This window comes from Netta rufina (assembly GCF_964035555.1).
Source record: "Netta rufina genome assembly, chromosome: Z".
Classification (NCBI taxonomy): Eukaryota; Metazoa; Chordata; class Aves; order Anseriformes; family Anatidae; genus Netta; species Netta rufina.
Window position 1 is genome coordinate 24,482,131 of NC_140126.1, and position 144,179 is coordinate 24,626,309.

The 144,179-nt window shown below is 40.3% G+C and overlaps 1 protein-coding gene across 1 annotated transcript; it reads left to right on the forward strand.

Annotated features, from left to right (window-relative positions):
• Nucleotides 1–4,039: 4,039 nt before the first annotated feature.
• On the forward strand, nt 4,040–96,656 carry DOCK8 (dedicator of cytokinesis 8; the record flags this gene model as incomplete). Its single annotated transcript, XM_084305083.1, has 47 exons — nt 4,040–4,092; nt 20,970–21,072; nt 25,219–25,394; nt 28,263–28,334; nt 33,322–33,445; nt 33,991–34,203; nt 34,727–34,812; nt 35,446–35,512; nt 35,878–36,027; nt 36,661–36,741; nt 37,528–37,690; nt 38,304–38,437; nt 38,670–38,763; nt 39,691–39,853; nt 49,679–49,796; nt 51,453–51,523; nt 52,199–52,337; nt 53,852–53,953; nt 54,725–54,820; nt 55,894–56,128; nt 57,058–57,222; nt 58,945–59,120; nt 62,370–62,465; nt 63,279–63,428; nt 65,818–65,931; nt 67,050–67,205; nt 69,367–69,506; nt 70,359–70,528; nt 72,228–72,367; nt 73,323–73,505; nt 74,259–74,394; nt 75,224–75,311; nt 77,861–77,957; nt 79,215–79,349; nt 80,947–81,099; nt 82,246–82,404; nt 83,211–83,311; nt 83,762–83,954; nt 88,704–88,847; nt 89,735–89,866; nt 90,666–90,800; nt 91,338–91,427; nt 92,480–92,716; nt 93,359–93,502; nt 94,601–94,707; nt 95,598–95,765; nt 96,402–96,656. The coding sequence occupies 47 exons, from the start codon at nt 4,040–4,042 to the stop codon at nt 96,460–96,462; spliced, it is 6,210 nt and encodes a 2,069-aa protein (XP_084161209.1). The 3' UTR covers nt 96,463–96,656.
• Between the last annotated feature and the right edge of the window lie 47,523 nt (nt 96,657–144,179).

A 144,179-nucleotide genomic window follows, 5' to 3' on the forward strand; every position in this document is an offset into this window, starting at 1 on the left:
GACAAAAGGCACCTCAAAGTGTCTGTGGCCGTGGGTGAGACCACAACACAGGAGGTGTCTGAAGGGGCCCCTGAAGGTCCCATGTCACCGTGCCAGCGCAGGTACACCTTGAGCTGTGGCTGTGGCTGTGGATATGTCCATGCCACTGCAGGCAGGGAACAGTGGCTGTGGACAAGGCCATGATGCAGCGGGTAGGCCTCTGAAGAATCTGTGGCTCCTGGGTAAGGCCATGATGGAGCAGGTGCACCTCTAAGGGACTGTGGGCAGTGGACAAGCCCAGGCTGGAGCAGGGGCGAGGGGAGGTGTTCATTGCAATGTCAAACCCTATGGCTTGGTCCAAAAGCACAAAGCATAGAGATTGTAATGGATATGCCTTCAAACTGCTGTAACCCATGATTTGAGCTGCATTTTATAGGGAGCGCTATAGGAGGAACCCTCTGTTGCTAGCCAGGCAAGGGGCAAAGGGAGGAGCTCATTGCAGTATGGAACCCTGCAGCCTGGTCGGAGGGGACCAAGGGTGGAGATTTTGATGGATATATCTTAAAATTTTTGTAACCCGTTCAACCCGATATGAGTCACACATTATAGGAAGTCCTATAGCAGGAACCACTCAAACCAATGGAGGATGTCTCACAAGAAGCAGTGCAAGTGCAGCAGTGACCCAACCTGAGCTGGCCTTGGTGTCCAGTAACTCCATGCAGCACACCACCTCTCCTGTCCTGAGCAGCCACCACAACAGGTAGAATCTAAGTCATGGACTGAAAAAACTCAGTGGACATTTTATGAAAATTTTAAGGGCATTTCATGGGGGTCGTCCACAGACTAAGTGAACAATATCTGTGTATTAATTGAAGGGAGGTGATTAATTAAAAGGTGTGGTACTTAGCTGCCTGCTTTTTCCCACATGTGACGAATTACTTTTGAATTATCCCTTTGTCCTTGTTCACAAGAAAAAAAAAAAAAAAAGAAAGAAAAAAAAAAGTGGAAACTGCAAAATTAAGAGTTGTGTGAGATTGAGATGTTATATGCATTACTGCCACCTCAATTTGTGTGGCCAAATTTGGCAATCAAAGAAGGTACCACATGAGCTGTTAAGATAAAGCCTATACTATTTTTATAGCATAAAAGTTGAGGTAATGATTTCTTCTTGAATAGTTAGCAGTTCTGAAGATACAGCTAGTAATAGAACCATGGTCCTGTCGTCAAACAAAAAAACAAACAACAAAACCAACACCCCAAGCCCAATTAACCATACACTGCAGTAAAGGAAGAGTGAGAAAGTCCTATTCCTTCGATTGGGCCTGCAGTGAACAGAAAGATGGGTGTGAAACCTATTTATTGCCAAAACTTTTGTCCTGCTGTCTCTACATCTAGACAATGTACAGAATGGTTAAGGGAGCTACTTGCTTATTTTTCATTGCTTACTTTTCTCCTCCTTTGCTTGTAAGCTGCTAGAAACAGACTCATAGTTAGAAAACACATAGCACTTCATGAACGCTTTAGAAATTAAACAGCGAAAAGGATGGTTATGGTTTTCAGAAGCAATATTTTGAGAAACAAGAGACCTGACTTCTGTGGACAAGTAGCTCTTCTAATGACAGGCAATCTATAATGCAGGTTTAAGCTACCTGAAAACAATTGCACGTGATAGCAGTGACCTTCTACTGGTGAAAAACTGCAAATGGAGTTTTTTCTCCACTACTCCTTTTACAGAGGGGTTAGAATGCAGCTGAGCTGAGAGAGACTATCTCAACATGTGTGAAGAGGACATAAGTAATGTCTCCTGTCTGTTCTGCAGTGAGTCTGGACAGCACAGAAAATGCACAAACTGGTGTTTATTTCATGGCATCTTAAGAAGAATGTGGTTTTTATTAATATCTAAACTAAATTTCTGAAAAGAAAAAAAAAAAAAAAGCAAATAAGAGAAAATAAAGTTATTTATATACCAGTTTTGAGTAATATATTAAAAAAAAAAAAAAAAAAAAAGTAATCTAGAGAGGCCAGGATACTAAAGTAAATATTTCAGCTCATTTCTGATGCATAGCTTTCAAAGGTGCTGAGGCTCTTGACTCCAACTAGAGTAGGTAAGAAATGCATGTGAAGTGCTCCAAGAAAAATCAAGCATTGGGTGTTTTGTGTCAATTGTGTGTTTATTTTATCTCAAATTAAGCTCTCAAAAAATAGGCTTATCAATTAAAATTGCATGGGTCTATTAAAAAATGTTTAATTGTTCTTGATTTTTCACTGTTGACACAATGAGATTGCAAATGGCCTGTCAGAGTGCAGGTTGCACATCTGGAGTTTCTTGCATGTTAGTAAAATATCTATTAAACCCACAGCTGGGTTGAGCACTGGAAACAGTTTGGAAGGAGTGATCAAGTTTCAACAGACATGCACAAGTGCGCAGAAATAAGGCAGTGCAAAGCATTATCTTGCCTCGTCCAGTATCTCTGACACTCAACAGTTTTCTTGAGACCAACACACATGCCGGATCACTGTTATGAGTGATTTGTAACCAAGTGATAACTAAGTTGAAATTACAAGTAGGTAAGTGGCGCTAGCTTTATCTTGGTGACGTAAAGAAAGGATGGGTGTGGTGGGTAAGTTCTGTCCAAAAAAGTTTCTAATGTATTCTTCCTAAAGCAATTGTTTTCCAGTTAATAAGTGTATTAATAGTAGATTTCAATATTTTATTTCTAAGTTTTTCAAACCTTTCTCCAAGATCTCATTCTGCTGTAGATCTTTGCATGTTTTTCCCCTAAACATGTCTGTATTTGTTTCCATTTTCAAATTTAGTTTTAATAAAGTTTTATTCTTTTTATTCTTCCATTCCTTGCTTCAGTTGACTTATGCTGTTTACCTGTAGATACCCTTCAGCTCACTGGGAATGGAGAAACAAGCTGTGACTGCCTTTCAACAACTGAATCCTAACATTGTTGTCTCCAAGGCAATGATTTAATAAAGACTGCCTAAACTGAATTGCCTCTTCTACCCAGAATTCATTTACAGAAACCATTTCTGGCTTCTGTTTCCCCTTTCAATGAAGCTCAAGTTCTGCTTATTGCAGAAGCAGTGAAATCTGCACCAAGGCCAAGAGAAGCATACCAGTCAGGAAACATCGCTTTGCAACACAACCACAAGATACTTACTAAAAATGGCTGTCTAAAAGAGTCAAGCTGCAAGTGAAGGTAAAAAGTACAGTAGTGGTGCCTGCTTAGAGCCAAACTTATTGGCAGTTGTAGGTTTTCCTTACTAGTCAAGTACTTAAGGGGTAAGAGGGTGATATATCCAGGGTGCATGTGTGTATCGGCAAAATATCACAGGTCAAGAAGTGACATCTATTCACATCTTAATCCTTGGTTTCACAGACTTTAAAACTGTGTTTCATTGTGGTGAGGTGTGCTCCTCCTTGTGGATGTGGCTTGCATGTATTCAATAACCAGGTATTGACCCTAATGTGCTTCCAACCTTGCCACCTCCACCTGTCTGAACCCTTCCATCACCGTGCTGGGGGGACGGAGAAGCGACCCCAGCTATTCCCACGCATGCAAAGGGCAGTGTGTGGGTGTGCAACACCAACACCACGGCTCCACAGTGACAGGGGCTGGGGGCGTTGGCAGGGATGCTCAACACTTTCCACAGGTCTTCGCCTGCAGGTGCGAGGCGAATTCTCCACGGCAAATTCTCCCGGTCCAGTTCCTGCTTTCTCCACTGATCCCCTCCGGATCCTTCGGAAGGATCCGGGAGGGAGCAGGGTCGGGAGCGGGGGCTGCGGGGCGCGGCGGGGTCGCAGGAGCCCCCCGTCCCGGGGGAGCGGGGCGAGAAGCCGTCGGTGCGGAGCGGCAGAGCCCTCCCACTGGGGCCGATTTCGGTAAGGAAGGTAAATGCGGAAGTTGCCACCCAAGAGCTGTCAGACGGCCGCCGGCTCCGTAGCCCGCAGCATGCAATAAGTAGTAGCATTAATAACAATAATAATAATAAGTAATAACCCAGGCGCCCGACGTGCGTGCAGCCGGCTTCTGCCCTCCTCGACGGCCGCATGGCGACTCTGCCCGCCGCAGAGAGGAGGGCGTTTGCCCTGAAAATCAACAGGTGAGAGAGAGACCCCCGCGGTGGGACGGGACGGGACGGGACGGGGCGGGTCGGAGCCCCCCGGCCGCGGAGCCGCCTGCCCGCCGCTGGCAGCCGGGCTCTGCCGCCGCCCCCGAGCCTGCCGAGGGCAGGTGGGGGCTCCTCTTCTTCCTCCCTCTCCTTCTCCTCTTTCTCCTCCTTCTCCTCTCCGCACGCAGCGGCAAAAAGATCTGAGGCTGAAAGCGTCGCACCTGGCAAAAGGAGGGTTTATGTAGGGCGTCCGTACTGCGGTAGTATCCCCCCGTGCGCTTTTTTTTTTTTTTTTTCCCCTCTTACCCTTTCATCTATGAAAAGAAAAAATCCTTCTGATTAGAAATAAATGTATCTTTCTCTCCCCCGTTGAATCGAGTGGGTGAGTTAGCTGTTGAACACCAAACTCTGAGCTTGCAGACTGCGAGACTCTGCTGTCTCTTCCCAGGGAAGTGGTGACTCTCAGCTGGTCTCTGCTCTGCAGCAGCAGTAGGAAAGCAAGACAATTATTTTCACACTGTTAAAGGGAAACACGGGCCAGCTTTTCAAGAGCATTGTTGTTTGAGACAAAATCTCTGTTTCCAGGGTGTTGATGTAAGTACAAGGTAACTGAGTTTGCTGACACGTAAAAGAGCAAATAGCACAATGGTAATACATGTATAAACTGAGGATAAGGCCAATCTCTGAGCCAGAGAGAAAAGTATGCACAGAAATTCCACCTCCCCGGCAATTTATTGGAAGACTTGGGTTTTCAGTTACAGAGGATAAAATTAGCTCCACTGCGATATGCCTTTCCCATGGCAGAGTACACATCAGTGTACCTTTCCTTGTCCCTTGAGAATTCATTTTAAATTTATGGGGAACATACACAAGGGTGAGATATCATATTGAGAAGCCATCAGATGAGTGGTTCCCTGCAGGGTCCTGCCGTGTTTTCTGATCATTTGGAAGCTTGTTTGAATATACTGTAACTGGCTTGGATTTAGAGGGCTTGGATTATTTTTTTTCTTCCTATTTTTAGGGTCAGCTTTCTGGCAGCTTTTCCCAGCTGTGGTGATGGTCACTGTATGTCTGTGTGACTAAAGCCTTGCAAAGGAGTGCAGTACTACCAATTAATCTGGCATTGTTTTACAAGGGCTGACAAAAGTTTCACTAGTAAGAACTGTTGTTAAATTAAACCATTTGGATTTTATTTTTATTTATTTTTATTTTGATCTGATAGCAAAATATTCAGTATTTTTGGTAGTAAGTCAAATGCTCAAATATGTTACTCATCATGTTCTGGCTGCAATTCCATTTTAACAACCTGCATGTTTATTTGGCAAGAAAGAATGTTCTCTTTTACACTTTGGTAGGAATTATGTGTATTTGCTAGCAGAACATCATGTTTCCCTTTCTTCAGAAGGACCAGGCCATTTTTGCATGACCCTCGGTTTGTTTTACTGACAGTAGAGTAGTATGTTTCACAAGAAGCTCTTTTTTTTTTTTTTTTTTTTTTTTGAATCTTCAAAATAAGAGGAATATAAAGTCACTGTCTAAATAATTTACTTGTCTGTGCACAAAAGGCTGTTCTACAGCTATAAAATTGTGTTCCCCTTTCTTCAGAGTTCCTGAGCTTACTTCTTCAAAATACAACTCTTAATGAAAGTTGGTCATTACTGGCAAGGCATCATTTACAAGAGCTATTACATTGTCTGTATAATTACTCTCCATCCACTACAAATACATATGCAAGCTCTTCTCTTTCTTGCTCTTTCTCTCACCAGTGGCTTGACTAAGCTATACAGTTTTCAGCGAGGACCAGTAGAGTTTTACTGGTTCCTAAGTACAACAACACTGGCTGTCTCCATGATCTTATGGGTGAGCCTTTTGTGTTTGTGGAAAACATGATAGATATGCAACCATCTTAAAGCTGTGCTGACCAAAGTTCTGTAAAAAAAATAGCACTGGCATAATCCAAAATGTTGTGTTAGTGCTCTGGTGTCATGATTTAAAGTTAGCATGAGTCCTTGATCATGTGCAATGGGGGTTGCAGATGCTTCAGGAATGACTATTACATGACAAGCATCACAATTGCTTAAAATAAGGTCAAACTTTAAAATCAGGCTTTAAAATAAGTACGGATTTGTAGGCTTCATATGCAACCTACATAACCCACATAACCACATCTTCCTATCATTTTATTTTTCCTTCCACCCATCCTGTGTTTGTTGCCCCAACCTGTTGCTTCCTGCCTTTTTTAATCCTGCAAAGACTTGCACATGTGTTTTTAATGCACGCATGTGTGAGTAGTTCCTTCTGTTTTAATGGGATAACTTTCATATATAACAATGTTCATCTTATATGCAGAGTGAAGGAGCAAGCCCTTAAATTAGTGTCCCTCATGCTAGGCAACATTCTTAAAACCTACTTGTGTACTACCTAGAGCTGAGTGGCTGAAAACTGAGCAAGACCACAGAAAACATCCTATTCAAATAATATTTATTACTGTTACATGAGAAATTAAATTTGTTTACAACTTAGACTTCATTTCAAAGAATGTATAAAGGTATCACTTAAAAGAAAATAAGCTATATGTGTCTTTCCAAATGGCTTCCTGCACAAGGCAAAGGAAGGGGAATAAAACCCTCCTAACTGTGCACTACTGGGAGATGTTTTTGGTGCTGTCTGAGAGTGCTGGGGGTACAAAGTTTTCAGAAACCACCATGGAACATGAAAAAGTTGTTTGTCCATGCTGAATTGAGTAACTCCTAGATAATAACTTAAAGGTACCTGGACTGCATGTTGTAAATGTTTCTGCTTTTCAATCACAAAATTTCTAACCAGAAACCAAGAAAATTGATTAAAAAAAATTATTAAAGTGCTGAAGAAAGCAATTCTGCTGAAGAAAGAAATCATTGGCAAAAGTGTGGGCTCTAACATGTAGCAATTGAGCAATGTATGTCTGAGAGGCAATATAAGCTGAATTTTAAGCAGCTTGCCTCAGCAGTGGGTTAGGATAAACATAACATTCATTAAAGAAATTTCTATTTTTGTTACTTTTATTTAGCTAGTATAGTTTATTATTTTATCTTCCACATAGATCTTTCAGTAGTAGTACTTTGTTTTGACTTCAAGTGAATAAAATTATGCTTTAGGCACCTACCTGAACAATCAAAACATTTCAACAGATACATTACAAAACAGAAAGCTATATCAAGAGCAGCACTACAACCCCTTAACATATCACTTAACTTCGTCATGTGACCCATGCATTTAAAACCCTTGCAATAGACATGTTTCTGAACTCTCTCTGCAGACCACCGATGTTTGCATTTGTGAGTGATACAAAACATTATCAGTATTTAGTCCTACCATTTAATTTCTGTGCTCTTGAAATTGTCCAGTTGCCAAACTTTTTTTTTTTTTTTTAATTTTTTATTTTTTAAGAAGTATACTTAAGGATGAGTTTAGAGTCGTAGATCTATATTTAAAAAATATATAAATTAAGGCAAACCTTTGGCTCAAGAAATCCTATTAAAAATAAAATTTAAGGTTACAGTCAAAACCTTATCTCATTCTCAAATAGTACCATGAACTCTACACTAATAACAACAATACATTAAAGTTACTCCTACCTGACACAATAAAGCCAGCTTAACCTCTTGTATTGTACAGAGTCTTATCTCTGAAGGTTCAGAAGAAATTACCTTAAATGGCAAAGCCTAGTGCAGAGGGGTCAGGTACAGCACAGAATGGTTCCAGTGGCAGAACAGGCCATTTCCTACCTATTCTGACAGCAGATTTCTGTTCACTGCATCACCTTGATAGGATTGAAGCATGTATTTTTTGATTGAATTTCAATAGAACTCTTACTGAATGGATATAATAAACTGATAATTACTTAGAATAGTTTTCCAGACTTCATTGTATAGGCCGAGATATTTCTTTTCATTATTTTTTTGTTCATTTTATTTTAAATATATTCAATAAGCTGCAGAGAGATCCTCAATTCTTTTATATTCTGTATGTACAACAGGCTCATGTGGTAAGTATAAAGATGCACTTTTCAAAAACTCAGAAATTTTCCTAGTCAGCTTTTTACATAAAGTAGTGCATGATAGAAAACTCAATAAAATAACAGTATGTTAATAGTTAAGATGGGGTTTTTGCTGTAAACCTAAAACACACATTCATGGCTTCTCAACTTTTAAAAGCTACTTGTTATCTATTTCTTATCAAATATGACCTCTGAACCATTGTTTGAGCATATGTCAGAACAGTGGTAGTATTAAAAATCCTGTATTCATTTTTACTGAATCAACCTAATTCAGGAAAGACAGTCACAAGGGAAAAGCACACTTGATCAAAGCTCTGAATCCTGTTTTACTCAAATGAGTTGCACAATGGGAATCTGAGTGATGACAACTCTGATTAATAAGCCCTTGCAAGCTTATATTCAAAAGAGTTTTTTCAAACAATCAAATAGCAATCTGTCTGAATTAGTCTGAGATCCAAAGCATAAATATACATATACGTATGGCTTTTAAGAGAAGCTAAAAAAAAAATAATCTGTAATTACTATGGCAACAGATTGCTTTTTATGTACTACATGTGTGAAATAAGTGGTTTTATATTTTGTGTGGAGAATATTAAGCAGTAATAACAAATTAAAGATAAAAATGGCATGTACATAAGTTTTGTATCTTATGTGTAGCAGCTTCTTACTAACAGTTTATATTAAAATGACAGTTTACATAGACTTCCATGAAATTAAATGAGAAGATGACTTTTGAAATTGCTTTGATTTGCACATGCAGGGAGCATAAAGAACAGGCTATCATCTTGCTTCTGCATGTTAGTTTTGTTTGACAGCCTTTTAATTTGGCTATAGGAAATATTTGGGCAGTTGTCTTTAGAGGTTATCACTACACTGTTTTCACCTTTCATTAATTTTATTTTTTTTTACATTTTTTCATCTGGGTTCAACATGCATTTTTTTCTCAATTGCCAGAGCATGTGTAACCTATTCCCAGTTTACAGGGTAGAGTGTGAACCGATCAAATTATCAGCTCATTTTTTTTGCAGTATCACACAATGGCTGATGTTGAAAGGGGCCTCTGGGGGTCATCTGGTCCAACCCTGCCACATTCAGGCAGGGTCAATTACAGCAGGTTGCCCAGGACCATGCCCAGACCATGGACCATGTCCTTCATCAACCTGCTGGCAATACTTTGCTTAATGCAGCCCAGAATACCACCAGCCTTCTTTGCAACAAGAACACATTGCTAGTTCGTGTTCAGCTTGGTGTCTGCTAGGACCCTCAGGTCCTTTTCTGCCAGGCTGCTTTCCAGCTGGGTGGCCACCAGCATGTCCTGACACCTGGAATTGTTCCTCCTCATGTGCAGGACTTTGCACATCTCCTTGCTGAACTTCATGAGGTTCCTGTCAGTCTATGTCTTCATCCTGTCCAGGTCACTCTGGAGGGATGGCAGCAAGACATGGAGGTTCTGGTGTACACAAAAGCAAGCCACTCCTCTCAGTTTGGTGTCATCTGCAAATCTGCTGAGGGTACACTCTGCCCATGTGTCTTGATCATTAAAGAAGATGTTAGACAGGATTGGAAGCAGCATTGACCCCTGGGGTACACAGCTCGTTACTGGCCTCCAGCTAGACTGCAGGCCACTGAGCTTCCTCTGTGCCCAGCCGTTCAGCCAGTTCTCAAAGTACCTCACTGTCTGTTCATCCAACACGTAATTCATTGGCTTTAGACATGTTTCCTTTATACATATGAAAAACCTGATTTCTGAAGAATTACTTCTTCCCAGGAAAGGTCACTCCTTTCTTCCTGACTTACTGCAAGCTGATTTGCCCTATCTTTATTTTTATTTTTAAGTTATCATTGTTTTTGTGTCTTCTGGATTTGTATTCAGCACAAGGAATAGATTGCACATGCATCTAGAGCAGGGGTGGAGAAGAGAGATGACAGGGAAGTCTGCTCCTTCATGTGCTATTCACAAAGGCCAATCCCTGCTGTAGCCTCTGCATATAGGTTCTTTACCTCCCATCCCACTACTTCCTGGGTTCTGGACAATCTGAGTGAGCAGAAAAATTGAGGAGGACTTCTGACCACAGTTTCATCCCTGTTGTATCAGCTATGACTGCTCACTGCATGTGAAAGGCTAAGCAACATCCATTAGATGTCTCAGGTGGCTATTTCCTTCGGTATTGTATCCTGTCTCTCTTATTTGGGACATGTTTACAGGTACTCTTCCACTCCAAGGGGGAGATGTAACCTGCAGGAACAATGACCTAAATCTACCATATAGTTAAAAATATTAAAGCAGGTTTGGTAGGGATCCTGTCTATAGTAAGTAGTTCTGCAGTTAATAGAGGGAACTTCTTAATGCCTGTGTGTTTATCTTTTCATCAGCCCTGAAGATAATTCATTTGCCTTTGCTAGGAAATGAAACTTTCCAGTGAGTAGTCAAACTGGACTAAATCTACATCAGTGCACTGCTTCTAAACTTGCTTTACAGCCATACTTGAGCAAACGACAAACGTAGGTGGTGCAGTTCGGCTGGTCATTATGTGTAATATAACCAGTATCAGCTGATTTGCATATAAAATTTTTGCAATTAATAGTTGTTGCATTTAAGTGCAACTATATCAGAGCCTGTATGCATCCACACAATCAGACTGCACCTGGGAGTGAGCTGTGCTGTAGACCATGTGAGCTAGAACCTAGCTGGAGACCACAGGAGAGACAACTGCATGTAAAGATGAACATGGTTATACAGTTTTTCTCAAATTCCCATAAACATGTTATAGACTCAGATTAGATTGCAAGCTGTCAGATTTTGTACAAGCACAGAGTTAATGAAAAGCAAACAATTTGCAAAAACACATGTGCCCATGCAACACCATGTGAATCCTTTAGAAGTACTTGGTCCTGGTGGGAACTGTGAACAGTTAGTTCTGACAGAGGTGGATTGTAAATCAGTTACTGTAGTGAGTTTGCAAAGTGATCAACATTATATACCAAGATCATGCCATAGGATATAAATTCATAGTGCTGAGATAAATGTCTATAAGTATCCATTCATTGTTTCAAAGATAAGATTATTCAGAACACTCTTATTAGATTTGACATCCTGTTGTCCATTACAAAGACTAAATGCACAGACCTTTCTTATGGTGCAAAAGACTACATTTCCTGCTTGGAAAAAAAAAATAATAATAAAAAATAAATAAAATTATATTAAAAAAAAAAAACACCTTTTAGGAAGTAGAATAGAAAGAGTAAGAAAATGCCATTCTCCTACTTTTTGAGGATGCTAATGACTTTTGTACTTTTGTACTGTTTACCCTAAATTTTATGATTACCTTTTCTGGAGTGGTCTGCCTGCTATAGAACCAAGGTAATAGCAGCCACTTGTCAGCAAACAGCCCCTGTAGAAACAAAGCCTTTAGAGAACATTTGGCCATGCAAGCAGAATACTGTTGTTACTGCAGAGACAGATGTTATTGACAGCTGTTGTTAGCTGGAAGGTAATCTTTTCATCTGACTGGGTATACAAATTGTCTTTAAAATACAGCTATTTTCTATAACAGTTGTTGAAGACTGGATTTATATTGTACATATATCTGTGCAGTCACTAAGCCAGACATGATAATCTGTGCTGCATGATTAGAATACTGTGGGTTTTGGTTTATCTCTGGAAGATGAGCAAGAAATGGACTTTAGGCTCTGCACAAAAGCTGCATTTAGAATCCATTTCAAAAATCTTATGTCACTCTCAGACTTCAAACATTTACATGTGTTGGAAAGTCTAAGCTGCAGTCTGAGATGAGGTTCGTTTTTTGTGGCACAGGAAATGCTCAGTTTACATACAAAAAAAGTGAAGTTGCAAAAGAGAAGCATCTTTACATCCACCAGTTTCCACATATGAACATTCCTGATTTTACCTTTCCAGGTATTTTGAATTTTCAGACATGATTTTCTGCAAAGAATAATATTTAATGTTGTATTTCATTAAAAAGAAAAAAAGAAAAAAAGAAAAAAAAAACATGAAACCTATCTTAGGCTTTATGGTCATTAAAACTATTGTACATGAGCATAGTTGAGCATCGTTTTCTTTATTTCTATTCTAACTTCATTACCTCTTTTTTAAAAAAACAAAACAAATCGAAACAAAACAGACAACTGTATTGTTTGTAGCAGCAGGTAAATTCCACTCTCTGAAAAGCGCTTACTAGATACCATACCCATCCTGAATGTTTGCCACCAAGAATGCAGTTACAGCAGAATAGATCTAGGACTAAACCAGCTGTTTAGCCAAATTCACCAAAACAAAACCACTTCAACAGCATTTTTTCTATTGACCATTGTAGAGCAATACCTGCGTGTGATAAGTCATGCAGTTACCTAACTCCAATAATAATGACCTTGAGATTTTTTATAAAAGAGTTAGCACACCTGGTCCCAGTATTAATATTTTTACCTAAAGTCAAGCAATCTGGATTTGGTATGAATAAATTTTATTTCAGTAGTCACATGAGCTGAGCTTTACAATCATTATAATAACAAAATCTCATGTCCAGAACACTGTTAGAATAACATTTAAGCTTTTCCAAAGCTTGACATTTTACAGATGAATTAAGAACTGAAATGCAGTTTTCATGATGCAACATCCCAATCTGTGTGTGTGAGTGTGTATAGCATAATTTCTATAGAATTTGTACCTCTAGCAATAGCCAGCAAATACAAAAATATACTATTTTTAACATCTTTGTTGTTAATGTGCAAAATTCTTTGGACTTTTTTTATTTATAAGAGTGTGAGCAGAAGATCCGTCTTTCACTTGTATCTTAGTTATTGCTCTCTATTCTGTTGAAATCAAAATTCTCTGTTCTAAAGATGGCAGTACCTCCCCATGTACTTGAAATTGTGCCAAGTCTTTCAGGTACACAGACCTAATAGAAGATCCTTTTGTTTTCCTTTAAATTTAAAGCTGTAAGGAAAAAAATATAAATTTTATTCTAAGAAATAACTGGGGAAAAAAAAAAAAAAACACCCAAGGATTTTGTTTCTGTTACTGATCTAGTGTGTTAGCTTGGTTGGGCAAGATTTGTATGTTTTTATGTGTTATCCCAGTGCCAGCTCCAATATCAATCACTGCTTTTAGGCATATTTGAGAGGCAGAAGTTAGATAACCATCAGCATTATGAGCTTCCCATCAATACTGGGTTGTAAAGAGCTTACATCTACAGTAAGACCCAGCAGCATCTTCCAGAGTGAGTTGTGGTAGCATAGGCCACAAGGAGAGGAGTTGAAGATGCCAGTCTAACAATATCAGCATAAGTCCCACATTATGTCATTGGCAACATCACAGCAGGGCTCTGCTGCTTCCTCATGAACCAAATGAAAGGTCACCCACAGAAAGGTCACACCAAAGTTCTACAAATCAGTATTCTTAGGAAATGAGGGGTCAAAATATTAACCCTTTTTTTTTTTCTTTTTTTTTTTTTCTTTTTTTTTTTCCAGTTTGATGTTGTTTTCATTATCTCTTCCACTGGCTTGTGAAATAATTACATTATTGCAGTATGAAAGACTCATCTGTAATATGTTGTGAATTTGATTTGAAGTACGTCATGAAAGATACAAAATACACATTCTTTCCTTCTTGATAAAAATTACAACCTTGGTCTTGGAAAGAAAAGAAGTGACAAAATAACCAACCCTGTCATAGAAAAAATGGAAATTTCCCCAAGAATAACTTTAAAGTGCTCTGTAAAGTGCTCTGTATAATTATCTTTAATATCTGACATTCTTTCACTTACTATTAATAATTGTTATTTAGGAGGAAAGTGGAAACAAAGCATGGCAACTAGTATGATTATGGGTTTTTATAAAATTATGAGTATTACAGTAGCACTTTTGTAATGAAGTCTTTGTGAAGCTCAGGTAATATGCATGAGCTGAAAGATAAATCCTTACATTTATGCCATAATCAGCTTGTTTTGAGTTGGTAGAACTGTGTAGAACAAATGAAAATCCAGAAGGACACGCTGATGCTGTTCCATTACATTTCAGTCACAGTATAAAAGCTAGCACATGTGATCACTAATGTTTCTGAAATTGCCCTTTTTGTTGTAGATGATCCAGGATTTTGGAAGCCATTTAAACAGTTCAGCAAAGAACAAACGTATAAACAAAAAACTAAGCACAGCCACAAAGTATTGCCCAGGAATACCCACACAGTCTTCTGTAGAGATCAGGGGACACTTGTTAGAACGCTGTTCTTCAGCCCTCTCAGTTGAAATGGCTATTTAGAGAAGCCCTAATGTGAGCTTTAGCACACACAGAAAGTTCTCTTGAGACAACCATGGAAAATTATCCTTAGATGAATTGAGGTTAATCCCCTCAGAATGAAAGATTTGTGTACATAATGCAGAATGCCATCAGATTTTAAGCCAATGGGTACATTTAAAAAAAAAAAAAAAAAAAAGTTTCCATGCAGATTTATCTTCTGTTAGCATTGCTAATTAGCATCATGTGAAATATTCATTAAAAATTTTGTATTGAGTATATAAACTCTCATGATCAGTTTAAACCTATACTAAAATGAACAGGTAAGATTAATTTATATACCTTGCTTTCCAGGAGGTACCAGTATACTGTCACATGAAATGTTACACCTACAAACACTCCAATTGCAATAGGCAACCAGTCAACAATGTACAATCTTTTCTCAAATGTTATATTTTGCATATTATCCACAGAACATTGTGATTAAAATGCACATAAAAGCGTGGTTCATCAGGGCCACATCCTAAGTCTTCTGTTTCTTTGTATGGCAAGAAAATATGGTTGTCCTTTTTCTCCACTGCTAGGATTAGAAAATATTTATTATTAGTAGAGTATTATTATTGTTTGTATGCTTATGTCTGTCTCTTCCTGAGGGAGAAACAGCAAAGCCAAGCTGCAGTGAAAAATCTTCACTGAATGAATGGCATACATGACCCGGGACAAAAATAAAAAGTGACCTCTTGCCTGTTTTTCAATGTAACAAGCTGCCAGTGTAATGAAGTCAATTTCCTCTCCTAGACTTCTCTCTTCGTTCCTGCACCATCTCTTTTGGGAAGATTGTGGTTAAATTTCAGCCAAATTGAATAGGATCGTTATTGCCTTAGTTGATACATACTTAATGCGGTAGACCCCTAAGAAAGAGCATGCTGAAGGATGCACAGCCTACCTGAGTCACCAATTAGCTGCTAGTTCAGATCAGCCACTGCTGTAAACAGTGAGTAGCAAAGCCAGCCTCTGGTGCCTTAAGGACTAATTATAAACTTAAAAGAACAGGCAGTTCCACTGGCAGCAAGAGAAGAACTTCTAAGCAAGGTTCCCATATTTGCTAGTTAAAGATCTGGATTGCTGCCCAAAAATCTCTGTGTTTGTATGTGGGAGTGGAGAAGAGGGGTAGGTATTTGATAGCTTTTTCTCTTCCAGAATTTTTGGTTCCGTGTTTTTGAGTTGTAACTAGAGAAATTGTGTGTTGAAGCCTCAGAAAAAGAACAAAAGCTAGCTGAGAAGCTTCTGCACCAGCAACAGATGGAAGGGATTACTTCTCAGGGTAGCTAAGGATTAACACTTTACCTGTTAAGCCAAACTTTTCACTGTCTTACTTTATGATTCTCCCATCTATATACATTTACGTATAAATGTTTCTCCATCCTTGGAGGTTTTTCTTATAGTCCCTTTTTATTTATTTATTTATTTTCATCTTTTCTTGATGTCACATTATGTAGGCAGCTCTTGCAGAAGACTGTTCCTCAGAATCTGCTGACAGAGATCGTCAGGGTGTTAAAATTTTCTCTTCATACCCCATTCTAGTACATAATATTTAATTTTCTTTGGATAACTGGATTGGTAGGTATATGAAGCATACTTTTAAGATTTTTTCCCATTACATACCTTCTGTTTTCCAATTAATAGATGATCTTTAAAACTATTCTCTTTGTGTTTTCTTTTCTCTGTAAATCCCTCATTCTGTGTTCAAGATTTTGTATGATATCCGTACTAGCAAAATCCTTATTGTCTCTTCTTTTAAACATGTTTCAAAGAACTACAGAACTAGCTTCCTGCATAATGTGTATTCATATCATTTTAATTATAGAAGTTACCAGTGTTCAACCACAGTATTACATGTTAGAGAGAGAAAGTATATGACAATGTTACCTTCCTTTCCCAACCCCTCATCTAGGCCCAAGCACTACCCCAAACTTCCAGGTCCCCAAACCTGCAATGAGTTCTGTACTGAGACACATCTCAGAATTTGACCTACAAGTTAGATTTAATTTTAAAAACCCACAGGTACAGTCTGTTACATCAGTTGCAGTATTGGTTTAATATATTATACAAACTGTACTCTTTGCATTGGAGAGTATTTTTTCAATAAAAAGTTGAATGTTTCAACTTTTTTTTTCAGCAATTCAGGAGAATTGCTAGAGGATTGTATCAATGAGTGAGGCAGATGCTGTCAAAAATCTGATTAAGCAGAACAGCACTGGTATATTTTTTGGGCTATCTTGTAGTCATATTTGGGTGGTTCAGAAAGTCTGGTGAGCTCCAGCTTTTTCAAGATTTGCACCAAGGAGTACTGCATCATCATTCATGAAGGGACACATCAATACAGAGTGAAGCAATGAATTCCAACTGACATTATTTTACGCCAACACTGTGGAGCAACCAAGGATCGAAAAAAAAAAAAAAAACAGGAAAGCCTTAGGCTGCAATCATCTCCCATCTTTCTCTAGGTTTATACTGTCTTGCAACATAACATGGGACTACTGACTAACTGTGAATTCCAACATGACTTTTGTGGGGAAGAAAAAAAAAAACTCCTTCAAATCTACACTTTTATTTTTCAGGCGGCTTTCTCCTAAGGAAAAAAAAAAAAAAAAAAAAGGAGTGGAGTAGAAGGGAGGGAAGAAGGAAGGAGGAGGAGGAGGAAGGGAAGAGGGGAACACGTACCAAAATGATAGCTCTGTAGAGCTGTTAGAGCTGTAGCAGCTGTTAATGCTGCTGGTGCCACTTCTGCTCTGTAAAAGGCTTGCAGCTGCTTAGCTGTTGCCTCTTGTTAGTTCTTGGTAGTCTTCACTGCAGTGCCAGTATGCTCTCATCACTGTGGCATCACCAGATAGCTTCTTCCAGTGTCCCATTACCTTTGAAGTGGGAATATTTTTCCCATTTGCTTATTAAACATTTTGTATTTTAGTTTAAGATTACTTTTTTTTTCATTAATGGACATGAATTGCTCACTGTTTTCTTTATGGTTTGCTATCCTTAACATAGTTGGGGACAACTGCTCCGTCTCCCCTCACTCATCTGTTTTGGAATCTGGACACCACTTTTTTCAGTCTTACCAGGTGGATCATCCTTCACAAAACATCAAGCATTCTCACTGCTTTCTTTTGGAGCCTTTTCAATGTGATTGCATATTCCTCTGAGGTGTTCTTAGTGTGTACATCAGCTTTAACACTGTCATTGGCTTAAATACATGTAAATAGAAAAAACTTCCCCTTTTTTCTGCACTTTTAGTACTCTGTTAATAAGTGGCTTGGTCTTCTCTCTCAGATTGTCTGCAGCGTGGTTATTTATTTAGACAGTTCATCTCCGTTTTTGTATTTCTGTGTTTGATGGGCTTTCTTCTTCCTACATTTAGGGTTTTACATTTATTCTTATTGAATTTAATTGTGCTGATTAGACAGTTTCTAAATGTGAGATCATGTTAAGTATAGCCCTCTTTTTCAGTACTTACAATTTCTTCCAGTCTGATGTCATCCATGAATTTCATTACTATGTTATCTATACCATCATCTGTGTTCTTGAATAAAATAGTAGGCTGGAGATAGGCTGAAGAGAAATTACTCACTTACAGTACATTCTTTGAAATCTGTTCACAATCTTCTTCTAAACTTTTGATGACTACACCTTGAATAAGAGTGGGGGTAGTTTTTTTTGTTTGGTTTGTTTGTTTGAATTTTTTTAACCAAGTTTGGAAACAGTTGAGTTGATTCCATCTAGACATTATGTCTTTAATTTGCTTATGGGAATGCCATGAGAGATACTAACAAGAGCCTTACTGAAACCAGTTAACTCAGAGAAAAGTATTACAAAACTTCATATGACTGCCATTTGATAAATCCATAATCATCATTATATAATTTTTCTTTTCTATACCAATAAATCACAAACTTTTCAGACCTTGGGGTTCTACACAACTTTTAGTTGCTCACTGTGCAATTCTTTGTCAGGCTAATAATAAACAGGCATTGTTATGGTGATTAATGATTAAAATTGATTTCATGGCCCGTGCTTCGATTGGAGGTTATAGTTTGGGACCTGGACCAGTTCCAGATGGTTATCAGTTGATTGCCCAGTAATTTGCTTTGCTATCTTTTTGAGTGTCAGAGACAAGCTGACTGATCCATGATTGTTTGAGTCCTCCCAAAAATGGAGAACTCAAATAATCATGAAGGGGCTCTAGAATGTCCATCTCTCCCCAGCCTGGTACTCAGGTTTTCAAAACTCTCCATGCCAATCTCTGATTGTAGCACCCACCTTTTCTCCATGTTGGGTAGCTGACTTGTACCTTGGGTTTAATGGCTCTTAGCAGCTGTGTCTTTCCTCTACTTATTCCCATTAGATCCTGCCCATCTTTTCTGTGTCAGATCAAACAAACCTGCTGTCTTCTGTAACTATGACTGTATTTCTTCTCTCATTCTTCCTTCAAAGATAAGAAAAATGTGAAATCAATCAATTAAACTACTCTTAAACTTTTTGAAATTCACCTTTATAGATTATGGGCTTATTCTTCAGTTGAAGCAATTTATTTTGCAAATTCTTTCTTTTGCATATTGGGGGGCCTCTGGAACTAATTTTGAGAAACTTGTTTCCTCTCAGTTAGCTGGGTTTGTACAGGCTTTTACCAGACAGCAAATTAGCCCCTCTGTCCACATGCAGGCTTCCTCTTTTGTGGATGAAAGTTCATACCATTTCCTTTTCAAAAATGACCCCGTAACTGGTGTAACTTTTTATTTTATTTTATTTTATTTTAATTTTTTTTCCTAGCAGCAGCTTCTGCAATACACTGTAACACAGGTTTATGAATACATCTGCCACTAGACTTTTATTTACATCAGTAACAGGTATTTCTGCATGGGATAGAAACTGACTTACTCTGTTCAAAGGAAAATAATATTTTTTAATAATCTGAGGTTTATTTTATGCTTTGTTACATACATTCATAATCAGAGATTGTCTGTAGTGGGAAGATGAAAAAAAAAAAAATAACCTTGATATACAAATAGATTTGCTTTTCAAGACAGGGCAATAATAATGAGGAGATCTGCAGACTTCCTTACTCTCCCTCCATGGCTTCTTTCTTATATAACTATTGAATCACCTTAAAAAAAAAAAAAAAAAATTGTCCTTCCTGAGATTTGGGATACCAGTATTGACAAGGAATTTCTCTTCCAAATGGATCCTTTTTTTTTCTCTGTAACTCTGGCTTTGCTCTGTCTGCAGTTGCTGCTGCCTTTATAGTGTAGTCATGACCCCATTCATGCCAGGCCTTGACCTCCATGCACCTACTCTTAGTTATGCATCTTATGCATCTATACTTTGGAAATAAGGCCAAAAATGTGAATATCTTTTGTGAGATGCCTGTCCCTTAACAAGAGTATAACTGCATTCAGCAAAAATTGTTTTTTTGTCATACGTGTGAGCAACAGCAGTAGCCAGAAACTACATGCAGCAGAATACATGTAGGTCAAGCAGTCATGGAAACCAAGAGGAGAGAAAGTGCACACGAAATAAGGAGACTGTGGCATCTGGTAGTTCGAAGACACCTATGAATGCTTGCTGTATTTGGAAGAGAGTCTCATATAGAAGAGAAGGTCTTCTTGCCTCTGTGTTTTCCTGTCTGAGTGTTAGTTGTCCTGGTAGGCTGGCTGCCAGAACGTTTTTGTTCAGGGCTGGAATCTGCTTAATTGCCTCTTTTTTTTTTTAAAGTCTTGTCCTGAATATTCATGGAGAAATATATTGTAAATGTTTTGTTATCACTTCATGTCTGATTAGTCTTAAATAATATTAAATATTTATCGATTTATTTCCTCAAAGAATGAGCAAGCTACTCTGTTTTGCACTCTGGGTATATGCAACTGTATTACCACTCTGGGATTTCCAAAGAACTCAGGACTGGCCTTTTTGTTCCCATTGAAATCAATTAATTACCACTTAAGTTGTCTTTTCCTCAAATGTTCAGCTGTCACAGTTCAGAGTGTATTTTAAAATCATACTTGGGTTTCTCTTGTGTTGTTCAGAACAGATGACACTATTAGAATAAATCTGTGCTTACACTGTTCAATGAGCAGTCCTACTTTAATTTTATACATTGGTCAGTTACTAGCTCATTAAAATATATTCCTCTCTGATGTTCATTCTTCTTTCTTTGCTCTGTTATTCTTTAATTCTTTTTTACAGAAACAAATCTGCAGGTATCACTGCCACAGGTTGCAGTCATACTTCACTTAAGGGCAAGGTAATTCTTTCTTGCTTAATCCTTCCCAGTTGCAAGGATACATAATGATATAAATGCATTGAAAGAGAGTCAGAATATTAATTACTTAGGACTGCAAATGTTGTTGTTTGTTTGTTTGTTTGTTTTTGAGATTTGTGGGAATTAAAAAACAAGAGGAGTCTAGGACATACTCAAAAGATGTTTCCAAACACTGGGACATGAGGCTAGATTGGATGAAGTGTAGGATTTGACATATGTGTGTGTATAACTGTAATTATAGGGGTTTTCTCTGCTTAATTAAAGGTACTCCTCTGCAGAAATAAGAAAGCAATTTACTCTCCAACCAGGCTTTGCACAGTTCTGTCAACGAAGTTTAAGCACACCTGGCTTTTCTACTCTTCATCTGGTAAGTTCTGGGTTTGTCTTCTATGTGCAAGTTTGTAATCTTAAGCCATTTTTATTTCACCTGTCTTCTGCCTCAAGCTGTTAAAAATGTTCCCTGGAAAGTTGAGGATATTACACACTTAAAAGAACTAGGAATGGTCCTTGGAGCCTGAAATAGTCGTTCTGCATACTACTGAGAATCAAAGTTAAATAGTGTTGGAATATATAACAGCCTTACTTTGTCTTGCCAGAAATGTTCAACTCCACAACCAACTAAACACATTGTGTGGTGGCCACAGATGTTTTGCAAAAGGAGATCAACAAGAAAAAAATTAAAAGAAAGGTGGAGGCTCAGCTAGCATGGCTTATTTCACAGTTCCCAGAGCTAGCAGCAGAGACAGCATGCCAGCCTGCCTTTCAGTGATGTTGAGTAAGTGTGCTAAGTGAGAAATGCCAAAGTGTGCCCTGATTGGCATAGACCTGAGTCAATGGTTATGTGGCTCCAAATTCGGTCTTCCACAGTTAATCCTTTTCCCCTCCCCCAAAATCAGACTATATGACATTGCCCTTATGACAAAGGGAAAAAATACCAGATTTTCTTAATTGCATTTCAGGAAGACGGGGATTCTGCAAACATGCTATGCCATTAAAAAAAAAAAAAAAAAAAAAAAAAAAAAAAAAAAAGAGAGAGAGAGAGAAAGAGAAAGACTTTTTTTTTTTTTTTTTTTTTTTTTTTTTTTGATGAGACTCAATAAGTAGGAGCAGAAAAAGTGTCTATGCACCAGTGATTGTGGAAAAATGAAAAACACTAGATGTAAGCGTTTACTTCCTGTGTGTCAGGGCCTCTCGCCACTCCGCCACTGCTCACTTCCTTAATCTGAAATGCTGTGGTGTGCTTTAACTTGTTCTTTGTGGTTATTCTGACAGTGGAGGCTGGGTTCTCTTCTGCATGCATAAAGTTGCTTTTGCTCTTAAGAAACTCAGTAACATTTCATTTCCTGGGTATTGCACCGTAGCTGCCATTTTGTGCGCTGTTGCAATCTCCATGCCTCTAGTCCATCCTCCTTAAAAAGGTATGTTTGTAGTAATGATTTGTGGCTTTTTTTTTTTTTTTTTTTGTAGTAGTAGTAGTAGAATGATTGTTTTGCACACTTCTGTGATGTGTGAATACGAGTGTAGGCTTCTGGATTGAAACAGTATCTCTCCTTGTTTCCTTTGATAATTTGCACAGTTAGGGAGACCATTACCGTCCATCTGTATTTACCTTTTCCACCATCTTTTCCATTTGTATCTCATTCACAATAGTCAAAAACGCACAGTTCCATTAATTAAAGATTATTACTATCAATTCATCTAGAAAAAGTTACAAGACATAATGAATTGTGATGTATTTGACTTGTTGGAATGACAAAGTGTGGTATCTGAAAGGAAATGCAATGCTTAATTGAAAATTAGATTGCAATAAGCAACATTATTTTGCATGCAAAACACTACACTACATCTTCAGCAACTGAAAGGACATAATATGTGTTTATATATATATATAATTTAAACTGTGTTTTGCTTTAATTTTTTGCAAATTATTTTTGTACAGATTTCTAATATATATTTGTGCATTAACACATAATGTTTTACCTACTAGCAAGACAGTACAGTAAATGAGCTTCAAGGACTATTCAAGTCCTAGGACATTAATAGTCCTAGAACTATTAATGAAAAGTCAATAGCTAATAAAGATTCCTATTTACTCATAACTGTTGACCCAGTATACCCAGTCAGTGTTAGGTTTTCCTTTTGGGTAAGAAGAGCAAAAAATGTTTTTCCAAAACTGGCTTCAGAGAATTCAATAGATCATTTAAATGTACAGGCAGATGGGCAAGTTCTAACACTTCGCTCATGTAGAGACCACTGTAGTTTCCCTATAAAAGAGGAATATGTGGGTTTTTTGGGGTGTGCTCAATGGTCTCCACAGCATCATTTGCCACATCTATTTTTCAAAAATGTTTAAAATTCTTTGCATCTCCTAGATGTTTTTAGAGTATTTCTCCAAAATATGCTTCACTTTCTGTTATGTTTTTGGATTTTCATTAGCTGAATAAATTCCTTACTTAAGTTTCCAGAATGCTAATAAGCCTCCAATATTTGTAGTTATACCACTAACCATTTTTAACTCATCTCCTTATCTACAGTAACTGATGTGATGTGGCATGGTACGCGTGAGCCATTTTATTTCAGAGCTACCCAGACCTTTGTTACTGCTGTGCACCTTTGTACTTTTCATAAGTTGCAGAATTCTTCATTGTCCTGTTAAGATAAAATTCCTGGGTACGACACTGTCACTGAAAGAAATAAATTCATACTCGGGTGAAAATCCAGCCAACTCCCATGAGAGTCTTCCATGAGTAGGTCTCAGTAATAATGAGTGAAAACTTCATGGTTTTGACCTGCAGACTTTATTTGTGGAGAAGAAGACGGAAACGTAAAGAGAATAGCTTGAGACTATACCCTGGATGAGACAATTGTCACAGTAACATTGCATATAACGGCAGTATTGTTATCAGGGACATCAGGTGCCTTATTTTCCCCACACCCCATTAACAGAACCATAGAGATAGATTATCTTATCAAGTTTCAGACTAACTATTGTTGGAAGCTTCAGAAAGCCATTGTGTGAAGTGTGTTTGGGTTAGCTGGTGCTATAGAGTTGTATATACTTGTTCTTCACAGTCAAGGATGATTAGATACCTTATCTACTAGGAGGAAGAATTTTAGCCAAAAAATAGGTATTTCAGTGTTATTGTTTTAATGCTCTAACTATATTTCATTGATATTACTGCATTTAGGTATCCATGGCCTTTCTGGAACTCACAAAACATAAACCAGAGTTTTCTAAATCTGTACTTTTTAGAACTCTTAATTACTCGTCAAGACAGTAATATGAGATGCTGGTCTCTGCACACAACTAGACAGATATTTTATTTTCTACACATATACAATCTATTTTTATTGACCATATAGAAAGTGAAAATAAATGTCGTTTTTATATACAAATGGAAAAATATATCAACAGTAATATATGAAGTTACATTTATGTGTAACAATTCTAGATATGATATCAAAAAATGTTTACTGCTTCTGTTTTTGAGACTAACCAAATAAAAAGAGCCAGACAGTTTCACAGCATGTACAAGTGGCAGAGCTTCCACTTTTTGAACTTTGTTGTGGATTGAATGTTCTGTGTAAGAATGGCTGATAAAATAAAATCAAATACTTTTGTTCTCTATCAAGGTTCAATGCCACATGCCATAGAAATGGTGGTTATCTAAGGTTTGTAATAATTACTTCAGTAGTTCCATGTAATATGTTGTATAGTTATTTTACTAACTGTTGAAAAATCCAATAAAATTAAAACTCAAGTAAAACTAAAATCCCAAACAATTTAAAACCAACAACATTCGGAGAAGGAAAATAATTTCTTCTTATTTTGAGTAAATCTTGCCCTCAACTTTGGAGCTGTAAGCACATAGCATTTCTAATGGCCAGTACCCTTCAGGCACAACACCCCAATTGAGAGGCATCTTAGTGATGGCAGCCATGGTGCTGGCATTTAGCTCGGTGTATCCTACCGGACTTACTGCCTTAGTCTTGTTATTTCTAGTGCCTTTCATCACACGTGGCTCAGTCCATTGGCAACTCCCTGCATGCTGGCCACTGTCATGTTGGTTGCCTTGCCCTTATTTCCTACTTTCTGCTGCTAGTTCTATCACTCCGATGAACACCATAGACTGGACAAGAGGGACCGGGTATGCTTCACAGAGATCCAGCAGAGTATATCTGTGGGTGCAAATAGGTGCAAATATGGATTTAGCTGTTTTGTTGTTTTTTTTTGTTTGTTTGTTTGTTTGATTTTTGTTGTTTTTTTTTTTTTAATCATTTGTTTTTGTTTTACATTAAATCTTTTCTTTCTTTGTTTCATCATTTCTTTTATAGCTAAATGTTTTGTTAGCAACTTTTCCCTGCATTCAATGCAATGGCACACTACATTAGGCGAGATAGCTCTTATTTTTAACAAAAATGGGACAATGACAAGAATTAAATAAGGAAGCCCAAGTTACACTATTATGAATACCTCTGTTACTAAAACAAAGTTATTTCTTTCTTTCTTTAGCCTTCCTTTTATGACGCAGTAGACCCACTAGACTTTGAAGGCTTCCTAATGATGCAGCTGAACAACTTGGACTCAGAACTGGCACATGAACTTGGTGATTTTCCTGAAGATGACTTGGACGTTGTCTTTACACCCAAAGAGTGCAGGACTTTACAACCTTCTATGCCAGAAGATGGGTAAGGAGACTTTGTCTCTCTCTGAAATGCTGCAGGTTTAAAAATAGTTTTGAGCATAAAGATATTGGTCCAGACACCTCACTCTGCTATCCATCCAGCCATCATGTACATGCTCAGCTTTAAACATCTGAACTTTGTCATTGATTCTGTTAGGCCTGTTGTCACAGTTAAAGTTATGCAAGAACTTAGACAACTTCCTGCTCTGGCTGGTAGCTGCAGATGGGAGGTAGGGGTAGACCAGGACAAAGAGGGAAGAAGGGCAGGAGGCTAGGATAAAAAACAATTCTATAGCTGTGACTCTTGGAGGTGGAGGTTGATTTTGATCATGTAGTAACCACAGGACCAAGCTTTTTTTTTCCCTTTTTTTCTTTCCCACGAGCTACATGTTACATGGCACTGATCAGATCACTAGGCATCTTTTTCTCAGCATCTTCCTTGCTTAATATTCAGAAAGTTTGGGGGAAGAAAAAAAAAAAAAACTGTCAATTTCTAGTGTAGAAGTCAATTCTGGGCCCAGGTATATATCACTGAAATAATTAGGAAGCTTTACACTATTTTCAATGGTTTTTAAATTATAATAGTTAGCATGAGTTGATACTGGTACTTATCTATCCTGGAAATACTAATGCTGGTTTGATAAACAAGGAAGATATGAGCAAAAGAATTTTTCAGAATGAGGAAAAGCACTGTGTTGGAGAATTTTCTTCTGTGGTTTAGGAGAGTCCTGTGCACTGTATGCAAAATACTCTCCATGGATTGTATGGCTGTAAATGTTACCCTTGAGTAGAACCACAAAGGTGTAGCAAGGTTTGCAAGCAGCAAGAGCCAGATAAACCTGAACTCAGCACCAGTTTAGCCCCAAGCTGTTGTGTTTGCAAAGATGGCTAACTGTGTAGGAGTGTTTGGGACACAGCTTGGCTCCTCTGCTGTGCTGAACCTGAGTGCTGAAGGCATGAACAGGCTTAGCTTATGGTGTCCTGGCTCAGGGCAGACATGCATCCCCCTCTGCTCCTGCATGGGATGTAACAGCCTGTCCTAATTTATACCAGCTATCTGTATGAGTTAGAGCCCTATACTACAACCATATCCCTTCATTGCTTTCTGCTCAGCACACCAAACATGATGAGGCTTAGTGGGACTGACAATTCAGGTGACTTTCACTGTCTGTGGACTAGCTGAGTTCCCCTAGGTAGGTTCTCAGCCTGAAAATTCCTTCCCGGCCTAATCTAACTCTCAGGAAGCTCAGAAGAGCGAAAGTGGTAGAGAAGATGCCACACTAATCATGCAGATCCTGAGAGCTCTTTGAATCATAAAGATCCTATGAGATTTTGTAAAATTTGCACAAAATGTGATTTTGACTTAAAGTTGCACATGAAGTCACTCATAGAAAATGTTCTAGACTTTCTTATGAACTCATGTTTTCTTGTAGCTGGGGAAAGAGAACAGATATCAAAAGACAATATTTTGATGCTTGGAGTTCACATTCAGTATATAAATACACTACTAATAAGACAGGAAGACAGGATGAAAATAGTAAAAAAATATGCAACTTAAGTTTATTGTTATTCACAGCAAGTGAGTAAGTGAAATTATTGTTATTAGCAACTCAAGTTGTTATTCAACTTGATTTTAAAGGAGAAAATGATTCCCATACACACACATTTCCAGGACCGTCTCCCAGTATAACTGTTATTTAAAACAGCAGTTATTTTTTCCCACCACAGTGGTATTAAAAAACACTTAAAGGCATCCGTGGCATAGCTTGGGGAGACAGTAGCAACAAAATTGTATTCAGCTGACTTTTTTATACAACAGCACCCTGCTTAGCCATTTACACTGCCACTATGGATATTAACACCACATGGAAAATCCTGGTCAAGGATGCATGGCATGTTAGGGAGGGAGGTGAGCGCTTGGGAAGGGCATACACTGGAAATCTGCATGCAGGCAATGCAGCTTTTGGTATCTTCCTGTGCCGAAAGCAGGAAGCAGACACCACCAACCAGATGAGGTTACCCTCATCTGTGCAGGCTGCTGACAAAAGCATGTTCTTCTGATGCAGGAAGTCAACACGTGCTGCCTCAGCCCACTCGTGGCACAGGGTGGTCTCAACCCCGCTCCGTTGTTACCCAGCCTGGGCTGCAAATCTGTTTGAGCACTGGGTGGAAAGTGCTAACATTCAGTTTTGGTACAGGTCACTAACTTTCTTCAGAATAGAGGTGGGGTAATTGTGCTACAACATCATGATAGCATGTTCATGACCACTAACATTGACTATAGCTTATAATATTTCAGTGCCAATAGGTATCCAGCCTCTCAGGCAGCATTGACAACTTTCTACATTAGATGAGACATTTCTGAATCACAAAGTTGTGAAGTATTTTCATATCTCACGTGTGGTTTTTTTTGAGCTGTCTGATTAAATATTTAAGGTCCATTTCTGCAATTTTCTCCATTTCCATGAGAAAGAAAGTTATACCAAAGTCTTACAAATATGTATTTGCAAGAGTACAGGAGCTGAGGCCTCTGGAAAAATATCTCTATTGGAAAAACACAAAGATGGGTACCTGGTACACTATTTTATTTTGCAGTACTGTATAGCAACACCAGTCTTATATTCATGGCAAGTGGTTATCTCTGTTAAATGTATGTTTGTTAATTTATAAACACAGCAACCAAAACCTGCATAAGGTACTCATACAGTACACATATTCTTTAAAACTCAAACAATAGCTTAGCAATAAATAAACATACAGGAGAGAACTAATAGTGAGGCCTTTATCTGAACAGCATGTTTTGATAAATTTCTCTGTCCTTAAGGCATGATCTAGTTACTAATATATTTACTATGTGTTGCTTTTTCCACAGGGTTGAACTGGATTCACATGTCAGAGATTGTGTTCAGACATATATCCGGGACTGGCTGATTGTGAATAGAAAGTAAGCTACCTACAAGTAAATGAAGTAGAAAACATTTTGCATCCTATTTGACAGAGAGAAGATGCATGTTGTTAGTAATTTTGAAAAATAATTTGAATCAGAACTGACTTATCAGTCATTTTACTCTACTGTTTTGTTTGAGCCAATGGGATAAATAATTTTGTACCTGTTTCTTATATTCAGGTTCTCTAAGAATTAATCAGGAAGTAATTCACATCACGTGTTTGTAATGATGATTTATCTAAATAAGGATTAATTCAGGATACATTCATTGTGCTTCCTTGTATTCTCAGGGGCAAGTATAACATACTTGGTGGAACATGATCTTCAGAAAAACAAAGTTTAGTTCTTGAATGCCTGGTAGTTAAAATTTCTGTGTCATAAATTCATGAACAAATTACAAATGAACCAGTTCAAATATATTCTAATTTTATTCCTCAACCATGTTGTCCAAGTGGGTGTCAGGTCGATCCCTTGCTTTCAGAATACCTTTCTAATCTGATTCATCTCCATTTTAAAGCAGTATCTTAGTAGTAAGTAGTAGTAGCTGTTACTACAGTTGTCCTAAAACTTCACTCATCTAAAACTTGCAGTCATTTTCCAGATCCCAGCCTAAACATTTTGACAGCCATGTGTGCCACTTCTTCTTAGGCCAATGCTATGCTGTTTCTTCTCTCCTTACTCTTTCGCCTCTTTGCACACTGGGGGACAGCAATCATATCCTGCCCCAGCTTTCAAACTGATGGGCTAAACAAGCCAAGCTCTTTTAATCTCTTCTCTTACCGTAATAGCTTTGGTGTCTACTCAGTGTTTATGTGGTGAGTAGTTGATCTTTCATCGTGACCTCTTATCCCTTCTTTTCTTATCCTTTCTTTTTCTCCTTTTATTTGATTTTTGAAATTTATTTTTTTTTTAAGGTTTTGTGCTTTTATGCAAGGACTATTGCAGTTTAAATTTTGTCAGTTTTCACTCTACCCATTCACACCAGGCTTTTAATATGCAGCTGTTAGCTGTCTAGTCTTCAGTCTTTTCAGGCTCTTTGATTACTACTGTACACTATTTACTTTGTACAGTTTGGGGCACCAGAATACAAAAAGGACATTAAGCTATTAGTGAGCATCCAATGGAGTGCTATGAAGATAGTGTAGGGACTAGAGGACAAGATGTATGAGGGGCAGCTGAGGCCCCTTGGTTTGCTCAGCCCCGAGCAGAGCAGGCTGAGGGGAGGCCTCATGGCGGCCTGCAGCTCCCTCAGGAGGGGAGCGGAGGGGCAGGCGCTGAGCTCTGCTCTCTGGGGACAGCGACAGGACCCGAGGGAACGGCATGGAGCTGGGACAGGGGAGGGTCAGGCTGGGGGTTAGGGAAAGGGTCTGCACCCAGAGGGTGGTCGGGCACTGGGACAGCTCCCCAGGGAAGTAACTGGTCGGGCACTGGTACTGCTGGAGTTCAAGAAGGATTTGGACAACACTCTCAGACGTGGTCAGATTGTTGGGTGATCCTGTGTGGAGCCAGGAGTTGGACCTAATGATCCTTGTGGGTCCCTTCCAAATCAGGGTATTCTATGATTCTATATATAAAGTTTTTGTAATTATGTTTTGCAAATGCTATAGATTTCCTGAAGATCCACAGCTTCCAAAACTTTCTGAATTTCTTGTCAGAAAACAGGAGATCTAAAGAATCACCTTAAGCAGAAACAGGACAGATTTCTGCTCATGGCTAAATTTTCAGATGCTACCAGAACATGTCCCTGCACTGAAAATGCTATCATTTTATTAAAGGTCAAAACTATACACTGTACAATTGACAGTGCAGGGAAAGCGCATTTCCCATTTTTATTACATTTGTTGCTAAAATAACCAGGCTGCATTAACTTGGATTTATGCTAACTTCCTATTTCATAACACTAAAAGGAATGAGAACAGGGATAAATATGTGTGGACCATCTCTTTCCTCTACATGCCCTGAAAACTCTACATGATTTGATTTCTAGTGGTGTGTGAAAAGGAAGTGTAGTCCTAGTACCAAAAAAAAAAAAAAAAAAATCATGGGCTTTCCTGGCAGAGATTTCCATTTTACATAGAATCTAGTGAAGGATTTCTGCATTTTGGGTCAGTGTAATTCAACACAGAGAATTGGATCTATGCATTACAGGATTTTATTTTATTTTATTTTATTTTATTTTATTTTATTTTATTTTATTTTATTTTATTTTATTTTATTTTATTTTATTTTATTTTATTTTATTTTATTTTATTTTATTTTATTTTATTTTATTATGTCCTGTGCCATCCTTATCCTTGTCCTGTCCTGTCCTCCTCTCCTTTTTTTTTTCTTATCTGTTATTTATTTAATAATTAATTATTTATTTAATATTTATTTAATTTCATTCAATTTCACATGTTAAATATGAAGGGAACTTTCAGCACATGCTTGCTGTGCAGGGGAGCCCATCCCCAGATTCTTGGGGTTGTGGTGTGGCAGCGGAACGCTCCTCCTTCCCCAGCAGCCCCTCCTGTTCAGTTCCTCAGAAAGACCTTTCTGGGGCTCCAGTTTTCTGCAGCACTTCCTGTTCACCTCCTCATGTGCTCATACCCTCTTCCTGAGGAGCAATGTAGCATATTTGCTGTCCTTGTGGTGTGCCCAGTCACCCAGCTACTTGTTTTACTAATGAGAGGGTACGTCAGCAACCATGCATTGTGGATGATCTCCCGCTGGCCGTACAGAATTTGCATTGTTCAGTTTTGCCACCTGTGTGGGGAGGGAGCAGCTTCCGAGAGCTGTGAGGAGACTTCCTCCAGGGCTGCTTATGAAATTGGTTCAGTTCTCAGAAGTGCTCTACAGTGAGTCACCAGAAAGAAGCTGGTTGGTTTTGCAGCCTCACTACATACACTGTGCAGAGCACATTGCTTGTGCTTTCACACAGCGCAGCTCTGAGTGCACTGTAAAGAGCCAGCATTGTCTCTGCACACAAATAGGAACTGAGCAGTCAAGTACATGCAGCGAACAATAAATAGCACATGGCTATTTTTGCTCTTATGTGTGCATGCACAAATGTGAATGAAGCCAGAGAAATACACACACATGAAAAGACTTTTGGGGTGTTTTATTTTTTCACTGTTTCAGGTGAGGCAAATTTGAATTCAGACTCTTTACTAAGTCTGAACCCTCCCCAAAAGCTGACCTTTGAAGGCTAAGAAAGTAAACAATTAAAAACTTGAAAAGAACAAGATAACATAAAAGATGCTTCAGTGTTGGGAAAACCAGTGGTTGCTATTGGGAGTCTCATGGTATGCTGGGGCACTATTCTGAACAGGTATGAGGAGGCAAAGAAGATAAGGGAGGAGAAAGTATTCGTAGAAACCTTTCCACTGTATTGAGAAAGTCCGAAAAGGATGTGGTTGTCAACCTGAGAGATAAAGATTTGTAGGACAGGGAACTGAACTTATGGTCTGGAGAGCTGTGGATGATAGAAATGTGTGTGTGGCTTTCATCCATTTCTGGATGGGAAAGTTAAAGGCAGAAGAGTGACAAAAGTTTGGTGGGTGGCACAAGGAGCAAAGACTGAGGAGGTCTCATGGTCCTCGTGCCTCTGAGCAGAGGGCCATATGCAATAGGGGCTAGGTGCAGCTAAGGGGTCTTTGTGGTTGTATTGTGTTGGTACTGCATTAACTTTCCCTGCAGCAGCCCATACAGTGCTGTGCTCTGCACCTGTAGCTAGAAGAGTACTGGTATCACATGAGTGTTGTGTGTCTTGTTGAGCAGCACTGGCATAGCACCCAGACCCCCTGCAAATCCCCTAGAGCCAGCAGGGAGTGGGCAAGGGGTGAGAAAGGGACATCATGAGGGCAGCTGACCTAAACCAACCAAAGGGATATTCCTTATCTTGTGGTGTCACACTAAAATAAAAGGTGGGAACGGGGAAGAAGAGAGGGAGGCTGACATTATATTTGTCCTCCCAAACAACTGGTACATGTATTGAGGTCCTGCTTCTCAGGACATGACTAAATATCCTTTAATTTTTTTATCTTTATTTCAGCTAGTGAGTATTTGGGTTGTTTTTGGTTTTGGTTTCCTCATCATATTTTCTCCTGCACTGCTTACTTTGAGGAGGTGTGATTGAAAGAGCAGTGTGGTGCAGTTTGTTTTGCCATCAGTCTGATTTTGGTATAGGCCAAGGTGAGGTGAGTTCCTGTGCCTGTTGGTTTCTTCCTTCAGTTGTCCTTTATTTCTTTTCCTTGTCCTGCTTTTAGAATTCAACCATTAATGTGAACATGTCTGTTAAAAACAGAGTTTGCCTCCTGGTGAGTTGTAATTGCTATGATCCTTTTAAAAATAAGTAAAATGAATGATTTTCCAAGAACACTTTAGGGGAAGGGCATCTTTAGTATAGCTTGTGCCTCACAGGGCAAGCATGATCTCAGGTAAGCAAATCTCTGCATTTATCATTGGATTGACACTAGAAGTAGTGAAAAATAAATCAACAAAACCTCTTATGAATGCTAAGGTGTCTCTAACTTGTGTTGAATTTCTGTCTTTCATTCTGGATGATTAATGGAGTTCCAAAATAAGGTAATAACCAAGGAGAGATGAGGTTATCTGTTTTATGACTTCAGTTTTCATTTGCAGTGACCTGGTAAAATTCAAATGATTAAAATTAATACGCGTCAGATGATATAATTCAGTTGCTCTCGAAATGTAACAAAAAAGTGTCTCCCTGGTCAATAATTACATATTGTGACATCTTTATGAAAGTACTGAGATATTTAGATGTTGCTTTTTGAGCGCTATGGAAAGGAAAATAAACAGAGCATGATACTGTAACTAAGGAGACTGATTCCAAAAATGCCACTACAGAATTTAGCAGATTGTTTAAAAGGAATAAATAGTTTTATATACTTAATTTGCTTAATTGCTTAATTTTTAGTTTTTCCTTTTCTGTTTTATTTTCCTTTAATTCATTCTTTGCTCCATCCTGACATCCTGAAAGGAACCAAGGGAATTCGGATACTTGTAATCTGAAAAATAAGGGATCCCGAAAAGATTTTCACAAGCGTCTTCAGAAGCAAACATTTGAATCAGAAACTTTGGACTCTAGTGAAGCAACCTTTCAGGTATCTTTTCTTTTCTCTGGGAAAAGTTATTAGATATAGTAGCTTCACTCAAAAGAAGCCAAGGTGCATCATACTGGGACCTCTGTAGCAGGTGGCTTGTCTTTATGAGGAGTTTCTGTAACCGTTGCTTGTAGAACATGGAGGTATGAGTGCTGGGGCTGGCGTGGCTGTGTAACTCCCCCTGCCACCCCCTGATAAGGGAAGTGTGAGCAACAAAGTAGGCCATGCGCTGTTGGAGGTCCCCCCAGCCTGCTTGTTCTCAATGTGGATGTAGTCAGGCTCAGAGACCTGAAGAATTGCAATGGCTTACAGCCTCAGCTTGCTCTGCTTTGACTTCAGCAATGTCCACCTAGAAAACTGGAGGTGTGCTGCCCTTTTCTTTGTTCCCCTGCACGCGGAGAAGCACAAAGTGGAGGACAGTACTTGCCATCATCTCCCACTTGCTGGGCCTCCTGGTAGAGGTGAAAGATAGTCAAGAGAAACCTCACAAAGTCCAAGCCACATTGGGCTGTAAGAGGTTTTGCTGTGCCTTCATTTTCCAACAGACAGGGCCCAGACATGTGCCCACGCTCCCCGAGGACACCTCCAGGACTGCCCTGGCCTCCTGCGACTTTGACCTGCGCAGCCTGCAGCCCGATCCCCGCCTGGAGAACCTGCTGCGGCATGTCAGCGCTGAGGAGTTTGAGAGGCAGAACGAGGAAGCCCGGCGAACCAACAGGCATGCTGAGCTCCTTGCCCTCTACCCGTCCGTGGATGAGGTGAGCTTGGAGGACTTCCCATGCACAAGCTGTGCTTTGCTGCGATGGGGCGTTCCTGGCGTGTTGATGGATGTCTGCTCCACATTCAAACATGGGGCTCCTGGCCTGGATCTCTGCCTCTTCTGCTTTTGCATGTCAAGCTTGGGTAATGACACAGTGAAGGGACACCACCATGGGCTCCACAAGCTATTTTGTATGTGCATTCAAGAGTTTGTACCAGACTCATGGTGTTGCCTGAGGCCTTGCTACTCTCATTTAGTGTGGGTCAAGCCACATTCTGTTAAAATATTTGTGTCAGAACAAGCAACAGATGCCTGGGAAACACGCCAGATGACAGTCAGAAGTGTAGATATTTGGGAATATATATCAATTTTCTTTCTGGCTGAAGAGGTGAAATGGTTGCTGAGTGAGGGAACGTTGTTTTGTAGCAGCAGCCAAGTTACATCACATAAAGCTGTTATGTAAGCATGTAAATTTACAATTACTTTAACAGTATATGAATAGAATAACTGTTTAATGATAGGAAGATGCAGTGGAGATACGACCAGTGCCAGATCGCCCAAAGGAACACCTGGGTAACAGGATTTTGGTAAAGCTGCAGTCTCTGAAGTAAGTATCCTTACATGCTCCAGTTCCGGCAGGCCTCAGTTACAGCTCTCATTTGATTTCTTAATTTATTTGATTATATTGCTACAGACATGTTACACTGCATGTTCTCTGTTCAACAAGCATTTACATGCTTGCTTGTTCTTGCCATGGTGTAATTTTGGCAGAAAACTGTTTCTATCTATATTTACAGAAGTCTTTATATTGTCATGGTGAAAAGGATTTGGAGATGATGCCAGTTATATATTTTAAGTAAAACTGGGTTGGTCTCTGTACATGCTAGTGGACTTGATAAATAGAAAAAAAAATCAAGAATGGTATGATCATCTTAACTGATATCTGACACCAGTTTTCAGACCCATTTAGAAAATACGTTGACAGCAGTTTACTCCTTTTTTTTTTTTTTTCCCCTCTTGAAATCATCTAGTGAAAGGCACTATTAAAAAAAAAATCCTCCAGATTTTGGGAGAGCCAGACTCTGAAACTAAATATTTTTCATCACTTCCTAATGGAAATACCAGTGAAAATATATCCCTCCCCCCCCCCCTTCCCCCCCCCCCTTTTTTTTTTTTTTTTGTTATGCAGAGTCTTAGGAGTAAAATATTAATGAGTGTACTGTGTGTCTTTCCTTAACAGGTTTGATATAGAGATTGAACCTTTGTTTGCATGCATAGCTCTCTATGATATAAAAGAAAGAAAAAAGGTAAGTATGCACTACAGCTTAAAAAATGAATGGAATAATAATTGTTTATTCATTTACTTTTTCAGATTAATTTCATTATTGTTTGAAAATTCTAGGATGTTTATCTTGTTTTCTGTTTCTTTTTTTCAATTGGCTTGGATTTTACCTCTTATTTATATCTTTTAACTCTAAAAGCTATTTGGAATAGCTTACAAAAAGTACACAACTTTTGCACATGTGCAACCTGGTCCAGGTTTCTTTTTATTCAAACTACCACATTTGCAATTGTTTATTCTGTAGTTCCAGTTACTTCTTTTGACTTACGTTAAAACAAAATTCAATGCATTTCAATTTTGCAATACATTTTAAATCTTTTTCTTTTCAAGATCTCTGAAAATTTTCACTGTGACCTGAACCCTGATTCATTAAGAGGATTCTTGCGTTCTCATACACCCTCCATTGACCTGTCTACTCAGGCAAGATCAGCAGTATTTTCTGTCACTTATCCCTCATCGGATATATACCTAGTAATAAAGGTATGTTACAGTGCTACCTCAACAACATGCTTCCTGTTCCCAGCTGTGCCTGTTGTCTGAGTTTGTGGAGTTGACAAATAGTTAATAAACATAAGTTTCCCATGGCTGACATGAGGTATTCTGATAACTTTTAATCATACAGGTGTACGTATATCTCACTCCCAAGCTAAGAAGTTATATAAATACTCTGTGTTCCAGTTCTAGTAGGTAGAGTTTCCTCTCTTTGTTAGGAAAATTTAAAGTAAAGTGAAATAAATCATTTTTAATTTTGAATAATATTGGGGGGTGAGGGGAAGAAGGGCCTTTGGTTTAGTACACTTTGCATTGTTTTGCATATTTAAGTCTGAAACTAAGTTAGCCTGAACCATTTCATTTGGAATGTGTTAATTTTCTTAATTTCAGTGAAAACTCAGTCATACTTGATGGACAGTGTTGTCACATACAGTTTTTCTGCTTTATAACTAAACAGATGGAAAACTGGGAGGAGTTTTATTGTACATTAGTCCATAAAGACTGCTTTAAGAGTTATGTATTGTAAATTTAGGCTGGCTCTTTTGTATTGCTAGAGAAGCAATGTGTTAATTATGGTGACTTTTTTCCTTTCTCAGTGACTTATTTTATTGTTATTTGTAGATAGAAAAAGTACTTCAGCAAGGAGAAATTGGAGACTGTGCAGAACCCTACATGATTCTTAAAGAAAGTGAAGCTGGCAAGGTAAGTCAACAACCATGAAGAATGTTTAGATCAAAAAATGCACACACATGGAATTGGACAGAACCCAAAGAACAGAACAATGGGAAGGAAGTCAGTTGGTGCATCCATGGGACAAGCAATTTGGTGTCATTGATTGACATAAAGAAGTCAGGAGAAGACAAGACACAAAGAAGACTTTGCTTCCTGGGCACTTTGAAAATCTGTACTGATTCCAAAGTCTTGAGCCACAAAGCAGCTAGGGATTTACAAAAGAGATGACAATGCAAAATGGAGTTAGCACAAATATTTGTACCTCAGAGACAAGCTGATTTAGATAGACAACTAACCTGTTGTGGTGTGTGCATGACCATTTCATTGCTGACATCACTAGATAGCGTGAGTTTTATTCAGGGAATGCATGGTTGTTTACCTCCCCTGGAGCAGGCTGATAGTGTTTCCTAGAATCCCACCGCATCTCTCACCTTTTAGATATCACTTTCAATAGAATATTGTCTGTGTATCTGTTGAAGGAATTAAACCTGCTAACATTTTATTGTGCTTGCTCATGATGGACATAAGGGTCACTGCAAAAAGATCTGCATACTCATTTTTTATAATAAAAATGAACTTGTTAAAAGAAATGGGAAGTGAATTACAAATTAAAACAGCTATGATCCTGGCAGTAATGTAACAAGAAAATGCGAGAGATAAAAGTGCAATTTACTGATCTCTAAATTATTTTTTTTCTCTTAACTGAGTTAAACTAACTGATTGCTTTTAACACATTCATTATTTTCTTTGTCTTAGACAAAAGAAAAGATTGAAAAACTGAAAGCACAAGCTGAATCCTTCTGTCAGCGGCTGGGGAAATACAGAATGCCATTCGCCTGGATTCCCATAAGCCTAACGAATTTCTTCAATGTTTCCACACTTGAACGAGAAATACCTGAGACTGAAGGTTTAAACGGTAGTCATCTAAGTTTTCTAACTAACACAAAGCAGCTCTTAGGTGGTTTTGTGCATAGAAAACAATGTCATTCACTCTGGCCTCAAGAATGACTGGCAGATTCAAGTTCACACCTTCTCAGCCTTCAAGTACAATTTAATATTCTCACTATTTCATCTCTGCTTATGTATTTTTATGTATTCTAAATATTCTTCCATGTTTTAGAGTCAATTTTGGTTGAACACTGGCTTTGTGGTAGGGAAAGTGTCTTTACTACATCGAGTCCATTTGCAATATATAGGAATCAAAATACATAGTTTCTGGAGTGTACAAGTGATGTTTTTAAGCTGCACCCAACATTGACCAAAGGGGGTTATAAAACCCATTAAATAAAAATTTAAATAAGCTTGTGCACTGCAGCAGAAATAATGTCACACTAGGTGTGTCCCAGCTTTCCATTATGTCACATAGTTCGAAATACGAGTAGTGGGAAATACAGGCAAAAGGTAGTAGGTACTGTTCTCTGTCCTCTGACATTACCAGGAACTTCTGTATTTCTAGTGTATCCTTATAGTCTTCGTAGAGAAACAATACAAAGCAAGCTGGTATTTTATTTAATTTCCTTTTGAAGGGAAAGGATCAACTAGTGACAAGAAGGCAACACTGCTACAGGCAAGAAGACTTTCTGAGAGAAGTCTCAGCTCTGAGGACAATTATCCAGCATCAAACTTCAAAACAATCTCTCTGACACTCAGCACCTTCTTTAAACAGGTACAAGAGGCTCTTTATTTCTGATTGCCTAGGACATATTTCATATGTGTCATGTGAGCTGTGTTGGGAAAAATTACCCAGTAATGTTAGTGGGGGTACAGAGGATAATTGCTGTTGAGTTGGCAGTAGCCCACCTGCTTTGGATGCCTCAAGGTTATGTTTTACTCAGAAATTTTTCTCAGTGTCATGGAGTATTGTTATAAGAATACTGATTTTTGTCTTTCTCCTGTAGGAAGGTGACAGGCTTAGTGATGAAGATCTGTTCAAATTTTTAGCTGATTTCAAAAGATCATCTTCCTTGCAGAGAAGAATTAAGACTTTACCAGGTATATAATTAATTTTGGATGGAATAGAATATACGTAGTTTTCTCCTCTAAATTGCTCTATCAACTACAAGCCCAAAATATAATAAACTTTTTTTTTTCTTTTTCTTTCTTTTTTTTTCTTTTTTTTTTTTTTAACTCTATAATATACTATTGTGGAACTCTCTGGGTTCCTCGGGTCCACATGAGTGGGTATGAAGATTCATATTTAGCCTGATACTCTCCAGTGATTTGCTTTCCTCCCTAATTATAGGTGTATTTACTGGATGCCTTTTATTATTATTCAAGCTGTTCGAAGACAGTGCTTTCAAAGGAGTTTTTCCCTGCAGTGTTTTTTAATGGGTCATATTTTACAGAAGGAGATTAAAATGTGTACATATTTCATCTTGTATTTGGGTCAGTGTTAGCTAACAAAGTAGAGATGTGAAGATAGAGTTTAGCTACATTCAAACACTTGACCAGCTGATTTTTACTTTTTACATAAATTATGGTTTGAACTCCTCTGGATTGTAGAGAAACTTCAGAAAACATGAACTGAGTGCAAAGCTTATTTTGCCTTTTTAGCTGACAGAAATGCCAAGTCTGTGTTCCCCCAAAAGTGTTCACTTACCAAAACTTAAATTGAAGGCCTAGTTAATTTTTGTGTCAATGTTATCAGTAGTAATTATTTAATTGCTGACCACAGCAAATGTGTCGTTCCCATTGGGTAGTGTCTGCTTTGGCAGATATTAATCAAAGCAGAATCTTCATGGAGAGGAACAGAACTCTGCTAGACAGCACCTTTTTTCAGCTCCCTGTGTATCCTTTTACATGCATGTTTTTTATTGTTATGTAGGCCTCAAACCAAAGATCCAGTTCTTACTTCTCCTTACTTCTATGCTTTAGTTATTTTTGGTATTTTTTTTCTGAAATATTATGATTTCTTTAAAGGAACACTTAAACTGGAGATCTCCCCAGCTCCAGAAAACCTTGGCTATTGCCTGACACCAGAATTACTACCAGTGAAGCCATTTCCAGAAAACCGTAGTCGTCCTCACAAAGAAATTTTGGAATTCCCAATTAGAGAAGTGTATGTTCCCCATACCATTTATAGGTAAGATTATTTTTCTTTCATTCTTAAGATCCATTTGCAAAGATAATTGTGATTTATTTTTTCAGAAATATTTTTAAATACTTAAAACTATGTGTTATGCTGATGATTTGATATTGTTAGCCATTACAAGGTCAGATACCTGCTGGATACTCTATTTTGTTACGTAGTTACCTTGTCCCATGCAAAATATTTCTAAAATGTCCAAAAACCTAACGGCTTTCATTGACTCGACATACACATTGAATGTGCTTCAATGTGTTTGTGCAGAATAGTGTTCTAATAAGTAGTGATACTGGAAATAGCTAACTAGCAATAATTCAAAAGGTGTTTATTGCAGTATTAAAGATAAAAAATACTTTCATGTGACCGTTTTGTTAGTGAAAACATGGAAGAAAAGCAGCGGTAGTTCTTACGCAATTGAAAATGCAAATGTAAATGAACTTGTGTAACAATACCTTTTTTAATGAAAAAAAATAGGCTGAAGCTTTAACTTTCCTTTTCATTGTCTGTCCCCAAAACTGAGCAGCACTTTCTAGCTCTAGTGTTGAGCCCTGTAGTGTATAAAGGTTTATTTTTGAAAACAAAAAGCATTGGCAACCACTGTGAGTTCCTGAGCTAGAAAGGGAATTGAGTCCACACAGAATGTTCTCTTTAATTCTCACCAGGGTAAATTTCTGCAGCTAGACATCCTGAATACCAGAGTCACCATGTTAAAAATTAATTTGTGGATCTCCAGAAGCAAGTTGGTGTGTCTTCACGCATCTTCAGTAGTTAGGCATCTGTGTTGCATAAACACGTCCACATTAGAAGAAACTCTTGCTGTTGCTCAACAGTTGTTCACACCCAGCATGCATAGCCTGTTCAGATTTTTTTTTGAGCTCTGTTTTGATTTCACATTAAGTAAAAGTTGTGGCAACAAAATGGATGCTGTTCTGCCTAACTAGTAGTAATAAAGAGAAGATCTATTTAGTATATTTGCCTTAGGTAATCTTTAACTTAATTAATGAATCAATGGTGATGACACAACAGACATGCCATAAATAGTATTATGCCATGAACTGTAAACTCAATCAGTTAATACCTCAATTTAACCCTGGAGACAGCTTTTTTAGTACACTGGGGGAAAGGTAAAAAAAAAAATGCCAGAATACTAGGTTGTGTTCTGACAGCTTTGTGAGTGCAACCATGTTTGGAGTCAGACAAGGGACTTGCCAATAAAGGCTGCTGAAATAGTTAATAATTCTGAACTCCAGAAATAGTTCCGCAGAAAGTCAAATGAGGCAGCTTTGCAAACCTTACAAAACGCGGACTTGGTGGGGCCGGGAAATAGCATCTGGGTTTGTGCAGCAACATTGAAAACACCTCCTTTTCCTACAAGCTAGAATAACCTAGCTGTGTCTGAGATGCTTTTCCTACACCATATACACCAGTGCTCCTTTTGGTGAGCATAAGTGTTGATAGGGAGTACAGGCCAATTATCTGTTTAAATTAACCACCATCCAAGCCTCCTTGTTTAGTTCTCTCCATGGTAAATATTGTTCTGATGTTGAGACAAAGCTACCCCCTGCGAAGTTAACTTGAACAAAGCCAGTTTTGTATGTTATTTTATTATTTTTCCTCTATCTCAAGAACCATAGAATCATAGAAACATAGCTTCATAAAACAATGTGCTAGCATATAGTCATAACTGAATTGAAATGTGACAGCCTGCTGGTGTGCTGAAGTCAGTTTAATGCTTCCTAATTTTCACTGTAAGTCTACAAACCAGTTTTATTTACCCATGCTATGGATTTAGGTATTAAAAGAATGAAAAATGAATGAAGTTATTAGCTGTTTCCTATTAACATGTTACCGTGAATGTAGGAGAGGGTTACATATAGAAATCTATTTGAATAACAAATCAATGAAAGCTTTTAAAAATACAGTCTGGTAAGATTTTACTAACATAATAATACTTCTGCACATGTCCAGACAATACTAATGAAATATCCACCTTCAGTTTGTTGCCTGGATGTTTAAAAGAGATCCAGAGACTGAGTTTACTTTTTTTTTATTTATTTCTTTTTTTTTCCAGTGTAAGATACCTGAGGGGGGAAAAAAAGTCTGTTTTTTTTTTTTGTTTGTTTGTTTTTTTTTTAGTAATAGTTTTTTCTCTATTGTAGGAAAAACAGAGTCCTCCGTAGTACTCTTTGAACTTGGCTCTTGCTAGTTTTTATACCAGTGTAATGCCATTATTTTAGGTAATTCTATTTCTGATTTATGCCAGAGAGATCAGCCAGCCCACTTTCTTTGTGCATTGAGAAATTGAACACTTCTTTTTGTTGTGTACCTACAATTCTTTAATAAAAATAGCTCCCTGAAAATGTCAAAACATTCAAAGATTTATTTCTTTCAATACCTTTCTTTCTATTCTTAATAGGAAAATCCGTATAATTTAAAGTTTGTTTATCATTTTATTTTCTTGTGAAGTATAAATTAAAATGGTGATGCTTACTGCCCCTGTGAGGTGTTGGTTCTGAGAAAGAGGGATGGTTAAGTCCCATCACCTCAGCAGTAACTCAGCTTAACCAGACATGGAAAGTCTGCACTTTGGTAGGGGAAGTGCCTAGTGTTTAAAGGATTTTTAAGGGGACGGGGGGAAAAAAAGCTTTTCTTTGCTGTTTTATTTCATACAATTGCACACCACTTGGCAGTGTGCTCAGATTTGCTCTAGTTTGCAGTCTGCAGTGTTAGTTGGAGGCTTTTCTGTGGTAATCATTCCACCCCTGTCTTTAAGTAGTGTTGAGTGAGGAAAGGCTGTAGGTAAATGATGCTCTGTGATTCCCCTGTTACTACTAGAGCGGAACCTGGGCATATTGGTTGATAGTTGGCTGAGTACAAGTTGGCAGTGTTCTCAGGTGGCCAAGAAGGCCAACAGCATCCTGGCTTATATCAGGACTAGGGAAATGATTTTCCTTCTATACTTGGTCTGGTGAGGCTGCCTCTCGAGTACCGTGTTCAGCTTGGGCCCCTCACTGCAAGAAGGACATCGAGGCTCTGGAGTGTGTCCAGAGAAGGACTATGAAGCTGGTGAAGGGCCTGGAACACAAGTCCTGTGAGGAGCAGCTGAGGGCACTGGGGCTGTTTAATCTGGAGAAGAGGAGGCTCAGGGCAGACCTTATTGCTTTCCACAACTACCTGAAAGGAAGGTGTGGGGAGCTGGGGGTCGGCCTCTTCTGGCAGATAACCAGTGATAGGACTAGAGGGAAAGGCCTCAAGTTGCGCCAGGGCAGGTTCAGGTTGGAAATGAGGAGACATTTCTTCTCAGAAACAGTAGTCAGGCCTTGGAACGGTTGCCCAGGGAGGTGGAGGAGTCACCATCCCTGGGAGTCGTTTAAAGGAAAGTTGGACATGTTGCTTAGGGACATGGTTTAGTGGGTGATACTGGTCATAGGGGAATGGTTGGACCAGATGATCTTGGAGGTCTTTTACAATCTTAATGATTCAATGATTCTGTGAGTCTATGATTGATGAGATTTGGAGGGGGAAGTTAAGACTTTCCATGGAAGGTTTCATAAAATTTCCTCTGCTTATTACGCAGGTAAAAATGACTTTGTCAAATACTTTATAACAAAGCAAAAACAAGACAAAAACTTCACAGACAGGATTGTGGGAGCACATGCCCCACTCCCATAGACAGCTTGTTTTTCATGACAATCCACATTAGTACTGGCACAGAGAAAAACATGCCACCATGGCATGGTAATCATTGCATATTCACTGAGCAGAGAATCTGAATAAAATATGTATTTGCCTAAACTTCCAGACAAAAGCAAAGCCTCTAAAGAAAAGAAGAAAAGTGTTTTATTATTAAAAAAAAAAAAAAAAAAAAAAAAGCAAGTACTTTACTTAAAGGGTTTTTGGGGGTTGCTCAAAACATTTTGGGTAATTGTAATTTAACAGCATAAATTAGATTCATAAATACAGTTTTGAGTTGGCTGTTAAGCAAGTATGATTTGAAATGCAATAGCATTTAACCAAATCTTGACAATTTGGTGTCTTAAATAGCTGCTCTATATGAAAATCATTAGTATAGTATCCGTTTGCACATTCTATTTTGTACTACTGTTTATAGCACTTTTATACTATTTAAAATCTACCATGTAGTGTCACATCTTACATAAATGTTGTGGTTTGCCTCCAAACATAGCTGATGTTTTATTCTTCATGCCTTTGTTCTTCAGCTTCAGTATTATTTCTTCAGTCTGATGTGTGGAAACAAAAGAGCACTATCAGCAAGAAAATCTTGTTGAAGTCAGCTTTGAAATTAAGAGAGAGTAAATGTAAATCATTTATAATGTAGACCAAAGAAAAAAGTGTTCGTGTCTTTTGCAAGTAAAATTGAGTCTTCCAGAGACCTACAGGGATTAAAGACTGCATGGATTTAACATGTAGGTATCTCAGTCCAAACAGCATCCTAAAGTATAAGAAATATGGGACTGAATGGCTCTTCCTAAATTCAGTTCCAATTCTGCCACTGACTTCTGCAAAACCTTGTTTTAATGGTTGTATCTCATATTCTCCAAGTGCGTGGTCACATCCACAGCTAGATGCCTATCATGCAGGAATGTCAGAAGGTTTACACTATTTGTATATTATGTTCAGTCAGTTCTGGGAATTTGTTGTGGTTTGATTCCCCAAAATTGAGGCTATTTTTTTTTCCCACTTCTGTGTCTTGTAAAAGGTATGACTATTGCTTCTACTCTAGGATGTTAAGATAAGAGCACTCTGTCAAGCACTCCCAGAAAAATTGAACTGCTCATTTATTATTATCGATACCAGTTAGTGCAGCACCAAATGCTCACCATCCTCACAAGAGAGAAGTTATACTGACAACACATAAGAAACAACTACTGAAAACACAGAAGAAACAAATACTAGGAGGCATCTACCTTTCCAGCTGGTTTTGAATGGAAGCATCCTCTTCACTGTTTGGGTCTAGCTGTAGCTCCACTTCAGCAGGCCGTGGCTTATACTTGTGTGAAGGTGTTGGAGAGAAATAATGAAGCTACTCTGATCTCTGATACTAACCCTGGTTTAGTAGTGTGAGCCTGAGAGATACTGACTGAATCTGTTTCTATGGTAAAGAGCTCTCAGCCAGGACTCTCAGAACTGAAAGAATTCCTTTCCAAGCCTGTAGATCTTGTTGGTGACCTCAGGACACTGTGCCTTCTTCTTCAGACCATTTGTTTGCTTTCCACCAAAATGAACATGCTTGAACTCCACCCAGGAATTGTTAAGGTGTTGGATTATTGGTGGTAGTAGTAGGTGGCTTCCCATTTGGTAAGACAGGTGACTTCTTTAGCCTAGTTCTGCTGGGCTTCCTGCAGAGACCACATCATTTTTCTCAATGCATTTCTATTCTTGCTTGCTAGATACCTTGAGGCAAACACTTTAGAGAAGAGGGATCACTGAAGAGCATTGCAGCTTTTCAGTATAAATTCTAGCCTTCTGATCAGGATATAGGGAGGGTGGGGAGGTGGTGGTGGTGAATGCAATCAACACGTCAATTTAGACAAATCCAACTTCCACTTGTTGGCTCCTGGCTGCACAAATCTTGTGTGCCAGGTTTACTGCTGAATCCTACAGCCACCATTAAGTTTTTTAAGTTTCCAACTGAAATTTTAAAAGCCAAAATTTTCCCATCGCAATTCTCAACCATACCACCATATTTTGAATAGGTTGACTATCGTGTAAAAATCCGGTATGTCCTTGATTATCAGGGATTCACTCACTACAAATAATTTTGAGATAGAACTTCAACTAGGTTTACAAAGCTAGAGGAATTGCACGTTCTGGGATGGTGAATGGTTGTAAAAATACAGCTCTAAGTCATGGTTGCTATCTTCCTTTTTTCAGTTTTTCATACTTCAGTCAAGTGACAGAGCCATGCCTTATGTATGACCTACCATCTTGTTATTACAGTGTCTTCATATTGCAATAGTCAATACCTTGTAGATATCCACTCACTTTATCCACTTAAATAACATTGCTACTCAGGAAGTTAAGGAAGTGAGATTATTATCAGTGCAGCAGTGGATTTAGTTATGGCAGAGGACTGCAAGGTGAGGGTAGAGATCACAGAAGGTGGTATAATCTCTTTGTTTTTCATATTGGAAAAGTTTAAAGTTGTTTTAAGACTAACTCCTGAAAAAGAAAATGTGAAGTAGACAATTGTGGGTGATAAAGTTCTCTACGTTTGCACACTAGAAAATTATTATGATAGGTAACATTATTTTCTTGGTGTTTTTTATGATTCACAACATCTCTCTTAAATAAGTGTCTTTGGTCATGGTTTGCAATCACATTATGTGATTGACTACTTTTTTGTAATATTTAATTTTTGAAGTAACAGGAAGTCAGTTTAACAATGTGTATAGAATAACTGGATCCTGGAGAGAAAGCTGTTAATATTTTTGTCTGACTTGACTCTAAGCTCTAGATCACATATAGACTTAGGAAGATATACTTTCTTTTCATAATTTTAATGTGATTTGAATCTTCAGGAATGTGATGTTAAGAATCAGCCTTCCACTCCACTCCTCTAGCAACATTTTTTTTAACTAAAAAATTACTAGAATGTTTATTAAGGTTTACACACCAATGCTAATGGACAGATTAAACTGACAATCACTCTCAATCAGAATTTAATGTGGTCTGACCACTGGCTCTTTAATACATCGTAATTTTAGCAACATGAGAAAAAATATTCAAACTATTGTCCAAACTAGAGGAAAATTGTTCTAGGATACAAAATATATGATATATATACAACCTTTGAGACATGACATGTTGAAGTTCTGTCATTATGCCATTTGTTCCATTCAGGGGCTGGTAAGGTCAGTACTTTAGGACAGTATTTGTGATTTACGTTATCAGTTTCAACTGTTTTTTTCTGAAGATTCACCCAGAAAGAATAGAACAAGAGAATTTTTTCAAGAAAGATTGAAAGTTATAACTAATGGGAGTATCAGGTTTTGTTTCTAATACCATAAGTAGCATATAGCAATGCTGATTGATCAATCTCTGTACACATACATACAATTTGTAGTTTTTATCAGTAGCGACTACTTGTTAATATATTGGCATTTGTTATGTACAGTCATCAATGAACATTTCTAATAACAGAAGTTGAGATGCACTTGCTGAAACCTTATATATCATGTAACAGCAAGAAGAAACATTTCGTTATATCACACGTATAATACACACCAAATTATTACAGACAAGAATTCTGTCAGATCACAGTCTTGAAAAGTATGCATAGATTTTATTTTGGCAGAATACTGGTCTGCATTGCTTTGGCCATTGGAAGTGATGAAATCATCACTGCTAAGTCTTCTGAAAGTATAGAAAAGTCAGCAAATCCAAATGAGAATTGTTGCATTGAGTCCTGTGTCAATGCTGAAACAGCCTTTTACTTTACAGTCTTTGCTGGGTCAGCCTCAGACCCAGAGAACCTGTCTGAATCAGTGCCTCCCCCAGAACACTGATACCCTTCAGGACTCTAGTGTTGGTGTTGGGTGTTCTGCCATGGCTGTTGTAGATGCCTATGGACTTGTGGGTGGCTCTTTTGTTTTCTGTATGCACTTCTGTCTATGGTTGGAGAAAGACCCCTGCTCTTTCTGTTGAGAGACTGAGAGGAGAAGTTTAATTACAGTATTTGAAAGCAATTGCTATGGCATGCTGTTTGAATACTTCAGCTCAGCACAGAGCCTCAAGGGGGACATGATGCCTCCTGGAGCTCACCATATCCTTAAGGGCATGCTAACTTCTGTGTGGAAATGCCCAGGCTCTGAGGTTTCTGGAGGGCACTGATGCTGGCAGGTAGGAGCACTGTAGGCACTAGTCAACAAAGGATCTACTGTTCATGCCTGTCCCTGTTGCAGTGCCACGAAACCTCGTTCAATCATCTTCCCAGCTTCCTACTTTCAGAGTCTGCCATCACTTTCATCTCTTCAGGGTACCCAGAATCAGTGTTTGCCTCTGTTCTTCCTCAGCACTGATGGGTTTAATACACATGTAAGCAAAGTTCCTAAAACTGCTTGAGCATAAATGGCATAAGCTTTAGCTCTTCAGTGCAGTACATGCTGGAGTAATGCTTCCTTGGTTGTCAGCAGAGTCAGCAGAGAGCTCTGTTTGTTTGTGATTTTCTATATCTTTCATCTCAAGTCACATCTAAATGTAAAATCCAGTGCTCAGGGATATTATATGGATTTGTGACATCTTTTGCTGGGCTGCAGATTAATGAAGCAACAACTGGATTATGCACCCTCCCTGATATGTATTTCTTCATCTCTGACAGACATAATGTTGATAACATCCTTCATTTAGTATGCCATTCCCCAGACATAATTCAGTGGAGGTTACTGATATATTTCTCACTTTCACTTAGCTTTTGCTAATGTCATGTTGGAAAGAATTTGGTAGAGCAGAAAGTGCATGTAAGAAGGTAAGGAAGAAAGCGCATTAGTGTGGCAGGCAGGAGTGCTATGCTGAGCAAAGGGAAAGGCAAGTCACGTACTGGTCTGTTTGCTACAACATGCCATGGCTCATGTAGCATGTGTTGGTTGGCAAAGTAGCTTGGACCTTGTAACTGAAGAATACTGTCACTTTCTGGCACATGACAGTAAGGAGTTTCAATAAGGAAATTAGTTTTCCGTGTCCTGGAATACAACAACAGGAAGATGGACTATCTGATCTAATGACACTGTTTTCCAAAGCTACTCCGCACAATTTCAGCTGACAACAGCACTAAGGAGCTCAGGTACAATGATTAAGGACAGGGCAACTTTGTGTGTAGTTTCTGACTGTCACAGACACAAAACAAGGGTGAAAGTCCATGAGTACTGCTCATTGGAAGCCAATATGCTTCCACCAAATATTCATCTTATTTCTTATACTGTAAGGACAAAGAGTGAGAATCCTATACCAAATTGGGAGAATGACACATTACATAGACATAGTCTTGATTCCAGAATGCGTGCAGTCCAGGTCTAGCTGAAATCTCAGACTCGCCAGAGACTTCAGTGGAGAAAAAGCTTTGTATTTTCATTTTGACTTTCATTTTAACTCTTCTGTTGGAATTCTTGGGTCTAGAACTCAGAAGACCATCTGTGCTGCCAAATAGCCCACAGAAATTAATGTTGCGTTTTAAGTTTAGTAATCGGTCAGGGTATAGAAGCAAAAGTATGATGTATTTTAAAGTATTATATGTATTTCTTACTAAAAATTGAGTTCAGAAACTCATTTCCTGTCAGTTTCTAGAATTACAGGTTAAATTTCTTGTTTATATTTATTGTTTATATTTATTTAGCATTATCAATACTGCCTTTCAATTTGCATAATCTAGAAACACATGCCACTTTAGGTGTTATAATCTAGGCACATATATTGTTGGTTATATTTGTGATTCTCTGAGTGATTCCTTTCCCCTTTCAAAATCTGATTCTTTGTATCTGAGAAGGGAGCTGCTTTCTTGAGAGATTCCTACTTTTTATTACATCAAGCAAAGTTATTCATTCATTTGTATCTAGAAATTAGAGTCCCTAACCACAACATGTTTTATGTCACGGAAGGAACTTATCTTTTCCATGCAAACTTTTGGAAAATTGTTCCTGCAAAGCTTTCCCTATATAGGTGGGACTGAAGAACAGGGAGAGAAATGAAAAAAGAAGTGAAAGAGAAGTGGAAAAAAAAATAGAGAGAAGTGAAAAGCTAGTTTGTGCACTTCATTTTGAAAAGTTTGCCATTTGCCTATTCTATTCTTCTTTCTCTTTCTTTCAGAAATCTCCTCTACGTTTACCCTCAGAGGCTGAATTTTGCTAACAGACCAGCTTCTGCAAGAAACATTACTATCAAGATCCAGTTTATGTGTGGTGAAGACCCATCCTGTGCAATGCCGGTAATAAAAACTGAGCATTTTCAGCAACCTTTTGCTTAGGTGCATTCCTAAGGAACCACTGAAGAGACAACTCACTGTTTACTTTATGTTGCCACAGTTTCTAGTTGGGTCTGAGGAAGGCAAACATCAGAGAGACTGTGAAGCTTGTCATTTCATCGTGAAGCAGAGCTGCAGTCCTGACTCATGCCAGCAAAAAACTGTCTCTTGAGTGGAGCATGGGCATATCCCTCCCTCTTATCTAACTCTTCCTACTTTATTTTCAAAAGAGTGGCAATATGTTAAACCAATGCCATGTTGGAAACTTTGCCAGTAAAATTAACAGAGCCTCAGAAACCTTTTAAGAATGACGCATTCTGCCTTCCAGTGTAACCCATCCATATGCACTGTGTGTACACAAAGGATGTAACACTGCTACACAGAAGTTGGAATATTCATTGCATGAATGTGAATGGGTGCACAATCATGCAGCTTAGTTAGAGGTTTTTTCTGAACCATCGTGTGTGTTAAGGCACATGAATGCACTCCTAGCAGAACAGGCAGTGCTGTCAGTGTTCAGGTCATCCAACATTTCTCACTATAGGATCCTGCCCTCAATTTTACTAAGCTTCAGGTGTTAGGCTTGAAGTGCTTTATCCCTGTAGGCATCAGCTTCAGACTGAAATTTTCGGGAAACTTTCAGATCATGTCATTGGCTATTTAAGAATGACATGGGATAACAACTTTTGTGATTTTAGTTATGCTAAAGGGAAAAATAGTGAACGGAAATATTACTTTGAGGAACCCTAATTCAGCAATATGTTGGAGCAGGAACTGACACCTGATCAGCTTTTATGAGTATGCTGGCACAGTGCATACTTTACAGTTGTACATTCCTTACTCCAGATGAGCTCTGAAATTGAAATCAGAGCATCAGCACAATATTTTCCCAAGCCATATTTCTTCTTCTGGAGCTATGCCATACATGTGTAACACTTATCTTTCACACAATACTGCAGTGTAGGTTTTGTTAAATTTTGCCCATGTCACTAATTAAGTTTTGATGAACACTTAGGACAGAGGCAGTTTGTCTTGCATCACTCTGCACTGTGAGTGTGAGCTTCACCTCAGTGCATATGGGTTTGTGCTGTACAGATATCCTTGTCTGAGCTTATTTTCCTGGTCTCCCTTTAAGGTTGCTGGATTCCAGCACCTTACCACAGAGACTGAAATGAGAAAAGTGAATCAAACACCATTAAACATAAAGGAGCTGTGGACCTCTAAGGTTAAGGTGAGGTGAACCTCACCCTAAATGGTCAAGATACAACTGAAAAACAAACTTAAAAAAGATAATTTAACATTTTAACATTTGATGAAAGGCAATGTGGTAATGTTCAAGAGGCTTATCACAACTTCATTTCTGCAGTTCCTAACTTTTCATAGTGCATGATTGGACGATGTAATATAAGATAGTCAGTGCCTTTGCCCCATCTTCCTGGTGTTTTACACTGAATGTTGTGTGGGGAAGATGCCAGGTAATAACACATTTATTTCAACATGCAAAGATCAAACTGAAGGGTTATTTTCAGCTTTGAGATACTGTCTTAAAATTGATACAGGATGATAACTATTAAATACTTTAGATCTGACTGCTGTTACTTTCTTTTCCTCTTAATGCAGGTAATTTTTGGGAAATCTTCAGGCCCAGAATTTGTGCAGGAGATATACACAGCTATCACATATCATAATAAGTAAGCATTCTTATTATTTGTATGAGGTGAGATCTATTATTCATAAATTCTTTACATAACTCTCAGCCTACACATTTAATCAAAGAATAATGGTACTAATCCATTTTAAGCTTTATTTTTTATGAGTACTTGTCAGTATTTAATCTGGATTACTACATGCATTTGCGTAAGTGACCATTGCTTTATTTTGTTTGGAGCTCTGTAGTCAAAGGTTAGTCAAAATTATTTGTAGTCTGAAGATTAAGGAATAAAAGCAGGAAGCAGCAGCTCAACCCTGTAATAACATTCACTTTGATGAATTCACAGATCCAAAAGAGCTGAAGGGGCTTTCTCTTATGAATGTGAATTCAAGATTTGTTTTTATACAGTAACAGCTGAAATCCCAAATTAAGATTGAATGGTTTTGAAAGTAAGAAGATTGGTGATAACTTGAAACATTCCAGCTGATACACTCTGCATCTATGCTTTCCCTGATTCAAAGCTGTAGATAGTTCATATGTATGTCCAGAGATGGGTGTACCCCATTTGCTTAACTTTTCTCAGAGGCTGTCTTCAGTATCTATACTTTTCTTATAAACATCTGGAAGCCTACTGGCAAACACGCCTTCTGCCCAGTCTCATACTTACTCTGGAGATGTGCGTGTCTTTTTTTTAATTTTATTTTATTTTAAACAGGTCTCCTGACTTTTATGAAGAAGTTAAAATTAAACTGCCAGCAAAGCTCACAGAGAAACACCATCTATTGTTCACATTCTATCATATCAGCTGCCAACCAAAGCAAGGAGCATCTGTGGAAACCGTTGTCGGGTATTCAGTAAGTTTCCTTTAATAAAAATGTGTACATGTATGGTGGGTAAGTGGGCATGGTGTGCATCCTATGCATATAGACTCTGCTTGTCAAGACTATTGTCACACCTTTCCTTTCTGGTTGTGGTAACACATCAAAAACTGTAGAAGGTCCTCATAGTCAATTCACAGGTAACACAGGCATGTTTGTATGTTCATTAAGTGTACAGGTTTTAAAAATACAGATGGAACTTGTGCTATGTTACATTCTTGTCCTGTAACTTTACATTGGTAAGCATCTTTGAAATTGATGAATTCACACAAAGCAAGTGAAGTTTGGTATACGCCTAAATATTTTCAACAATAATGCTTTATAGCATAGCACCTAATTCAGTTAGATTCTATTAACTAGAAAAAAAAAAATTAAAAAGCAGTTATTGTTATTTACTGTTATCTAACATGGTCATACATGAGGTAACAACTAAAATAATATTTTTAATTAAGCTTTATAATGCATAGTTTTTCTTAAAACTGGCCTTTACCCTTGTCAAAATAAAAAACACAAAAAATCCAGAAGCCAAAACGTAATTCTGTCACTTTGGTTTATCTTCATGTTGAACCTAGCATGTTTTAGCATAAGAAATGCATACTGCAGTATAACCTCTTTGACATTTTTCTTTATCAATAGATAAAGAAAATATATCAATATATTTTTAACTAGAGAGATTTTAAAATGAGAGGAAAGCATAAATTATGGTAATACTTTAGATTGGAAAAAGTCCTAGTGCTCTTGAACTGTGGAGGCAGACAAATCCTATCCATTTGTTCTGGTTGTGAAGTATGTGTTTGTTTTTGACTCCAGTACCAATAATCCTTTCAAATGGGCTTGCTTTTGTGGACAGATACAGTTCCAGCAATTCCAATAGTATTGGTAAGAAGTAAATTAGCCTGTGGTTCAAAAGCAAGACTTGACATAGGCGAGGACTTAATTTTTAGGTTTCTACTCACCTAAATATGAAATATTTCTGCACTGTACTACTCAAATGCACAGCCTCTTTCAGATTTAAATAAGAGCAAAAAGAATTGTGTCCAGATATCAATACAGAGTTCAGATGGGTCATTCTGACTCTAATCCTCATGGTGACATTGAGCAAAATGTTCAATTTATCCCTAGCAAAACTTTAACTCTGTTGATTTGCTTCAAAGCCAAAGATCAGCCTATTCAAGACAAGTTATTTTTTAAATAAAAACATAGGCCCTATTAAATCTTTCTGATAGGATTTATTTGAAAAATATGTCACACATTAAAAGCTCTGTGTTTGTTTTCTTCAAAAGAGTTGGTTTGTAAAGCAGTCTTGTACATTTTTCTACAGTAGCTATCAGTGAATTTAAAATGCAAATTACTGTTGAATGGATTGGAGCAGAGAAACTCAGGTCAATATCTCATTTGTTGTTCTGTTGACTGTCCATAACAAATTAGATAAATAGCTCTAATCATATATAGTCATGAATATTGCTGCATTTTCTCTTCATTTGTTTCAGTGGCTGCCAATTCTGCTAAATGATCGCCTTCAAACAGGACATTATTGTCTTCCTGTTGCATTGGATAAGCTGCCTTTTCACTACTCGATTCACTCTCCTGAGGTAACAAAGAAAATTATAAAAAGATAATATTTTCCCAGTGTAGAAGAACATTATGAGTATTTTATGATCTAACATTGGTGTCTGTTTGTAGACAATTGCCCCTTTTTGTACTTTAAAGGGTGAAAGCTCTGGAGAAAAATGTTGTTGTTATTTTTATTGGTGTTATTATTATTTTAAATTGTTATATTGTGTTTTTTAAATTATTAATCCAAACAGATCATTGCAAATTGTCTAACCAGTGATACATCTGTTTAGAGGGTGTCAATTTAATAATTTGCTTTTTCACAGCATGATTTGCTCATTTTTTGTGGCTGCATGGGAAAGGGAGAGGAAATGAAATCAGGTGCTGCTACTAGAGCACAAAACTGCCATCTGAGTAAAATATGGCAACTAGGAAACTGTCAACAGGTTTAGAAACTGTTCATGGCTTTAAAAACTGTCCATGGGTACGACATCACCAATGAGTGCCTTTGGCATTGCGTTAACTGTGAACTTCTAAACTTAAAAAATTCCCGTAAGGTGATGTGCATTCACACTGTCTATGCTAGGCATCCAGCTGATAAGTTCCACATTTCCCTTTTCAATGCATCAGTTTTAATTCATATAGTCTATAACAGCAAGAAGATGCCTAACTTGGGTCCTCTGTATGGCATTGAATTAGGTATCTGAAGTGAAGTGAACACATGAAGACCCTACAGACCCATGTAAACAGGCTTTCTGTTTGATCATTGAAAGGAAGACAATGATTCCCGTATTTCTTTTCTATCACAGAAAGTTCCATCACAGACACCGCCCATTAAGTGGGTTGAAGGACACAAGGGTGTTTTCAATATTGAAGTGCAAGCTGTTTCATCTGTTCACACCCAGGTAATGCATCAGAAGCAATATGAAGTTGTAGTTTCATTTCAAAGAGAGTTCAGATGTACAGGCTGATTGAAGACTGGAGACATTTAAGCCTCCACAGGTTTGAAAACAACTAAAATGTTCCTACTGCCTTGTAGCTGTGGAAAGAACCTGATATTATCAGTGAATGAAATCCATGGGTTCAGTGAGTGAACAAATGAGCAGTCTCAACAGCCAGTCACATCAAGTGATAGGGAGTCTGATGTCCTCTCATCTCAGCAGAGATCTGCTGAGGCTGTGTTTGAAGGACACTGGCAGGGTGCAGTGCCAGTTTCTTCTGTGTGTGTCTTCTGTTCTGCGAAGTTAGGTCAGACAGTGTACCCACATCTGCAGAGAAGCATGGCATCTCCCCTCCTTCAGGGACAGGATGGACTGCCAAAATGCTTTAGGCAGCTCAGCCTTCCATGCCATGTGGTCTAGGGACCCAAGCTTAGTGCTGAATGAGAACTCTAGGAATCTGGTCATTTAAGTGTGATAGAAAATCAGAGCTTTCCCATTTTTGTTGGAATTTGAAGCTCAACAGATTGCTTTGTTTCTGGTGTTTTATTGTGTCTCCTACTCTCTTTCTTATTCTGGTTAACTCTGATAGCTACGTCCAAACAACCAGAGATCCTGTGTCTGAAGCAGGTCTGCTACCCTTTTATAGCATACTTTTTACATACAAGTGTGGCTTACTCATAAGGCACATAGCTTGTACATAGCTGGAAGTGAGACTTAGATGCAGGTGTCAGAGGAGCTATAAACTTAGGATGTGACAGGGAGAAGGAACAGCATTATCATGAAATGAAGCAATCACTTTACTGCAGCTGTTAGCTTTTCTGCTTTTAATCTGAGCTGACCACATTCTGAATTTGAACCAGATGAAAAGGAGCAAAGAAATCATTGTGCCAGTTAACTTAGAAATTGGTCTCTAGAGCTAATCACCACTTTAAGTCAGAAGGGTTAAAATATTTTTTCTTCCCATATCAGGCTCTGCTTAGGTAGAAGCAGGCTGACCTATATCAACTTTGTTAACTGTGAGTGCACGGTATTTGCAGGACAATCACCTGGAGAAGTTCTTCACTCTATGCCACTCTCTGGAAAGTCAAGTGACCTTCCCCATTCGACTGATGGACCAGAAGATCACAGAGGCTACACTGGAACATGAACTAAAGCTCAGCATTATCTGTTTGAATTCTTCACGCCTTGAACCTCTTGTTTTGTTTTTACATTTGGTACTAGATAAACTTTTCCAGCTGGCTGTACAGCCCATGGTCATAGCTGGCCAGACAGGTATTTACTGATGCATGGTCATGGAATGGCAGTGTAAGCAAACTAAATATGTGGATGTGGAAAAGCTTGCTAATTATCCAGGCTCAGATTTAGTAGTTGGGTAGTCCACTTCAGAAGGACCACCTTGAGTACTTCTCAAGACAAAATTTCACAACGCAATTTAATCAGGATTGATTAGATTGTCTGTCCTTCTCCCCACACATAAGACTCTTAGAGGTGCCTCTCTTTTAGACATAGTTTTAATTGTAATTGTTTACTCACCTGGAGAGACATGTCAGAAGCAGGATTGCGGTTTAATTTTGTTTAGAGTTAGTTGCTTTGCAAGGGAAACACTGGCAAAATAACTTATTCTACAGCTGACACTGCTGATTGCACCACTTCCTCTGCCCAAATATTTTTAGACAGAATGGAGTGAACACAAAAACAGAGATGATATAGTCATGCATTTTATGGTTCTGAAGCTGCCAGCTGCCCATTACTTATGTTATATCTGGAAGGAAAGCATACTTGGAGAGAGTGGTGCGGTTGATTTCCTATCTCATTTTGATAATCAGTACTTGTCATTCACTATATTATTTGTGGAAGAGCCTGGTAGCTTGTATTTCCCTGTCAGCTGGAGGAGAATGAGTATTGGTGCCTTTCAAGTAGATATTTTATCGGAAATGCCTGAAGGCTGCTAGAAATGATAATTAACAGTTAGGGTCTGCCTTTATGTAGCACTAAGTGGTGGAGAAGCAGGAAGTAGGTCTATTGAAGATGGGTTATTGGTCTATATACACTTTGATTCTGGCATGGTATAACAACTGCTATCTGTAGCTGTGAATTTGTTAAGGACAGAATTAAAGCATGTATGAATTAGTTGAAATGCCCTGATCTATTTGTGTTACACCCTTCAGGGCTGAGACTAATTCTTGCCTTTTGCTTCACAGCCAACTTCTCGCAATTTGCCTTTGAATCTGTCGTTGCAATAGTGAACAGTCTCCACAACAGCAAAGATCTGAGCAAAGACCAGCATGGGAGAAACTGCCTTCTGGCATCTTATGTCTACTATGTATTTCGACTGCCAGACCCTCAAAGAGAAGTGGCCAAACCAGGTAATATTGATGCAATGGTTGCAAAAGAATTCTTTTTTCTTGGTAAATGCTAGTTAGTGTGCTGCTTCTGAGACATAGGAAACTGACCCATAAAATAGCAAAACAGAACTTCTTATACCCAGACCTTTCAAGCACAGCACCATTTAGATATATCAGTTTTCTCAGAGGGTCAGGATCTGAGTGCTGCAGAGAGCAACATAGATTTGCCTCCCATAATCTCTCTCTCACTGTCCTTTGTTTAAAATCCAGAGTCTGGGTCAGAGGGTTTTGTGGCTACATGCAACATGTAGCTCCATGGAGACAGAAGTGCAAGACATGTCCTAAACTGAGGTTTTCTTCAAAGAAATTTCCTCCAAAATTAAAATGGCCTTAAGGTGCCAATTTCTTACTGGCCTGTAAATCAGTTAACTGTTTTCCATGCAAATGAACTTACGGCTAAGTGGCACAAGCCCAAGCTTTGCTAATTTCTCCATTGCATTAAACATGTCATCAAAGAATAAAATCCTGTACATTGGCCAACAGGTTGAGGGAGACAATATTTCCCTTTTATTCAGTACTGATGAGGCCACCAATGGAGTGCTGTGTCTAGTTCTGGGTTCCCCAGTACAAGAGAGAGATGGGTATAGTGGAAAAAGTTGAATGGAGGGCCACCAAGATGATCAGTGAACTGTAGCATCACTCCATGAAGAAAGTCTGAAAGACCTGGGACTGTTCAGCCTGAAGAAGAGGGGGGTCTAGGGGTTCTTACCCATTTCTCTAAATAACAATGGAGGGTGCAACAAAGAACAGAGTCAGGCTCTTTTCAGCTGTGCCCAGGACAAGAAGCAAAGGGCACAATCTGGAATACAAGAGGTTCCATCTAAACATCAGGAAACGCTTCTGTACTGTACCAGTGATGGAGCAATGGAATAGGTTGCCCAGAAAGGTTGTGGAGTCTTCCTCTTTGTAGATACTCAAAAACCAGGACAGGGACCTTGGTAACCTGCTTGAGGAGGGGTTTGGACGAGATGACCTCAAGAGGACCTTTCTAACCTTAACCATTCACTGATTCTGTGATTCTGTTGGTGTCCATTGTCCTAAAACCTATAGGATTCATATGATCAATTGCTATGTATTGACTGACATACCACCAACCCACTGTGCTGTAGGAACTAAAGATATGGAAGTCTTTTTCAAATACTCATTTAAACCTCCCTTGAGGAACATTTAGGCTGACATTTGGATGGGCTAAAACCTCTAAGTTTGCCTAAAGATTAGTAAATCTTTATCGTGGAAAAATAAGATCCACCGGGAAGCTGAAAACTATGTAATTGTTTAGTGAAATTCCTACAGGCAAATCTACCAGCCTTCTTGGCTACTTTGAGTATGATGTTAAATTTTATCTGTTCAGGCACGTGAATCTTGTCTTGATCTATAGAAAATTAAAAAGAGGTGATAGAGGGAAGAAAGAACTACTACAGTAGTGCTGCTACTCAGATAGTCTTCTTAATCTTTCACAACCACACGCACAGTCACCTTATCGTAGACCCTGTAGTCTCCCAAAATGTCTTTTCCTTGTTATTCAGTGCCTAATTAATTTGTTAACAAAGCTGTTGGTGTTGAGATTTTTGAGAACTCTATACTATTCATACTGCTGATGCTATAGCAGCACCGAGCAGAGATCTCAGTGAATCTCAATAAATATGGCCTTCAGTCTTATTTCAAACGTCTTCCCCTGAGCAGGTGCAGGGGGCAGTGCCGTTCTGTCGGAGTCTCGTTATTACACGTTTGGGCGTGCTTCTGCAGTGGCTGTGGGGAGTAAACTTCTGCAGAGCCGGGTTATAAGCTGCAGCAATCCTGACATTACTGTTACACAGGCTGCTACTGATGAGGAGGTCAAAAGCATCATGTCATCCAAGGTAAGAGAAGGAAGTCAAGTATCTGGAGAAGTGTATGGGCCTAAACCTGGGCTGAGAATCTAGATTTGCTCTTTAAGAGTTGGATTTGCTTCTTGTACATATCATTCTGGTGATATGTATACATACTAACCAGAGTTGGATTTGCACCAGAAGCATCTGCTGTTTTTCTGATTTGGCATGTGCATATATTATATCCCCTTTGTTAAATTTTGATGTCTCCTATCAGTAAGTAGAGCAAGAGCTAAGAACTCTGACCAAGTTTGAGGCTTAGCCACCCCACAGAAAGTATAGCTTTTCCAAGGTGCTTCACTCTCCCATTCTTCATGTTTAAGTTCTGTTCACATTATTTCCTAGAGTGTTCAGGGAGACATGCTCCAGCTTTCAGAAAGCCAGTGTGAAAAAAGACTGCTGTTGATTACAGTGGGAACAGGTTCACTTTCTAAAAGCAGTGAAAGAGTCCTTGAGATGGAAATAGGTTTCCTAAAATACACCGATAATTTATTCTGATTCCTCTTCACTCTTTTTATTGTTATTTTATATTCACAAAACCTGTTTTGTGGTAAATAGTTTCCCATTAAATAAAAAATAATTAGGCAATATATATAGCAACAGCCCCATGATTTGATATCATCTACAGTGAAGATGTCTTGTGTGGGTTTTGTAACTGAGTCTTTCCAAATGCTTAATTCACACACAGAGTGAAGTACAATCTTCATCTGTCTTTCTCATCCAGAACTACACATGCCACCAAGAGATTACAGGATAGGAAGGGATGAACTAAGAAGCGTGATTTTGCTTCCCTGATGGGCGCCAAGCGCTTGCTGATCTCCAGTGTCCTCTGCTCATCTCAGAGCTTTTTGAAGACAGATGTGTTCATCTCTCTGGGGGAAACAAAATCTAAAGTTCCTCATTCAGCAGAAACTAGGAAGCCTGGGCTCTCACAGCTACAGGATTTTACCCCTGTGCAGGGAGCCTGCTCCAAGCTACAGCCCTGGCAGAGCTCTGCAGCATCTTGGAACCATATGCCCCTTCCTTTTGCTTTGAGTGTTATGTATGTGAAATAGTGCTTCTCAAGAAGGTTATTTTCAGAAACATTTTGAGGTCTTTTTTCCAGTGAATGATCAGGTGCATCTCCAGTTAAAGTGAACAACGGCTTGTCTTTAGCAAACTAAACCATCACTAGTAAGGTGCATAGGCTTTGCTAATCTATTTGGTTTGTTTTTATGGGTATATGCATACATCCAGAGCAATTTTTAATAGTGTAGATTTCAACTTAATAGCCTTACAAATTTTATTCTAAGGTACTGTGTCCTAAACAAACAAAAAAACAAACAACAAAAACTGATTTCAGGATATTTTTATTTTTTCCAAATTAATACACAGTTAAAACATTTGATATTACAGCTTCATCACATTGATAAATGTAGCAATTTGCAATGCTTGAGTGACTACTGCCATTTCACTGTCTACATTATCATTACTTTTCGTGGAAGGAAGAATCCCAAATGAGAGTTTATTTAGGTTGTAGAACTACCGAATATACTTGAAGGACCTTTCAAAAGACTTTCGAGGGTGACATTTAGAGCTTGCAAAGCACAGCTGCAGTGCTGACGTTGGGCACATGATGTCAGTGTTGGTATTTTCACACTCCTGTGTCTGCCAAATGCAGGTGGTCTTTGGCCTCCCCGGGGGAGGAGGACTGGTGGGAGAGAAAGAAGCAGAAAAGATGTTCAGGTGAACATCTGTATTTACCTGACAAGAAAACACCACTGCTGATTTATTTTCTGGTAATTAGCATGTTCTATGCACTAACTTATTATGTATATATTTCTTCTGGCCATTCTCTTCAGCCTGTGGATCACAGCTCCAGTCGGATGTCTTTTTACATTGAAGGAACAAATGATATGCCAAGCGTTTGTGCAAATCCAAGACCATCCAATAAAAAGGTAGGCAAATTAACAGAGCCTGGAGTCTCTGGGGACAGTGCTGGTAATAAGCACTTCTACACATGGAGAGAGGAGAGGGAGAACGAAATAACAACCAGTTTTGTTGAACAGGGAGTCTGTGGTGGAATACTGAATCTGTGGGTAAATATTGCCCGAACGTTTTTGCCTCTGCTCCAGAGACTTTAGATTCTTTTTCTGGGACAGATTTAGACAAGTAGCAGCCTGCCCAGATCCTCCCTTTTCTCTCTTTCTCAAGGTGCTAGGGCCTCTGTCTTTTTTCACTGCTTTTTCCCCTTGGATACCTGCCTTTACATGTTACCATAAATTGCATTCAGACACGTTTGCCACCTCAGTCTTCTGTAAGGAATGTTTTACTTCTCCCCTTTTTGTGGCTTTTAGAACCAAGAAATTCCTCCTCATCCTGAGTATGTAACACCAAATAGCTTTTTGGCAACATAGAAGATACCATATTAGATAGCTAATTCCTCCAGAGCTGCATCTCATGTTTGGCATTAATCAGCAGGAGTGGCTTTGGATGAAGAAGCTAGGGAAAAACTCTACAGTGAGCAGTCCAGAAATTGTGTTGTGGTTAAGAGACACTTGTTCCTTCTTATTCCTGTTTATCATTTTGATTTATGTCAAAAAGCATAGGTTCATACCCATCCTGAATCTTGTCTGCATTATTGTGTTCTATTGAATGTAATAGCCTTAGGAATTTCTTTAGCTTTATTTTTTTGTGTGTCAGAAACAGACAATAGACACTGCAATAAATGCTTAGTCCAGATCTGAGCTTCCTAAAAGTTGAGATCATTGGGACTATGAGTCTTATGTTTGGATCTCACTGCAAAGAGAGTGGTGTCCAACCAAAAACTTGATGAAGGGTCTGCTGTGGTTGTTTCTGTGTCTGTCTCTCCCACCACAGAGTTAATCTTACTTCTGCCTTCTCTCAGGAAAAACAAATGGACTAAATAGCAACACTCAGGTGAGAGCAGAGGATGTGGCTGCTCACTGCCAGGCACACAGCCAACAGGCTGAAGATGGACCAAAGTCATTTTCCAATTTGGTTATCCAAGGTTCTGGATCCACAGAAAAATGGATCCAAAAGCCTGATTGCTGCCATCATTACTTATGTGGCATTTTAGTAAAATCAACCTTCTCATCCTACGGGGATGTCCACATGTCCCCAACCAGCTACTGACTCCAGTATGAGGGATGTTGAAGGTGTGAGTGTTGGGGGTTGGTTGACACTGAAGGAAGAGTTGGATGAAAAGCCATTGACCAACACTTTGTGTTTATTATCTAGCACTTTCATGAGGAGCTGGCACTGCAGATGGTGGTCAGCACGGGTATGGTGAGAGAGACTGTCTTCAAGTACGCCTGGTTCTTCTTTGAACTCCTGGTAAGATATATCAGTGGTGTTTTATATCAAGTTGATGGTGAAACGTAGCATGTACAGCAGTCACAGCTTTAGTTGGACCACAATGTCTTCAGTTATTCAATCCCACTGTGACATTATCTGTGATGTTATCTGTAAAATTCCAGATAATAGAAGTACATGTGAAGAATTCTCCATATTCACTCCCATTCAAATTGACATCCTGTAACACCAAAATCTCACATGAACTACATGCACAGTGGTCTACAGCTACAGAAGTCTGAAAGACTTGTCAAACTGAGCCCTTTCTTCCTTTTCTGTGAATAATTGCTCCCATTTCTTACACTTTGTTAATAACATAGGTGAAGTGGCAAGGCTTCCCAAACTCTGTTTTACAGAGCCCTGAGGTGACAGAGGCCACTGGAAATTTTTTTGACATACTGGTTTCCACTGAAAGCATATAAACAACACAACAGCAGGTCAAGGAGTGGGAATTAACTCCAAAAGTGTCATCATGAGGGCCAGAAGGTACAAACAGCAGAATTTCAGAGCTTCAGGGGCAGGGGACCGGTGAGGGTCATCCCAGCCTCAGTGCTAAGAGCAGCCAGCCAAGTGATCATGAGCAAGAATGAGTGACCATCTACGGTCAAGCCGTAGGCTCTCTGTTGTCATTGCCAATAAAGGTAGGATTCGTCAAGTCACTCTGAGAAGATGACGGTGGCTACATTCAGGGTGAAATAAGTAAAGAATCTTATGAATCTTACTCTCATGGACTAACTTAAAGCAGTAGTTATATCTCCATTATACCTCTGTTTCCTTTTTTTTTTTTCTTTGCAGATAAAAAGCATGGCTCAGTATGTTCACAATATAGAGAAACAGGACAACCCTCGAAGAAGCCGGTTCTCTGACCGTTTCAAAGATGATATTACCACCATAGTTAGTGTGGTTACTTCAGAGATTGCTGCACTTTTAGTCAAACCACAGAAGGTAAATGCATGAAATAAGCATCATGGCTGGTCATGTTACATTACACTAAGCTGTATTTAATCCTATTTTACCTTCAAGAGTGTCACAAGAATTAGACCAAAACTGAGGCTGTAGTCTTGGTGTGGGAGGGAATCCCTTTTCCTGAAGACAGGAAAGGTTGGACTCCCCCTTTCAGTAGCAGTGTTGCTTTATGTTTGGTTGTTCAGCCTGTGTGTGGCTTTTTTCTTTTATTCCCCTTTCCCATTACCCTCAATCCTACTGCATAGCGCTTCTTTCTATGTTTGACTTCCCTGGTTGTAACATGAATGCAATGTACCTCCTGAGGTCTGCAAAACCTAGCCATGAGTGATATAACCCCAAATATCTCTGACGATGCATTGGTCACATGAAACTCAAAGACAAGAAATAAATGTAAAACCCATGTAAGTCTTTCTCCCGGTATATTTTAACGTTCCATTAATGTAACAGATTATTAAAGCTAAAGGGATCATGAAATGCAATTTGTATTTTAACATCAATACTGTTAACTGGCATCACTGATGCCACTCCCCACTGGCCACTACATAAAGTGAAGGCCACAGATACCCAGTGGGTACTTTCATTCACTCTGTTGTTGCAGCTGGTTTATTTTCATGCCCCAGAGCTGCCAAATCACTATGCTGGCAGGGCAGTACGTTCTGCCACAGGGCAAACCAGGCTGGAAAGCTGACCTGGTCAATTACTGCTCAACCAGCTTGGGTCCTCAGTCCAGTTCTCCACCTGTGCCCAGCTGTGCTGTCAAGCGGCTGAAACTAGTGAAGGACCACAACCAGACAATTGAGGAGAGGGAATGGCATAGTTGATCATCACTGTCCACCAAAATGTTGTTTCTGAAGTTATCAGCCTTTGTTCCACTCCATCCTTTGGTGTGCTACTGTGATGGCCACGTGCAGGGAAAGCATTTCATGGAAATGTTCACTTAAGGCATCCGTGATTTTTATTTATTATGTTGTGTGATAAAAAATTGCTACATTAAAATGTTTTAATAGAACTGTAAGTTTTGCCAATATATTAGTATTTTATGGCTTTTTCATGAGAAATACACGAGTTTTTATGGACTGTTAAATCAATTCAATTTTGATTGAGTATACAGAGCCTAATTATGTGTAAAAATCTTACTGCAGTGTTTGTAGAATTAAGGTTGATGATTAGTTGTACAGAACAGCAGGAGCTGATACTTGTCTGCTTTTTAAACCCATGAAGTTATAATCTGTATGTTTCGATACATGGTTGGTCATGTTAGATTCAACTGAGGTTTAGAATACCCTGTAAGCTGGTGGGAAACTATTTTTTCAGCACAGTTGAAAAATATTTTGCAGTGTAAATTCATATCATAAAATATATATATATATATGTTCCTGAAAAGCAACAGAAAGGTTGAAAAATGAAAAATTAAGTCATAAGCACCCTGAGGTGCTGCACACCTGCTCTCACTAGTCAGAGATAACAGTAGCAGTAACATTTTTTGCAGTCATCTCCTGTCAGTCTTCAGTTAACCCACCTGAGGGCTATGAGCATTAAGCGCGGGCAGACCCCTTGGGCACCTCCACAAATTCTTCTTGGTGAACAACATATGCTACTGAGCTATTATAATTTAAACTGATATGTTTGGAATAATTGTACCCTTGTTTTAGAGTGTACGTGGAGTTCTTTGTGTGCCTGTGGTAATCAGGCCAATTGTAAATATAAAGGAGTTTAGTTGCCAAGTGTTAGAACCCACAGGTTTATCTTAGAGATAATGTTTTTCTGATCAGCTTTAAACATGAAATTTCTAAACAAAGTACTTGGCATTCCATCAGTATATCCAGAGAATATTTTTATTAATAATATTTTAAAACAATATGTTTAATACCTAAACATTTTTTGTGGCGAGGAGAGGCGAGGAGAGGCAAGGCGAGGAGAGGCGAGGAGAGGCGAGGAGAGGCGAGGCGAGGCGAGGCAAGGAGAGGAGAGGCGAGGAGAGGAGAGGAGAGGCATATACAATTTTTGAGCTGTTAGGTAGTTCAGAATTGGTTTCAATTTCCATTTCAGTGTTGTCAGCCCAAAGGTTTGCAAAGATAAACTTGGTCATTCTTCCTATTCCAATTTTTCTCTGAAAGCAGAAACAGTTGAAATCATTTACAGGAGTGATTCTGCATAATTCTAACAAGATCATGTAAACTAGGGAAGTGAAACAATTTGTCCAGTCTATTCCATGACATGTTTCTGGGAGCTGTCCCCTACAGTATTTTTCAGTGATTCTAAAAAGTCTTCCACCTTTGAAGGTGACATTTATATGAAGGTGACATGACATTTATAAATCATAACTGTCTTTCCCCTTCTCTTTCCCCACTCCCTTATTTTTTCAAAGGAAAGTGAACAAGCAGAAAAAATTAATATCAGCTTGGCATTTTTCCTGTATGATCTTCTTTCTTTAATGGACCGAGGATTTGTGTTTAATCTCATCAAACATTATTGTAATCAGGTATGCATCATGCGTGATTGGGATTGTGCTTGACTTATTGCCAGTCTTGTGTTCTGTTCTGTTTGATTCATTTATCCATCAGGATCCTGTGAGTTGTGTTAAAGGGTAAGGTAATTTTCCTATTCCTACTGCATATACAGAGAGTTTAAACCTCTTGATTTGTGGTCTGCAGGAAACAAAACAAAACAAAACAAAAGAGTGGAAGTTAGGATTATTTTAGAAATGCCATACTTTACACTGCTGCAGGGCATCCATGGGCTACTTTTCTTCCCTTTCTTTGTTACATCCCTTAGTAGCAGCCCTTGTGATCCTCAAGGCCTGCAGAGTATATAGAGCAGCTTTGGTCTCTCACTAAAACATTGCTGTTATAGACAATTTTTAGATTTGGGAGGTTCAACCAAAATCATCCACCTCTGTCTTCTTGCTTTACAAGTGTTGTGGTTTATCCTAGCTGAAACCAGGACAAAAAACCTCCAAAAAAAAATTAAAAATAAATTATGTTTTCAGGGTAATAGTATGAAATTATTTGTTATATTTGAGTTGGAAGGTTTTCCTTCTTTCTTGTGAATCAATATACCTGCTGCAGATTTTCTGCCAAAACAAGGCAAAGCTGTCAGCTAATAGGAGATGGGAGAATTCAAGGTGTCTGCCAGCCCAGTTTTGTATAGTATGTGCAAAACCCGACTAATATCAGTATTATTTTGAAGGGGCATCACAAGACCACTGGTGCTGTGTGCTGACTAGCTGGCCTTTTGATGAATTTGCCACATACTCAGCAAAGTGTTGTTTGATTTTAATCTTGTTGTTATGTAAAAGGGAAAAAGTATTATGTGTTTTTCTTCTGGGAGGGAAAAAATAAATGACAGTCTCTTGGGAAGTTGGGAAGTCAGCCAGAAGGGAAAAAAAAACATCACCCACCATTCCAAACAAACACTACCTAATGGATGGAAACAGTGGTTAGGTACAGGGAAACATTGAGCATTTTAATGCATGCTGGGCTATTTGGCTACTTCTGTTAAATTGGCTGATTCTGTTTCAGGAAGGAGGATATTTTACTGCATGGTAATTTAAATAGCAAACACCAGTCACGAGGCACATTTTTTGGTTTGTTTTTCTAGCTCTCAAACAAGCTGAATTCACTCTCCACCCTGATTTCTATGAGGCTGGAATTCCTGAGAATTCTCTGCAGCCATGAGCACTACCTCAATCTGAACCTCTTCTTCATGACCTCAGCCTCTGCTCCAGCATCCCCCTCCCCCTCTTTGTCCTCCCAGGTAGGCATCCATCAGGCAATGGTATGTGGACTTCACCTGAACAATGAATGTAGGGAAAGATTTCTGTTGCTCTGTATTACTCTGCTTAGGTTAGAATTACTCAGCCACCACTGGATCAGGAAGAACAACTTCCTTCTTGTAAGAAAAGGGGCAAAAGAGTAAAGACTAAGGAGTGCTACTGCAAAATTTGACCTACGCAAGTTAAAACTTAGTATGGGACATATATTTGTGGTAATTCTTCAGCATAATTCTAGAAACATGTAAGTAGGGAATGACTGTTAAGGTAGACATACAAGGTCTAAAAAGAACATGACTCTGAAGCTACAGAGCTTATTTCCAGGCACACCTATATTCCACACACACACAACCACAAATATGTATTTCAATATCAGTGTCTGGAGACATTATGGAAAATTGTGCATGTGGCAGTGCACAGCAAACTTTCAGTGCATTTGCCTTCTAGCTGAAGTTCCTGTTCTCCAGGTGGATGAAGGTGCTAGCACTATGTGAGTTAGTGACTAAACCACTGTAATTTTCAATATCATTGAAAATGTTTCTGTTGAGCTGTAGTGTTGTTCAGAGAAGGATTATCATTCTTTCCATGTTAAATAGCAGTGGTCTTTTCTTGGACTCCTCCCTACCCCATAGTACAGAATATGCTATGACTTTGCCAGTGATTTCTCTGAGTAATGGAGCAATTTAAATTTGTGGTTTCCTCTTCAAGTGTCATTGCTACAAATATGCTACATCTCATACCTTAAGGGTTCTGACAGGTCAATAATAGTAAATAACATTTTCTTGGAGTTTCTCCTGGTCTTGAAATCAAAGCATGAAAGTCCCAGAGTTTTGCTTAATGCTAATCCTGAATGTCAAAGGGCTAGGATAGGGGTCCACTGCTTGTGGAGGTAGGGGAAATCAGCATAGCTCTTGCAACTAGTTCTAGCAAATCAGAGCTAGGTAGGCACCAATTTGATCATTCTTTCCTTCAAGCAGCATCAACTCTTTTTCTCCTTTAGGAGTAACTTGTGAAGTGCAACCTACACAAATAAATAAAGCTTCCGAGAACCTTGCATGATTTAATACAATAGCTGACCATCCTTGCAATAATTCTGACCTGTCTGCAGGAATGCTACGTAACTACAGTTAGATTTTCAGTAAGAAATGGGGCTTTGTGAATAAATCTTTTGGAATTCCTGGAGAGTAGCCAAATTCACTTTAAGTGGACGTTCTTCACCTTAGTTTTATACCACACAAACAAATCACATCCAGTGCTTGTCTGCTTGAGGTTTAAATGGGAGTAGGTCGAGCTATGTGGATCCAAAATACGGGGCTTCTCAGAGATGTGGGTTTCATTTGATCCAGTATGCTGGAAGACATCTTCCATGATGTGGTATACTGCTTCTCCATGTGTTTGTTTTCTGGGACTATTCCCAGGTGACTGACAGAAATACTGGGGAGAATATTGAACAATATAAATTAAAAGCAAATTTTGGACTCATAAACCCCAGTAGCTGCACTGTGGAGTTGAGTCTAAGAGTTATGCTCACCTGATCAGGGGATAAAAGCATTTTAGGTGACCTATGGCACCTATGATTGGAGAAGCTAAAAAGTTCACAACACATATATAGCAGCAACTTTCCATTCCTGGACTGGCCATATATCAGTCATAGTCATAAGTTACAGCAGTTTGAAGGCTGCTCTAAATTATGCCTGCTGCCAGCTAGCTCAGTCAAGGATTTCCAGGGTGAAAGGAAACACTGTTCACATAACCTTCCTGACCTTACTTCCATGGTAGACATTGTGGATGCTGAAGAGTGCAGAGCTTCTGATTTCCAAAGTCCCCTTCATCTGCTCTGCAACAGTAAGAGCCATGAAGAATCCTGAACATGGAGAAAATTCTGACTTTGTCTCCTACCCAAACTGATAAACACAGCGTAGGAATTTTATGTCTCAAAAAATGTCAAATGAGTTTCTGATTTGTGCAGATGGATGCTTTTTTATTTCACTCCCAGGTATTTTCCTCCAAAATGACCAAACTTCTTTTAATGTCTGTACTTCTCTAGTAGGATATTTTGTTGTCTACATGGACTGTCCTACAACATTTTTAAGAAAGTTTCATTTCAGTGATCATCCTTTAACTACTTCTAATATACTTCTGCAGAACTCTAGCTCCTGCTCTAGTTTCCAGGACCAGAAAATTGCTGGTATGTTTGACCTCTCATCAGAATACCGTCAGCAGCACTTTTTGACTGGCTTACTCTTCACAGAATTGTCAGCAGCACTGGATGCAGACAGTGAGGGGTAAGTATCCTAATCTGAAACTTTTAGAATGGAACGCTGTTACACTATTACTACTGGCTAGGACATAGTTTAACTACAGGTTAGTCCTGTTTATCCCCTGGATGCATTGAATGTATCATGGCAATGTTGGCTGGAGTTATGAGAAAGAATATTTTCTGTCTTTGGCACAGAGTGGGTGAGTCCTGCAAAGCTTATTTGGTGCTCCCTCCATAAAGAAGCACTACTGCATGAACCTTCCTAAAGGTTCATATAAAAATGTAGTGGATGTTTAGATACCCACTACAGACATTCTCACAAATATTAACAAATCAGTCATTATGAAGAAAAATGATTGTGGAGAAAGGGAAACAAAAGAATGGTCTTCACCATCTTTAAATGAGTCACTTTGTAACACAGCAATAAAACAGTCACTGCTTTATCTGTGGTATGTTGATCGCAGTGAGTGCGAAAGTACTATTTGCTGCAGCATTGTTGGCTAAATAAGCAGACAGATCACAGCTTAAGATGTCAGTTGCTTTCCTCTCTAAAACAGAACTGCATTTGTCTAAGCTTAAGAGTTTAGATTAACTTTCTTCAGGATCTGGTGCTTATCTTTAAGCATCTCTCTTTGCCATTTTGAATTTTTATGAAATGCTTTGAAATACTTGGGTGCTCTGAACTGACTTGGCCTCGTAAGACAGCTATCTTTTGCAGGGAACATGTCTCTCTGCTCAGAGTGGATGTTATTCTATAGTAAATATTGAGGTATTAATTTGTTCCTTCTACCTTCTCCTTGTTTCTTAAATCTTTGATCTAAAAATAATTTCTGCATAATTCATTAATGGAGCTCATGGCTATTTTTTGTGTTAACAGGATTAGCAAGGTACAAAAAAAAGCTGTCAGTGCTATCCTTAGCCTGCTGAGTTCCCATGACCTAGACCCACGTTGCTCCAAAAAAGAGGTGAAGATTAAAATTGCAGCTTTATACCTCCCTTTGGTTGGTATTATTTTGGATTCACTGCCACAGCTCCATGATTTTACAAGTAAGACCCTTACTCGTTTGTCTTTTTCAGGCTCTTCACAGAATCACAATGGTTTGGGTTGGAAGGGACCTTCTAATTCTACCCCCCCTTCCATACATACCTACATACATGCAGGTGCACCTCCCAGCAGATCAGGTAGACTCTAGTAGCTTGTCTAAACAATCTGACTTAAACATTTAAAAGTATACCCTAAGCGCTGAAATTCCCCATAGTTCAGCAAGGTTGAATATTTCTTTACTTCCAAGTAAACAGGGTTTTTAAAGACAGTAAAAATTTAAATGTCCTCACTCCATGAACAAACAATAGGCCAGAGATATATATCTGTAGAATCTTGCAAAAAGATTTTGCAAGAAATATTGAGATACAGATAGGTTTAACAGACAGTGGGAAAGAAAACAAGAATGATAGGGATATTGCATTACGTCACAATTAAATAAATTGGATTGTATACCTTCCACATTTTTCTATTGCTCTTTAGGGTTATTAACATGATATTGAAATTAATCTCCAGTAAATTTAACTATCAGTCAGGAAATATGTTCTTATCACCTGTTATAACTTTAAACTTTGCCCTATATTATTAAGCCTTTTAATAAATTTTTATCTAAGTACTTCCTTCTGTTTTTCTACAAGTATGTTCATATGAAGCTGCTCAGAATGACAATTTGACTGTTTATTTGAGAGTAGATCTTTGCAACTTGGAAAACTACCTCTCACTTTCATAAAAATAAAATAAAGAAGACTACAGAGAATAAAAAAGGTGTAATCTTTGAAGAACATACTTTTGTCACTGGTTCTGAAAATATTTTGCATTTTGATGTCTGGACAAAACAATTAATACTATGAATGTATTATTGAGCACTTTCAGTCTAATAACATAAAAGCATTTTTTACACATAGTTTAATCAGGTCTCACTGCATTCTTCTAATATAAGTATTGTCCTTATGCCACAGATGAAAAGGAGTCAGAGTGAAGAAGCCCAGCTGTACTGATATGGCTAGTTTTTAGAGTGCCTTTCATTTTGAATACCTGCAATATCAGAGGTTGTTGATCTTGTTCTGAACACAGAGACTGGCTGGTCACTTGGTTTCTCTGAAAATCAGTTCTTGCAAAACAGAAATGGACACTCAGAATCAAATGAGATTTTTATGAAGCTTGGTTATAACTAACATCATTTGCTGAAAATTGATTTCAATAACTTGAAGGGAATAGAAGCAGCCAAATAACTGAAATTAAACTTGTCTTTTAACCCGCAGGAAAAATTGCCTGTGTTAGGTGTTAGCAGACTTAGTTACTTTGCTGAATATCCCCAAGCACAGGCATGGCATTTGCATTGATCCTTTCACCTGGAATAGACAGAAATTGAACATCTCTGGCTTAGTTTTGAACTTCAGAGCCAACCTCATGTTTGCTACTGCCTTTGCTTTTAATTCAGCTTCCACGAACACGTGGAGATTTTGGGGAATATCTCCTTTCCCTGTGTTTATTTGAACAATTTGACAGTTTTTGTGAGTGACCCCAAACAATCTTGCTAATGCTATGCCTCTTGCTACTTAGTGCATCAGCCAGACCAACAGTCTCAGGGAAGGAGGTGCCAAACATATTGTTAGGTAACCGCCTAATGGCAGACTGAAATATGAGCAGCAACAACTGGATTGATGATGAAGTCCCAACTGAATGTTTCAAATCTAGTTTCAGATGCACGCAGTGGAAAGGGACGCACAGGAAACCCAGAAGAAGAACAAGATTCTGCAGGTGCAATCAATCAAAATGTGGCGCTTGCCATTGCGGGGAATCAGTTCAGCCTCAGGAGCTCTGGAATATCGCTGGCATCCTTGGTACGTCCAGGGCTCTGCCAGTCTCCTTTTTTGCATATGTTTTCATCTTTGTATTCTTTTTTATGACTAATAACTACAGTCATAATAAATTGTTTTCTTCTTTCCTCCATGAATGCTTTGTATTCCTCCTGTTGTCCCCTACTCTTCTGTTCCAATCTTCTAATTGCCTCTTCACCATAAGTGGTTCCATTTTTTTCTTCTGTGTGCCTATTGTTATCTTCACACCCAACCTAGTCACATTTTGACATCAGCAAATGCTACTATAACTTCCCATCTCCCACCCTTCCACCTCCCGGTCCCAGTCTCATCTAAATCCATGGATTTAGGGCTCTGGATCCATCTTTTCATAGAACTATGTAATATCTGAGTTGGAAGAGACCTACAAGGATCATCAAGTCCAACTCCTGGCTCCACACAGGACCACCCAAAAATCAGACCATATGTCTTAGGGGGTTGTCCAAACACTTCTGGAACTCCAGCAGCCTCAGTGTCCTGGGGAGCCTGTCTCAGTATCTGACCACCCTCTTGGAGAAGAACCTTTTCCTAACATCCAGCCTGAACCTCCTCTGTCACAGCTCCATGCAGTTTTTCTCTATAAATCTTTTTCTTTGTGATTGCTTTTGTCTTCTGTGCAATTTGGCTGATGCAACTAAAAAGAGGGGACTAAACAGTTATAGAATATATGCTTACATTAGTCTAAAGAAATTAAAATACAGTCATCTAACAACAGTGGTTCTGTGCTTCTGTCTTTCATGTACATACAACTAGACCTGCTGTCACTAATACGCATGCATAGATTTCAAAAATGCAGTTAGTATAACCTGAAAGAGGTTAAACTTACTGAAGACCAACCTTGAGATTTTACTCCACTGAAATTTAAGTAACATTACTTCACTTGAATATCTTCCCTCTTCTTTTTCTTCTTTCAACTGACATTTACCTTATCTGCTTCCAGCCCTACAGACAGAGTGCCACATTAGGTCCTGACACCACTCGCAATCTTTTGATTTGTTTCCTCTGGATCATGAAAAACGCTGATCAGAATCTAATACAGAAATGGATTGCAGACCTTCCATCCATGCAACTGAACAGGATTTTAGACCTCCTTTTCATTTGTGTTTCATGCTTTGAGTATAAGGTAAGTGAAACATAGCCTGATTTTATTGTCACGTTTATTTGTTTGTTTGTTTGTTTTTCCTTCTGGCTGTCCAGGGGAAATTGTTATTGGCAAGTGTTAAATTAGTTCTTGTCTAATCTACACTACAAATGGATAAATTAATTCAGACAAAATAACTGACACCAACATTCAAACATAATGCCATCAAAACCTTTGAGGGCATCTTATAAAGTTGGTTTATTATTTTTTGTATTATTACCCTTATCCTGGCAATTTGAAGGCTATTTTAGGTGGGTAATACACACACAGTGTTTACTAGTTACTAGTAAATTACAGTATTGGCTAGTTACTAGTATTTTTTAACCATGAAGGAATGTAAGCAATTGAAGCTGTCACTACTGGAGCTGTTCTCTTTATGCACTACCCATTTAAAGCAAGATCTTGGCAGATGACCCTTCAGCGAAGGGTTGGGTCTGGACATCAGTACTCTCCTCTCTGAAAGAGCCTGTCTGAAATAGGTCAAAAAGCTTTCTCTCTGTGCTTTGATTCCTCTCTCTGTAACACTGAGCTACATCTTTGTGTTTATTAACAGTATATATACTACATCCTTCCTCATCTGCAACCTTTAAGTATATTTGCCAAGCTTTGTATAGTAGTCTATGACATTCGCCTGCTGTCCAAATCTTTCCTGTTGTCTCTGGTTCTGGTGGTGTAACCTGGACTCATGCCGAAAGATGGTAGCACTGATGGTGATTGCTTTGACTTTACTTTCAGGGCAAACAAAGCTCAGATAAAGTTAGCACCCAAGCACTGCAGAAGTCCCGAGACGTGAAGGCCCGATTAGAAGAGGCTTTATTGAGAGGTGAAGGAGCCAGAGGAGAAATGATGAAGCGCTGCAGAATACCAGCTGGTACTTCATGCTCCCTTTCCCCAATGTCTTTTGACAGGATCTCAAGAGGTTGTAGATGTAAATATGGTTGTTGAATTTCATAGAATCATACAATCATTAAGGTTGGAAAAGACCTCCAAGATCATGTGGTCCAACCATCACCCTACCACCACTATCACCCACTAAACCACGTCCCTAAGCACCACATCCAGCCTTTCCTTAAACATCTCCAGGGATGGTGACTCCACCACCTCCCTGGGCAACCCGTTCCAATGCCTGACTGCTGTTTCTGAGGAGAAATATCTCCTCATTTCCAACCTGAAGTTTCATGAAACCTGTGTTTTATGCACACTGCCTGTTCTCATCCTTATCTTTTCCTCCCACAGTCCTTTCTCTTTCCCAGCATTTTATTTTGCTGTGGATAAAAATATTACTAGTTTTTAACTATGCAACAGGTAGCTAGGACTGGCCTCTTCTCAGGTGAAAAATATGAAGGCAAACAAAAAATTTGAAGTTGTTCTGACAAATTGTTGTTAATCAAGAACTATGAAATAGTGTCAGGATTATAAGTGAGAACAAATTGTTTGTAGCAAAAAAAAAAAAAAAAAAGTTTAATTTAATAAATTGAATAATTCTCTTTTTTTGGTCTTTGAAGACAGCTGTACACAAGCTGATGTTCTAAAAATCCTAGGTGAAAAAATGATCCTGTCCTTTTGCTAGAGCCCTGAGGCCATAAAATCAAATGAGTCTAACAGACTGTTTCAGACATGTAGCTCTTTCTTTCGATGAGCTGCTAGATTTCAGGTGTCCCTCTTTCCTTTAATCTCACTGATATATATTGCACTTTTAGGGAATGACAGGTCAGCGGGGCTAAATGAAAACCTGAGGTGGAGAAAGGAGCAGACTCACTGGCGGCAGGCAAATGAGAGACAAGATAAGTAAGTCATTTAGTAAAAATATATTGTTTTTATCAGAACCAAGCTTTTTTATTATTATTATGTTTTGTTCTTTCTCACAGGGTTGTTGTATTGCAAAATCAGAAGTCTCAATCCTTTCACTCATCTGTCAAAGGGAAAGAAATAGAAAATGTTTATGTAGTAAAGGTATCCAGCTGTTGCTGTGGCACAACAAAAAGATCACAAATGCTTGAATGAGATGTTTAAATCACTATGCATTTTTTCCTTTTGATACCAGAGTGAGAAACACTAGTCATTGGTACATGTTATATCAAATACTCCACAGAGGCTTGCTATGATGCTTACTTTGGTGCTGCTATAGCACCTCACTGTGTTTAACACCGTGATATAAGTTTTGCCACATTTAAATAAGTTGAGCTAGGTTTGATGTGCTGTGTTAATGGGAGAGTTATTGGCAGGTATAGGGGAAGGTGATTCTGCAGTGAACATTTTTCTTGTTGCAGTTTGTAAGTTATGATGTACCAATACATTTCACCTTTTCAGCACTTGTAGTAAACAAGTGAGTGTCTAGGCTTATTGAAAACCATATTTTCAAGAAAGATTTTCTACCAACAGTATTTTCACAGGGTATGTGCTAAGTTTCTATAATCATGGAACTCATTGCTTTTCCCTAAAGAGGCTGTGCATAGATCATTTTCCATAGATACTTGCTCAAATTTTGACTATCTGACACACAACTGCCTCTCACCAGTCCAGCTGCTCTGAGCTCCCATGATACCCTTCAACGTGTGTGAGCTTGAACTGAGAATACTGGGTTGTGCTCTGCTCAGCAACTGTGTTGTTGCCACGTAGCATTCATCTGTGATTATCACACACATTTTTAACACAAAAATTGTTCATTAGGAATTTATTTGAATCTTAAAAGAGTAATCCTTCTGCTGTCTGTCCAAGACTGGAAGAGGTGCAGATCTTGTGAGGATATTCTTACTTTGCCTTGAAAGCAGCTTGCTTTCTCCCAGTTTCACTGAAGCCAGAGCAAGCCAGTCCTCAAGCAGCAGCTCTACAATATCTATTTGTATTGGTTCAGTTAAACCACTTAAATTACAAATTCTGGTAAATAAGTAAAGCTCTGCACGTTGTCAAGGCACTTCTGCTTCATTGCGCTTTTGACTATGGTATGTGAGATCTTTGCTCTCGTCCTTTGTGCATCTCCATAGAGTACCTCCTGCTGGTAAGGTGTTTGCAGGGCATATGTGGAATAGTGAGTTTGCACTTGGCCACTCAGCCTGTTTCTCCTTGAGCCCAGCGTGGGCTGGGATGGCAGCAGCTGCAGATATAAGCTAAGTGTGGTGTCAAAGAAGATCCATTCAGCATGGTTACTGTGTAAGACTGTGTGCTTGCTGGAAATGGTTCAAAGGGCTATGTTTTTTGCTTGATTTGTTCAGTTGTTACTCATATTTAGCAATCCATGGCCAGCTTCTTGGCAGGCCCTTCTGTTCTTCATTGCTTTGAGTCACTGTAATTAATAACTGTACTATTGTCGTGACTTCCTGTCCTGGCCCTCTCCAGATTTACCTGGTTGTGCCCCAAAGAATGGCTCTTTACTTTTCTGGTTTTCTTTTTGGGTGCGACTCCACTGGGCAGAAAGGAGAAGCAAACATAGCAGAAAAGCCACAGATTATGAACTCACTCAGAAGTGCGGTTTTAAGACTGTTCATCTATCCAAGAAACACACCTTTGGGTGCACTTGGCCCAAGTCAGAGCAGCTCTAATCTCAAGCTTTAAAGAGTAGCTTCAGGCCATGCAATAGCCCATTTCTGAGTGGTTTAGGAGGTAGAATAAAATCTCCTCTTTGTGTTTATGGCATGTCTGAAAGTACAGTTGTTAGGAGTTGAGCCCCAAGCTCAGAGTGCTCAGCTGCAGGGGAGCTGTGTGACAGATCTCATCCTTAGGTCTCAACTAAAATGTTGTCACATTGCCATACTTTCTGTCTTAGGGAAGTGCTTCAGACCTCTCTTAGGTGGTCTGTGGCGCTGCTGCGCTGACCCTGCAGCCATGGGACCTGCTGTCTTGTATTGTCAACAATTCCAAAAATCAGCTTTCTTGAGTTCTTATATTAAGTACTGCTGCTGTGGCACTGAAGCTGCTATGGCACTGAAGCTGTTTCCCCTCTGCCAAATGCAGCTTTCTTTCCGTTTTTTTTTTTTTTTTTTTTTCTCTCCATTTTGGGTTTTCATGTCCTGCTGATGCATTCAGAAATATCTGCCTAGGTTATTGAGCAATGGAGTGTGATATTGAGGGTAGAGTAGCCAATAAGGAAGCATCAGCATCTATTTGACCTATCCAGTGGACTATTTTTCAGGTGTTCCCTTTAGAACTTGTAATCTACAGTATCAGCTCTCCTCATTTGACACTGGTTCTTAAGAAACACTGCTGAACACTGTTTTCATTGTTTGCTCTTACAGGATCATTCAGAATACCATCATTCATATTTTGCTTTTCTTTCGATAGAAGTTAATCTAATTCCTGTGATACTTGCTGTGTGCTTTAATTCGAACTCCTTTTTGTAGGACAAAAGCAGAGCTAGATCAAGAAGCTCTGATTAGCGGAAACCTGGCAACTGAAGCTAACCTGATCATTCTTGACATGCAAGAGAACATCATCCAGGTGGGAAACTGCAGAGCTGGCTTTGTACCAATCCCTGCTCCCTCAGAAGTCAGTGGAAGCAAGCCTTTATATTCTTAGGCATTGCAAATTGTTTTCATTAAAGACCTCCTGTAAGCTTGTGTAATTGGGGTGGAGGAGTGGAGTGGAGAGGGTGAAGACAAGGGTGAATGAATTCAAAGACAAAACTACTGCTTTACACTGTTGTCACAAGCACTTTCTACTATACAGCATTACACTAGTGTGAATGAAATGGAAAACTACCCCCTTGTCTTCAGCTGATGTGACCAACAGCTGTTTCAGCTGTTTTACCATGACATGGGAGTTTGGAGAGGATGAGAAAAGAAAATTTTTCATTTATGTTAGGAATGTATCTAAAGTTATTAGTAATTTGTAACTGGGCTGGTGGCCAGCCTTAGGTCATACTTTGCCTCTCATGTGATCCTGTGAGAGAAAAGGATTTAGCCTTGACTCCCACAGAGTGCCTGATGCAGGAAAAGATCTTGCTTCTGAAAAGGATGTGCTGATGTTCCCCCCCTACAGCAATGTAAAGAACTTAACTTGCAGGAGTCAGATGAAGAAAAATTTCACAGTGGAACTGTGATAGTTAACTGTGCCGGGAAGGTATAGGAAAGATGCTCCAAATTCATGGGTATTGGAGTACTGTTGTTGGAGCAACATACATATTAATACATAGCAAAGAGAAAACTTTGTTCTTCAAAACTTGCTAGTTGAAAAGCATTTAGCAGATAGTTGCGGTACCAGGCATGATTTTTGCATGACACTCCTCAAAGAGCCTTGTGTTCCCAATATCCAGGTTGCTGGTTTGATCAGAGCATACCAGTATGCCTGTGTAGCTTGTAGGCCCAGGAAATGCATGAGGAAAAAGGCTGGTGCATGGCCAACAAGGAATCATTTCCTAATCCAAGGTGCATGAAAGACTGGACAGAAAGTGGACAGTGCTGCAAGAGTCACTGCAGAAGCTGGCTGAGCTTAAAAGTGCATTGGGGGTCTGTGGATGTTGAGAAATGTTGGAAACATTTTCACTCATCTTTCTGATCACTACAAAACTGTTTTGAGTTTCCTTTTCAGCAGATATTAACAAATTAAAAAAAAAAAAAAAAAAAAAAAAGAAACCTGTGATCTCCAAGCTGCTGGATGTGTCTTGTGGACAGGATAGCAGAACAACCAATTCCTACATGCCAGTTCACTGCTGAATTACCTAATGCAGTTATTGTTGTTTTTCTCCTCCATGTGTAGGCAAGCTTTGCGGCAGAATGCAGAGACAATCTCTTGGGAGGAGTTTTGAAGGTCCTGGTAAATTCTCTTGGCTGCGATCAGAGCACCACTTATTTGACTCACTGCTTTGCTACACTCAGAGCACTCATTGCTAAGGTATGCTCTTGAAATACTTCTGTTTACATGCTTCCAGTCAAGTTATTATAGCAGTATTTCTGGAGCAGAGCTGTGTGCATCCACTCACCATTTTTCCTGTGGCATTCACATATATTCGTATGCATATGTTTTGCATATGTAAATACCAATACCTGTCTGTAGGGACATGGAGGGACTTCTCCAGTTGTTGCAAGATTATTTCATTGCCCATAAAAAGTGGACTAACTGAATCAATAATAACTTGGTGGTTCTAGCAGTTTACTCTTAAATACAGAAAATTCACTAATAAAAAAAGGTTACAAAAAATCCATATAATGATTTTAAATATTTTTTATTTTAATTAGGAATCTTAACTCTAGGACTGCACAGATTCCATAAAGTAAAATGAGTTATTATATCATCAGAACCATTTTCCAATCTAAAATCTGGTAAAGATCTATTCACCTACAAAGAAAAACATTTCCAAAAAGGAAAAAATCTGTGAAATGCTTTTTTCACCTAAACGTTCCAAAAATGCAAATAATGAACAGGATACTCCTGTCCAATTAATGCCTGTCTGCTGTTAGATGCAGATTGGATGACAAAGCCTAATTATAGGGTATGTATGTGAGCAGTTATGAAACTCATAATTATGTTTTCATTGTACTTTATCTTTGAAAGCTAACTTCCAATTAAAATAATGAATTTTGTGAAGCAATCATTATTTCATTGAAATAGATCTTCCAGTTAAGCTGACTCAGTTCTTTATTTTATGAAGCAATCGTTCCAATTATTTCTGTTACACCTTAGGTATATAAATGTTATTTTATAAACAAATGAAAATGATAGAACCCTGTGCCATCAGGCTTGTAATATAAATTAGGCACAAACCAGTGAGATAATCAAGTGAAGAAAGTTTGAGGACTGGGAAATACATGTAGTCCTGCAAATGAGAAATAAGATCCTCACAATATGTTCACACACCTTTATCAATCCAGTTTATGTACATATGGTACTGGTGCATCTGTGCTGTGTACACTGACATTTCCTTAGGACAAACATCCTGTCCCCTGGGTTTGTTGTCTATGAGGTGCATTGAGGAGATGCTTTAAAGGAGGGTCTGGGTGAAAGCTGGGCAGTTGAAGTTTTGTGGCATACCGTAGGAGGAAGAACATGCTGGAGGGCTGAGGAAGGGTAGGGTGTTGATGCAAAAAGCTAGTAATTGCTCCTTATGCTTAAGGAAATATTTGCATGTTTCATCAACCATTATATATTCTGAAAATAACAACTCTCCATGCTTTTTATGAATTTTGCAATATTTGATCTTTCACAATCTTCTGGATCCATGGGACTCCATAAAAAAATTATTCTTTCTCCATCTGTTGCTCTTTATTTAAACATTAAGTCTATTTTCAAACCTTTCTTTTCTGTAAAAAGGCTTGGAAATGGAACCTACAGAGGCACAGAAATCAGATGTCTGTATCAAAGGACATAAAATATCTTTTTTGCAAATTTTAATCTTTGTCTGAATCCTATGATTTTTGTGTGCTAAGCACAAATTCACATTTTAATGGCCAGAAATGTGAGTAATGAATGATGTATTGTCTGTTTCCCTTAGTTTGGAGATTTCCTGTTTGAAGAGGAGGTGGAACAGTGTGCTGACCTGTGTCAAAGAGTTCTCCACCACTGCAGCAGCAGCATAGATGTTACACGGACTCAAGCGTGTGCTACTCTTTATCTCCTCATGAGATACAGCTTCAGCTCTACCAGTGTAAGATTCTGAGAACAGCAGTATGTTTTGTGACACCGATTTCCTGACCAAGTGAAAGTAAAACTTAAGTTGTGATAACATATGGGAAGCATCTGCAGATTAATATGTTGTGCTGTTTCACATATTTGAAGTCATAGAGGTGCCTACAAGTGTAGGGGAAAAATAGTTTTAATTATTGTTCTGTGTCTTGTTTAGGAAAATGTGATTTTATTTTTTTGTATGCAGTATTTGTAAATGCATTTTCAAACAGGCTTCTGTTAGCAAGGGCAAGACATGGTCTAGCGATTGGGCTGGGTAGGTCAGGTTGTTGTTTGGACTTGATCTTGAAGGTCTTTTCCAATGTAGATGATTCTACAATCCCGTGATTCTATGGATAAACAACACTCTTCAGTTTTTCTGGTATTCTTTTTCACTCCTGTGTCAGAACTGCTTAAAACTAGACCAGTTCTACTCTAATGCAGTTACAGCCTCAGTAGAACAACTGTATTTTGTTATTAGTGTGAATTTTCCTCTTGCCCTTTTGTATTGGGAACAGTAAACTAGGCTCTGATTCTACCCATGCATACAGAGCAAAATGCTTATTTTATGCATATAGACTCCTAATGTCCTAGCCTGTAAGGACATTCATTAGCATTTTGGATAGCATCTGATTTTACACAGTATTTTTCCTCTAGCTTTTACTTTTAAAGCTTTGAACATGTAAAAAGTGTTGGCTTTGCAGGAGCAGAATGTGCCTCTTAGACAGTTAACCAGCAAGGCATGGTACATTACCATGTGAAGCCCTCAGCGGCCTTTTGCTTCCCAGACTTGTTTCCAGAATGCCTACACAGTCCTGCTGCCTCTCCTTCTCTGTGGATGGCTTGGCATATACACCTGCTGACCTGTCCAGAAGGCAAAAAGAAAAGGGCTTCTGACTCTCCTCTGTCTGAAGCAAGCATACGTATTCCAAGGCACATTCTTGCCCCAAAGCATGGACACGTCAAAGTCAGGGTTTGCTGGTTCTTACTTGCAAAGTAGTGACTTTATCCACTCAGTGTGGGCAGGGGAAAGTGTGTTTGGTTTATGCAGGAGACAGAGATATGTGAACTGATATGCGTGGTGTGGTGTAGCCATCATTCTCTTGTTTTTGTTTTTTTCTTCTGAAAGAATTTTGCAAGAGTGAAGATGCAGGTGACCATGTCACTAGCTTCTTTGGTTGGCAAATCACCCGAATTTAATGAGGAATTCCTTCGACGCTCCTTACGAACCATCCTGGCCTATGCAGAAGAAGATGTGGATATGCAGGCAACACCATTTCCCCTTCAGGTCAAATATTTTGTGATATCTGTGGCTTTATATCAGAGCTTTCACACAGGAATGTGCTTGGAGCAAGAATCCAAGAATCTTGGTCTTCCGCAGTAATGAAAATAAGGATGCAGGATTTATTGCCTTAGCTTACCTCTTATGCAATAATAAGCAGGACAAAAGTGGAGGATGTAATTTTGTAGAATAAACTCTTGGAAATTTCCATTGGAATCACATTAGAGAAGTTATCTCTTAGCTTTGTGCACAGCCTTTTCCTAGACTCCAGCAGGAATTGTACACTATAAGAGTTTCCCAAGAAGGAATCTGATTAATTAAGTTTTCAGACAAGTAGCACTGTGGAAACTTATCTCTCAATTTATAAGGCAGCAGTAGCAATAATGAAAAATACTTCAGACAAGTTCCAGGTACTTTGCTGAAATTCTTAAAATAACTTAGTTTGTGTTGAAGACTTACAAAAACACCTGCTTTGTTATCAGATCACAGTTCAAGTAAAGATGAACTAAATTAGCACGTCGGTTTGTAGTGTTTTACTTTGTTTAATTTTTTCCATTCAGAAATAAACTGATCACAGGGGTCCAACTCATTTTGATTCATCAAAATGTATGTATAAGATTTACTATGTCAGCAGTGTTTGCTCCATTGAGTAGAATTGGAAAAATACACCTAGTAGCAATTCAGCATCCTGTCATTTCCTTGGCTAAGAGGAACTAAATGGGAATAACTTATCATTTGGTGAAGATGCTGGTATTTTTCTAGAAGGGAAAAAAATGCCCGAGAAATTCATGTTGATCTTTGTATTACTGCAGGTAGAGGAGCTGCTATGTAATCTGAACAGCATCCTGTCAGATACGGTGAAAATGAGGGAATTTCAGGAAGATCCAGAGATGCTCATGGATCTCATGTACAGGTGAATCCATTTACAATTGTTTCTGAGGAAATTCTGTACTGAGGTGAGCACAAGAGCTGTGTATGTTAGCAACAAGCTGTGGACAAAACCAATAGCTGTTCTGTATGTACACTGCCACTTCAGCACAGCTGGCCTCTCGCAGGGGCCCAGGCAGGATGGACAGTGTTGCAGTGGAGCCGTGGGAGGTGGCTGGTGGACATGGGCCTGGGGAAGGATGGGAGTCAGGGTCACCAAAGGGTCCAGGATTCAGGAATTTTACTCTCCTCATAATCTCTCTCTGTCCTGGTTCCTCTTCCCTAGTTATTTCTTTTGCCCAGTGCTCAGTGAATCATATTCACAGCATAAAGAGGTGTAAGCTTCCATTTAGCCCGGGTAGAGAATTGTAGAAGTCCTCTCTGTTATTAGAGAAGAAGAGATCGGTCATGTCTCCTTTCTTTCTCGCGTTGTTAGAATTGCCAAAGGATACCAGACATCGCCTGACTTGAGACTGACTTGGCTGCAGAACATGGCAGAGAAGCACACCAAGAGGAAGTGCTACACAGAAGCAGCCATGTGTCTTGTCCATGCTGCAGCACTGGTGGCCGAGTACCTCAGCATGCTTGAAGATCATAGCTATCTCCCAGTGGGCAGTGTCAGCTTTCAGGTAAGGAGAGGAGCCAAAGTTCTGACAGTATAAGGCTGGGGTGATCTATCATGGCGTGTGTATTTCTTCCTGTGTTAAAGCAGAGTAAGAGTGCATGTATGGATAGGAAAAGTTACAGTGAATCCATCAATACTTTTGATAGGTTGTGCTTATGATTTATCACACTCACTGATGAAAACTGGTACTGTAACATCTCTCTGTCTCTATTTTCTCTTTGCATCCTTTGGATGCTGTAATCTCATGTTTGCCAAATAGAACCCTTCTATTATCATATATCTTTTCCTAGGGTTGTTTCTTAATAACTACAGATGAATCTTTCAACCTTCTTTCAGATAAGCTAGGTAATTGGAGCTACTGTGTTCTTTCAGATATGTTCTCCGATTCTTTGACTGTCCTCTAGTTACTAACCAACATCCTTCTGAGTAGTGAATGGTATAATCGTATTAGTCTATAAGCAGAAAAAAATGTCCCTTAAGTTCTCTAATCCTGTGAAGTATCTCTCAGTTATATTTCCAGAGACCCCACTGGTTGTATTGGCCTTGTTGAGCTCATTTCTCATTGATACATTGATCTTTTCCAACGAGTTTTGTGGGTTTTGTGTGTTTGTTTATCTGTTTTCTTACACACTTCTTTTCTACATTTCATGGTAAGAAGGTCATTCTTTATTGTCAGAGTTAGACATTGTGAAATGCAAGTATTTATTTGTACATAGTTTATCAGATTGTGTAGTTTAGTTATCCTTACCGGAACTAATTTTTGTGCAAACTTAGTGTATCAAAACTTAGTTTATCACTTTTTTTTTTCCACACATAATTAAAAACCAGAAATGACTGGACCCTTAAAATATTTGCATGTGTTGATTCTTCATTTGTGATTGTTATCTAAGACATGTGAAGATCTCTGTAAGACTATTTTTTGTTTGTAATGCTTGCTGCAATGCTTTGGAATCGTTCTAAGCAATTAATAGAAATGTTGTGCAGTACTATCTCAGATGTTGTATAGACATCTGCTGTTTGGGTATTTTTGCCTTTGTCAGATTATAGTCACTTTAAAAGTAGAACCTGAGTTTCTATAGTCTGGTGTTGATTAATTGCAATCTCTGATTTTTTTTTCCTTAGTAAAATTTTGTGTCAGAATTTCCATTATTTTGTCTGGAATGTAGCCTGATAAACCTACCAATGGTTATCTTGTTTACTGTTTTAAAAACGTAGTCCCCAAAAGACATTTCCTCCCCTGGAACTTCTCCAGTTTTCCAAAACATGCAACAACTAGGTACTAGCTGCCTCAATACCCTTTTGCTTAGTTCACTCAAAGAGTTGAGGGGCACATTTTATGGTCCAGGTGATTTTGAAATGGCTAACACTAGTAGTTGGTACATTCATCATCCCTTGATATAATCACAACACATTTGTTTTTTCCCTTCAGAATAGTAAATGTGAATATTATTGAACCACATGGCATTTTGCATTGAGTTGAGTATGTTGGGGAATAGTATTCACAATTCCACCTTAGCAGTCAGGCAATGGACTAGCATTATTAGAATTCCTTTACAATTACTACATTGGTAGTTATCTATATATACTTTTTACTGAATAATCTTCTGGCAATGGATTTACACTTTTGCATCCCTTATTCTTTTGCATCCCTTATCAGTTTTGCATTCCTAACTTGTAACTTACATTAATTATTTCTATTTTCTTCTTTCCTCCCTATTTGTTTTATATGATTATCATCTGGATATAGATGAAATCTGTATTTCTCTTCCAAGTTCTTGCTGCTCCCAGACTAACATGAACACGTAATCTTGCACACTTGACCTTAATGCAATTCCTTCTTTCATTCCTCCCAAACTGATCAGACGAATGAGTATGGTTCCAGTTATTTTAGAGAATAAAGTCTATTCTACAAGACACTAGAAAAGTTAAAACTTAGGAGTTAAGTGTATCTTAGGCAAATTTGTCTCCCTCATCAAAATGCTTATGTAACTACATTTGCTAAAGGAACAGTTGCTCCATAGGAGAGTGGTAATTAAATGCCTTAATGACCAGAAACCCAATTACAAAACTCTTTAGCTGACAGCATAATTTTAAACCTCAATTTGCTCAATGACAATAATTAACTATAATAACACTTTGCATTTTTACAAAGCCTTTCAAGAGAGGAGCTCCCGTTCCTTACAAACAGGTTTGTGTTTTGTAGCGCCTGTGATTACATTCTTCAGATGACCTCTTTAAAGTAGAATAACACTACTCAGAATGTCCCAGCTTTACCTGGAGTTCCAGATCTCACCCAATGATTCTTTCTGTATCCATTTCTCCACTGAGCTTGAATATGGAATTAACTAGTATTGGTGATATGCGTTCAGTTGTGGAATTGAGATTTAATGTGTATTAAAACTATTGTTCTGAATGAGCAGAAGTGTTATCTTTTACATATGTATACATATATAAAAGAGTAAAGTGATGTGGCAAAGAATTAAATGAGTTGACCTAGGTCTTTTGCAACGATTCCATTAACATCCAGACAACTGGTTGTCAGTAAAATAACATTTGTCCTTATACTGTGCCAGGCAGAACTGTGTATGCTCCCATCTCTACAATCATAAAACTATCCCTGGAAATCAGCAATTTGTGTTTGCAATAAATCACCCTTACAAGTGATGAGGAGGACTTAAGGAGAGTATGAACTACATATGGACTAACTATAAAGTCACTTTATATTACTACAGACAAGGTCCTAGTATGTGTGTGTCTACCTGCTGAGACACAGGACTAATTAGCCTGAGCCTGGTGTTAGGCTAATTCAGCCATGCTGCTTTGGGGATCTGAGTTCCAGTCTTCCTTAACCTTCCTTAGTTTTAGGGATCTAAGTTGCATCTTTCCTTCCTAACATGGGAATAAGGGCTAATGATCACTGTCAACCCTCTTGAGTTCACAAAAGTGTCTCTTTTCCTTAAAGAAAGATAGGTCCGTGAGGTCCAAAATAATTGCAAATAATATATGACGTAACTTATGTATTGCCTTTATCGTATAGTGACTTATAAAATTATTCCATATGGAAGGTAGATTAAGGCTAAAGGTGAATGAGGTATGTCCACTTTGCAAAACGTCATACTAGCACCAGAGATATGTCATGGAGGTGGCCTCCTATTAGAACATGTGGATTGTAAAACATGGAAATACATGTCTGATATAAGTTTTTACAGATTTAGAGCTAATGCAGAAATAATTAAAGTCTGTGATTTTCTTGGCTTTCTCTTACAAATAAATCACTTCTCTGGACACTTTTTCCATTGCTAAAGAAAACAAAACAAGAAAACCCTCAAAAGCTGCATGCCACTCTGTGAAAACAGTCCTAACGGCTACTGTTACAGAAAAGGAAAGCCAGAAATTGGACTGTAACATGTTGTATGAGTTGCTCTAGATATGTGCCAGGTATGCCAACTGTGGTTTGTCACTGTCTTCCATGAGACTGGTAGGTCAAAAATGGCAGGCATTGCAGCACTAAAAGGTGCTGCAGTTTTCCCTCTGGCTGAAATTCAGACATATACTTAACTCCTGCAAATGCTGTCCTGAACTTTGCACTCACCCTAACAGTGGAGCTTACATTACTGTTAGACACAGTAATGGCAGCATGGCTTGAATAAATTTCACCTATGGAGGAAATAAATACAGCTACAAAACCCATGGGGAAAAGTCCTGTGTTGCTAATGATGCGTGATGCCAATTCTTTATCTGAAATCTGATCAATAGTAACAGCCCTCAGTGTCTCTGCCATTTTATAAAGATGTCTTTCAGGAATCAGATAGCTAGCCAGCTGGCATCTATCCTGCACTCAGACAGGCTGCCATTGTCAGTTCTGCTGAAGTGAGACACCATGACACGAAGTTAACTTCTTTTAATCACTAGCAAATTGAACCTTAGGATTTCTGCTGCTCTTGAAAGTCACACATGCTTGTTCTATATTGTATTTGCACATATTTTAATGTGCATTTATATGTAGTTCTGTATATTCTAATATTTTTTATGTTGGTTCTACCCAACGTCATTTATCCAAATGGATCCTGAAGAGCTGCAGACTTGTTACTTTGTGGTCTAGAATCTCAAAGAGTGACTTGACACTGCATAATTTATTTAGTTTTATTTAAACACACGATAAGATCAGTAACTTTAATTAAAAAAAAAAAACGAGTAAATTGTTCAGGATCAAGGTGTAACAGGGTAGAGGCTGAGACAAGAAGGAACATTCCAGTATTGCAGCTTGTAGAATAATATCGTCTGTGTTCTACTTCGTTTGCTGAAGTCGTAAAATTAACAACTTGAAAATTCAGCTTCTTCAAACAGCTCACGGGAGACATGAGGTGCAGCCTGATTTTTTTTCATCTCTGAGGTAATAGAAACTAAAAGGGCATGACTGCCAGTGACCCCTGGAGCATAGGAGATTCTGTGCATTGCAGATCCAGGGGAATCCAGCCACCAGAGGAAAGTCAGTTAGTGATCTACAGGAGTTCGCCTTTTAAACCTGAGGCAAGAAAGCTTGGGATTCTTCTAAAAATCTCCTGATCTGTCATCTGTGAAAATTTATGATGTTCCATTTGCTTCTAAATAAGATTTAACTATGTACCCCCTGGCTGCACTTACGTCTCATTCTTCTTTCTGTCATATAAGTATGTTGAAACTGTTTCTGCCTGGGTCTTTACTGTAGACTATTGCTCTTGGATCCTGATTTTTCTACTCTGATTTACTTTAGAACATTTCATCCAATGTGCTGGAGGAATCTGCTGTTTCAGATGATGTTTTGTCCCCAGATGAAGATGGTATATGCTCTGGGAGGTATTTTTCAGAAAGTGGTCTGGTGGGACTACTGGAACAAGCAGCAGAACTCTTCAGCACGGTGAGTGAGGGCCAAAAGCATGTGGAGATGTAGAGAAGCTATGCAAGCTTGTTTTCCTGCACACAAGGAAGGACAGGCTTACTGTTCAACCTCCACAGATCTGCCCCACTGCAGATAACAAGATGCATCTTGTGGTTGACCCAGCCTTGTCTCAAACAGCTCCACTTAACACACTTTACGAGTAGCCTAGCTCAGCTATGTACCCGCCTCTACAGTGGGAATTGCAGGCAGCATCAGCGGAAAGTGATTGACTTTCTGGCTGATATATTTCATGGGATGGTACATCTTAAAAAAGAAGGTCTTGCTTAAGATACAGATTTTATGAAAGATGTGAGAGTTGCTGCTATGCTTTCACACAGAGTACAACTACTGCCCTAAAAATCTACCCTTATTATGTAGAGTCATGGTGTTAATACTCAACTAGCTCATTGTATTGCTGCAGTGGTAAAGAGCGTTATTTAGCATCTCTGAAGAAATCATGTGGGTACCTTTTTTGCAGATGCAGGTTTTGTTGCTCATTGGTCTCAATAAAGCCATACACACAAAATAGATCCATTCTCTTCTTCTCACCTAAAATTCTTAACTGTTCTGGTCCATAACCAGAAACCATGTCCTTCACACAGGAATTTTGCATTGAGGGTTCAACAGATCAGAGATCCAAATTTGATCCAGTTTTTGCTTTAGAGCTACTTTCAGAACTACTCTTTTAGTATTACTAGATTTTAGAAAGCTAAAACAAATTACATAACAGATTGAAGTCCCATAAGTACCCTTTTCAGCCTGTCCATTGGTATAGGTCCAATTCCTTTTCAGAGTGCCTGAGGACTCACTTCTTTTCTTCTATGTTTTTAATTTTTTTCCTTTTTTTTTTTTTTTTTTTCCCCAAGGGGGGATTGTATGAAACGGTGAATGAGGTGTACAAAATTGTCATCCCTATACTGGAAGCACATCGAGACTTCAGAAAACTTACCTTGACACACAGCAAGCTACAGAAGGCCTTTGACAGCATTATTAATAAGGTACTTGTAAGGCAAGGCAGCACTAGCAAAACAGGTTGCTGGGCTACACTGTTTGTTTATGACTGGTGATAATAAAATGAAAACTGGTATGAACTAGATCCATTTCCTTTTTGTAACAACAGCTTCCATATGCTTTGTCTTACCTGTGAAGTACGCTCTACAGTGAAACAACCTCTATTCTCCCTGTAAGAAAAGGAATAAATGAATATAATACTCTTTCAGAGTTACAGAAGGACATTTGAACAAACCTAGAATAAGAAATTGCCTGATTCAACCTGGCCATGTTGACTTAAGAAAAACAACCTTCTTGTCCATTAGCTAGTATTTTCAATGCTTAAACAGAAGAAAGACAAATGCCTGGCTAAATTCTCCACATGCATGCTGCCCCTTATTTCTCTACCTCCAGAAGCATTTTACTACTGAGTCTAGTCAGTCTCAAGTTCTTACCGACCTTTGCTCATTGCAAAATTTGAATTTTGTTAAGTTTGATGGACTTAAAGAAACATAGGAATATATTCTTTTGTTTTGTAAAAGTCACTTCATGATCAGCCTAAATTTTTAGTTAGGTTTCAGTCAAATGTCCCCTTCACCTCTATGCTTTCTTCCATGAATACGTGCTTCTAATTCATTGGCATTGAAAACACAGAAAACTAAATATGGCTCTGAAATACGGGAAGGTGTAGGGTTAGTAGGTTTTCTGTTGTTTTCAGTGCATCAAATAAAAAAAAAAAAAATTAGAAGTATTCTATGTTGCCATTGAATAAGAAGTAATTGTAATTTTCCTCTTTGTATCATCTAGGGTCAAAAGCGAATGTTTGGAACTTATTTCCGTGTTGGCTTCTATGGATCCAAATTTGGGGACTTAGATGAACAGGAATTTGTTTATAAGGAGCCTGCGATTACCAAACTTCCCGAGATTTCTCACAGATTAGAGGTAAGGAAAAAAATGTTGTGATAATATAATCTCCTATGCTATGTCATACTTTCTAATGAATGTGCACAACTCTACTATTATTACTGATATATAGAAATCAATCACAATCTGATCTATACAATAGATTATTCCCTTTGTATATATCCTTTCTTTTATAGCCTTTTTACAGTGAAATGATGAAAGTGATCTATTCTCAGTACCTTAAGGCCATGTCTCTAACAGGAAGATTCATGATATGTTGAATGATTTGAGCTAAACAGGCCCAATATTTGCTTTGGTACCTTTTCAACTTTTTCTTCAAACTGCAATGTTCTCTTCTTCTCTTTTTAGCTGGATCTTTATATTTTTGTGAGCAGCTCACACTGAGCTTTGTCAGTAAGTTGCCTGAGCCTGGCCAGCTGTTGTTCATGAAGCAGTGTGTTTACTGTACAGAGCCCAGAAATAGTCATAGTTGCTCCTTTTCCCTAGAAACACATAGGTCATTAGCTTTGTATTAAGGACTAAACACACTCTGGAATAATTCCTTTTCTTTTCCAGGGATTTTATGGCCAGTGTTTTGGGGAGGATGCTGTGGAAGTGATTAAAGACTCTGCCCCTGTAGACAAAAGCAAGCTGGATCCTAATAAGGTAGGGAAAGTACTACTGAGTTGAGTACTTGATCACAGAAGAGAAAGGGAGAGAGAGGGATCTCCTTCCTTGAAGCTTTTATACTCAAACAGCAAAGCACAAAAAACAAACAAACAAAAAAACCTACAGCTATACCTGTGTGACTAGGGAGGTCCTTAAAGCCAAGAGAGTGAACCATATTTTTGGGTGCATCAAGGAGATAGCCAGTCAAGTGAAGGGATTGTCCTGCTTTTCTCTGCATTTGGTGTGGCCTCACCTCAAGTAGTTTGGGCACCACAATATAAAAAGGACATAAAACTATTAGAGAGCATCCAAAGGAGTGCTATGAAGATGGTGAGGAGTTTAGATGTATGCAAGATGTATGAGGAGCAGCTGAGGCCCCTTGGTTTGCTCAGCCCCGAGCAGAGCAGGCTGAGGGGAGGCCTCATGGCGGCCTGCAGCTCCCTCAGGAGGGGAGCGGAGGGGCAGGCGCTGAGCTCTGCTCTCTGGGGACAGCGACAGGACCCGAGGGAACGGCATGGAGCTGGGACAGGGGAGGGTCAGGCTGGGGGTTAGGGAAAGGGTCTGCACCCAGAGGGTGGTCAGGCACGGGGACAGGCTCCCCAGGGCAGTGGTCATGGCGCTGAGTCTGATGGAGTTCAAGAAGCGTTTGGATAACGCTGTCAGACACATGGTGTGACTTTTGGGTGGTCCTTTGGGGACCCAGGAGTTGGACTCAATGGTCCTTGTGGGTCCCTTCCAACTTGGAATATTCTGTGATTCTATGAAATCTTATGTGAAAGGCTCAGTTTGGTAGCTAGTCACAGCAGATGGAAAGTTGAAGCTCTGATCTCCAGTCCCTGCTCTTGCTTTGATTCCCAGAGTTATGCTGTGCCCTCTCCAGAGATGAGTTTTGTCAGCACTGGAGAAAAGAAGGAGCTCTGAAGGATTTGCAGCTCTGTGCAGTTCCAGACCATCCTTAGCCAAGTGTGAACTATGGGATATTTCATATGTACCATTCCTTTACTCTTTTCATTGTAAAGTACTGCAATGATTCTTTCCTCTTCTCTCAGGCATACATACAGATTACTTTTGTGGAGCCATATTTTGATGAGTATGAGATGAAGGACAGGGTAACTTACTTTGAGAAGAACTTCAACCTCTGTCGGTTCATGTACACTACGCCTTTCACCATGGATGGGCGCCCTAGAGGAGAGCTTAGCGAGCAATACAAGAGGAACACCATCTTGACAACAATGCATGCTTTCCCCTACATCAAAACCAGAATAAATATTATCCAAAAAGAAGAGGTAATTGGGTTTTGAGGACAGATCTACTTTCTCAGGGGCTAAAGGAGTCTCTGGGCAGAGGGGAGAGGGTAGAGAGAGAGGGAGATTTTCAAATTCTTTGCTTGACAGAAAAAAGAAGGCTGAAGTTTTCAGACATTCTCATAAATTGGAATGGCATAGAATAGGTAGAGAAATGCAAGACGAGTACTTACGGTGAAGCAGAGAGGATGGAGGATATACATCCTTCTTTTGACTTCTGAGTTGCTGTGCAGGAGGATACATGGAGCTCTATTTATGGCTGTACTTCAGCTGATAAAGCACAGTTAAAGAATTAAATTGGGCTCAGAGCTGCTGTAGAGACAAGGAAACTTTCTTAACAGTAGGAAGTGGAAAACTGTTTAAGACATGAAATCAGTAACTTAGGGCAATAATGAGTATATACAAATAGGGAGTCTGATCCAAATCCTACTCTTGCAAGGTAAGACGCCAAAGAGTTGTGGATCAGATGCGGCATTTATCAAGATGGCATTTAGAAAGAACAGTCTTCCTGGACTTCACAACTACTACTCTAACATGGATTGATTGTGGTTTTATTGCCAGATTTAGAATAGTTCATCTGCGTATATGGTTCAAATAATGAAGCGTCTCTTCCATTTCCACTAGTTTATTTTAACACCAATTGAAGTTGCTATTGAAGATATGAGGAAAAAAACACAGGAACTAACTGCAGCCACAAACCAAGAGCCACCAGATGCCAAAATGTTACAAATGGTTTTGCAGGGCTCAGTTGGAGCCACTGTAAATCAGGTAAGGGATCAAAATAAGCCAGATTAATATTTCCTTCATAATGCTCTGCACTGTTTCTGCAATCATCTCTTGCACTGGGACAAGTACATTTAGTCAGACACATTTAGTCACAATGTGCATTTACACTTTATCCCTTGATATATAGTTCTTGTATTCTATCCAGTCATTATCGTTAGGACTTTCTGCTCTTAGACTTAGGGAGCATAAATAGTTTACCCTCCATTCATTTACAGGTTTGTGCACCTGCATATGCTTTCCAAGTCCTGGTTTAAAGCAGAAACACTAAAGTGCTTAGACATTTTGTTTCTGTGATATTGCCATCCCAGGTGATACAAGAAGTGCTAGATACATCTCATGAGAGGTTGGTTCTCAGGTCACGGAGCCTCTAACATGAATTAGATCAGCTGAGGTATGGGTGTCAGGTCTAAGAAATGCTCTAAATTGACATAACATGTCTCTGTTGACAGGAACATGTCTTCCATGCTCCTTCCTGTCCACGGTTCCTTCTTTTCAAACCAATACAGATGCAGAGGATTTCTCTGGCAGAGGGATAAAAAAAAAAAAAAAAATCTGATAGGAAAGAATGAAAGTTGGCCTTATTTGCTTTTTCACAGGATTTGGTTTCTTTGCTGAAAGCTTAAATAAACTTGGTTTCTCCAGATTCTTCATCAGTCAAAGCCTCCAGTATGAAGTAAGATGCAGTTTTGAGCCTTGGAGAGTGGCATCTTTCTGCCCCGGGCTTATCTAACTCCCTTGAGGTCTTTGTAATACCAAACATAAGGAACTGTGTTTCTATCATGTAACCAGATTTGGTAGTACAGCTACCCCAGATCTTCTCTACTGACTAGAATTTGTTCTTTCTCTTCTTTGTGGGCCTGGAGGAGAAATAAAAGGAGGGGAGGATAAAATATGATAGGCAAAAACTCTAACAAAAATAAAATAGGAAAAAAAAAAAAAGTCCTGTTCTCCTGACTGTTCATGTTTTTATTTTCTTTCATAATTCTGCACATGAAATAACAAACAAAATAACCAAACATGTGCTCTGTTTTCAGTCTAAGCAGATGTTTTTCTGATATTTTCCTTTGTTATTCCTATAAGGGACCGCTAGAGGTAGCACAAGTGTTCCTGGCTGAAATTCCAGCAGACCCCAAACTTTATCGACATCACAACAAGCTGAGGTTATGCTTCAAAGAATTTATAATGAGGTCAGTAAAACAAAACTGAAATATTGAATTGCATCAATAATGTCAGTAATGGCAATAATGCAACAGTAATATCACTGTGTAATTAATTATTCAAGCTAAAACCACAAATCCTAACAGCTCACGCTTCAGACACTTGGTACAGAACTTGTCTCTGCTTCATGGTCAGTGCTTTGGTGGGTTTTGCATCCCAAATGAGAGTAAATTTTAACAGTTCAAAAGAATTATGTAGAAAATAAGAGATTACATTAGTTTTATCTTCTGATATTTTAGGGAAATTGAGCACTTAAAACTAATGCTTTGATTTCATTAAATGATTTTTATATATAGGAATATAAATGTATAAATATTTCTTATATATATTTATATAAGAAAATGTTTGACCCTCTCAAGACATATTGGTAGTGGTGGATACATACGTCCTTTGCTTGTAAATTTTAATAAGCATACTCATATAGCAAGATACTTATCCTTTTAGTCAAGACAAAGCACAATTACTGAAAGACAACTCTGAATAAAATCAGAATGAGCCTTGTGCGTATGATACTACTGTCAAATACTGTAGCTGCATGTGTTGACAGTAAGTTGGCCAGTTACTCAGTATTCTGCAGCCATTACATTTATTTAGTACTATTATTGTTTGGTGTTTTGTTATTATTTTTATTAGCTCTTTCATGCATTTCTAATGGTCTTAAAAATATTACCTCAGTTTGTGCACTTGGACAGAGATTTCTTACTAGCCCTTTCTCACTTTCAACTTGACCAGCTATCAGAGGAGTGCCTGGCCTGGAGGAGCCAGCAACTGATCCATTCAAATTACCTAACACAAAGTTACTGAGCGTAGCAGAACTAAGTGATACATTTCATGCCTTCTTTTCTTTCCTTTTGTCTAGGTGTGGTGAAGCAGTGGATAAGAACAAGCGCCTTATAACTGCTGACCAGCGGGAATATCAGCAAGAACTCAAAAAGAACTATGGGAAGCTGAAGGAGAACCTTAGGCCCATGATTGAGAGAAAGATCCCAGAACTGTACAATGCTGTAGTGAAAGTCCACAGCACAAGGTACAGATAGAGCAGGACTTCCTGTTGCAGCTATACAAAAATATGCCTTTTTTTTTTTTTGTCAGGAGAAAAGGCAGGTTTCCCAGCAGCAGAAAACAGACTATAATACACAGTATCAAATTCATACTTGATGAAAGAAGTCTGCTGACTCCCACTGGAGCAGAATGTAGTATTAACTGTGTTTCTCAAGCACGTCCATCAGGGGTTAGGGACTGATATCGTTTTAATGCATGGTGACGTAAGGCTTCCCCTTCAACCTGATCAAGTGTATCTTAACCATTTCTTAAACACTTGAAGCCAGACAAGAACATGTATATTTTGAATGTATGGCACCCTGTGTTGTTAGCCATCATGAAGTAAGAGTGATTTTTTCACTTCCAGATAACATAATCCAGTCTAGTCCCATGACTGCGACAGAAGAGTCTTTACTTCTGTACTTTACTTAAAAATATATGCTTCTTCACAAATCCACTGTGTCCAGTGTGGGGTGGGAGGGGAAGAAGCACTAAGCCTCTGGTCTGCACACATGTAATATGTTTCAGCTGGTGATTTGGAAGCTGCTTCTTTTCACGGGGCAGGTATTTCCTGGATTTTTTTTAATTTGCAAACTTTATTTCTGGATCCATTTCATTGCAGGGAATCTTTTCATAACCACAGTTTTAAGAAATATGATGCCCAGAGTTCACAAAGCACCTAAGGACTAACTGCTTCAGCCAAGGAAGAGCTTCATGCCAGAAGCAAGAAGTGATGGAGTATTCAACACCAGTGAAATCAGAAATCTCCTCTTACAAGATAGCATGTGCTCTTTCTGGACAGCATGCATTTAAATGAGATATCAGAGAACTGTGGGATGACTCCAAATCAACTATATCTCATGAGGACTTGGGAAAAAACAGGGAGCTTTTTAGATGCTTTTACATTTATTGTGAAATAGTCATGTAATGCAAAAGGGGCAGACCATTGCAGTGATCAGTGGCATGAGATTGGTCACCACTGGCAGGCTGAGGTTTGGCTGAGGTGTTACATGAATCCAAACAAGATATCTAAGAAACGCTGAGGAATGACATCTATTTATGTTCCTTTTCCAAGGCAGCATTTATCCATGTCCATTTGGCACTAAAACACATTCTGCAAGTTAATCACATGCTTAAATGTTTTCTTAATGAGAAGGGACATGGACCCCTGCTCAGTGTTCACTGAGCTGGAGCTGTAGGAAGGAAAAATACCTTCAGTTTCTATCACCAGTTTCCATCACAGTGTTTAACTGCAGAGAGATTTCTGCACAAATTCTCTTGCCAAAGCTCAGAAAGCAAGTAGCAATAAATAATTCTTACAGATTTTCTTTTATTTTTCTTTCTTTTGTATGAAAAGTATGTACATTGTTTGTGAGATGTAGAGACAACTACCTGACATGTTGGATTTCTTGTATTTCTTCATAATCAGTGTCATGTTTAGAGGTTGGACTCGATGATCTTGAGGTCTCTTCCAACCTAGACAATTCTGTGATTCTGTGATGTTTAGCAAAGATAACAAGTAATAGCTTAAAAAGAAGGCGCTAAGCTATGACTGATTTTTATTATGTAATGCTCTTACATAGATAACCTTATACAAAATTAACTTCAAAAGCACACAGTGAGGATTTCCTACAAAGCACTTATGCAGGCTTTACTACATTTTAAGATAAATCAGCATGTAATTTATAATGTCTAATGCTTAGTATTTTCTGAGCCCTGAGCAAGCATCTTACTAAATAGTCTTTACAACACTTCTCTGAAGTAAGGAAATATTATTACTATTTTGCAGATGGGGATGTTGATACACAGCAATATTAAGACTTTAGAACTCATTTAGTGAAGCCATGGTAGAACCACAATTTGCACTTTGACATTGTTTACTGTGTAATGCTTGTGTTTTGAAATAAGTTCCCTGATGTTAGTTCGTTCCCTGCATCTTTTCACAGTTTGGAAATGATAGTTCAATGCTGATTCAAGTAACCAATCCCATTTACCCAAGAACATAATTTAATGTTAAAATTAAATGAAACAGTGAAATTAAGGAGTTTTTTTTTCTATGTGCATTGTTTTAGAAAAAGTACAGTGAACCTTCTCAAAATTCATGCCATGTGATTCTCAATACAAAGCCTATTCGCTGTGTCTGTATAAGGTAGGCTGAGGCTGCTGCTTTTAGTAGAAACATTTTGACTTTTCGTGTTCATCTGCAGCCTTCCCAGAAGTCCCTAGGAATTCCCTAGGAATTCCCAGCACTTCCACTGACATCTGAGTAAGCCAGATTTTGCATGTAATATGAGATGGTCTAACAATATGGGATTTGGAAGCAAGTTAAATAAAATGCTGTACTTACAAGCACTTAGAGTGCAAGGAAATACTTCCCTTCTCATTCATAGTCTAGCTAAATGTAAAAATCAGAAATATTCTGTAATTTTGAAGTGAAAGCATCCAAAGTATGTAAAAACATATATATACTATAAAAAGCTCAAAGGAAAAGACACCTCCATGAAGTGGCTTTTATATATTAAAGCTACTGTGAAACAGTTTTAAGTTAAAAAGATGACTAATTTCCCAAAGCTTTGAAGTCATGAAGTCTCTGCCTGTCAAAGCCTAGCCCCTTATCTTCTTTAACAGCCTATTTTGGAAGAAGGTGAGAATACTGTCACCTCTCCACCCCATAATCCAGCCTCATTGTTTACAAGATACTTATCCTTTACTGCTAAATATCAGAAATGTCAGGTAAACAAAATCAAATAAAATGAAAAAAAATCCTACAGGTGTACAATATAGTATATAAAAGTAATGAAGTGCTTTATATTGCATGGTCCTGTGCAATTCTTCTCCTTCCGTTGTAACAATTCTCTGGGTAATTTGAATACTGAAGGACTCAATGCTCAAGTTTTATGAGCTCAACACCCCTCAAACAATTGGCCAGTCTAGCCCTCAGTTTGTAACCCACGTCATCCGCTCCACAAACGACACATGGTTTTGTACATTTCTTTGAAGAGTTGAACTATATGAAATGTAAATTTTTTACCTTATGATATTCTTTTTTTTTTCAATAAAGTGACTGTTTCATAGGAAGTTCAGAAGCACCATTTTGTTATATCTTATACCTTGGAAAAATGTGCCTGAAAGCTTCAGTAGGAGCAACCTTTCCTTGTAGAATCATCCATTCAGCAGAAAGCAAAGATTTGGGATGGGAAAGTGTTGGTCTGTCCTTATGATAAATTGTGTCTGTGCAGTGGTAACAGGTAACAGCTTGCTTTACAACTTCATTTTTCATTCAATTGCCATGAAAAATGGCATGTTGGAAGCTCAATGACCGTAAAGGCCTCCTTTCTTCCTGTGGTGTGTAGGTATAATGCAGAATCACACCTGATTCTTCAATTGCATGCTCTCTGGGCTATTCAAGGTCAGAGAAGGTTGTGTGTGTCCACACATAATAGGTTCAGGGGTAAACTACAGAGACTGTTGCAATCAAAGGCAAACAAAACTATCTCCATCCAGATCCAAAGGTTCCCACTGGTGACTGGGCTGAGAGTTTACCACACCTCATTTCACTCCTTGCATTTACCACCAAGGAGCAGCTTTAAGGAGTGTGGGGCTGACTTTAAGGCTGGAATCCTCTAGCTCAGTGCCAGCATCTGCTTGTTCACAGCCCCTCCTGTGCCCCATCTTGCCGCAACAGCAAGAACTCCTCAAGGTGTTACAATCTCTCAAAGCAGAGATTGTTGCAGAAATGAACCACCTAATAACAGTGTTTTACTGTGTTACAGTGCCACTTCCTTCTGGAAGACAGGACCACATACAAAGTGTTCACAGGATGTTGCAATTACTGCTGCATTTGGAAGTGGGGTGATTTGAGGAGTGGCTCAATTGACTATGTTTTAACAATATTTTAAGCTGGTTAAATTACGTGGTTAAAGTAAGTCATCTCAGCCTGGGTAATGCACTGGTCTAACCAGGAACTGAAAGGAAAAGGGGCCCCTCTAGAAAATTGTTTTTTGATTACATGAATAAAGGCAATGCATGCTCACAGCAGAGCTCAATTACTACTTGGAAAGGTAACAGTAAAACCTGGCATTGATTGACTGCTTGACAGGGTAAAATGAATATAATTCCGTGGCTGCTTATGCTCTCAGTGAGGGATTGGTTTAAATGAAATGTTTTTATTTAAAAAACTGACTGTTTTCCAAGTGCTGAAGAATTAAAAAGCTAACCTTCCAAGAGGGTGGCTGGGCAGTGGAACAGGCTCCCCAGGGCAGTGGTCATAGCACCAAGCCTGAACCAAGTGGGTTCAAGAAGCAATTTGGATAACACTCTCAGACAAACAATCTGATTTTGGGGTGGTCCTCTGGGGACCCAGGAGTTGGATTCGATGATCCTTGTGGGTCCCTTCCAACACGAATATTTACTTTATGAAGTTTTTCACAAATAATAGTCATGCAATCCTGCTTAATAAAACTCTTGAGAATATCAAACAAAATGTTCAGCTGATCGGGACACACAAACAAAAATGCCAATGATCCTGGATCTCTGGATTTTTTTATTATTATTATTATTTATTTATTTTTTAGGATTAGTTTAGAAAACCTTGCTGCTTTGTACCATTCAAAACAAAAATTTCCCTTTACAAAAAAAATTGCAAACCTGAATTCTACTTTTTTTTTTTTTTTTTAATTTTTAAATCTTCCCTATAGTGAGTTTATGCAGCATGTGCTGTGTTATACAGACCTAGGCATGGATTACCTCTTGTTTACTACACACTTTTAACAAACTATATGCCTTCTCAATGAAAATTGTGAGGAAAAATTGGTATGTACTTATTTAAATTCCATGTGTATAGAAATAGAAGATACATAAATACAATTGTAAGTATTCTAAATCATTACACATGTTTTTTCCTAACTTACAAAGTTGACTTTGAATTTTATGGCACAGAAAAATATCTATGTAATAATTCATATTATTTATTTTGATAGGAATAAGGGTTTTTTTGTTTGTTTGTTTGTTTGTTTTTCCTGTATTTACCTGTATTTGTGGAATATATCTAAACATGTATTGGATGCCTACTGGTGAAATCCAAATTATAAAGTAAGTGAAACTCTAATAATTGGAGGGAGAAGGAATTTCAGCCGGATAACAGGGGAACTATGTTTTATGCTATTTAGCAAACATCTGTAAAACTGGAAGGGATGATTTCCTACTGCACATTTCTGACTTTTGAAATGTGAATGACTGTGCAAATTGTAGTTTCCCAAAGAAATCTCTGCAGAAAAGAAAAACAAAACAAAACAAAACAACAACAACAAAAAAGCAACAACAACAGCAGCAGCAACAACAAAAGCTTGTTATCACTGATACATCCAAAACTTCAGAGTGCCAGAAAGTGATCTTCAAACCCCAAGCAAACAAGTGTTTTGGGACTTAATAAGAGGATGAAGTAGGCAACACCAAACAAAACAAACAAACAAAAAACATATGATTTTCTTTGTTTGTAGGTCAACTGTAAGAGAAATGTACAACCCCTTTTCAGGTATCAAGAAAAGGTTGGAAGTGCTCCCAAAAGTCTACCTTCCTTCTTGAGCGAAGGCATAAAATCCTGGACTTAAAACTGAGCCCTTGGGGTGACATTTTCCCTACCTGATACTACAATTAAAAACAAAACAAAAATAAAAAATAAATAAAATAAAATAAAATAAAATAAAATAAAATAAAATAAAATAAAATAAAATAAAATAAAATAAAATAAAATAAAATGCAAGAATAACTTTACAAAAACTAAGCTGATGTTTCTTACCTGAAAGATTGGAGTTGTCTCGGAATGATGTCACCTCCACTGTAACTTTATGCTTCCAGTTTTTAACATGGGGAGAATATCTCACAGGGTCTAGAAGATTTCAACTAAATCTGCTCATGTATCAGTCTTCAGCCACTGATGACAATAGAAAGAGCAAAACTCTTGTAATGCATGGCAAATTAAAGAGAATACAGCCAGTCCTTCATAACTAGGTAGGCTCGGGTTGTAGAGAAACCCAGTAGCACCCATGACCTGTTTCGGCATGGGGCAAAGGTTGCAGCTCAGTGAAAGAAATCCACCCATAATGAAATAAATAAGTGGTAGGAGGGCAAAAGATGAAAACCCAGCACCCTGAAAGGAACAAAGGGAGAAAGAAGTAAGATGCACCTCACTTTCTAGACTGCCTGGGGCACTGAGCACCAAACCCAGGGTGTTGTCCTTTCATGGGAACTGCCAGGCAAATAGCATTTACAGAAGATTAAAAAATGAGAAAGCAGGGAAGAAATTGTATATTTTTTTCTATATTCTTCTTGGGGGGTTCTTTTTGGTTTGGTTTGGTTTGGTTTGGTTTGGTTTGGTTTGGTTTGGTTTGGTTTGGTTTGGTTTGGTTTGGTGGGGTTTTTTTACTGTTGGATTTTCTTGGTGCTGGTGGTGGTGTATATTTTTTTACTGATTGCCTGGCTTTTTCTAGTTTCCCACAAGACCTGGAAGACTAAAAAAGCAGCAAACAAAAGGCACCCAGTGCTTTCCTTGGAGGGTTCAGAGCAGGTTCCTGAACTGTGCATGCAGTGCAGGATCCAGGCAGCTGGGCAGCAGCATCACAGCTCCACACACCTCCTGCAGCAATGGTTGTGAAGAGTGACCGCCGTCTGCATGGCCTGTGCACACAAGAGACGCCGCGAGTGAAAATGAGTCACCCTGGAAACATGGGTATTCGGGGAGATGTTGCTGGTGTGCATCATGAATTGCACAGAGAAGGTGAACAAGGGCTGCCTTATACACATGGCATGAGAGTGATAATGATAGGGTAGCAAGTTTAGGGCAAACAGAGGGAGACCTTTTCCACACCAGAATAGGAACTTGAACTAGATTTGGAACTCCTTGCCCCAAGAGAGTCTGTATTTCAGAAATATAAATAGACTCAATAGGTAGTTCTACCGATCTACAGAAGGAAGGTACAGTGAAATCAGTTAAACCCAGTGTTGAAGGCGAAACCCAGCTTAGGAAGTCTTTGCACTGCAGTGTTCCAGGAGATGGATGTGTACAGTGACAGAAGTATTTTCCTATACTTGCTATGTTTTTGTCCTGTCTCCTAGGCATCTGCTTTTAGCTCCCATCAGAGACAGGAATCTGGCCAAGGTGACTTCATGCCATTAAAAGTTCAAAGCAGAGGATTTGCTGTCAGCATTTCCAAGCACGTACATAGCGTGGTGTGCTGCTGCCCTCGCCATCGAGCACCAGATAAGGAAGCAAGAACATGGCTGCATTGCATCGCACTCCTTTCATGGAGTGCTGCTGGTTGAAAAGGGAGCACCAGGCTCATGCTTTGCTGCTTTCCTGCTTCTCACCAATCTTGTCCTCATGAGGGGCTGGGAAATCTGTATCTGTATTTCCAGCTTGCACTGCTCTTTGCACACATACCAGTTCACAGAACAGTCTGAGGAAAGAGAGGGCGAAGGCAGAAAGCCCTGACATTCCCTTTAGTTTAGATTCACTGCTGATCTCTCTTACTAGCTGATGGGGGCTTTACCCAAGTGCACCCACTGGGGTCGTGCTGGCAACCCAGGCACCCTCAGAGGGGCACTGACCCTCTGGCCCCAGCTGGCAGGCAGAACATTTCACGGGAGGAGGCCATTTTCCTAGAAAGGTCAGCTATGCCTTCCTTCCCTGCTGATCGCTCCCACAGCCCACTAAAGGAAAGCATTCAGGACATGGTATTTGTGCTTGTTTAATCCCCTGTTTAACTTCAGCAGCTTGTTTTTAAATATTTCCCATCTCCGCCCTCCGTGATGCTGTTCTAGTTTTTGCCATGTACCAAGACACCTCAACACACACATGGGCTGAGAAGGACAGTCAGGTGTCAGAAGGAGCTGCTATGAAGCTGCTAAGGTGTTGTGGTTCACAGCTGTGCAGGAGAGCACTGAGGAAACTACATAGGAGAGCTGAGACATGCCAGCATGTGCTACCAAGGGGCTGCTGAATGCCAGTGCTAGAAGGAGGGTGGGATCACAGAATGGCAGGGCAGCTGGGGCTGGCAGGAACCTCTGGGGGACATCTAGTCCAAGTCTCTGCCCAAGCAGGGACACTCAGTGCAGGGTGCCCAGGCCCATGTGCCTTTTGAAGATCCCCATGGAGGAGATTCCGCAGCCCCTGGGCAGCCTGTGCCAGTGCTCCATCACCCACACAGCACAGAAGTGTGTCCAGGGGAACCTCCTGTGTGCCAGTCTGCACACGTTGCCTTGTCCCATCACTGGGAACAACTGGAAAGAACCTGTCTCTCTTTTTTTTTGCACCCTTCTTGGGTACTTACAGACATTGAGATCCCTTGAGCCTTCTCTTCCCTAGGCTGGCCAGTCCCAGCTCTCTCAGCCTTCCTCACAGGAGAGGTGCTCCCGTCAGTCCCTCCATCATCTTAGTATCCCTTTGCCACATTCTCTCCAGTATGTCCAGGTATCTTTTACAGTGTGCCCAGCACTGGATACAGCACTGAAAGTGCAACCTCACCATTGCTGAGGGGAAAAATCACCTCCCTTGACCTGCAGGCAATACTTCGTTTAATGCAGACGAGGATACTGCTAGTCATCTTGGCAGCAGGGGCACTGCTTCCAAGGGCACTGGAATTACTGTGGAGTTACCGACCTATCGGCCAGTCCTTCCAGCTTTGTGTCATCTGCAGACTTGCTGAAGGTACACTCTGCCTCATCACCCAGATCATTAGTGAATACATGAAACAGGACTGAGAGACTGCCCTTACTCAGTGAAACAGAGTTGTCACAGCCTTGTCTGCAGGAAAAGCAACAAACCAAGAAATGCTTTAAGGACTGTCTTATTTGCGAATCCCTAGCAGTGCTCTGTATCAGTAAAAACAACTCATCTAATTGGGCTGCCCGTGGCGTGGTTAGAAACACTGAGGTGCAATCACTGTCTGCAGAGATGGGAATAGCACACTGTACGTTGAAATCAAGGACTCTGCATCTGTTCCTGAATGGTCTGACCACAGTAAGAGGGTATCTGTGTGAGTACAATAACTACCACATCCCAAATTAAGCCTCAGCCTGGCAAAAATGAAGCAATAGGCCAGTTTTGTTTACAGAGGAATCTGTACTCACTGTCTGTGCCAGGTTTTGTTGTCAGGAGGTACATCCAAAGGCTGAAGATTTCCACTGGTGGTCACAAGTTTCTCAAAACATAAATATAGCTTTATTAGACCTGGCATGTGGTTCAGCTCGTACTGTTTCTTACCCGTGCAGCAGCCAGAATCAGATGCTGCAGGACCAAGAATCTCTGAGTTATGAGGGAGAACACACACCCAGCTCCTGTGCTATAAATCACCAGTTAATCAGCTGGGCATACATTTGAAGAGCAGCTAAAACTTCCCTCAGTCTCTGCCAAAGCAGCTTCACAAAGTTGTTTGCAAAACAGGAATAAAGAACTTGCTCTTTTATTCAGCTTAGTGGGAAAAGGAAAAAAAATAGACAAGAAAGAGAAAAAGAAAGAGAGGAAGGAAGGAGAAGAAAGAAGGAGAAGAAAGACAGAAAGAGAGAGAGAGAAAGGGAGAGAGAGGGAGAGGGGGAGAGAGGAAGGAAGGAAGGAAGGAAGGAAGGAAGGAAGGAAGGAAGGAAGGAAGGAAGGAAGGAAGGAAGGAAGGAAGGAAGGAAGGAAGGAAGGAAGGAAGGAAGGAAGGAAGGAAGGAAGGAAGGAAGGAAGGAAGGAAGGAAGGAAGGAAGGAAGGAAGGAAAGAAAGAAAGAAAGAAAGAAAGAAAGAAAGAAAGAAAGAAAGAAAGAAAGAAAGAAAGAAAGAAAGAAAGAAAGAATAGTGCCATTCTGCTAAGTTAAAATGACATTGTGAAACTAGGATGAAGATTGAGAAATCGTCCATCTTGAGAAAGCTGTCCTCCTAAGAGAACAATTGGCTAATGAATTTCATGAAAACCATAGCTGAAATTAAGTCATCATTTGTACAAAGCAAATAGATCTGTCTGTGCCTTAGAACAGTCCATACTAGTCCAAATCTTGAACAGAGCACATTTTAATTCAAGAATTCATAGTGTACAAAGACAGAAAGAAAATTCTGAATGCATGTAAAATGCAGGGATCGTTCAAAGTGTCCCTCAGGTCCTATCTCTTGCTGCAGAGCCAAAGTCAGCAATGAGTATCAGCTCCAAGGAAGGCAGGAACTCCTCCATTAGGTAAAAGAATTCTTGGATCATTAATTTCCTGACCCTGCCGTTCCCTGGGGGGAACACGCACAGATTTAGGATCACTCTGACTTGAGTCTAACTTTGGGATATCACTCAACAAACATCTTGGCTCCAGCAAGAAATTGCTGAAGTGTTTTTTTCTCTCTTGCTTTCCTCTTATGGCACAGTATGATTATTCCTTTTCTCCTTCACTATTGGTCTCTAGTTTGCTATCGGGGTGCTGTGAAAAGTTTTTTGCCTGCCTTGGCAGAAGAAACAGGTGTCCTGTGAACTTCTCCAGCCCAACCCTCCTGCTCCTGAGTTGGCGTGTAGACCCACTCATCTCCTCCATCATGTTTGTCCTAACAGACCTTTGGTGGCAATGTTAGGTTGTAGCATGTTTCCCTAAGGTAGCTCTAGACCCGGCTTGCTCTATGCAGGTACCCATTACAGAAATTTCTATGTGCCCGCTCTATCTGTCAGATGACTCATGGCAGATATCAAGTCCAAGTAAAGCTCTTTGTGGAGGCTGAGTTGGGTAACAAAAACTGCATAATGCTGCTGGTTCAACTGAAAGTGCAATAACGTTTTCACCCAGCTCAAAAGTAAAATAAAAGTCTGGTAGCTCTGGAAATAAAGCAATCATCCTTTGAGACATTTCAGTGATAAAAGGTAGATTAAATCTGGAAGGAAAAATTATGGTGACTTTTCTCCCATTTTATTTGACCCGGTCAAAGTTTGGGGAGTATAGTATTCTGGCAATGCTCCTTTAAAGATAAGGGGGAAGGCAAGTGCTACATTTCATCTGGTAAATGATTTCTGGAGTTGCACTCCTGTGCATTCATGCACAAATCAAGAAAATTGCTGAGCCTCAAATGTCCACAGGCATTATGGTGGGATCCGAGACAACGTGTGACAAATGGCAACATGCACCCTCCAGGGCTGAAAACTCAGGCGATAGGAACTCAGCCGCACACTGCATTGCTTCATCTCACTTTGGACTGACAGGCGAGCACATGGTACTATTTCCAGGCTGCCACAGATCTGAGCCCTGAGCCATGGCAGAGAAAACAGCCTGCCTCCTTTTGTGTTTGTGTAGCTTCCCTCCTTTGCAGACGGCGTTAGGGAACAAGCCATGCAGTGTAATCTGTTAGCACAGTACTGGACTGAGAGCAGTGACAGAGGGTCTGTACACCTCCCGAATCTGCTGCTTCCCTAAAAAGTGAGTCAGGACAGCAGATGCACAGAGGAAAAAAAAAAAAAAAAAAAAAAAAAAAAAAAAGAGTTGGGCTTTTACAGGCTTGCTAACAGAGGGTTAATCTAAGTCCTGGGATGTGTAATGTTCCCAGCTGCTGTGGCCACTGAGTGGGGTCATCCACACCAGCACAGCGTGTGGCCCCTGCTCTGCAGGAGGGTTCGCAGGGCAGAAAGGAAGCAGTGCTTTTAAGATGCACTTCTGCTTAATTCCCTAAGCTGGTACTCAGCTTTGGCAGCAGCAGCTGCTGGGCAGTGATCAACACTTCAAAGTGTCCTTCACACACCAGCAGCGGTGCACCCCAGGGCTCTGCAGGAGGTGCTTCCCTGCAGTGCATCCCCATCCCACCCCATCTGCAGTACCCGAGGAAGACTAAGGCAGGGCTGAACTAGGGTCCTGATGTGGCCTAGACCTATGCTGTGACCGCTGCTTGCCACAAGCCAGAGTTTCCTTTTGGTAAGGAGACTTTGCTTTGTGTGTCTATGTGTGTGTGTTTGGTGTTGGTGATATTTCTAGGCTGGGCAAAATCAGGCATAGGGAAGCATTGGATTTTTCCATGGAAAGAAAGTTTCAATTTTTTGATTTGTTTTGGCAGAACCAAGATTATTCTGTTTGTGAAATTTTAATGGGATTGTTTTGCTCAGGAGGCAGGGCTGTTTCCACTTACAGCAACAGACCAGGTGAAGTTTTTTGTGGCCTCAGGGGCCTCCCTGGAGCTGTGAGCATTGCAGAGCCCTGGCAGCAGCTGTAGATTTTTGCATCTCAGATTTTGGGGTGCTGCAGGGAGGTGGTGGAGGGGCACTGTGCAAAACATCAGTGAGCATCAGCCTTTTCCATCCACTGTCCTGCTGAGGAGCTGCTTGCTGTGGAGGCACAGATTCCCATGCCTGTTAGAGGAAGCCCTAAGGTGACTCCTCTGGGATATCTGTGGTATCCTTTCTGCACTTTGAAACAGGACTTGGGCTGCAAATGGGAGCAGGGCTGGTGCAGCCTGCCTCTGATATAGCTACCAGGCCACTTGCACTCACAGTATAAGTAATAGCTCACAGACAAGTGTGTCAAAGCATACACAATATTTATCTGGGCCAGATCTTGATCATGAGAATTGCAATGTGAACACTTTCTTGAAGTAATTACCTTAATTTACTTCTTCAACCCCAGAACATGCCTCTTGTGATTTTCTTGGCCACCTTGCTCACCAATACGTGGCACCTGTTTTGTTGGTTTGGTTTTGTTTAAGGAAAATAGGTGGGATTGTGTTTTGGTTGTTGTTGTTCCTGTTGGTTTAGGGGGTGAGTGGGTTGGTTTTGTCTGCTGAAAGTTAGGGGTATATCCACCCTTCCTACCTGCAGTGCACGCCAGGGAGCTGCTCCCTGCTCCTCCACTAAATGTGCCCACCTGCAGTGGGTGAGGAACATGCTGGCACCCTCAACCCCTTCCCTCCCTTAGACTCTGCCAGCTTTCCTTTAGACTAGAGCTGTTTTTTCCCTCCAGGGAGTTTGGGGAGTGTCTGCCACCTCGCTTCCCAACCTCCCCCATGTGCATGTGCCCAGGAGGCCAGTGAGGATGGAGCTGAGCATGAAGACGCTCACTGGCCCTCCTCTCTTTCTGCTCCCTTGTATCCCCCTTCTTCCTCACCTGGCTGACCCCCAGGTTCACCCCTGTTTGCTGAAGGGTGACCCAAGGCCTGTTGGTTTCAGCTGCAATGTCCAAGAGAAAAGTGCCATCTACTGCGTGGCCATACTAAGAGTCTTTTCCGGCCACATTTTCGCAGGTAACCAACAATTGACTTCTTTATTTAATTTACTTGTGTAAACTGTCAAGAGCTGGCAACTCCTGAAAGAAAGGATTAAGTGGGAGGAGTAGAAAGAGCCCTATCTGCTTGCTCTGTTCATTGCTGCGGCCTGGAGTGCTTTCACTCCGTGTTTGTACAGTTTCTGGTACAACACGGTCCTGACCCAACTATCTGATGCTAAGGAGCTGTTTGCTGGCCTGAGTGTGCTTTCCTTCTGGTTGTTGTTATATCTGATAGTAAGTGGTACTCTCTGTTGTCTCAACTATTTCTTTCATCAGCCCCCCATTTTTTTCTAGAGTTGGTAGCTCAGCCATAAACAATTGCCTTTTCATAGAGACTTAGCACAGTCATAATTATTAGTGGCTTAATGTGCTGCAGGGCCTGGTCACGGACTTGGGCTGCAAATATTTCTAAAAATATGTGCTGTTGAACTAAAATATACTAAAGTGTCTTTTTTTTTTTTTTTTTTTAAGTAAATATTAGTGGTTTAAGAGATAGTTTATACCACCATCATAACAGCTTTGCTTACAAAAATACTCAGTGCATTTTAATCTCTAAAATGTTTTAATGGCTTTGGGTATTTCAGAAGAACTACTGGAAATTATTTAGATGGAAATATCACTGAGCCTGCTAGCCTTTTATAGGACAAGAAAACCCTATAATTTCTTGCCTAATGCTACTTGGGTGTGGTCCACTGGGAAAACCAGAAAATTTTAAATTTTCTTAATGTCTTTCTTGCTATATTCTGGAATCAATATTCTTGAAGCAACCCATGCTGTTCAGCATTCATGAGTTTCAGGTGTTATATCTGAAAAAAAAAATCTAGAAATATTCATGTTTTAAGGAAAATCACACAGGAAAAGGCAGAAGGAAAGCAGAGGAGTGGCATAGAAAGAAAGAAATGAGAAGGGAGCAAGAGAAGTTGCCAGCGTTTGACACCGTAGTGCAGGGCAGACCAGGAAAAGAGGTGTGCCAAGCTGTGTGGCATCACCACAAAGCCTCCAAAGCATTTGCTCCCAGGGACCTGGGAGCCTGGGGCAATGAGGATAGCACCTGGGTTAATTGTGGGAAGAGTGAAAGAAACCATGCATCAATTCACACTGAATATTCAAGCAGTTAAGCCAAAAACTCGGGACTCACATAACAGGGACCGCTGTGCCCTTTCATAGCTTCAAGGGCTTCAGAGCCAGCCTGTTCAGGCCAGTAAAGATCAAGGCAGCAGCTTAATAACACCGCTCCTGAGCTGAGATTTCCAAAGCAGTGTAGAGGAGCTGATGCACATTTTGCTCTCCTCTTGAGCTCCTGGCTGAAGTCCCTGTCTAACAGAGGGGCTGGCAGTGGGCAGGTGCCTCCTGCCCAGGCTCTGAGGCCGAAAAATTCATTTTGCCCACAGCCCTGTCCCGGCACTGGGGCTGGTCCAAACCCTCCTGAAGGGTTTAGGGTCAGTCCCTCCACCCAGAGCATGGGGAGGGCTTCTCCCAGGTTAACCCCGAATCTTTGTGGGGTTTTCCCAAGATTGCTGCATTTTCCTCAACAGTAACCACTCTCTCCCTGGCATGGAGCTCCTGCATCTCAGTGACTGGGTGATCCAGCATGCATCCCATGGCATCCCACTCCATCCCATCGCATCCCACTGCATCCCATGGCGTCCCATCTCATCTCACTGCATCTCATCATATCCCACGACATCCCACCACATCCCACGGCATCCCATCACATCCCAGTGCTTTCCACTGCATCCCATCTCATCCCACCTCATCCCACCGCCCCCGCCCCACCAAGTCCCACCCTCGGCCGGTCCGGGGGAGGAGAGTTCAGCCGGGACTCGGAGGGGTCGCTGCGCGGCCGGCGCCGTCGGGGGGCGAGAGCGGGGACCGCCGTCGGTTTTGGGCATCGCGCAGCCGCAGTGCGGGCGGCCGGCGGTACAAAGCGGCCGGCGGAGCGGCGTGCGGGATGCTCGCCCCCGCCGCGGGGCCCCGGCGGGGCGCCCAGACCGCGGGTGAGCGGTGGGAGGGGGGCGAGGGAAGCGGAGTCCCCCCGGAGGGGACGGAGCGGGAGGGGACCCGCGGGGGTCCCCGCCGTCGGGTGCGGGTCCCCCGCCCGGAGCTTCCCGCGGGGTGGGCGGCGGTATGCGAACTTTTTTTTTTTTTTTTTTACGTCTTTTTGTTTATTTAATTGTTGTATTTATTTTGCCACCGTGCTGCAGGGGAAAGCCGGCGCTGCGGTGGCGGGGCACGGAGCGCTGCCGAGCCGCACGCCTTGCCGGTACCCCTGTCCCTCGGCGCCCCCCCCGAGAGCCCGCAGCACGCCGGAGGCAGGTTTCTGCTGCTTGTCTCGGGAACTGAACCTGTCCCGTGTGCACGTCTCGGGGCCGAAGAGAGGGGAGATGGGGAGGCACCTGTGTAAGGGGGGAGCGAGGCTGGGTGTCGGCGTGGGGAGCGGGTGGCATCCACAAAGGGAGCTGTGCTTCGGTTAAATGGACTGCCTTCGGTACCGTGTGACCTGTGAGCTAGCACTTAAAAGTAGCGATTTTTCTTTTTTGGCGGTGGAGGTGGGAAGCTTTGGGTTTTAGTGCCCAGTTTATGAACGTGCATTAACTTTGGCTGCTGTGCTTAGATCTCGAAAAGCACTTAAAGACGTCATGGTGTTTCTGAAAACTGTTTTATTCTTTCTGAAACAAAGAACGTGAAAAGGCCCTATAAGTCGATGTATGATTGTGTTTAAAAACTTATTCAGGCATAATTGTAAGCCTCGGTACTGCAAATGACTTTCTTGTGACTGGCCCTGGGTTTTACTTAAGACCAAGCTATGTTTAGCTTTCTTGTTCTGATGTTAAGGTCAGTCGTGGTGTGCTTTTCGTAAAATCAAAGCTCTAAAACATTTAATTAACAGCATAGCCCTTCTGGCAATTCTGTAGCTTAGTTGACAACCTTGAATCTTGGCTAGCCAAGAAAGGTGGCCACGACAATTTGCTGATTGAAAATATCAGATGTCTCGCCCTTTTACTTCACTCTTTCTGATGGGGTGGCTGGCTCTGATTAAAGGTTGTGTGTGCATGTTGCGAAGAAAGTAAAATATGTGAGAGGTGGAAGGCGGCTGATTGGTTTAATGCACGTTTTAGAAGGGTTGAATCCTAGAATAGGCACCCAAGGTAGAAAGAAAGCCCTGACTTTCAGTGGATTTTCAAGCCCTTGGAATTACTGCTGGGGTCTTCAGGAGTCCGGTTCCTGAGGGGAGTGGTGCATGTGGGTCACAGCTCCTGGTTGGGACCCAGCCAGCCAGTTGCATCTATGAAGTCTTGTCTCTCCTCCAGCTGGGAACATCTGGCTCGTGTTAGTGGCTAGGTAAAATGGGATCAGATCCCCAGAATGCTTCCTCAGCAGAAGGTGTATTGTGGCACAGGAACTTGTGTTGTTCCTCCAGCAATTTTGAGTCAGAGGTTGTACCTCTGTTGTGTGGGACCTGGGGGGACTGGCTGTGTGAGTTCATAGTGTGAGCATCCCGTGGGGTGTAGGTGCATGTGGGAAAACATGGCTCTCTCTGACAGGACAGCATTCAGCAGCAGTATAACACCAGGCTGGGCAGATGTGTAGGTGGCTACACACACTACTGCTGATCTAAATCTGTGATTAACCCATCATGTGCTTGTTGGTGGGGTTTGATGTTACTCTGAACTCTTATGTGATGTCACAGTGAGATTTTTCTGTCTATTGCCTGAGTCCCAGCCAGAGGAAAACTCATCAATTAGTGTGGATGGTTGTCTGGTGGCAAACATGATACTGCCATTAAATAAATTACTGATGACTGCTCTGGCTAATTTGTTGACAACTTCTGTAGCACTCCAGCCTGTAGAGGAGTCCCCAGTGCCTCAGGTTTTAAACTTGCACAAACCTGCATCCTTTAGAGATTAAGTCTTAGTTTAAAATTGCACTGGGGAAATTGAGGACAAAACTTGGCCCTCAATTGGAAACTGAAGGTGGAGTTTTTAGGTGCTGCTTGAGCAGGTTTCTAAACACTACTTCCATACCATGGGCAGAACTGGCAATGGATGTATTTCTCATACCATGAATGGCTTCTGTATGAGACGAGTCTTTTCAATCATTCCCCCTTGTATATGTTTGCCTTTTAGGCAGTTTTCTTGGGCTTGTAAGCTTCTGGTACTGCTTATGGTCTTGTTTTCTGCAGTGCCCTGTGCATCTAAATAATAGATGCTGAAAGTGAAATGAAAACTTCTAAATGAAGAGTCTCTTTTGTAAATGATACAGAGCTGTCAGAAACAGGCAGCTGATCCTGCTTTTAGTTACCAAAGCATTAGTTGTTAATTGAGGACAGTTGCAAATTTTCTTGTGGTGTCAGCACCTATTGTAGTGGTAGGTCATGGAAAAGGAGGTTTTTCCTAGTCATTTAGCTAATGGAATTGGCTAATGGGGCATGGTGGGAGTTTCAGGCGTCACTGCTTGTACTGTCTGATCCATCCAAACTTGCCTGTGTGCCTTAGAAAGGGAAGAAATGCAGAACTCCCAAGGTGGCTTGAAAGCTCATGTGTACGTACATGTGCAAGCATGATTTTTTTTCCTAGATTTTTGTGCATTGTGGCAAGATGACAAGTGTTAAGCTAATAGGTAGGTTGTGTCATAATGATGAGGAGTTCACTTGGAATCACAACACAAAGTGAACAACCAACAACTTGCAAAAAGTTTTGATTCCACCTAATTTTCTGACAATGCAGTATATGTAGTTTGTGAATAACTTTCTAACTTTTTGTGTGAATAAAATTCTAACTTTATTTTTTTTTACTGGATTTACTTAAAACATTTTTGTTTGAATTTTATTCTGACTTCTTATATACAAATCTTATTTAATTACTTACAAAAGATACATAAGTTTGTCTTGACTAGAGATTCAGATTTATGATCAAACTTAATGTGTTTGGTTCTAGTGGGAAATGATTCATCTTAAGTATCTTAAAAGTATCTGTTTTTGCGGTTGAATAATTGGCAGTGCTCTAAAAAGCATTTAGGCATCTCATGGAGAAATCACAGAAACCACTTAGGCTTGTCAACTTTGATACTCCACGGTTATCTCTTACTACCATTATAGATGCTGCCTGTTGAGGTGAAATAATGTGCAAGCTGTCTGTATGTAGACGGCTGGGGCCCAAAGAGAAATAATAGTACATGTCAGGAACAGGGTAGTTGATTATTTCTTGCAGTTATATATTTTGTGAAGGTTACTCCTAGCCATGTTGTACTGTGAATTATACTCTAATTTCTATCTCACTTGCTTCCTACATGTATTTTACTCAGGAAAGCTGTCTGCAATCATGACAGCTATGTTGAGACTGGAAGTTAAATCTGAAGACTGGTTTAAGGCATAATCATGTTATTCTTACAAAATTTTCCCTGGCAACCTCTGCAAGATAGTAGAAAGATGTGTACGGTGATAGTCATTTCTTCACCATTAAACTGTACTTTTCCATTGATGAGGAAAACAGGAAATGACTTTTCAGGTGTCAACTGTTGGTACTGAAAATGCTTTCTGAGCTTTGCTAGTAATGCAAGGACTGCTGTCACTCAGATCAGATGCTCTTTCAGTCTGTCCTCACTTCCAGGCTGTCACAGGCCCTAGGCTGTTACCCATGTATGAAACTCAACAAGTAGTTTAGCTAAAGCATAAGTTAAAGAAGGCACCTTGCTAGACTTAAAATGCTGCCACAGGCTTCCCTTGGCAGCTTATATCAATTTTTAGTCTCTTTCTGCTCTCAGAAATGTTTGTGATTTCTAATTAGAACTGTACTGGAGAAGGACACCTGACAATTAACCATGAGTCATAAGTTTGCGTTTCAAACATCCCTTTAATTCTTCAGACAAGTTAGTATACTGAAGGCAGAGGCGTCAGGCATGAACAGTTGAAACTTAAATGTAGCTAAGCAAATCTGTCAAACAAGTCTGGTCTTTTTGTTAACCAAAGTACTGATCTTGAAAACGTTTTCACAGGCTTCCTACTGCACACAGGAGCCACCACTAGACCCTGGTATCTCATCCAACCCTGGTGTGCTGGAGGCTGCAACACTTCCCTAAAACAAGGCCTCCTGAGGAAAGTGGTCTGTTGAAGGGTGGTGGCTGGTTGAATTACAAACGAATGGGAGCTGGAGCTGCTTCAGGGCCAGCTGGTAGACATGGGCCACCCGGGGGAAGGACAGCAAGGACACCTCTGTGCAGCTTGGGCCTGCGTACAGTGCACCTCTCAAGTGACAGACCAGATGGCTTGCTGGCCTGCCATGGTTTGGCAGCCTTCTTAGCCCATGCCTTATGAAACTTTGGCACTTGCCATGGAAGTAGAGGGTGCCCTTCCCATCTGTAAATGCCCTGAGCTCTGTTGGTGGAGGTTGCCAAGTATCTGTGGTTTTCTTTCTGGCCTGCCTTCTTCCATGCCCGGAGGGAAGCCCATGCAGGGTTGTGAGGCTACAGCACGCTGGCTGGCGTGGGTTGTGCTGCCGCTGCTGGGTCTTCTGCGGTCCTGCTCTCTCAGTCCATGGTCCACCGTGGCTCAAGCAAGTGTCCTCTCCTCAGGTGGTTTCTCTCCTTCACCTGGCTGCTTTCAATAGGGAGGCAGCGGAGGGGCCTGTGGCAGCCCTGGCTGCTCGCATGGGTTGCAGGGAGAAAATAACAGCCAAGATATTAATTTTCCAGCAAGGCTCCAGCCCCAGTAAGGCTGTTCTGTGCTGAGGAGTTTTGTAACAGAGGTTTTGAGAAATGTGTAGTATTTGCACACACAAGGTTGGGGAGGACTAATCTGTCCCTTGCCTTATGACTTGTATCAGTCTGTAATTAGCAGACATTGTATTTTTTTCTCTTATCATTAAATCCCTAGTTGTTGTTTGTTTTTCCCTGAGGACTTTAGGGTTGCCAAGCATGGCTCTGGATAATACTATTACCTGTACAATCCTTCTCTCAGCCTCACCATGCTGATAGTCTTCATGGATTGCAGTGATGATGACTTCTGTAGCATGGATCTGTATGCACACATGCACATGCGACCAGGAGTGGAAGTAGTCAATATGTTTTTTTATTCTTTTGTTGTTTTGGCCTCCCAATTGCATAGCTTGATCATACCTCATCCTTGAGATAAGAAGCTCTGATTTACCTTTTATGTGCCTTTCTTTATTTTATGTAATTCCTTAGCTGCTTCCATATAGTGCTTTCTCAAACTGTTAAAAGCAAGAGTAGTTTCTTTTCTGAGACTTTCATTATTTTGACACATTTCTGATCCCTTTCCAGATCTCCAGTGTAATTATTAGGGGGGAAGGTGCTGCCCAGGTTGACCCAGGTGGTTTTGCACCATGAACTTCAGATATGGCGCTGGAACTGCAGCGGTGTCTCTTGTTGCCATCGCTATGAATCCTTGCACCTCCTTGCCTCGCCTGCTGCAAACCTGTGCCCCACTGAGATGATCGAAGTCTCCTCCTGTCCTCCTGCTGCCAGCTTCTTTGTGAAGGCACTAATATTAATGGGCTGTGGGACAAAACTGCTTGGGAGCACCAGATGTGTCTGGAAACAAACCTGTTAGACCTAGATCAAGGAGTGGGCAGCAACCCAGTTCCATGCACAGAGGTGAGCCATGACTTTGTGTCCATTAATTCCTGACACTAGGATTCCCCCACGAGCCTGTGGAAGCCAGCGTGGCTTGTTCTAAAAGCTGTCCCATTGAGAAACATCTCTGAAAGTGGTGAGCAGGAGCATCCTACTCTGCACGTGGGATTTGGAAAATGCCTTTGCCTCATGTTTCGTATTCATGCAGAGATGGAAGAGTATAGTTTAAAATAGTGATTTCCTGAGTTATTCTGACTTTTTTATATGTAATGGTTGGGAGTCTCCCCTGGAGTGAGACATGTCAAAGGTTGAATGTGTTTGTTTAGGTGCAAAAACATGGCTGTGTATGTTAGGACTTCTGTCACAGTGTTTTCATTCACTTCATGAGCTGCTAAATGAGAAAAGGAGGGGTCTCATTCCAGAGCTGCTTTGGAACAGCTGTGTCAAAAAACCCAAAGGACTGCAGACAATAGTAAACTTTCTGCAAATGTTGCTCTTTTCATCCCTGTCTCAGCATATGGTAATGCAGAGGATCTCTAAGGGTTACTCCCAGCTAATCCGGTTTGGACAGAGAAAGAAAGATACATCAGAGTTTTTTTGCAGTTCTTCAGTACTGTGCCAGAGAACTTGCCAAGAAGTGCAGTGACTGGAAAGAAAAAAAATAAAATCTTTGTATTGAGACTACAGCCTTTCTTTCTCTTGTTTTTGGCTTTTAAGTGTTTTAAAATTAGGATATAAAAAGTAACAAAGGACAGTCAAGATGTTGATTATCAGACAAAGGTAAGGGGACATGACCCATGCATAATTACTAATGAAACAATATTGTGAAACTTGTGTCTCTGATTTCCAGGCTTCCGACAGAAAAGTCTGAACAAAAGAGTTGATAGGTCTTTTCTGTTTTGCAGTTTGGCAAAGGGAATTTAAAGCCCGTGGGGCTTTTGTCTTTTTTTGTCTCACCAGTGCTTTGTTAGTAACCCAGATGCTAGTAAACAGGTTCTACTCTATTTCAACTCCTTCTTTTCAGTGTCTACTTGTGATGTTAGTGGTTGATATACTAAGGAACAGCATGCTTCCCACGGCAAGCCTGGCTTTTGGAGGGCCTTGCTGGAGCAAAGCCTTGCTTTCTTCGAAGTGAATGTGCCTTTAGTTTGCACAGCAAAATATCTGCTGAGAGAAGATATTTAGCTGAAACTTTCTTCAGAGTAGGAACTGATGCTGGGTTGATCCTGCTTTTTGTTGTTGTTGTTCTTTTTTTTTTTTTTTTTTAACAGAATGCCTTAATGTATAATGATACATCTATCTGAATCTGACTTTTAATGCCAGTTACACACAGGTAGACCAAGTTGTATCTGGTATTCTGTGATAGACAACTTTGATATGCATTGTGTACATTTTAGATCAGCAAACAAAGGTCAAAATCAGGCAGTTTATTCACCATGATTTGTCATGTAGCTGAGAGTGTGTGCATATCCCTTCAGGCTCCATTAGCATGAGTTAACTTTGTAATTGGGTTTCTGGGGCAAACAGGGACAGGAAGCAGAAGTAATTTTGCAGGCCAGGCTCAGCTTTTTTGCTCATTGCAGTGTAAGTGCACAAGAGACCAGAAGTAAAAGATGATCACGGTATAGCTGGAGAAATCCTAACGAAGTGGAGGACATTGTCCAAAACTGCATATGGACGCTATGGAAAACCATACAAGTACACCAAGGTGGGACTTCATGGCTATCCTAAAGTAGGGTTTCCATAGCTCCTGTGTCTTTCAGTATACCTCCTAACTTGCTCTGTGTTCTCCGGCTTTCTGTTCATCTGTCACTGTTACCTTTTCTTGCAGAGACTGGCAACCAAAAACTGGCTTGCTGAGTAAAGATCAGTTGTCCCTATGAAGATGTTAATAAAAATGTATGTTTTAAACTTAAAATTCTCTTCATAATCTCATTTTCCACAAACAAAACAAAACAAAAAAAAAAAAAAAAAAAAAAAAACAGGGAGAAGGTTTCCATGTTAACTGTCACTTCTCATAATTTTAGTCCATGAATTGTTTTGCTGAAGAGCAACTTTTTCTTTTAAAAAAAGAAAAAGTTCACTTTGGAAAATGTTAGAGTTCTTGAGCAGGCAAATTTGCATTTTGGTTTCTAATTCAAAGACACCTGAAAAGAGCCAGAAGACTTAATGTGGATTTATGAATGGGATTAGAATTAAGCTGCTTCACAGCATTTAAAAAAAAAAAAAAAAAAAAAACTTTTCTCAATAAAAAATTTGTTTTTAAAACAACACTCTTTATCCCTGACTAGCCTTAAGATTTTACAGAAAGCAACACAAGAAGAGATTTTCTTTTAAGTTCCATTCCCTCATGATGTGGTGTTGAAATAACTCTTAAACTTCTAAGTTGCTTTTTTTTTTTTTTTTTTAATGGTAAGCTCTTGAAGAGCTTATTTTCTCAGATGAATCAAAGACTTATTCTGGCTTGGAAATTGGGACTAAATGTTTTCTTCACACATGTACTTTACCTGTAGTCTGCTTGGATTCTCTTATGTGCATGGCCCGTTGGTAGTTTCCCCAGGTAAGAGTCACCTGCAAGAAGACCCTGTGAATGAATCTCTCTGAAATCAGGACGTGATGAAAATGGTGTAGCTGTGATAAGCTGCAGTCTTGTCAGCTTCACTTTGCTGGGCTGACGAAGTTCATGCATTTTTCTTAACTCTGTTCTTCCGTGGTTGTTTTTTTTATTATTATTATTATTATTATCATTTTCAAGCAGAAAAGGGCTGAGCAGTGTGTAGTATGAGCTATCTTGCTCTCTTCCGGATCCCATCAGTGATTTATCACTCGGTCTTTATCTCTTGTGTGTTTGTTCTTGCAGCTTCTCACCCCATCACCGCTGCTGCTCGTGACCATTGTCATGTTCTTAAGCAACGTGTGAGATCAGTCACATCCACGAAAATACTAGTGACTGCCAGGAACCATCTCAGCTGGGGAATTTTAAGGAAAACAAGCCCTTCTTTGTGCCTGTGCACACATCATGGCTGTCACGAGTTGCACAGTAGGCGTGCTAAGGAGATGCTGCTGGCCGGCCGTGGCATCAGCCCCGCGGGGAGCTCTTGCAGCGGCAGCACTCCTGCACCGACCTCTCTCTCTGCTGGATCTTGGGACCAGGAAAGTGTGGTAGAAACAGCCTGGTGTTGTTCATGAACCTTTAAAACAGCGTTCCTCATGCTGTAAGAAATTGTTGTTTTTGGCTGGAGTAAAGCTGGGAGAGCGTCAGGTCTGTTCCATGTGCAGCAATTCCTTCGGTTAGCCTGGGGGAGAAAAAGCAGAAGGGGTGTGCTTGTAGGGCTGAATATCAAATCACTGGCTGAGGATGTGTTAAGTGCATGTGTTTATTGCTCCTGATGCTGGTATGTTTTTGATATCAGCAACTTGCCAAATACCACGGGACGGGCCTGCAGTTTGTTTCAGCCGGTGTAGGTATTCGCGACAAAAGGTCTTGCTGCAAGGCTGCGTGTGAAGTTTTGCATCCATGAGCACAGGCTGAGACGGGAAGGGACCCATCTGCTGTGACCTAAAGACTCCTGCAGCAACCAGAATCAGCCCTGGGTATTGTACCTGCTCTCACCCCCCCTTACCAGGCAGCAAAGCCCCCTTGGCCCCCGTCTGCATTGCTCACATTCCCGCGATGCCTGTGCCTGTTCGTGCACGCGTGGGGTCGGCAGGGCTGGTCCTTCAGCTCGGCCGGGAAACCACAGGAGTCTGCCTGCTCCTGTCCTCCCTCAGTATCCATCGGAGCCCCCCTGCCCGCATTGCTCGCATTCCTGAGTTGTTTCAGTCGGGCAGGCGTTCTGCTTTGGAGACTTACCGCTGCGTGAAGGAGTCGCAGCAGCTTGCTTGTAGCTACACCTTCGTGGAAGGGCAGTGATTTACAGCCCTTTCCCCCCAGTTTCAGGAACAGCTTGGTGCTCTGGTGCTGGTTCCGGGTGGCTCCAGGCCTTTTGGTGACAGCAGGTCAGTGACGTGACAGAGGCATGTAAGAGCGTGCAAACAAGGGGCTAGATTTTTGGCTGTGCAGGGTCTGAAGGAGTCTGAAGGAGAGTGGTGCAGTTGTGGAGGAGGCGTGGTGCTCCTGAATTGGCTCCTGGAGTCTCCACGGCTGTTGTGTAGGGAGGAAGTTTCACTGCAATTTCAATTAAAAGGCCTTTTCTCCCCTTCTTCCTCCAAGCAACTTGTTGATTTGAATCACAAAAGTTGGCCAGCGTTGTCTCCTCTGTAAGCTGCAGAAAATAAGATCTCTTCAATTGCTCGAGTAAAAATGGTCTGATTTATGCGTGTCTTTATGCTCTCTGGTGCCTTTGAGAGCAACTGTTAATTGAGCTGGTCAATACTGTATGATGCAATGTCAAGTTACAGCCATTCTGGTACCAGTGCTGGCTGGCTGGGGTGACTGGTGCCCTGCAGAGGAAGAAGACAGGTATGTAAGATGTCTTTCCCTGCACATCCAATCTTCAGAAACACTGGGCTGGTGTTCCCCTGTCTAACCAAATCTCTGCCAGAGATTTTTTGAGAAAAACATAAATTGCAATTAAATGTGTGCGTAGCTAGGAGAATGGCACTATTTTCTCTCATCCAACAGCACTTTCTATGCACATTAAACTTAGTCAAACTGACTTCAGCTGAGCTGGGGGCTGGAGTGTTTAGCCATGTTGATTTCTACCCTGGAGTTGCTGAGACACAGATTTACTCTGATGTTCCTGCCTTAAGTTTCTGTGAAAAGATGCATGAACATGGGAAGTCCTTGAAAATGTGTTTGTGTCTGTACTGTAGGTCAGAAGCAGGTACTTTGTTTTCTCCTTTGTGTCAATCTTTGTCTGCCTAAAACCCGCAGTAGTACAGAGGTTGTCAGAAGGGGACAGAACAAGTAACAGAAATCTGTATTGCCTCAGTTTTGTTTCTGTACTATTCTGCAAAACCATAGTGTAAATGTTTCTGCTCTGAACAGGAAGCCTAAACATGGGAAAAGTGTTAGGGTTATCAGAGGAACATTTTATATTCTTTCCCGCGTAAAATCTTCATTTGGACTTGTGGTTGAATACTTCAGCGAGGCTGACTTTGACCTGTCCAAATCCAGAGTAGTTTTCTTTGCCAAAAATTGAGGTAAGACCCAGATAAAACCTAACATGTGATGAGTATCTAATTCCTTTAAGAACTGTGTTCTCTTGCAATGAGTTACTCACATAAAAGCAATTGCTAAACCATGTCTAGACTGCAGAGTCCGGGATTCAACTGAATCTAATTAAAGCAATAGTGGCTTGCAGGTGAGGATTTAACTGCAGTGGATCATTGTAGCTTCTGCTACAAAGAGGCTGGTCTTATCTGAGATGGGTTTTGACTTGCATACAGAGGTAAATTAAAGTCAGCCAAAATGGTGCTTTCCCCCACTTGTCTAGCCTGCTACACAGTGAGAGGTATCTGCCTGCAGCAGGATGAATGAACAGCTCGTGGAGATGTAGTCTTCAGCACAGTGTCCTAAGGAAAGCTAAAATCAATTTCCTGCTAATTTTGGTGAATTAGGAGGTAGTTCTGGAGGATAAGCAGGATGCTTCTGACTGCACCATGTGAATATAAGGCGGCTGAAAGTATCCCTTCTAGATGTACCAGTTCTGACACTGGGGTTAAACTTGCTCAAGGGGTAGCTCTGTCTGGGCCATGCCAGCTGACCGCCTTCCTGATTAAGCTGGACTTTTTCATCCCATCTGTGCCGATTGCCTCATCCTGACCACTTAAGCCACGTTGATTACCAGTTGAGTATTGATTGAGGGGGATTAGGGGAGGCCTGGATGCCCAGCGCATCTGGTTTCTCCCAGCTGCCCACAAGCTGCTGGTGTGGAAGCCGTTGCACGGCCTGCAGGTCCCTACGGGAGCTGCTTGGGATAGCTTTCTTCAGGGTGAAGAGGCACACTGCGACTCCTGGCTTCTGGTACTTTTACCTCGTGGCCTTGAATGTTTGCCCAGAAGTGTCTGTGAAACATCTCTGCTGTTCTCATGCTTTTGCTATTCCTCTGCCTCAGCTCTCCTGACTCCTATTTCCTGTAACTTTTCTATCTAGCACATGCTTTGTTCACTCCCCATCAACTTGTGCCTGCTCCTCCTCTTTCATAGCAAGAAAAAAAAAAATAAGATTAAAAAGTAAAAGAGCTGGTCCTGATAGACCTCAGGCTCCTCTGTCGAATCTGGCAAGTAAAACTTTGTCTTGAGAAACTGTTCCTTTACATTTTCAGTCTGTCATCAAATTTCTGTTAGTCCTGAACTTTGTCTTAAGGGAATATTGCAGGAGTGATGAGTCAACTGTGCAGTTACTTTTCCCTTCATTACAAGGGGGGGAGGAGGTAAGGAAGGAATACAGGTGCCTCTCATAACATAGCAGCACTGGGCAATAACTGCAACTTTTCAGGCTGATGCAGTCCTGTGAGCTGTTATAGTCTGGTCATGGAAAAAGAGGTGCTAGGCTGCCTTGGCTATTCTTGGTACTCAGAGTTGCAAAGAAAAAATATCTGTAACTAATGAAAGATGCACACAGTACTTCCTGGCAAGCTGCGGAGAGGAAACTTTTCTCAGCAAGGCATGTTGGCCTGAATTTTGTCATGTATGTGTGTGCGTTTCTTGCATTTCTGATGTCATCTTGGAAACAGTATAAAATCAAACTGGGAGGGGGAAAAGAAGGGAAAAACACATTTGCCAGGGGTCACAGAATGCAAATGTTTTCAGATGTCACAGGTGCTGCTGTTAGTCTGAGATGCTTGCATCTGGGCAGTGTGGGCTGTGGACTGTCCCCGACGTGTTCTGTGTATGTCAGAGGCTCTGACCAGCTGAGTCTGCAGCAGTCTGGTATTTTCTTAGCTGTGAATGCTGACTTACATACACATGGCATTTGACCTGACCTTTTGATTTCCTTTCATTAAAGTGTTAATTGAGTGGTGATTGTTACAGGGCTGCTAACATTCTGGGAGAAGTATGGCCACGACTGACTTGTGCTTTACATTCCTGTATGAATTATGTTTTGTTATTTTGTGTGTGTGTGGGGGGGAAAGCTGTTGTACACCATGGCTGGCGTATGATTCACTTTGGATGGCCCAATTGGGACTGAAGTCAGGTGAGGTGAGTGATGGTAATGGTACTGTCAGCACTGATATTGAAGCTGAAGATAGACATGCAGGTAAAGAAGACTCCTAGTTATTGTGGAAAAGGGATAATATTCATCTTCTTAGACTGAGATCCCAAGCTTCTCCCTGATTTAGGAAATCTCTGCTTGTTCCATCCATTTACTTGGCTGCTTCTTGAAAACTTCATTTTAAGTCACAGTTTAATTTCCTTCTGGAGGAAGGACGACCCTTCTTACTGTCACCTTGCTGGCCATCTCAAGTGGCAGGAACTGCATTGTAAGCTGGATGCCTTGTCCAGGAGAGTTTCTCCTCTGTTGCTCTGGCATTTGTCAATCCTGTTCATGATGGAAGTTGCAGGTCGTTGTGATATTTTAACTCCTGACCTAACACCACATGAGCATTTCCTCTGCTCTTGCCCAGTTTGCTTGCTGCCCTGTTTGGCCAGCAGCTGTGGAGCCGGGCTGGCTTTGTCTCTGGGTTACACACAACGCTGGCACATTGCTGCTGTTCCCTTGTGGCTGCCGGTGTGCTGGCACGAGTGTCAGGCTGAGCAGGAGGCTGCAAAGGTGAAATGTTGGTGCAAGAGCATGTGCAGGGCAGGGTGGTGTAGTCTTGCAGTCTTGCAGTGATGCTCGGGGGAGGGGGGGGAAGGGGGGAAGGAGAGCAGGCTGAGCATTTGCATCACAACAGAGACTTGCAGACTAATGTCAGTTCTGGATCTAGCCTTGGTTCAAAGCACCGAGAATGGGTTTTATTAAGTTTATCCCTTTGTGCTGTGAAGCTTGAAGACACTGGTGCAGCCAGACCTTGGCAGGTCGAGTTGCACATCTGAGAGCTGCTTGGCAACCAAAACTCATTTTAAAGAAGTGTTAGAGTAACAAGTCTGGCACAAGGAGGAGTTTCAGGAGTTCAGTTTTATGCTGTCTGTAGGAAAAGTTAATAAATGTCAGGGGTATCTCAAGGGTTCTTTTTTCCTATCATGCTTTGTTTTGTGTGCTATGGTTAGTTCCACTGAGACTGTAGGATCGGTTTCTCAAAGGCTGGTGATAAAATACATCAGTTAAAATGAGGATGAAGGCTGGAAAAAACTACTTAGTTTCATGGACTGTTCCTTTCAACACCTTGAATTAATAGCGTTTTTTTAATTAAGAGTTCATCATACCAGAACTATGTAGCAAGTCATACTTCTAATCTGCTTCCCCTCAAGCTGCATTTCTTTGTAATTGCCAGGTGCTGTATATGCTAGTAGAAACAGAGGAAAATATGAATATATCTGTGCTAGAAGAATATCTGAGGGAGGATGTTGAAAGCAGGCTGCTAATATCAGGGTTTTTTTGTTTTTTGTTTTTTTTTTTTTTTTTTAAGGTTGTGGGTTACCGTGTGAATACTTCATTTTAAACAGGATAAAAGGAGAGGGCTATTAAACCATAGTTCTGCCTTCACTTTTCCCATCTGGTGTCTCAGATCTTTGTTAAGCTCACTTGTCTCTCTCCCAGCTCAGGACCAAGGGTCAAAAAGGGGTCACTGCATTTGGAGCTCTGACAGTGCCTAAGCATCCTCTGGAGAGAAAAACAAAGAAAAAACGTCTCCCCTTCATCCTCTCCCCTGTCCCTGGTTGTAACGCATCCAAGAGTTTTTGCTATACCTTGGTGATGTCAGAATGTCCTGCAGCAGCTGTTCACATGTTTTGGTGGGCTCCCATTCCACCAGCTCCCACCAAAAGTTTCATCTAAAGAAGAAACAAGCTGTAAATGCAGACTACCATTTGCTCTGCTACCACCACCTAAATCTTCCCCCGCTGGCTGCGTGGCTTCAGTGCCAGCTCACAGCACAACTGTGACAGCTGGTTGGTGTCCAAAGTCCTTTGTGTTGTTTCAGCTTGTGTCAGGAAATGATCTGTCAGAGGATCAAAGCACTGATGGACTGAATTTTTTTTTTTTTTGCCAAACCACAGGTTTGACACAGATGAAAATATTTTCTGGTAATATTCGCAATATACTCATGGGGGCTACCAGTCCCCTGACACAGGAGTGATTTCTGGTGTTTGTGCAAATCAGTGGGGCTGGCATGACTAACCACAGTGGACTGCTAGAGCTTGCATTTGGAAATAAGACCAGGTGTGCATGTGGAAACAGGAGAAGGTCTCTTACCTGGTCATCTGTTACAGCTCTTAAACCAGTGAACAACAGGCTCCCAGACCATGGCAGGCAGGTGCCCATGTTCCTTTGCCTGGCACTGTCCTGGCCCCTGGGGACTCAGTGACTCACAGCTTTGTCTCTTAAAGCTTGGACACCTGGGATGCGAGCAAGACCCCAAATCCTTCTTTATGGTGTGCAAAGCCTCCAAGGACATGAAAGGCTGGTGCTGAAGGGCTGTGTATTTGCAAGCAGGTGGGGTCTGTGCTCTGGAGGGGAGGAATAAGATTGCTGGTACCTGGTGAACTCTGGTCTATTGGAGTAGTTTTTGTCTGATAGACCTGAGGGCAGTCACAAGAAACAGGTGACTGAGTGATATCAGCAAGGAGTTGTGTGGAGACACACAGAAAAGACCTGAAGTGAGCTGTTAATCGGTAACATCCCACAGTGAGTCATCCCGACGCTGCCTGTGATACCAAGCAGTGATGTACACAGTGTAAAAGGAAGGAATGTGTGCAAGTGAGTTTATCCCAAGTAGGGGAGGACACACCCTCAATTTACACGCACACACAAAAAAGAAATGTTTATGGCATTGTATTGCTCCTGAGAATGAAAAACCGAGTTTAGTAGGAAAGAAGAGACTCTGCCTTTACACATTGTGCTCCATCTCATGCTTCAGATCTGATAGCATTAGAGTGAAATGCTCAATAATCATCTGGAGGATAGCTATGTAACTTCTGCTTACCCAGACAAGCTGCTGGCCACCAGCACTCCTGGTTCAGCCTGTTTGTGTCTCCAGGTTCCTCTGTCCATCCTCTTCCAGGCTGAAGAACGGCTTGAAGCCAGCCAGTCTCCTCACAGAGGAGCTTGTCCATGGGAACCGATTAACCTGCAACAGGGTATCATCAGTGGAGGATTTCTGCTTTAAAATCTCTTTGTGTATGTAAATTATATATGTTCCTCTCATTTGCCCAGAGCAAAATCTGGTGTATTTCAGTCTCTGGTCCTGACACTTCCATTCTTTAGCTGTTGGCTCTGAATTGCACACCTGAGACTGAACTGCAGGTGTCTTCAGATTCAAACCAACTAAAGCATTCTTCCTTCTTTGATTTCAGGGAAGCTTGTGTTCCATGGTAAGGCAAGAAATTACAATCCTTTTCTCAAGGGAAAAATGTATCTGAGGCTGCTGGGCAGGAGGGAAGAAAAACAGTTTCAGGATAGGGACAAAGGAATGGGAAAGCTGAAGCAAGAAAACACAGTTGACTAGATGCACATCTGCCATGCATTCCACTTGTACAGTGTGCTCGGGGGTGACATGACACAGCATATATGGCATAGTCAAATCCTTTACATTACTGATTGTCCAGCTGTCCTGTGCCAGCTTTGACCCATGCAGTGCCAAGGGAGGGTCTTGGTGCTCCCACTTTGCCTTGGGTAGAAGCAAGTTGTGAAGGGGAATAAAACTGGGAGTGTAAACATAGCTGCCAAAGGGTGATGGGGCTAGAGCTCCTGTGAGTGTTGCACTAGTTTATATCTTGGCCTCCCTCATCCAAAACCACAATATAAATTCAAGCAGCTGCATGCTTCATTGCATTTTAGCTGAAAGGAGGGACATCACAGACACAGATAGGGTGTGAAGGGTGAAAGTTGTTTGGGTTTTACACTGTTTGTGCTTGCAGGTGGGTTTGTTCCTTGAAGTTTTAATGGCTGTGGTGTCCGCTTGGCAGTCCAGAAAGATGCAGCTGATCTGCAGGTGCTGTGGATGATGCTTTGACTTATGGCTTTATCTGCCTGGTGACAGCCAGGAGTCCAGCTCCCTCTGTCAGGGCTTCTTTGCTGGCGTTGTGACAGTGCTAACAGAGCAGCTGTGCTAGGCAAGCAAATTACTGCTGGCTGCAGAAGGCTTTGAGAGAGCTGAAGTCTTTGCAGAGCCTCTTCCTGTTCTCCCATTATTTCTTCTGACTCATCTCTCATCTTACTGATAGTTTCAAAGATCTTTTTATAGCCTTTTATCCAGGTTAACTGAGCACCTAAAGGAACAGAGCCATGCCTCCCTCACTTTCAAGTGCTTCAGCTGCCTGTCTTGCACTGGCTTGTCACCCTGAAATGGCATGTGGGCTCTGCCCTGACAGAAAGGCATTTCTCTTACAACTTAGAGAGATTGTTTGTTTTGGGGGAAGTGTCTTCATCGAAGAGAGAGCGTAAGGACTCTTCCTTATGCAAAGTCGTCCTGTTGAAAGTATCTGTGCCTGTGGCATGCTGACCCTTCATCAAAATGACTGGAGACACAAGTCAGTGCTCTGAACGTTAACATGTCCTAAAATTGTGTAGCCAAGAGTGATGCTGCTTCTCTCATCTCTTCTCCCTGCCTATGGGGGGAAAAGCTGATCTTGTGAAATGATCGTGTCTCTTCTGATGCCATTTTTCAGAACGAATCAAGCCTCTTTCTTCTAGTGCTATCAGGTGCTTGTTCTTAGATTGGCAGGGACTTTGTGGCTGGAAGCTTTGCAATGCTTGGGTGAGGAGGAATTAATTAGCAGCCTCCTTGCTAGCTGCTGGTGTCCTCTTTCACTCTTCTCAAGTTGCAAAGGGTAAGAATGAGGAGAAAAAAACTCATCTGATAATCTCTTTTCATGGCTTGATGTTTGCCACCCTGGGGCTATTTATACCAAGCATGCTGAGTGGGATTGAGTTTAAATTTTCACCTGCTGTTCTCATGGAGCCTGGGGCCTCTGCAGAGCGCAGCGATAGATTGCAGCCACCTCCCCACCTCACTGCCTTCTCCCCGAGCAGGTCACTGAGCTGGGGGAGGATGGCACGACCACCTCCGGCAACAGAACACCGTTGCTGCCAGGCTTCAGTTGTGCTTGTGCACTTCAGGGCTTTCCAAGGGTTTGCTGTGATGTGGATGAATAAGATTTAAAAAAACAACAACAACAAACCACCTTCCTCAAGCCCTCCCTCTCTCTGCCTAGCATTTCGCTGTTGGAGCAAGAAATCGCCTCTCAGCTTTATTTTATTAATTAACCACTGTTCTAAGAAAGCAGTTCTTATTTTCTCATTACTGTTTTAATAGTCTGTAAACTTTTTTTCCCAACTGAACATCAAAATTGAATTTCCAAAACTACTTTTTAGAAGAACAACTTTTCCTTAATGGCTGTCTAAAATACGTTTTGTGGCAGTCTTAGAGGGTGTATGTGAAAGTCCCCCCAAGAAACTTGTTGGTCCTATTGTCAGAGAAGGCTTATGTTGATAGTTCAGATATCTTGGCATTGTAGCAAAACACATACAAGCTGCTCCTCTTGACCCCTGAGGTTTCTGTGGAAGGTCACAATGGAGAGGCTTGAATTCCTGTGTTAATCACATTGCAGCGGACTATCCATGCTGGTTTTCCCAAAAGATTAACAGAAAGATACAGCATTGCTTTGAAACATGATCTTGGGAACATCTAGCTCTTGAGGACAGTTTCTTTCATGTTTAGCATATGAATTGGTTTTGTGTATTTGTAAACTATATACATGTTACTCACAGGAGTGAAATGTGAATGACAGTTTATCGTGCTGTTTTTTTTGCTACCGCCCCGCGTGTCACCAGAAGCACTTAGTGCTCTCCCGTGGAGTAGAAGTGAAGGATGATGTTTCCCTGTTTTTGTGAAGTGTGTTCTGAGGAAATCAAGTCACATCTATTATGCAGTTGCTGAAGTACGCAGTAACGCACAGCTTCTATACAGATTTGAAAATAAAAATAAATATTCCCAATGGTTACGCTTGATAGCTGTGATTTTGCAGGTATTTGTGCAATCTAAGCTGAAGGTACTGTTGTTGCTGCTTTAGGACTTGGCGAAACCATTCCCGGGAGGATGGAGCCTTACCCCCCCCCCCCCCCCCCCCCTTATAGCTTTTATCAGGCAACAAGCAGCTCTTTGGCTCCAGTCCAGATATGCTGTGAAATGTGGTATCAAAGTATCTGCTGCATTTTGAGCAGCTTGTTCACTAATTATGGGCTCTGACATGGACAACACAGCTGGGAGCCTTCATAGATCTGCTTGTTTCATGCAGGATCTGTGGTTTTCAGTGCTCCCTGTCTGTGGAGGTGTCAGTGTACACCAGGATGACTTGAATGCTTGGTGTGTGCTCAGAGCACTTCCAGACAGGACTGTACCTCCAGGGAGAAGATGAACATATGTGATTCTCCCTGTCACTTCCCCCCAGAGCAGTCTGGTCTCCAACATTTCTGGAAACAGTCTCTTATCAGTAATTATACAAAGCTCTTTCTTCCTCTCAGAAGTTGAGCACTGATAAGGAAGACTGGAAAAGTTTGTTTATACACCTGAATTCCACCTCCCTCTCTTTTTCCCCAAACCCCTGGTTTATGTATAGACAGGCTATAGATTACACCACTTTTTTTTTTTTTTTTTTTTTTTTGATGGAAGCCCTCTATAATACTTTATCTATTCATTCATTTATTTATTTTTTCTATCAGGGATCAGTTTATGAAGCAGTGTCATGAAGACACTTACTGCAGGGCAGAGGGGAAGGTGTTCACATTTTTAGTGGGCACTCCTGATGTTTATGTAATGTGCCTAAGCTTGTAGTAGAATACAAAATATTTTGTAAGGCCCCAAGGTCTGTGCATGGATAAACTATTTGTCTAGGCCTTCTGAATAAAGCAGGAGAAAGAGCTTAACCAACAAGCCCAGATTAGCTCTGTGCTCACACTACTCCTTCCTGGCAGAATGACTTGAGGAAGGTTGTTATCAAACCACTTCTAAATGGGAAAGTCAATACTATACCTTTAAGATTCCGTTCTTTAGTATTTGCTTGAAAAGCAAATACTGAAAAAGGCTTGATAAATTCCTATTCATACATAGTGGCAATTAAATTATTCCAATGAGGATTTGCTGCAAACCTAGGTCTGTGCTCTGTGGGCATTGCTATGCTGCAGATGCACATTGTTTCCTTTCTTTTGGCCACAAACCACTTCTGACTGAAAGCTTTTTCATCATACAGTTCAGGCATTTTGAAGAGATATCTCAGGTAAGGTTTAAGAAGGCTGCTCTGTCCTTTTCTAACTGATTTTTAAGTTATAAAGAAGAAGGTGAGAAATTTCAAAATAAAGTTCCCCACGGTTTTCAGAAGTGTCCAAGAAAGTATGAATAGTTTAACCTCTAATGAATAAATCACTATTTGAAAAAGCAAGTTTAAAACTAGCAAGAATAAATAAATAAATCCACGGCGAGTTCTTGTATCACTTCACACTGCTTGGCACTCACCTTTTTTTTTTTTTTTTTTTTTTTTTTTTTAAATATCTTGTGTTTTCAGGTATATGTAGGGGAAAATTTTTAAGTTTTTATTATGTGATCACTGCTGGCAACTCATGTTTGGAAACTGCAACGGTTGTATCCAACACTGATTCTCAGATCTTGAGAGGTAGTTCAATATATGCCTTGCTATGACCTTCAAAAGCTTTGAAGTATATAAACAAAGGGGCAGAGAGAGAGGGAGCTGGCCTGCTTGAAGGATGAAACAAAAGAATTATTCTAGAATAAGTCATGTCTCTGCTCCGTACCAGTGCTACAGATGTGCATGCGTTGCCTGTAGTGCATGGGGAATTGGCTGAAATAAATACTGTGTATCCCACATCTATTTGTAGGGCAAGGATGGAGAATGAAATGGTTGAATCAAGAACAGAAAGTGTCCCCTTGTGGAAAGGGGATAAGCTAGAGCTGCCTGGGAAAAACTATGTGGATGTTGCTGTCAAAACATCTTGAAGAGAAACTAGAATCACAGCAGCTGTGGATGCTGCATCTTGCTTGGACAGGAGGAGCATGGCTAAGTCTTGAGTTTGAAGAAGAGAAAACCTTAATGTGACAGCAGAAAGCTGTGGTTAGATGTGTGTGCAGTTCCTCCAAATGCTTTTTTTTGGAAGAGAAGGCTACGTACAGCAAGGGAGCTCCACATGCTTGGTGTAAAAGGGACATTGCCAGAAGCTTGAGCAGTTGTGGTGTGAGCCATGGATGTGGGTGCAGCTGTGGGCAAGCACAGTGTCTTGTCTCCAGTCCCCTGCCCTCCTTGTCCATTTGGTAATGCTTTAAGACCAGCCATATGGGTCCTGCTGAAAATCCTTGGTTGGATGGAGCTGTCACAGGGCTGTGCTGAGGGACAGGCAGGTGCTGCAGTGGCGTGGAGGAGAGGTGTCACCGCAGGAAGGGGTGGGTGATTAGTGGCAGGATGCAGGTGGCACCCTGGCAGGCGTCCTTGCTGGCGCTGCATGAATGGGTGCCACGGCTGCATGTGCTCCCAGGAGAACAAAGCGACAGGCTAAGCTGCCGGTGGTGGCAGGCAAGAAAGCTGAAATTCCCTGGTCTAGCTCACTGTTGTCTCAGCCTTGAGCTGGCGGTGTTCTCTTTGTAATATATGCACAGTGTAACTCCACAGAAAATTTCTCCTGCTCTGAAAACTTTTGTTCTCCCAAGGCCTCATGAAAAAAATCTTCTTAATTGATGGTTTGGACATAATCTAAGCCTGGAGTGTCAGTGTGACTTTTCCATTCATATTTGTTCACGGATGAAAGAATGTGTGGCAAATACCCAGCGTAATTATGCATGTTTCTAATGTTTCAGCTTGTATAATACCGCCCACCTTCCCAGAGAGGTCAAGTTACTGTTTCAGGCGTTGCAGTTCAATGATGTGCCGTGTGCTAGAGAGAAACGGTGGAGTAACAACCCTGTAAGTTTAGTCCTTTTTCAATTTTTTTTTTTGTGAAATAGTGAAATCTGCCCAGTTTTGTGTGGCTGAGTAGGTTTGAGTGTTACAGTCTAATGGGCTATTTAAAATATATCTAAATAGGGGAGTACTTGCAGCTTGAAGTGGTGGTTTGTTTTTGAAGGGCAGTACTTAATGTTGTGAAAGTATTACCGAGAGCGTGTAATGTGTGTGTGTGAGAAATTCCTCCGTCGGTATCTCCGTGGTGGGCAAGCAGCATACAGGATACTGCAACATCCTGGATGATCCTGCACAAATCAAAGTCTGTTAGGCTGGAGCTGTGGCATGACAGCGATCAAGTTAGTGATTTTTTTATTTTTTTTTTCCATTGGGGGTGATCCTGAGCAAGCACTCTGAGCCCTCACATTGTCATGATGAAGCAGGGTTGCAAAGCTTTGCACTGGCTTTTGCGTGTTTTTCTTCTGTCCTCTCCCTCCCCCGCCTTCTGCGGGCTGTACTTGCAAATGAAAGTCTGCAGCTTTTCGGGGAGAATGGGTCTGGGTTGGGTTGCCTTGCTCTGTGACCTTCATGTTTTATGAACTGTGTGCACAGAGAGGATTTTTGCAATTTTGTTTTGCTCCTTTTGGCTGGCTCATTGAGGGAAACACATTTAAAATAACAGAATTCACTTTTGTATATCATTACTTTCCTCAACCCCTACTCCCCCGTATGAGTAATTAGGTAGCTGTTAAATTACAACCTCAGTGCTTGTGAGTTGGAGCTTGAAAATCCAGTGTATTGTATTGTTGTAATGTCTGTCTCCCTACTTTTTTTTTTTTTTTTTTTTTTTTTGGCAGAAGGGACAGGATTATTGACACTTGTGTGTACTTTCTTATTGTAGAATTTCTGATCTAGCCAATTGCTGAATATACTACCCATGATAATTTCAACAGAGAAGACTATCCTGACTGGCACTGCATGTCAATAGTGCTTGTCTTCCCCTTGCTATTTTTTTTTTACCTTGTGTTAGGACAAGGACCAGCTACTCCCCTGCTTAATTTGAGGGATACAGTCAAACATTTCCTTGAAATATAAAGTTGAAATGAAATTGGGGAAAGCAGTTTTATTAAGAGCTAATGGTGGGACTCTGGAGGACAATATCTCCTTACTTTGGGAGGCCACATGCTTGTTTGCTTACTTTTCTTAGTCACCAGATCCCTAGAAATTCAGAATGACTTTGGTTTTAGCTCTTCTTGCTCAAGTCATTGATACAGAACATCTGCAACAGTTTGCCGTATTTCTTGTTTTTCCTTTTGCACAAGGAAAACAACATTGCGATGACAGTAACCCTCAGTGATAAGTGACTGTTCACACTTCTGCAGATCAGTGCTGTGCAGCTAATTAAATTCATTAATTCATTCCATCTTCAAAGCTTTAGACTGAAAGCATGACAGAAGCACATTCTCATCTTGGTTTGGCATCAGAAATTCCATAGAGCCGTAACAGAAGGACTGTGTGTGGTGGGTGCTGAGGGCTATTTCAAAACAGTGATGGATCTTGGAGATTATTCCACAGTAGCTCATCCAAAAACCCCATCTTTTGGGAGTAAGTGCTTTGGAATCTCATTAGGGAGATGGTGGTAACACCCATTTGAAAATCCTGAAGGTATGTGAACAAAACAGATATAGAAAAGTCTGAGCTGCAAAGCAGAATGACTTGGTCCAAATTTTACCTTGGTGCCAGAAGGGGATGTTAGTCCTATTGTCTTTTTTCCCTGAAGCCTCAGGATGTTGCCAGTCCCAAGACAAAGGGGGACCAAAGCTCCAAGCTTAGATAAGGAGATGTGAAGGACACGTATACTTTACCATGCAGGTTCTTGGTGTGGTTCTCAAGCAGATTAACTGCTTTATATATGTTTTGTTTTGTTATCACCTTTAGCTGTGTTACACCCATGAAGATACATTGTGATACCTGATGCTGGGGAATCTGCTCATAGAAAATGAGGGGATGGAGCAACAGCACAAAGAAAGGGCAGTTCTTACAGAGGCTTGCTTGTGCTTGTGTTGCTTGAAATCCAGCAGTTAAGACTCTTTGAGGCTCATCAATTATTAGTGTTTGAGCTGCTATTTCAGGAGCTAATGACAACTAGCTCTATATCTTTAACTTAACTTTGAAAGTTAAGTGTACTTAGTGAAGTAACCTTCTTCCTTTTACAAGCTGGCAGAGCCTCTCCTTAATGAGAAATTCTCTTAAGGAGAAATTCTGAGGAGCTTCCCTCTCCTGTTGGACCATCTCTGATGGGACCAGAGGGGTATGCAGGTGGCTCTCATCAGAAGAAGCCCATCTGTGTTTAGTAACTGAGCAAGCAAGGAAGTTTCTTATAGCCCCTTTCGGTGTCATTCTCCCCTTTTCCTGTTCTTTTTCACTGTAGAACAAAAGGATGACCTTCACAGCCTTTGGTAATCCCTGGTCTCCATAAGGGAGCAAGCACAGATTTATTAGGTACTTTGCTTGCCAGAGGGGTTGCATGGTATGATATTGTGACCAAGCAAAGGATATAACTGGATACAGTATGTTTAAAAAAGAAATGGTGTATTGAGAAAGGTTAATTGAAGACATCTGTAGCTGAGAGTCATCCTAGTTTTCCATCTTTCTTGAGTTGTTTTTAGGTAACTTGCTTCAGTTGTGACACCCTATCTTCACTCCATTCATTGCCTAACATTTGGCCCATCTAAACTAGCTGTGTAAAATCCATCTTGCTTTAGAGCAACAGAAAATATGTTGCACTTCTAAACCTAGGCCATCTGACTTGTGATGGCTAAAGTCATCTGGATAGATAACAAAGAATTTGTCCCCCCTACAGAAAGGGTGATGTGAGAAAGGAAGAGGAAAAAAACTTGTGTATGTTCATGACTTTCCCTCCTCTTACTTGCTAGAGTGACACAGTCCATGAGCAGTGACTTCCCTGCAAATGGGATAAAAGAAAGCTGGGTGAGCTCTAAGCACTCTCAGTGAAGTTTCATGTATGATAGTAGCATCAGTTAGAGAATGGATAGTTCTGCTTCTCCGTTTAAGAAGTTAGCCTGTTTCTTGTTAGGGCTCAGATTGCTGTCTGCCAGCTAAAAATCTGGAGTGGTGGCTGTGTCACAGAACTGTTTGTCCTGCTAAGCAAAGATCACCCTTCAGAAAACTCAGGATGAACTCTGCTATTTACCTAGGCAAGGTATTGGAGGAAGGAAGGAGTAGGGCATGTTCTGGCCTCTGAGGATTCAGTGATTTGAGTCAGTCTCATCTGAGTTGACAGCTAAAGGTATTAAGGCTCAGCACATCTATTCATGTGGATTGTTGGATTGTACTGTTCTGTGACAATCTAGACCAGTTTTGCTGGTTAGAGAATAAAGTGTTTACCCAAAGTGTCATTGTTACTGTGTACCATCTAAAAACACTCAGCCTTTGGGTCAAAAAGTATTAATCACCTTGGAGGAGACACCTTTTATTAGTCTTTTCTGTGGGTATCTGATATGTACATGTGTGTGAAAGAAAGATTACTAGTTTTGAGAGCAATCATGTAGCAAATGGGTTTTCTTAATAACACTTTTCCATTTCTGAGCAGATGCACCTTGGGTCCAAGCATGAGAATTGCAACTAACACCAGCTTATCAAGGGCTATTTCATTTCTAGTAATCTGATTATGCTTTTTACAGTGGTGCATTTTCCAGTAGTGTAGAAATGGTACGTGACCAATTCAGACAGACTTGTTTGAGCGCTTGTCGTCTGTGATAGGAGCAAGGAGGGCTTAAAAGCACTTTGATGCAGTTTATGTGGTTTGTCCTTGTCTGAATGCAGTGCACTTTCCAAGATTAAGTTGTCCCTGTGCTTTTGCCACAGGAAACAGTGCGCTTGTTCAAACCAGTCACTTTTTCCATAGGGCTAGAAGTTTTCAGACTGATGTAGTGCAAACCAAGGGCCAAGGTGAAGCTGCCCTTTGTTGTGCTGTTACCTCTGGCCCTGCAAACTAACTGAAACATGAGAAGCCAGCCTTGCCCGCCAGGTTTTAGCTGATCTTGTGTATCCCATTTACCAGCAATATGAGTTCTGACACTAAAGTAGCTCATGCATAAATTCATGGGGCTGTGCTTTGTAGAAGGTCTGCCTTGCTTGAGAGTCCATCCTTTACGGCCAGGACATCCTTTAAGTCTAGGACTTTGAGGATTGTCTGGGAAAGCCCTGGTTTTAAATGTTGATTAAGGAGGGAGAGGAGAAAGAGGGATGGACAGGGGCTGTTCTCTGAAACTGTCTGTTCTGCCCGGCAGTAGAATGACTTTCTGTCTTGTTTTGTGCCACAGTGAATGACACTTCTGTGTTCTGTTCTGCACTGTTGGGCAGACTATGTTCTGTTGCAGGTTGTGTTGTATGCCAAATGTTCCCTTTTCTTCTTGCTCTCTGCATGTTCAAAGACCAGTTCCTATTGGAACAGGCACTTAAAGCTGCTATTCAGTATATTATTACTTACGGTGTGTGTTTTAACAAGTCAGAAGCTCGAAGTCCATTTGCAGTATATGAAGAGTTGGTTTCTGTACCTAGAGGTGGCATCAGTTATAGCAGATAAGGTAGCTGCTGTTCTGGCTATAGCCCAAGACTTGTTTAATCACCATAATGTTAAAAGGAAAGCTGTGGAGTTGGTTTGGCAACAACTTAACTTCTTGAAAATGTGCTAACAACTACAGTGGCTCCATTATCTGCTATTTGGAATGTACTAACTTGTGAACACTTACATGATCACGTACAAGCACCCCTCCTTGTCCTGTCTGGGGACCAGATGAGAAACTGGACTGTTGTGGGGTGAACTGCTGCTGCTGAAGGGCTGATAGACAATCGCTATTTTTTACAGTTATCCCTCTGAGATGATTTTCTGAAACTTCTGTGCCAACTTTCAAATGCCAAGAAGACTGTCCATAAATACATCCTCTTATGGTCCTCCTAACAGCTTAATTATCCTCTGTAACACCAGTCAATTATTTTACTATTTGGTAAGAATTATTTAAGTGTATAGTTTGGTGTTGTATACCATAGACCCCAGATTTAAATAATGAAAAAAAACTATATGGCAGTTTCTGAGAGGAAACACCTCTCTATGGGGATTCATCTAAAGCATAAAACTCCTCTTTTATGTGAAAGACACTGCTGGTGTGTGTGTGTGTGTATGACCAAAGAGCATGATACATTGGCATGGGGAGATTCCCAAGACAGCAGTGTAGTCATGTTATCATGGCGTCCTGCCCAGATTAATTAGTGTCTCTGCAAGGTTAATTAGCATAGAGCTTTGTGCCATGCAGACGTAACCTTAGTTATTCCCTTTAGCAATTATGAGGTCTTATGCCAGTGAAGTGTACGAAGATGCAATATTGCTTTTGGCTACTTGGGGGCTTTCTGTCCAAAAATACAGCGCATTCACTAGGAAATAATGTGTTTATTTCTAGAAATGCTACCTTCATGTACAAATCTATTTTAAAATGTTTTTTCCCCAGTGAGAGTAATTACCCTTTGGGTGCTATGCAGTGCATCTTTAACTGACTTTGAAGTGTTTGACACAACATCTAAGGCATATCTCAATATGTTATCCAGACATGTCCTTGCAGTTGAGGGAGCTGGTGTTTTTTCAGACCAGCATAAATTCCTCTTTAGATAAGTGAATCTGGCTGTCTGCTGGAGGGAGGTGCATGTGCTGGAGGTGTGTGTGGGAGGAGGTGTTGAACAATATTAAAAAGGAAAAGAGGAGAAGATGGAGTACTGGAGTACTCTGCAGAGATCTTGTCAAGCTGGAATATGCCTGTGAAGTACATTGACTTTCCATGAGAAGTTGTTGAAGCCCTGCCTACGTGCGTTTGCAAAATATCTATTACATAGTGAGCTTTGTTTAAATTGAAAGTATTATCAAGGTTAGAGCTTCCTGTAAAGATGACAACTTTATCAGCCAACTTGCTCCCTTGGTGTAAGTAAAATCTCTGCTTAACTGTTTTAGTATGTCTGTTTTCATTTCTGCTTATCTTTGCTTCTACTTAGCACTCAGTTGTGTTAATCAATTAAGTCTGTTTTCTTCCTGGGACTGAATTTAGATTGCCATTTGCAAGGCAGTTTAGAAGAACAATTGCTTTTTGATACAGGATACATACATCTGTTTTATACAGATTCAAATTTTGCTTGAGATGCTGCATATTTTTCTAAATCTCCATTGTGTCAGAATGTTTTCTAATGTTTGATGTTTTGATTAACACCTATTAGGTGTGGTTTGTTCTCTCCTTAAGGGAAAATGGATGTGCAGCACCCAGTGTTTTTGTTTTGGTGGGGCTTAGATATGTAGGAGTATGATTGTGTGTATTGTGATTTGTTTGGGCTAAAAGGCAAAGCTGAAGCTTTCTTCCTATCTGGCATGGAAAACAGTAAACTATGTGATAAATCTTAGCTCCCAGAGAACATCTGACTTGTGTTTTCTGAGGTGCAACTCTCAAAGTTATCACTTGCTCATCTTGGAGCTCAAACCATTCCATGGTTGTGGCCTTTATCACACAGTTATGCTGTCATACTGATCTGCATCAGGTGTGGGCACAAACACTCATGAGATGAATGTGAGTACCTGATAAAGACAAGATGGCTGTGGGAGGGCATCCAAAGACAATCTTTTGAGGCAAAAATGATTTATGAATAATATCTAAACAATCACGACACCATGATGTGGGGATGAGGCTTTCTGAGTATGGTAATAGGTGTTTGAAAAACACTTTTATTGTCCTCAAAATGTCAGCCTGGCTGTGTAACTGACTGAATGTCTTGAAGATCTGAAGTCTTGGCATCAGTTTGAAACTCTTACAGGAAGCTGCTTTAACACTTTCCACAGAAGTGTGGAACAGGAGATTATACACAAACACCATGACTTTGGTGTTTGCCATTATCTGTGAACATGTAGCTCCAAGGACATAATTGTCTTCTAACATCGCAAGTTTCCTCATGTGTTAACTTCTGTATTGTGTAGATGCACTGAATGCTATTTTAAAGTTCAACTAAGGGGACATCTGGGGCATTTGGATTTCTGGTTTTGTAACAGATATTGTATTTAGGATTTTTTTCTAGAGTGTAACATCTACTTGGGTTTTCCTGCAGAATCCTTCCTCTTCTCCTTCCACAGACAGACCCTTATACTTCCTATTATTCTGTAATATTAAGGGAATTATTTAGGTAGAAAGGGACTTTGGATCATGTAGTTCCAACACCCTGCCATGGGCAGGGACACCTCTCTCTAGATCAGGTTGCTCAAAGCTCCATCCAACCTGTCCTTGAACACTTCCAGGGATGGGGCGTCCACAGCTTCTCTGGGCAACCTGTTCCAGTGCCTCATCACCCTTCTTCCTTACATCTAATCTAAAGCTACCCTCTTTTAGTTTAATATACTAATTTACCCTTTGTCCTCTTGCTACCCTCTCTGACAAAGAGTCCCTCTCTAGCTTTCCAGAATACCCTCTTTGGGTCCTAGAAGGCCACTGTAAATTATCTCCCTTGAACTGGTGGCCAGCTGTCTTTTGATGCAGTCTGGATCTGGTTGTCTTTCTGGAATGTGCAAGCTTGTGTAGTTTTTCATTCATTAGTACCCCTAAGTTCTTCTCCATAAGGCTGCTCTCTATCTGCTGGTTACCTAGCCTGTATAGATGGGCAGGATTGCCCTGACTCAGGTGCACAACCTTGCACTTGGCCTTGTTGAACCTCATGCTTTTTGCACAGGCCCACCTCTTGAGCCTGTCCTCTGGATGGCATCCCTTCCCTCCAGCATGTTGACTGCACCACACAGCATGGAGTTGTCTGCAGACTTGCTGAAGGTGCACCCAAACCCACTGTCCTTGTCACTGTCAAAGATGTTAAATAGCTCTGGTCCCAGTAGAGACTCCTGGGGAATACCAAAAGTCACTGATCTCCACTTGGACATTGAGCCATTGACCTTGTCTCTGAGTGTGACCGTCCAACCAATTCATTATCCACCAAGTAGCCTATCTGTCAAATAATGTCTCTCCAATTTAGAGACTAGGATATTGTGTGGGACAATGTCAAATATTTTGCACGAGTCCCGGTAGATGAAGTTGGTTATTCTTCCCTTAACCATCAATGCTGTAACTGTTGTAGTTGGCCACCAGATTTGTCAGGCACTGTTTGCCCCTTAGTGAACCATGTCAGCTGCCAGCAATCACTTCTCTATTCTATGTGTACCTTAGCTTAATTACCATGAGAATCTTCTCCATGATCTTGCTAGGCATAGATGTGAGACTGCCCTGTAGTTCCCTGGGTCTTCCTCTTCTCCGTTTTTAAGAACGAGGGTTGTGTTCCCCTTTTCTAGTCACCGGAAGCTTTGCTGGACTGCAACCGATGGACAGTGACTTAGGAACTTGCATCCACCAGTTCCCATAAGATCTGCAGGTGTATCTCATTAGGTCCCAGAGGACCTTGTTCACCTTCAGGTTCCTTAGACGGTCTCACATCTGATCCTCTCCTACAGTGGGTAGTTCTTTATTCTCTCAGTCTCTGCCTTTACCTTTTGTGACTCCGGCCATGCGGCTAGAGCACTTACCTATGAAGACTGAGGCAAACAAGCTGTTGAGGAGCCTTTTCTATGCAGGTTGAAGAACTCATTCATGTTTTGCTCGTTGCAGGGAAAGTTTATCTTCCTTTGCTGTCCCATGTGCTTGAAGAAACCCTTCTTGTGTCAGTTGATATATCTAGTCAAACTGAGTTTCAGCTGTGCTTTGGCTGTCTTGATCCTCTCCTTGCACTCCCAGGCCACAGCCCTATAATCTTCCCAGCATATGTACCTCTGCCTCCAGTGCCTATGCATTTTACTTTTGTGTTTTAGTTTGGCTAAGCGGTCTTGTCTTAGTCAAGCTGGTCTCCTGATGTCCCTGCCCAGCTTCTTGCATGTTGGGATTGACAGCTCTTGTGCCCTAAGGAAAATGCCACTTCTGTTGGTTTTTGAAGACAGTTACCTTTAGAAGGCTATTTTGGGGATTTGTAAACAGAGTAGAATTTGAAAAACGTATATGTAGAGGCATTGGTCCGTGTCTTGCTTTGTGTGCCAGTTTATCTATTAATTTACAGTAAAAAATCTTTAATTCTTACCTGGTATGATTTACTTATATTCCATTAAACCTGCACCTTTATAGTTTTACAGATTGGGCCAATGATCACCTTGTGTTCTCATACCAAAGCTTTAAGAAAGTACACAGTTAAAACCTGATGTGTTTTTTTTCCATAACATAATCTTCAAACCTCCTAAGTAACCATGTTAGATATAAACTGTTCTCCTGTCCTATCCCTTGACAGCTGTCAAATGTGCTAGCAGCAGCAGCATGAAACTACTCAATGTCTGCATACAGAAGGTCTCCAGCACAGCCCTGGAGTACTGACTTGGGACTGTACCTGCAAATGGTTGTGAGACGGGATGCATGAGAGCCAGGAACAGGGGTCTCAGTGGCATCTGTGTGTGTGTGGTTTTGCTAAGTTAGCTTGTTTTAGGAGTTAAACATGCCAAGTGAGTTGGAGTTGAGAAACAAGTGGTCTAAACCTTGGTGGCAGAACATATGAATCCCTGTGGGAAAAAGGGAAGAGCCATCCTGTGTGCTACAGTGGTGCAGGTATGAACTTCAGTCTCAATGTCTTTACTGTGTAAGAGCTAGGAGTATGTGCAAATTCTTGCAAGATAAGACTTCTAAAAAAGCCTACTAAGGGAAATGGGACAAAGCAGGCACTGTCTCTTTACTGCAGTCTATAAAATGCTTCCATGTCATTCATATATAGAAGCATCTTCCCAGATCATATAGCACTGCTGCTTAGCTCATGTGGGCTCCTGCTGCATTTCTCAGTTCAAATTAGTACCAGGTTACCATTCCTTAGACATTTAGTGCTGCATTTCCGTAACTGGTTTATCATGACATGTCTAAAGCTTTGTTTCTATGCATTTGCATTGACTGTTGGTTGAACAGAGTTCTTAAACTGGGAAAGCACTACAGGGTGACATATTGGTTGCAAGATGCATGCTTTCTTTCCAGGGTGCTGTAACCAGAATATTGCTTGTGTGCACTGCACCTTGGAAGCCAAAAATGGCATAACTTTTCATATTTGTGATTATTGTGAACTTCATTATTGTTTAACAGCATGGCATTACCAGGCATTTGCAGCTTTAAGCATGTGATACATTGCCCAACAAGTATGATGACTAATTTTCATTTCTCTTCTTGTAGGATGAGTTTCAGATTCCTGAATGTGCTGTCAAGTGCTGAAGTATTGAACTAGCTGTTTCTTCTGCATTATTTCTGAAGCTAAAAGCTAAAGAGAAGTAGAGGACTAGCATTTCTGTTAATCTTTTAAGGTAAGATGCAGCTTCTTTGTTGGAGGGTAAGGGGAGAGAGGGAAGACAATAGATAAATACAGTCCCACACATTGCCTCAGTCCATCCCTTGTTTTATAATAAACCATACTAACATGACGCCTGTATTTTGTGTATTAGACTGGACCAGACTGCCAGTATTTGTCAGTTATGACTAAATTCACTGAGCCTCAATGGGGTAGAAATAAGATGCAATGAAGAAGTAACTTGACTTCTCCTAAATCATCAGTTCTAGTTTCTTTAAGTGTTTGTATAACTTTCTATTAAAATGCCTTAATGCTTCATCTGTATATTAGTAAGTTTTAGTAGTGAAAGGATTGTTTTCAGTCTACTTGATGTCAGGTTGAGACATTCTTCATCAGCAAAAATACGGGTAATAAAAACTGAAGACTGTAAAAGACAGACACGTCTGTGGCTGAAAAAGTGACCATTCTGCTGCTGCTGCTGTCATTCTTTTCATTAATACTTACTTGTATTTTGCACCCATCTGTTCGGATTCATACCTATATTGTCTGCTTCATGGTAGTGGTACTGGTTTTTGAGCTGTAGACAGGCACAGACTGAAGCTGCCCAGAGTGTGTCTGCACAACACCCCATGCGTGCACAGCACAGTCTCCCATGCCCTGGTCATCTGGGTGACTAGGGACTCCCAAATTAAGCATGTGGTAAGCCAAACACAGAGAGCTAATCACTTTGTAAAGGGCCTCTTTGCCACTGACTCCTGGATTCCCTCAGGTTTGACAGCTGCTATCTGAAGTGTCCATTGACTCCTATTTCTGTTTACTTTTAGGGCTTGTTACCCTCCACCTCATTACATGCACCACAGTGTGCTGTGGTTTGTGTGAGGGGGGGATCATCTAGAACTGAACTCATCTCTTGACGAGCAAAGATTGAGCCTGCAAAGATTGCAGTTTGAGTGCAGACAGACCTTGGGACAGCACCTTCCAAACTAGCCCTGGGCTCTCACTCATGCTGCTGCTCTCCTGAAGCTCCTCCTTTTCTTGGGGAAAGGCACTGGGAGGTGAATCCAGTCTTTTCTGCTGTCAAAACTGCTTTGTACAGGGAGAAAGCAGACACAACTGCTTCTGGGCCCCAAGGCAGGGCTGTAGCTGGCAGGGAAGAGAAATGCTTAGGAAAAAAAGCTAAAT